We start from the raw sequence: 125,384 nt of genomic DNA, 5'->3' as shown, positions 1-125,384 counted from the left end.
TTATAAGAAGATGCTGCATAGACTCTGCTTTTTTTCTCTGGAGCGTAGGAGGCTGAGGGGTGTCCCTATAGAGGTCTATAAAATAATGAGGGGCATAGACAAGGTAGATAGTCAGTATCTTTTCCCAAAGGTAAGGGAGTCTAAAACTAGAGGGCATAGGTTTAAGGCGAGAGGGGAGAGATACAAAAAAGGGTCCAAAGAGGCAATTTTTTCACACAGATGGTGGTGTCTGGAACAAGCTGCCAGGGGTGGTAGTAGAGGCAGGTACAATTTTGTCTTTTAAAGAGCATTTAGATAGTTACACGGATACGATGGTTATAGAGGGATACAGGCTAAATGCAGGAAATTGGGATTAGCTTAGCGGTTTTCAAACAAAAAGGCAGCATGGACAAATTAGGCCAAAGGGCCTGTTTCCATGCTGTAAACCTCAATAAAGTTTATTTATTTATTAGTAACAAGTGGGCTTATATTCACATTGCAATGAAGTTACTGTGAAAACCCCCTAGTCACTACACTCACGCGCCTGTTCGGGTAAACTGAGGGAGAATTTAGCATGGCCAATGCACCCAACCAGCGCATCTTTCGGACTGTGGGAGGAAACCTATGCAGACGCTGGGACAACGTGCAGACTCAGCACAGACAGTGACCCAAGCTGGAAATCGAACCCGAGTCCCTGGTGCTGTGAGGCAGCAGTGCTAACCAAATGAGAAAGGAGGAATTAATGAATAAATATTTGGGTAAGCCATGTTGCAAAGTAACACAACTATGTTACTGGCACAGGATTTACACAGACTCGAAACCGCTAATTCTGTTTCTCTCTCCACAGATGCTGCCTGGCTTGCTGAGTTTATCCAACATTTTCTGTTGATGTGCTTTTCATGCGCTTGTCACACTAGAATTGTATTAGAATATACTGCCACACATCTTGATGAATAAAGCTAGCTCTGCTCTCTGCAGATGTCTAGATCCTTGCTGTGGCACTAGATTGATAGATAAGCCAAAACATATCCTAAGGAGCACGAATGCCTCTCAGAAACATCACTACATGATTGGCATTGGACAAGGAGTGGTGAGAACAACAGGAACAGAATTCACACTCTAATGCTGATACCAGATGAAAGCAGATGACTCAGACTATTCAACTCTGTCTCACTCGCACCCATTCCATTATTTTAAATATCAAATCCAAAATTTAATTCTCAAGTCACTGACTTTATTGCAATGCCTGATAATATTGAGGCACTGTCAATTTCCAGCTGAGGTTTTGGATATCAAATCATTAAAGGAAGTCAGATGTGCATTTATACAATGCCTTTCGTGACCTCCGGACATTGCAGAGTTAATTAGGTATAACAGTGACTAATGTAGGAAACACAGCAGCCAATTTATCCACAGCAAGCGGTGCACAATGTGGAGCATTTTCAATTACCATTCTGACTGAACTGTTGAACAAATGATCAAACAAAGCCTAGGTTCAACACAACCACTCTCCATCTGCAGCTTGTATAAATCCTGCTCCGAATTTAATCCATCAATTCATGGGGACTAGCTAGGGTAAATGCATGTGGTTGTGGTGATAGATTTGTTGTCAGTACAGAGGGTGGCACAGTGGCTAGCACTGCTGCCTCTCAGCACCAATGATCTGGGTTTGATTCCCGGCTTGGGTTATTGTCTGTGTGGAGTTCACACGTTCTCCCCGTGTCTGTGTGGGTTTCCTCCCACAGTCCAAAGATGTGTAGGTTAGCTGGATCGGCTGTGCTAAATTGCTCCTTAGCGTCAGAGGGATTAGCTAGGGTAAATATGTGGGGTTGTGGGGTTAGGGCCTGGGTGGGATAGTGATTAGTGCAGATTTGATGGACTGAATGGCTTCCTTCAGTAGTGTAGGGATTCTACGGCAATAAAATATCTTGTCCAATAAGGTTGTGTTTATCTGGTTAGTAAACGTACATGAAAAATGTCTCAAAACATCGTTATCGGGGTAAGATTCTCTAAAAAGACTCACTGGGGAATAAGTTTAACGTCAAATTATTTACGCCCTTGTATTAAGGGAATAATGGTTCAGATCTTCTTGTCCCCAGATAGTCAGAAGCCAGACCCCCAAGGAACATGCTAGGACCTCTTGAACATCCCAACCTGCATAAATTTCTCTAAGTGTAAACTTCCGATGTACAACAATCTTATATCCAGAGTGCTCCAAGAAAGTCTTTTTCTGAATGAAAAGGAATCGGAGACTTTGGATGGTTCCAGCTTAATTATTTGGATAATTACCCAAGAAATGTTAGAAAGATTAAATCAGTTTTAACTCCCAGGTAACAATGCAAATGACTCCATCAACCAATACTACCACCCCTTACCCCTGTCTGACCATCCACCCCCAAGAACCCTCTGACCTGACCCCAACCTCACAACCCAACCATCTTGGCACCCTGCTACCCTACAGCCATGCCATTCTACTCACTCACCTACACATTCACTCATACATCCACACAAACATAAGAAGTTCTAGGGTGGGTGTGTGTGGAACCTAGGCCTCTCCCATGCTGCACTGAAGCCTGCCCAATTTTCTATAATGGAGGTTCTTGGTACTGGTTAGCATCAAAAACCTGGCCTAAAAGAACACTGGCAGCCAAGCATTAATTTTTTCCTGTGATGCGTGTCCACTGGAACTTTCCAGATGCTAATGGAAATATTTGTTTAAATTAAGTGTGACCCAACTCCTGCACCATTCAAGCAGCTGTGAGGTATCACTTTAGGCCTCTTGTCTAGTTTAGGATCACCAGGGTGACATGGTGGCACAGTGGTTAGCATTGCTGCTTCACAGCGCTAGGGTCCCGGGTTCCATTCCCAGCTTGACCCAAGCAAATCACAAGCAAATCAGCCCTCCCCCGCCCCCACACTCACTACTGGTCCTCCCCTCTAGGCTCACTGCTTTCCATGGCCAATTGGAAAGACCCAGATGTTCAACTAGGGGTGATCTCGAATATCTTGAGTAGTGAATCCAACCATTTTGTTTAAAGCCCCCCAGAAATTAATCTTCAATTCTGGGTTTCCTCCAGGTGCTCTGGTTTCCTCCCGGAGTCCAAAAAACGTGCTGGTTAGACGCATTGGCCATTCTAAGTTCTCCCTTAGTGGGCCCAAATAGATGCTGGAGTGTGGCGACTAGTAAAGTAAAAGTAAGTTTATTAGTCACAAGTAAGGCTTACATTAACACTGCAATGAAGTTACTGTGAAATACTGGGATTTTCACTGTCACTTCATTGCAGTGTTAATGTAAGCCTACTCATCACACTAATAAACATGAAAAAAGACATCTTTGAGTGGTTGCATTGATCCAATATAGATTTGCAGAAGAACGTCTGTTGAAGAATGTCTAAAATAACATCTGGTTCATCACAAACCTGCTGCAGAACTGTAGTCAGGAATACAGCTGCATGGGTATATACTTGGACACCTCAGCGACCACAGAGAAGGGCTGGTGAGTTTTCCCCAAGAGGTACCAAAACACTAGAAATTACTGGGTGTGCCAACACCCACAAAAATCACTTTATTGATTTTGCATTAAATTATTTTTCTAAATCATACATTCTCTTCCCTCCCCACACCCTCCAAAATTGGTCTAGGAATTGATATAATTAAAACACCAAGTGCAAGTGGGTCTTTTTTTTTTAGGGCTGCCAACTCAGATTTGGGTTTTGTATTCCTGGAGGTTTCATTACACAAGCAAATCCGCCCTCCCCCTGCCCCCACACTCACTATTGGTCCTCCCCTCTAGGCTCACTGCTTTCCATGGCCAATTGGAAAGACCCAGATGTCCAACTAGGGGTGATCTCGACTATCTTGAGTAGTGAATCCAACCATTTTATTTAAAGCCCCTGACGTTTTTCCCCTTGGTCACCATCTGCAGCAGTGGCCCAGAAATTAATCTTCAATTCTTGGAAACCCCAGGTCTAATCTCGAGGGTTGGCAACCCCATAATTTCTGCAGCTTTAAATCCTCTGCCTCGTGCCACAAGATGGACCCCATTCTGAAAGCTTGTGCGAGATGGGGTGAGGGAAAGTCTCACTGCATAGACAACACGATACAGATGTTAAAAGGAACTTGTAGCTGTGCAATCCCCCCAGTAACAAAACAACAGAATCCATCTGACTCAGAGATCCCATAAATCAGACTAAAATGTGGAACGTGACCCAATGCGACACTTGAAGCCACCATCTTCTTTCCCCACCAACCCACAACCTTCCCACAAGCACCACAACGCATCACTGTTACCCGCGTGCTAAAGTATTTAAAATAGAATAAGTTAATGCTTGGAAAACCATTTCTCAGTTGAGCATACAAAAGAAAAATCAATAAAACATGGGTCTGTGAGGAGGTTAAGAAGTAGTGTATTCTCAGAACTGCAGTCTAATTTATTTAAGAGCCCATTTTGAACTTAAGAACTTTCAGCCCAGGATGTTCTATAATTGGATGGCACCTCCACAACATCAGCAAAGGGTCACGTGTTCTTTTATCCCTATTATAGGAGCTGTGGTCATTCTAGAGAAATATTTTAAAATAGGGTCCATCTTTTTCTCTGTTTTCGTACCGTCCCTTTTTAAGGAGCAAGAGGTTAGATTTCTAGGAGAGAGGCAGCTCAGGGCAGCCTCAATACGTTCCTTCATCCATGGTGGCAGGCGGAGGGTGGATTCCAGATTTCACAGTGTAAAGAGGGCATCTTCCATCTTTTCCTGCTTCTTCTTTTTGGTTGAGGTAACGGAGCCAGGGGTCTCTGTGGGAGGCGATGGGAGGGTCGGCAACCGTTCCGCTGCTTTGGCTCGTTCTTCCAGGAACTTATCGAATTCTAGGAGAAAAACGTGCTTTACCAGTTGTGCCAAGATCTATGTTCCTACAGCTTAGTACTTTAGATTAAGGAAGGCGGAGCAGTACTCCGAAAGCTCGTCATTCTAAATGAACCTGTTGGACTTTAACCTGGTGTTGTAAGACTTCTTACTGTTCTGAAGATAGAGGAGGAAATCTGCTCAAGCAGGAAATAAAAGGAGAAACGGCCAGCACTCCCATCAACAATCAGAAGCACGATTTACCTGCAGCATCTAAACTATTGAAACCAAACAGCATTCATGCACTGTTCTAATACAGTCAGTTTTTGAGTAATAAAGTTGTGCTGTTTAGAAGGAAGAAAGATTGAGATGATCTGTCAATGGCATGTCCAATATTCAGAAACGAAAACACTTTCATCTATGATTCAACATGTGAAAATATATTTCTATAAATTGATTTTTGTTTAGCAGTACACAAAGGAAAACAGAGCAAAGCAAAACAAGATTTACCTTCGCTTGTTACTCCTTCAGAATCCTCTCCAAATTCACCCTTCTAAAATTAAAGATAAGATCTATTAGTCATTCCTCTTGTGCTAAAGATATAATTCTGTGCTGTGTTTTTCTTCTATCCTGAGTGAGTGTCCACTAAACTTCAGTGAATTCTGAGTGCTCGTTCAGTGAGCGGGGTCAATGAGAAAGTACACTCCCTGCACAGTAGCTGCTGAAGTGGCCATCTACAGCAACGGGTCAGATACAAAACAACTCGGCTGTTAAAACTGCACCATCACCAATACAATGGAAAATGGGGGCAGACAATTAAACACTAACACCCCCAAAGAAACAAATACCTTTTCAGAGCCTGGCTCAAAGAACTGAATAAATCCATTCAGCTGTTTAATTCAGGTATTAAACAAACATTAAAAATCAAATCTACAATCATATTGGCCTCACAAACACCAATATACTTCAAAAGGTATGGAGGACAAAGCATCAAAATGATGTTGTTTCAAATCCTCTGCCTCAGAGCAGCTGCCCGATTGGAATCAGATAGAGAGATGGCTCTTTTCTTCCCCCAGATTCGACACACACCTATGGTGCATTACAGCAACATTGGCCTCAACTTGTCCCATTCTAACGCAGACGCTAAGGGCTTAAGATCCCCATTCTCCGAGTTTCCCACTTGGAGTTACCTTAATAAATAGACATTTTTTATGATAGCAATATCAAAGCATAATTATCAAATTTGGTTCATTATGACTTCTCCCTCTCAGAAATCTCAGTATGTAAAAATAAATGAAGTTACTTACCTGTGCGCTGATACCTTCTCAACTCTACAAGCTGCAACTATGCTACAGCACAGCAGACAATCTGACGAAAGGACTTTAAATACTAATATAGTCACTGGGAGATGTACATTTCTGATAATTATACCATAACTGCTGAACTGAGCATAACAAATTAGTACAATACTTGAGATGACTCAAACAACTGTACAGAGCTACAATACCAGATTTTACATAATCATAGTATCATTCTAGACAGAAGGTACTCTTTCAGTCCATTATCTCTGCACTTATTCTTTGAAACAGCTACTCTGTTTTCATTGGAGCAGGAAAGACTGAGGGGCAACCTGATTGAGGTGTTCAAGATTATGAGGAGCATGGACAGGATAGGGAGCAGCTGTTCCCCTTAGTTGAAGAGTCAGTTACAAAAGAACACTAGTTGAAAGTGAGGGGTGGGAGGTTTAGTGGGGATTTGAGGAAAAATGGTGGTGAGGGTCTAGAATGTGCTGCCTGGGCAGGTGGAGGAGGTGGGATGTCTCACGTCCTTTAAAAAGTGCCTGGATGAGTACTTGGCACGCCTTAACATTCAGGGCTATGGGCCAAGTGCTGGCAAGTGGGATGAGGTGGGCAGGTCAGGGCATTTCATGCGTCAGTGCAGACTCAATGGGCTGAAGGGCCTCTTCTGCACTATAGCATTCTGTGATTCAATTAGTCCCACTTCTCCAGCTCCTTTCTTTACAGCCTTATATATTTTTTTCTATTATAAAAACAGCATCTATAATGAAACCTCTAAATTAGAGGTACTTGAGGACTTGCATTAGCTATCTATTTTTTGCAGTGTCGCTGGATGTACTGTAAAAACATTCTCATCGATGTTGAAGAATCGGATTGGCACACCAGCATTCAGTTCCTTCCCCTTCTGTTCAACAGCCCCAACCACTCCAGCATTCAACCTCCCCCCGTCCCCTACCCTCTCCTCCCCTCCAACTCCAGCCTTTGGGTGGGTGGGCTCAGCTATTTTGTAGTCTTAATACCCATTTCATTTGAAACTGCTTTCACTTGGAGCAGAGTAACTTGAGTAATGAACTTCATTCCTCAGTTCCAGTTGCTGGCATCTGCACAGGTTCAGGATTTCAGGAGAATAGTTTGGAGGATCTGGTTGTCATGATCCACCCAGGAACTAACAGCATAGGTGGAATAAGACATGAGGTTCTACTGAGAGACACCGATTTAAAAACAAAATCTCACAGGTATAAGCTCTGAATTGCTATCTGAGCCATGGGCAAAACTGTCAAACAGATTAGGAGGTTAAGTGCTTGGGGAACAGAGTGATATGCATTTTCGTTCCCGGGCCAGTTGGAAAAGAGGGAGCTGTTCCATTGGCAAGAGTTTCACTTAAAAACAGGCTGGCTTTTGAGAAGGTGCCAGAGAAGAGGTTATTACGCTTAACTAGAGCTCCTACAGTTGGGAATCATATTAGCATGGACTGAGGATTGGTTAACAGATTGGAAATGGAAGGAACATAGAATATTTTAGCGTTGATAGGCTGTAACTAGTGAAGTACGTCAAGGATCAGTGCTTGGGCCTCAGCTATTTACAATCAATAATAACTTGGATGGGGGCAGGGCAGAGGTGTGGAACTGAGTGTATTGTAACCAAGCTAACAAAGCTGGTCAGGAAAATAAACTGTGAGAATGCCAGAGGCTACAAAGGAATATGGATATGTTGAGACACTGGGCAGGAATATAGCTGTTGGAACTTGATGAGGGAAAGTATGAAGTTATCTACTTTGGCAAGAAAAGCAGAACTTTAAATAATGAGAGATTGGGAAATGTTTACATTCAAAGGGACCCTGGGGTCTTTGTACACAAATCTCAAAGCAAATCAAACAATTAGGAAAGCCAATGATACCTTAGTTTTTATACATAGTGATTGGTGTTTAAGAATAAAGTTCCACAACTGATGAGACCACACCTGAAGTACTGTGTACAGTTTTGGTTTCAAGGTAATATATTCTGCCTTAGAGAGAATTCAAAGGAGGTTTGCTAGCCTTGGGATCAAAGGATTGTCCTACGATAATGGGATAGAACAGACTAGAACTATATTCCTTAGAATTTTGGAGAAAGAGGATCAAATTGAAACAAAATTCTTTAGGGGCCTGGTGGACTGGATGCTTGAGAACGTTTCAACTATCTAGAATTCGCAAATTAGACACTGTCTCAGAATAAGGGGTCGACCGAGACGAGAAGAAACTTCTTCAAAGAATTGGGTGTCTGGAATTCCTGACCCCAAAAAGTTGCAGGCACTCAGTCATCAAGTATAGTCAAGACAGAGGATAATGGATATTTAGTTATCAAGAGAATTAGTGGACAATGTGTGAAGATGAAGTTATAGAGTCATAGAGGTTTACAGCATGGAAACGGGCCCTTTGGCCCAACTTGTCCATGCCACCCTTTCTAAAAAAACCCCTAAGCTAATCCCAATTGCCCGCATTTGGCCCATATCCCTGTATACCCATGTAATCTGTCTAAATATTTTTTAAAAGGCAAAATTGTACCCACCTCGACCATTACCTCTGGCAGCTTGTTCCAGACACTCACTACCCCCTGAAATAATTGCCCCTCTGGACACTTTTGTATCTCTCCCCTTAAACCTATGCCCTCTAGTTTTAGACTCCCCTACCTTTGGGAAAAGATATTATTATCTAGCTGATTTGTGCCCCTCATTATTTTGTAGGCCTCTATAAGATCACCCTTTAGTCTTTTACGCTCCACAGAAAAAGAGTCCTAGTCTATCCAGCCTCTCCTTATAACTCAATCCATCAAGTCCCAGTAGCATCCCAGTAAACCTTTTCTGCACACTTTCTAGTTTAATAATATCCTTTCTATAAAAGGGTGACCAGAATTGCACAGTGTTCCAAGTCTGGCCTTACCAATGTCTTGTACAACTTCAACAAGACATTCCAACTCCCATATTCAATGTTCTGACTGATGAAACCAAGCATGCCGAATGCCTTCTTCACCACTGTGTCCACCTGTGGCTCCACTTTCAAGGAGCTATGAACATGTACCCCCAGATCTCTTTGTTCTGAAACTCTCCCAGTGCCCTACCATTAACTGAGTAAGTCCTGCCCTGGTTCGGTCTACCAAAATGCATCACCTCGCATTTGTCTATATTAAACTCCATCTGCCATTTGCCAGCCCACTGGCCCAATTGATCAAGATCGCGTTGCAATTGGAGATAACTTTCTTCACTGTCACTGTGCCAACAATCTTAGTGTCATTTGCAAACTTACTAACCATACCTCCTATATTCTCATCCAAAATCATTAATATCTGAAAGATTAACTAGGGATATGCAGTGTAATCTAGTTCTCCCAAGTAATTCCTGGGCATTCCCTAATTAACCCTCCCTTGGGTTTCAAAGCATAGGTTTTATACAGAAGCTATAAGACTCCACCTTCTATTGGAAGCCATTGGTCCATGAACCCCCAATTAATGTTGAATTGTTTAAGGCCAATAAACAGAAAAAAAACAAATTTTCTGCTTATAGTAGATAAACGTGCTTAATTTGGTCTTTGTCAGTTTTAACAGTAAAGCTTTGTTGTGTGATAAATGCTACCTCTGAATGAGCTCAAATGTGGCAGCTCAATGGTGTTTCTCAAAGTGATCTAAACAACTGTAAACCGTAACCCTAATGCAGAGCCTCCATTTAAACATTGTCTTGTCCCCAGTGAGATTTCATGGGCACTAGCTATCTTCAGATCTTGCCCAAGTAGCTAGTATTCAAGTGCAAGTTTAAGTAGTAATGGCTATTTTAGCAACAGGGAGAGTTGGAAGAATGATCCAGAGTCAAACACAGAACCTGTCCTCAACTAATACATGCATAAGAGCAGGGTTCACCACACTGTAATTGGGTTTGGAAATCTGGAACCACTGTGGCTGGGGCCAGGGGACTGAGATATTTGGGCCAGTTGTGCTACCACTGGGGCAATCAAGTAACTTAAGCATAGGCTAGGATCTGAACTGTGAACTTTTCCTGATGGCTTACTCCTGCTCCAATTGTTTATGGTTTTGTGTTTTTTTCTGGCCATAAGCATGGTTCAGTAGCTGCACCAGAGTCATGATCAGGTTCAGACCTTCCACTGTGCCTCGTTGAATGATCTGTGTGCCCCCTAGGTGAGCAGAAATTTGAGACACTGTCATCATGGAGATGAAGGGGTGGACAAAAGCAGAACAAGATTTGGTCTCTGACCAGGGTGAGAAATGCCTTTCTGCGATGAATCTTGGAATCCATAAAGCAGTTCTGCCAAAGCTCCAATAGTTCATTTCTGCACCTGTCAAATTCAAACTTCATTGGAGCTAAAACAAAGCAAATTAAAAATATACCCAAAATTCTCACCACATCTGTGGACAGCCACTCTTCAATGTCATCCATTAGATTTGTCTGAGTGACTGGAATCTGTTACACATAAATGGGAAGGGCAGGAGGAAGTTAAACAACAATCAAAACTAAATGATTTGAAAATAATAAAATTGGCCATTAACATTCACATGTAAGCAAGGTATGAAATTCTCTTTTTTAACTAGTGCTCCATATAGCAGGTTAATTATAACAACTTTCCATTAAAGAATTTGGAAGACGTCAATTTTTTAAAAATGAGATTCTAAAGAATTCTTTCTGGAGCAGCTGTATTTCCAGCAACTTTATACCTTGCTTTCCAAAAACAAACTAATAAAATTATAGTCAGCTTCACCACACAAACATACACATCACTGACTGGTTACAATTTTCCAAAATAAAAAGTAAATTTAAAATCAATTTTAAAAAAAAGCTGAGGAATAGGGTCAGCATGGTAAGAGAAGGTGATGATGGAACCATCTAAAATTTATTTCAAGACATCCATCCAAAAGGCTACAGGAAGGATTTAATTAATCTCACACTTATCCATATGGATTGCCTATTCATGCACCATCTTCTCTTTCCACTACTGGGTGTTCAACTCTGCGGAAGTAACACCTACCTCTTTTGTTGCAAATGGAGCAAAGCCAGAGCCTGCTGATTTGGTGTTCCCTCATCTCACCACCGATGATTGAAACTTACCTGAGGCAAGGATGGTCTGACTGCCCACTAAGCCTGGAGACAGCAGTCAGGGAGATCAGCTGCTGCAATTAGACTCCATGAGGAGATAGCAAGCCTGTACATCAGGACAATCTGGATCTGGACATTAGTGTGTTGTTCAGCCAAAGAACCAGCTGAACACTCCTCAACACAACCAGTCATAGACTCGCCCTCATATCCTCCTGGCCAATACCCAGCCATTTAAAAATGTGATTTTTTTTTGTACTGGTCAAGGTGAGAATACAAAGCTCTCAAGCTAAACACAGAGCTGATGGAAAATGTAATACTCTGATCCATCCACCTGTAAAGGAGGCTCACTAGATTTGATTCCAGAGATGAGGGGTTTGTCATATGAAGAGAGAGTGAACAGTTTAGGCTTTTGCTCTCTGGAATTAAGAAGAATGAGGGGAGATCAAATGGAGGTATCAAGATGCTAAAAAGGTACGGATAAAGTAGATGTGGAGTGGATGCTTCCTCTTGTGGAGCATTCTAGGACCAGAGGTCATAGTCTTAGGATAATGGTGGCAAATTTAAAAGTGTGTTCATAGAATCCCTACAGGCCATTTAACGCATTGAGTCTGCACTGACCACAATCCCACCCAGGCCCTTTTCCTGTAACCCCACATATTTATCTGCTAACCCCCCTGGCACTAGGGTCAACTTAGTATGGTCAATCAACCTAACCTGCACATCTTTGGACAGTGGGAGGAAACCCATGCAGACAAGGGGAGAATGTGCAAACTCCACACAGACAGTGACCCGAGGCCATGTCCCTGGTGCTGCAGGGCAGCATGCTAACCACTGTGCTACCCAATTGAGGAGAAACTGCTTCTTCCAAAGGGTTGTGAATCTGTGGAATTCGCTACTCCAAAGTGCAGCAGATGCTGGGACAGTGAGTAAATTTGACTTAAACAGATTTTTAAATTAGTAACGGGTTGAAGAGTTATTGGGAGAAGGTAGGAAAATGGGAATGAGGAGCATATCAACCATGATTGAATGGCGGAGCAGACTCGATGGGCTGAATGGCCTAATTCTGCTTACGAACTTTATGTGATTAATGTTCAGCAGCACAAAACTTTGAGCCACAACACAGAGTAGCTGAATGGCTATTAGGACTTGGATTGAACTGCCTCAACACGCATCATGAAGAGCTTGGAAGGGATTATCATCCTGGTGTCAGAGAGCTTTGAATAGAGGGCTGAGAGATTGAAAGTGGATACTGACCCATTTAAAACGGTCTTGTCCACCACTGATATTGTCTCAAAGGCTTCAGGTCGAGCACAGTGGTAGCATTTTGAGATACTCTGGACATTATAAACTTTTGAATAAAATTCTTAACATTATATTGCAGCAGCGCTGGATAGTCACAATGTTCAGGTCCACAGTGCAGGAATCCTGAAGAAGAGGTCAGATGCCAAAAGAGAAAAAGTCCACAGCCAATACATACACTGCTTTGCTTTAGCAGTGGCTCTGAACTCCTTTCATTGAAATCTGAAAGTAACTAATAGAATTGACACGCATCTCGCATTCTGAAAGCTGTCCATATGCATACACAGTGAGGAAGGTCACATTTCAGATAGGGCAAAGAAAAATCATTTTTCAGTAATTATTTGAAATAATCACAAGTTGAACAGAGCTTTAAAACAAAATGATTAATAAAGTAACAACTGGACAGAATCACCCGATCAACACAAATGATCCAGCTTTGGAACCAGCAGGTACAGAGGATGTCCTCCAATAGCCTCTACTTCATCAAATGCTCAAATGAAATGATTGGTTGTTGAAAAAAACTTACTTGTTCCCAGTAAAGAAAATTAGAAACAAGCTTGCTCCAAATACCAAAAAGCCAGACAGAATGGATTGAGAGTTACATAACCCTGGACACAGACAGTATTGAGGGATTTTCACCAGCCTGGATTTACAGTTAACAATACTTTAGAAATGTTCCCAATAGTGGGAGAGTCCAGAACCAGGGGTCATAGTTTGAGGGTAAGGACTGAATGTTTTAGAACTGAGGCAAGGAGAGAGGGTGGTGAATGTGCAGGATTCACTACCACGGAATGCATGTTCAGGTCAAGATGTTGCCTGATTTCAAGGAGAAATTAGATATAGCTCTTGGGGCTAAAGAGATCAAAGGATAAAGTGCAGTGGCGGGTGGCTGAATCAGAATTTGAATGATCAACCATGATTAAAATGAATGGTGGAGCAGGCTCGAGGGGCCGAATGGCTTACTCCTGCTTCTAGTTTCTGTTATGTTTCTATGCCAATACCTTCCATTCTTTGGATACAAGAAGAATTTTATAACAGGAGAGAGTTGGGCAAAACGATTTAACAATGCTTATTCTTAAAAAAGAATGAAGTGACATTTGCAAAGTTATTTTTAAAACAAAGTAAATCAGATTGCTTCAATTGGGTTGAAGGTGTAGTAATTGCAGGAAGGTGTAGTAATGGAGGAGGAGAAAAAGTTAGTCAAAGTTCGTACCCAGCTATGATAGCCATTGGCTTCTGGAATTCAACTTTGGAAAGAAGCCCCTTTCCTTGCTTCTCGTCAACCAGATTAAATTCAATGGCTCAGATCTCACAGATAAAGCAACCAAGATGGAGTACAAGTCCATGGGAGTGTGAAGGCTTGGTTTGGTGATAAGGTGCTGGTGGGTCTAATCGTGAATATTTCTGGTTTACTTTTCCCAGTTCCTTCACCACTTTACAGTCCTCTACAGAGTTATTTCTTTGAAGCTTGCTTTCCAGATTAAAGCAAAACACATTTCTCCTGGCAGGTAAAGCAATGAGGAATAAAGGGTCAGGAGGATATGCTGATAAGGTGAAATGGGATGAGAGGGCACATGGTTGGAATACAAGTACCAGCACAGACCAGGTGGACTGAATGGCCTGGCACAGAGCTGCAAGTACACAAAAGTTGCCAGTTGTAGTAATCCTGACTAATTTTTAAAGTCATGTCCTACATCGCAAGGCACATTTTTTTCCTGCACGTGAGCAGGGGAGGGAATCGAGCAGGAATATGGGCTTCGAGGTCAGAATTGGAAGGGCAGATGGGGAGAGCTGGATGGCAGGGGTTTCGTTGTCCCAAGTGTTCTGGGAAAGGGTTTTAAAGCTCCCCGATTGTGTTTTACATCAAATTGAAACAAAAGAAACCAACAGCCAGTGTCGTCTCAGGCACGTTTGTCACCTCATACTGTCTGTGGCATCACCAAACAGCCCACAGGTCAAGGCCCTGAAGGGTAGCAAATGAACGAGCCAGAGAACATGGTGAGCTCTCACCATTCCTTGGTTTAACATCCAGTTGTCTATTGTTCTGTTTGTGTGCTCATTCAGTGAATTTTCCGTCTGATTTCAGAGAAATTATCATTCAGTAAAAACAAGCTGATACAACTTTAAAATTCTATATTCAACTCACCTGTGTTGTAAGGATGGTGTTCATTGAACTTTCATAGAATCCCTACAGTGCAGAAAGAAGCCATTTGGCCCATCGAGATTATACTGACAACATTGCCACCCAGGCTCTATCCCCATAATCCCACGTATTTACTCTGCTATTCTTCCTGATACCAAGGGAGAATTTAGCATGCCCAATCCACCTAATCCACACATCTGTGCATGTGGGAGGAAACCCATGCAGACACAGGGAGAATGTGCAAACTCCACACAGACAGACAGAATTGAACCTGAATCCCTGGTGCTGTGAGGCAGCAATGCTAACCACTGTCCCACAGTGTGTGTCCGTCTATCCTTTCGAGGGATAGAGCGTGTGACTGGCAAGGCCAGCGTTTGTTGCTCACCCTGAACTGACCTCGGGTCATGCTCTTTATAAAATTAAAAGTGACTTCTGAGCTATGTAGGTCAGAAGGACACAAATCTGCTGCGTTATTTGATCTCAGCAATAGGGACACTACAATTCATTGCAGCCTCTGGCAAACTTCTCCTGCTTGCAAAACAACAACCCTAATCAAGAAGTTATTTGCATAGCTGCCAGGTTAAAGACAGCACCAAGCTTAGATGTGATTTTCTCAACAGCTGGGGGCCTTTTTGTTTACTGATACCAATATCCACAAAGACCACTTGGCCAATGTATTAGAAGTCAGAATTGCCATTGAAGTGTGCTCCTCAAGCAATTAATGTCTTCCGGAGAGAAGACTGGAACGTAATCTAAAAATGCTTAAAAAGTTATCAACTTGAATATCCTTTTGTTTACACTGCCTGCATCCTGCCTCGTACTAAGTCCTGTTCATCCATCACCCCAATACTCACTTACATACACTGGCTTCCAGTCCAGCAATGACTTGGTTTTAAAAATTAATTTTCATATTCAATCCAGTCTTGCCCTTCCACTTGGCTACAAGTGTCCCCAGCTCTGCAACCCCAATAGAACTGAGCATTCCTCCAACTCTGGTCTCATGTGCACCCCCAATTTGTTTCAGCTGTTTAGGCTCTCAGCCCTGGAAATCTCCTCCTTTTGACACTTGTTTAAACTTACCTTCACCTGTCCAAATTTCTGTAGGTCAGCATCAAATTTTGGGTAATAACATCCCTGTTAACTGTTTTGGGAGATTCACTATGTTGAAGGCACTATATAAACTTGAAACATTTTTGTTATTTTCTAATGAAGATCTCTCATAGAAGAATCCTATAGTGCAGGAGGTGGTCATAGAGCCATACATTTACCCTGCTAGTCCCTCTGACACCAAGGGGAAATTTAGCATGGCCAATTCACCTAACCCACACATCTTTGGACCGTGGGGAGAAATCCACACAGATACGGGGAGAACGTGCAAACTCCACACAGACACTGACTCAGGCTGGGAATCGAACCCAGGTCCCTGGCGCTGTGCAGTAGCAGTGCTAACTGCTGTGCTACCATGCCCCACCCCCAAGCTGTAAATGGCGATTTTAAGAGAAATTCTTTTATGATACTGATCTCCAGGATGTTAGTTTATAAAGATTATTTATTAGTGTCATAAATAGGCTTACATTAACACTGCAGTGAAGTTACTGAAAATCCCCTAGTCGCCAACTCCAGCACCTGTTTGGGTACACTGAGGGAGAATTTAGCACAGCCAACGCACCTAACCAGCACGTCGTTGGAGTGCAGAAGGAAACCCATGCACACATGGAGAGAATGTACAGTCTCCCACACAGATAGTGATCCAAGTCAGGAGTGGAACCTGGGTCCCTGGTGCTGTGAGGCTGCACGTGCCGTATTTATCAAATAGTGCTGTAATTTTTTGGTTACGAGTTCTAGTTGGTAGACTCTTTTTAAATAGAATCTGTAGACTGCTTGCTGCGCTGCTCTGTTCAGAGAATTGTTTGCTGAAAATAGTGGCGTCAATTGACACTGTTCCTTTACCACTGCTCAACATCTCATCTATTGCAATTGGAAAACACTGTCTAGGTGCTGAAGACAGACCCAAAATCTACCAATCTGTGGCACCATTGCATTGGTCAACCAGCCCCCCCTCCTCTCAGGAACATGTCAGAATATTTCAAAACTTCCAAATGTACAAATTTCATTTGTACTTTGGAAATAAAATGAGAATATATTTAAACAACTAACAGATCCCCTTTGTTGCGAATTAAATAAAATTTCTCAACAATTTTGATGTAACAAACTCACCTTACTTAGGCAAATGCAAAACTGGGTCAAATCCACAACTCGGAGAGTATATCAGTAGAAACTTGCATTCTAATATTTAATGAGCTGCATATAGGAAATAGATTTGAAATAACACTTACTGCTCCGGTGTTCTGCTGTCGAGTATCCAGTGCTCCTGCCAGCCCTTCAATTGCCTGTGGTTCTTCATATTTTACACTGGAACAGAACCAACATTCTCCAGTTAGCAATGTCCTTGTTGATTAGTCTTCATAACCAGTGGTGGGGTCAGTTAGCTGGCTCGTGATGTTTAAGTTCACTTAGTGTCACACGTAGGCTTACATTAATGCCACAATGAAGTTACTATGAAAATCCCCTAGTTGGCACACTCCGGCACCTGTTCGGGTACATTGAAGAAGAATTAAGCATGGCCAATACACTGAACCAGCTCATCTTTTGAACAGTGGGAGGAAACCAGAGCACCCAGAGGAAACCATACAGACATGGGAAGAATGTGCAGACTCCATGCAGTGACTCAAGTCAGGAATTGAACCCAAGTCCCTGGCGCTGTGAGCAGCAGTGTTAACCACTGTGCCACCAGAAAAAAAAGTGGATCCAAAGTTAGTATTTTAACCTTAAATAAAGGCAATTGTATGGGAATAAATGTAGAGCTAGCTGAAGTGAACTGAGAAATGTGACGAGTACTGTACACATCATTCCAGATGTGGTCTCACCAGTGTCCTGTAGAACTTCTCTACTTTTGTATACATCTCCCTTAGAATAAACAACATTCTATTAGCCTTCCTAATTATTGTGTTTATTTACATTTAATTGCAAATTGTTGATAGAACACAAGTAAATGCTGATCACTTGGGCACATCACAGGATAGCCAACATTTCACAAATAAAAATGGAATAAAAATACACTAGATGCTGAAAGTATAACATTTAAAACAGGTTCTTGTACAGCTGAGTACTGTATTCAGTTCAATTCTTGTCATGTCAACATGGATCTTAAACAGATTGCTGAAAAAGAGAAACGTGCCGTCAAAGTTTTCGCCTTGCACGCATCAAGACATGTAAGAGTATCAAATTTCAAAGGGAAAAGCAGTTTATATTGCATGAGAAAAGGGTACTACCTAAATTATAGAATCCCTACAGTGCAGAAAGGGGCCATTTGGCCCACTGAGCCTGCACCGACAACAATTCCACCCAGGTTCCATCCCCGTAACCGCACGTATTCACCCTTCTAATCTCCATGACACTAAGGGGCAATTTAGCATGGCTAATCAACCTAACCCGCACATCTCTGGATTATGGGAAGGAACCAGGAGCACCGGAGGAAACCCACACAGACACAGGGAGAATGTGCAAACTCCACTCTACACAGTCAGCCAAAGCCGGAATTGAATCTAGGTTCCTGGCGCGGTGAGGCAGCAGTGCTAACCACTGGTTACGCCCTGTTTGAGATCAGAACTCCTCACTCACCTGACAAAGGCGCAGCGCTCCAAAAGCTAGTGGTGTTTGTTACCAAATAAACCTGTTGGACTTTAACCTGGTGTTGTGAGACTTTGTGTTTACCCCAGTCCAATGCCGGCATCTCCACAACATTATTTATTGATTGCCAGACAATCAATAAATGAGCTGATGGGTCTGAGGCAAATGAGAGTCTCGCTCCACTGGTGACAGAATTGGCCATAAAAATCAACAGTAAAGAACAAATAGGATAACGGCAAATCAAATTTTTTAAGGATACTACATTCATTTTGAAAGTGATTGGATTTAAGTGAAATTGTGTTTTAATTTCCTCAAGCAAAATGCTGTTTTATATCTCACTTTAATCAAGAGATTCAGATGTCGTCTGTCCTAACATCTTACGGTCTTCGTAATTTAGAAGGTTAAGGGGCGATCTGTTCAAACTTTTCAGGATATTATGACGGGGAAACATATAGAGTAGACTGAGATACTATTTCTGCTGCACTGAAGTCTGGGACTAAGGCACAGCCTGAAACTTGGCCAGGCCTTTCAGGAACGATGTTAGGAAATGCTTCAAAGTGCAAAGTTTGGTAAAAAGTTTGGTACCTTCTTCAGGAAATGACCAGGAATTTAAACCAGAAATTGATGGAATTTTTGTTAACCAAAAGGGTATTAAGGCATGTGGGGCAAAAGTGGTGTACAGAATTTAAATCTCAGATCAGGTACGATTTCATTGATTTGTGGAACAGACCAAAGGGGATAAATGTTACTCCACTAAAGCACAGGTGCAGAACTTGATTTGCATACAGGCCATTCAGCCCATCAGCTACATAGAACCTGTACAATGTGCACCCATCAAGGGCAACAGGACAACAGAAGTGATGCTCTAACTATGCCAAGGACGACCATATGGTCAAGTATCACACTGCTATCAAACCAGTTCCTTTATTCCAATTTCCAATGCAAAAGGCAAAAGTAAGCTAACAATTAACTCTTGTTGACAGTAAAGTTTCATCAGCACTGTAAAAGTTTATTAGTCACAAGTAAGGTTTACATTAACACTGCAATGGAATTACAGTGAAATTCCCCTAAATCGCCACACTCCGATGCCTGTTCACCAAGGGAGAATTTAGCACGGCCAATGCACCTAACCAGCATGTCTTTCAGACTATGGGAGGAAACGTGCAACCACAGGGAGAAGTACAGACTCCACACAGACAGAGACCCAAGATGGAATTGAACCTGGGTCCCTGCCACTGAGGGGCAGCAATGCTGACCACTGTGCCATCCCTCCGCACTGTGCAGTCAAAACTCAAAAAAGGTGACACTGAGCATTTACAAACCCGAGTCAAACAAATTTGTAATAAATTGTCCAAATAAAGGTTCAGCATTTACACTTGCAAAACCTTTCAAACACTCAGGACATCCAACACAGTTTCATGGCCAATGACGTTTCAGCAGAGTCATCAGACATACACAGCAGCCAATTTACAAACCGCAAGGTCCCACACCCAGCACTGAAATAAATTGTCAAGTATTTAATTTGATGAAATGCAGAAAGGATCAATATCAGGAGAACCAGAAAAAAGGGTTTCAGTTTCAGATCGAATCTAAAAGACAACAATCGTTCTCCCTCAGGTCAGTCTAGATGAAATACTCAAGCCTTGAAGTGGGACTTAAATCTAAGATCTTCTAACTCAAGAAGTGATGGGGTAACAAATCCAGAATTCAGGTGTCTGATATCCAATACAACATTGAGATCATTTCAATTCCCATTTTAGGCTTCAGGCACAGCCTCTTTTAAAGTGATACTCATCATGCCACAAGAATCACATGACATAAAATGACACACTTGAACACATGGCAAGTTTTTCTTATATTGACCTTTCACCTTATCTTTCTCTTCCAATCATACTTCCTCTGAGCACACGTAATTAAGCTGAGACTGATCGGGAGGCAATGGACATTCCCAAGTAGCCAACTAGTCACTCTCCAGTGAGCCAATGTTATTGGCTACTAGGCAGCATTACAACTGTGTCCTTTCCAGCAGTCAATGAGACTCAAGCGGGATCCCTTGCTGACTCCTTAGTTGCTAATTTGGTGCGAGGAAACCACGGAACTAAACAAAACCACACTGCCAATCATGGAATCTTACAGCACAGAATTAGGCCTATCATGCCTGCTGACTCTCCAAAGCAATTATTCAATCAGTCTTGTTCTGCAATGCACATTCCACATAGGTCTGCAAAGTGTTTCCAATTCCCTAATCCAATTCCCTTTTAAAAAGTTATGGCCAAACCTACTTCCACGCAAAGTATTCCAGCTCATTCTCACTTCATTTTATAGAGATCAGATTGATTTATTTGAATACATGAATGGATCAAAGCTCTCCTGGTTTACAGCAAGACAACTGAATTCAAATTGAACTGGTCATGATACACCTCGACACCCAAGATGGAGCTCCCAGTTCAAAAAGCCTGCAATTAGGAAGGGAGACATAGGACAGGTCTACAGTCGGTCCATGATACAGAATCAAGAACAAGAGAGTTAGAGGCACTGTGCACACGTACGGCAGCTTTAGTAGCAGGCACAGAAAGTCATGCATTACTGCTTCTAGTCCATACATTCCATCTTTTGCTTATCCATTGAATAGGGCTGTTGAACAATTTGCTTCAATATTTAAAAATATTTATTCACGCACATCTCAAAATGAGTCCCAATAAGTGTGGTGGCTATTCACACAAAGAAACTCTTGGGCTGCTCACCAGAGTGAAATGAGTAGGTTCATAGAACAGAGGAGGCCATTTGGCCCATCTTATCTGTGCCAGTGCTCTGCAATAGTAACACTCCCCCACCATTTCCCAGTAACACTTCAAATAATTATCCAACACCGCTGTGAAAGCCATAACTGAAAATGGCAGTTAATTCCAGACCCTAACCAATTTCTTATTGCCATCACCTTTGGTTTGCTTGCCAGCCAATTTAAATCCTTGTGCTCTGGTTCTTGGCCCTTCTTGCCATGGAAACAGATTCTCTTTTTCAGCTCCTCACAATTTTGAGCACGTTTATCATATCTCTTAGCAACCTTCCAAGGAGGATGAATCCAACTTCTCCATCTATCAACATCAATGAAACCATTCCTATCCTGCACCCTCTCTAATCTCTTCACATCCTAAGGGGCAGCTGGAGAGCAAGGTGCACACCAGGGACTACTGCACCAGCTGCCTCGTCCTCCTTGATTGTCTGGTCATCCATTCCCTCTTTGCAAAGGCTTCCTTTAAAATAGCAGTCTGAAATTCAGGAGCTCAAGCTACTGGAGCTGGCAACACTTCGTATCCTTGTGACTGCCCTGGACATGAGAAACATTCCAGAGTTCCCCCTGGAACGGGCTGTTAATTCCACAGTATTGAGATACCCTACCATGGTGGTAGAGGCAAAAATCATAGATGTGTTTATCTAGTAACTAGATAGCCATGAGGGAGAAAGGAATAAAAGCATTTGCTGATGGGGTTAGATGAGTTGGCTTGTATGGAACTTAAATGGTTGACACTAGGCCAATTAGGCCCTGTTTTGTGCTGGGACTTTCATGTAATTTCACATAAAATAATGGGGCGGCATGGTGGCACAGCGGTTAGCACTGCTCTTCACAGCACCAGGGGCCTGGGTTCGATTCCAGTCTCAGGTCACTGTCTGTGTGGAGTCTGCATGTTCTCCCTGTGTCTGTGTGGGTTTCCTCCCACAATCCGAAAGACGTGCTGGTTAGGTGCATTGGCCATGCTAAATTCTCCCTCAGTGTCACCCGAACAGGTGCTGGAGTGTGGCGACTGGGGGATTTTCACAGTAATTTCATTGCAGTGTTAATGTAAGCCTACTGGTGACACTAATAAATAAATAAAAACATTAAAATATGATTGTATACATTGGAGTTAACAAAAATCTATATATGACAGTCAGATTTACAGCATGGAACAGGCCCTTCAGCCCAACTTGTCCATGCCGCCCTTTTTTTTAAACACCTAAGCTAGTCCCAATTGGCCGCATTTCTCTATACCCATCTTGCCCATGTAATACGTACACATGCAGAATCCGCCATCAACTTAAGGATACTAAAATACTGGAATTTTAATCGGTCATTTTACCCAACTGCAGTTAACAGGATCAATGCATTAGAGAAGTAACATTTTGGATGAAAACCTGTATCATTTGCTCCAAACTCACCTAAATAAGTAGTGCAGTACAACAATTCCAGGACCTCCATCAAAACCACTGCTGCCGTTTTATAAGCTCGAGCCAAGTTTCAAAATCACATGTTCTTAAAACGAAGGGCTCAATCAAACCCATCTATCTCATCTTAGCCCAGTCCAATTCAACGAGGCCGGGCTGGGCCTATTGCGGTCAAACTTTTCAAAGAAGTGGGGATCCGTGAACGGGCCACCGTGAACGATGGCGTCAATGATGAAGAAAAGTGCAATGATTAACGAACTGATGAGGAAAAATGGTATGAAGGGCTTCAGGTATTTCAAGTACATCTCCGTCAAAAGCTGACAACTGGTAACTACTTTGCAACTGAAGGAGCTTTCTCTCACGACAGGTTCAAAACAAAAATAGAACGCCTGAAAATAGACCCAAGCACACGTACCCGAGGATTAAATTCAGAGATCTTGCATTTTTTTGAAATGACACCTCCAAATAATTGCATGGTTACACATGCTGCTTCACATGCTTTTGCTGTTTAGCAAGGGGTTGAATTTTTATTGATTATTCCAGCTCATTGCACAGGATTCCCTTTCCAGATCTATTTCTTCAAATGAAGTTGGTGTTCCTACCCAAGATAATTTCCTCCCTCTTCTTTCACTCAAGAGTTACCCAGCATCATTCCCTATTTAGGAGGCCAGGCACAAAATCTGCTGTGTCACACTCAGGTATCCTGTACAAGAGGCCGAGGAAGGTAGAGAATGGCCAGGGAATGCTGCCGAAAGGTGGAGACCCCATTCCCTGCAAACACAACGTGGTACATCCCTCCAGCCACAGACTGATGGGGAAACTCCACCCAAGCTCCATCCAATATCCTGTTCCACTCCAAGTGCCTTCAGCATAGCCATCCTCCATTACCCTGACTCAATAACTGCTTGGGAGAGAAGGAATGTTCCACACTTCCATGAAGAAAAGATTCCTGACCTCACACCCAGTGGTCCAATTTTAATTTTAAGGTCATCTCCTTACCACTTAGAAGAAATATTTTTTCTTTCAATTCCTTTATCTTAAACACCTCAATTAGATCCCTTAAATCTTCCTCTATGCAAACTTTATTCATTAGTGCCACAAGTAGGCAATGAAGTTACTGTGAAAATCCCCTAACCCCACAGTCCAGCGCCTGTTCAGGTACACTGAGGGAGAATTTAGCATGGCCAATGCACCTGATCAGCACATCTTTTGGAGTGAGGGGGGGAAACTGGAGCATCCAGAGGAAATCCATGCAGACACGGAGAACGTGCAGACTCCCCACAAGACAGTGGCCCAAGCTGGGAATCGAACACAGGTCCTAGGCGCTGTGAGGCAGAAGGGCTAAGTACTGTGTCACCGTGCTGCCCCAAGGGGAAAAGCTTAGGCTATAGTATCTCTCATCAATTCAACCCTTCAACAGATTCTGGTAAACGTGTGCTGATCAAAAATGTTCAATAATGTTAAGCAGGATCTGATGGGGTAGATACAGATGAAATTTTCCTTTGGGGAAATCAGGAGCAAGGTAACACTATCTTAGCATTTGAGCTAGGCCATTTAGGAGGGAAATCAGTAAGCAATTTTCCCCACACAAGGGTTAGCAGAATCTAGAATTCTCTGCCCCAAAAGGCTGCGGAAGCTGTTCATCAGATGCCACGTCAGGATGTTAAGGAAGTCAGCCTGTCTTCAACACAGTATTCTGAGTTAAGTGCAGACTATTTTCTCCTCCTCACTGGTTCCAATATCTGAACTCAGGCTACTATTAACAAATACAATTCCTTTAGGTCAGTCAGCCTCATTGTTCAGTGTCAGAAATGTCTGTACTCTGCATTACCTCAAAGACTCCATTCTTGCACTCTGGACAACTTGCTGCATAGATGATATTTTGAATCACACTGAAAACGTCTGTTAATCATTCTCTGTCAATTTCTAGGGTTCATACACCTATGGTTACCATTCCAATCTTGTTTTCTGTCTGATCGACAACACAGCTGAAGGTGCCACCTGCCTCAGACAGAAACTCTTTATATCGTTGTCTGCATCTAGTATTCAGGTAGTCCCAAAGTTCAACAACCACGGAATCCTTCATTCTTTGTATCATTGCCAAGTTATCGGGTTGTGACCTGATGGCAGCTGGGAATGATTGCTCCCCCAGAAGATAATTGTTATGGAACAGCAGCCATTTAGTCTACAGGAGAATCAGTTCCATGAAAGTGAACTCCCGTCAGTATCAGAGGTCTGATCTTCATGAAATCCGTGCATGACCCATGTACTTGCGTTCAAAGTACAGATTTAGAGATCTCTTTGTCAATCTCTTAGATTTATCAAAAGTTGATAACACCTAAATGATCTTTCGGAAGCCTTTCTGGTAAATCCTATCCATAAACTGTAATAAAAAAGAGCCAATCCCTTCGCAGTATGCAAGTCGCCCTAATCCAGCTCTGAAAATATTTTATTTCTAGTCTTGCTTTCTTCCTCCTACTGACAAAGACCATACCTTGCTTTCTCTTGGATAACGAACTAACCAGAGTCCACATTTCCACCTCATTTTTCCTCTGCTCATTCTCCAAAAGTGGATATCCACCCTCAACCTGTACTTTCATCAGGAGAGAGAGAAAGAGAGACGTAAATTTCTTATTCAGTTTCCAACATCCACCTTGATTTTAGTCCTCTGATAATGTGCTAAGCATGCATCTGGTAGAGGAAGAAGCTGGAGCCAGTTTGCCTTCAGCTCGTTATACTGGATTTTCTGTGCATTTTTTTTCCCTTCCGCACAATTTCTCCCCACACAGGTGAGAACAGGCTCTTATGCATGTGCCCTCACCTTTCCCCAATTAATATTAGCTGCTCTTAATTACAGCTAGAGAATGAAACCCAATTGTCACAGGGTTTACAACATTAACAGATACAAGGGACCAACTGGCTCTTTCAAGATTGTGACTGAAGTGATTTTGTTGCCAAGGGTAGGGAACTAAATAGAGTAGGGAATGGATAAGCTACAACCTAACTGAATGATCTACTCCACATTTTCCTAATGCTGCATCAGATATGGGAAGAATTCACAAATAAGAGACACAGTTAATTTCCAACACGGACATTGATCATCTCAGCAACAGCGAAATTTCGAACAACAGCATGGTGGCACAGTGGTTAGCACTGCTGCCTCACAGCGCCAGGGACCCGGGTTCAATTCCCGACTTGGGTCATTGTCCGTGTGGAGTCTGCATGGGTTTCCTCTCAGTCCAAAGATGTGCGGGGTTAGGTGGATTGGTCATCCTAAATTGCCCCTTTGTGTCAGGGAGTTTGGCAAGGGTAAATGCATAGGGTTGTGGGGATAGAGCCTGGGTCACATTGTGGTTGGTGCAGACCTGACAGGCCAAATGGCCTCCTTCTGCAAGTAGAATTCTATGATTCTGTGATTCTATGTACCAGAAAGGTAACATATGACCTACTACAACAAATGGTCTTTAGAAAATAAGTTCTGTAACAGGAAGCAAGTGATCAACCATTAGGTACCATGGATCTCTGAGAATCTGCTTCAAATTTAGTTGAGACTTATCTGCTTTCTACACAAAATTCTAACATCAGGTCAGGAATTAAGGGTTGAAATCCTCTTTTTCCTCCTTTTATTAACTACGTACAGTAAACAGACATTTCTAAAAATGTTAGCCTGTCCTTTTGTGGTGCAATGCAATTTACAGAAAAATTCTCAAAATTTGTGCTGTATACAATCCTCTGGTTATGTGGACCTGTACTAACACAAGGTCTAGGTCATCTGGCCTCCTGAGCCTGCTCCGCTATTCAGTGAGATCATCGCAGATCCAGCTGTGGCTTTAGCTCCACTTTACTGCCTATCTCCCGAAACACTCGCAGGTCATAAATCTGTCTTCAGAAGGGAGGCATGGAGTCCCACAGTATTAGTAAATGGAAATAAATAAATATGAATGAAATATATAGATGATAGATTAGCTGAAATGAATTGGAGGCTGCATTATAGCTCAAGGAGCATAACTTTCACACAAACCATTCGTGTTTGATTAATGTTTAGAATGACATTTGAACATTCGGGTTGGATTACAGCCCATTCTAGTATTTCAGAGAAAGTATTAGCATTAAATTTTCTCCTACTCCTTATTTTACTCAGTCCCACAGTTAACCTTTAACCACCCATGTCCTTGCTGTGCAACTTCACCTGGCATAAGGCGCACCTGCCCAGTCACTATTACGTAAACTCAAGAATTAAGAATCTATGGATGACCATGAAAACATTGTCGATTTTGGAAAAACCCATCTGATTCACTAATGTCCTTTAGGGAAGGAAACGTGTCGTCCTTACCTGGTCTGGCCTATGTATGATTCCAGAGCTACAGCAATGTGGTTGGCTCTCAACTGCCTTTGTGCAACTAGGAATAAGCAATAAATGCTGGCAGCCAGCGACATCCATGTCCCACGAATGAATAAAAAGAAATTGAAGACAATGCAGTTCATGCTCAACATCCACAGGACAGCTCCTTCCCTAGCGACAATTAAGTATTCTTCTCCTGCAATATGGATTTCCCAATGGCTGAAGAGAGGCGGCTGCACAGTGGTATCATCACCGGATTAGTAATCCAGGGTAATGATCTGGTTCAAATCCTACCATGGCAGATAGTTAAATTTGAATTCAATAAAAATCTGGAATCAAAAGTCTAATGATGATCATGAAACCATGGTCCATTGAAGCAAAAGCCCATCTGATTCACTAATATCCTCTAGGGAAGGAAATCTGTTGTCCTTACCCAGTCTGGCCTATGTGTGACTCCAAAAGTCACAGCAATGTGGTTGACTCTTAAATGCCCTCAGGGATGGGCAATAAATGGTGGCCCAGGCAGCGATGCCCATGTCCATGAATGATTTCTTTTTAAATGCAGCACAGAGCTGCTCACTCCGTCTCCTGCAGGAAAGACCGTGCAGGACTTAACCAGCTGCTGCAAACTTACGACCTAATTGTAAAGCATCCTTCTTGCTTGGCTGATCACGAGTAACCTTTCTATAAACAGCAATGATTGTTCATTTGGAAACATGTAGGAGTGTCAGAATCCAGCAATTCCTACAGACTGGGAAACATGGTCTATTTGGGCCACCTACCCTCTCAAACACTATGTCAGAGGCAACTTATTCTTATAAGACTTTGGGTGCAATAAATTTTGCTCAACTTCCCTCATTCCTATTTTAAGAAATCCTACAGTATTCAGATCAATAGTAACAATTTCCTTCATTCTAATTGTGGCACAAATAAAGTAACATTCGATTTTAAAGTCTGACACTTAATGACAGGTCTACATGCAGGCTTGAAGTTCAGAGATATCTTTTCTTTGAGCTTGGGGATTAAATGCTAGTAACAGAATGCCATTGACGTTTACATTTTACTTCCAATTAAAATACTGGATCTTTGTTGTTGGTTTAACATTCTTCCTCACAAAACAGGGGGAAAATTATTCACTCCCACTTTCATCTGTGACACACATGCCTCATTAAAAAGTAAAGCTGTAAATTGATCTAGCTGCCATTTGACACTGGCACTGAAACCCAAACCTCTGCCTGTTGGCATGAACTGCAGACAATGATCTAATGTGCCACCCTCCTGTCATTGCTGGCTATTGGCTCTACTTGGAGTGCAACAATAATCCTGTAGTAACTGGTAAAGAATATGACTGGGTTGCACACAGAATGGTAGCAGAGATGGGTCAAGTTGCACAGCTGTAACCTATCCTACATTTTCCACAGTACAGCTTTCTCTGTTGATATGCTAGACTTGGCCTCTCACCCGCATGCACTCCAGAACCAGAGAGCAACAACGCTTTGTTAAGGAATGGTCAGTGACCTTGTGAAAGGGAGATATTGGGAGCAAGAACAAAAACAGAAAAATGATTGAAGGTGAAGCAGTCTTTGGCCGCATCTAGCAATACAGCAGAAGCATTGTAAATTACTCACCCTAGTATACTCTACTTTAGAGATTAGCTGCATCGGAACAAGGTACAATCAGGTCATGCAGAGGACAGCCGGACATTGGCAAGAAATCTGTAACTGCTGTAAAAGGTAAAGTTGCCACAGTCCCAGATGACCATGGGTTGTTCTCCCCTTTAAGGGGGAAAAGTGACTGGTAGTGATTTAACCCGAGGATCACCACAGCTCACAAGGAGCAAGATGGAGAAGCCGGGCCTTCACGACCTCAACCAATACGGAAATTGAATCCATGCTGTTGGCATCACTCGCTAGCTGTCCAGCCAACTGAAACAGAAAATGCTGGAGAAACTCAGCAGGTCTGACAGCATTTGAGGAGTGGATAGAGCCAATGTTGACTAAGGATGATTCTTCGTCAAAATCCTTTTCTCCCAGGGGTCTAGTCTCCCTCCACAGATACTGTCAGGCCTGCTGAGATTTTCCAGCATGTTGTGTTTTTGTTTCAGATTCCAGCATTCACAGTATTTGTCTTTGTCCAGCCAACTGACCTTCTTTTGAGGCTTTTGAAGAATTTTGTCTGATAATACTCAAATGAAGTGCCACAAAATGTTTTATTATGTTTATAAACATGAGTTGTTGATGCCACAATTTGAAATACAAGTCAGGAACACTTTCCATAGAATCTTACAGTGCAGGAGGCAGCCATTTGACCCATCAAGTCTGTACCAACTCTCTGAAAGAGCATCTTTCCCAGGTCCACCCCACTGCCCTACCCCTGCAACCCCATGTATTCACCATGACCAATGCACCTAACCTGCACATCCTTGAACTCTGGAGGAAACCTGAGCACCCGGAGGAAACCCACACAGACACAACAGGGACATGTAAACTCCACGCAGATGGACAGTCACTCAATGCCAGAGTCAAACCAGGGTTCCTGGTGCAGAAGCAGCAGTGCTAATGACTGTGCCGTTTTCCCTCTCAAAGGGCAGAGCAACCCATGGTCATTCGGGACTATGGCAACATTATCTTTTACAACAGTTACAGATTTCTTAGCACAATGTCCTACAGTCCTCTGCATGACCAGATTATATCTTGCCCTTTGCAGCTAACCTCTAGACTATACTAGGGTGAGTAATTTACAATTCTTCTACTGCATTGCTGGATGTGGCCAAAGACTGCTTCACCTTCAATCATTTTCTCTGTCCCATTCTTGCTCCCAATATCTCCCTTCCACAAGGTCACTGACCATTCCTTAATTAAGAATTGTACTTTAACAATTAAGATTTGAGATTCCATCTCAATGCCTTCCTTGCAATAATGAAAAATGATTTTGTGCCAGATATCAACCATCTCCAACAAGAAAATTTAATCACCACCCATGATATTTAAATGGCAATACCATCGCCGAATACCCCACCTTAAACATCCTGAGATTTACCAGTGAACAGAAACTGAACTCACCACAACTGGACCAGTAACATTAGTCTCCAAAGCCTGTCCACCATCTACACGGCATGAGTCAGAAGCGTGATGGAATATGCTCCGCTTGCCTGAATGAGTACAGATCCAACAACACTCAAGGAGTCTATCTAGGACAAAGCTTCTCGCTTGGATGGCACCCTGTCCACATGTTAAACATTCACAGCTCTCACAAATCAACAATAGCAGCAGTGTGTACCATCTACTGCAGCAACTCCTAGATTCCATAAACAGCACCTTTCAAACCCATGACCTCAACCACCTGGAAGGACAAGAACAGCAGATACATGGGAACACCACCAACTTCAAAAGCTCCCGTTGAATCCCGAAGTGGAACTATACTGCCGATCCTTCACTGTCATCTGGTCAAAATCCTGGAACTTTCTAACAGCACTGTGCATTTTACGTATGCCACATGGACTGCATGGTGGCATAGTGATTAGCACTGCTGCCTCTCAGCACCAGGGACCCAGGTTCGATTCCCAGCTTGAGTCACTCTCTGTGCGGAGTCTGTGTGGGTTTCCTCCGGGTGCTCCAGTTTCCTCCCACAGTCTGAAAGATGTGCTGGTTAGATGCACTGACCATGCTAAATTCTCCGTCAATGTACCCAAACAGGCGCTGGGCTGTGGTGATTAGGGAATTTTCACAGCAACTTCATTGCAGTGTTAATGAAGTCTACTATTAAACAATAAATGGACTGCAGCTGTTCACCACCACCTTCTCAAGGGCAATTAGGGATGGGCAACAAATGCCAACCTAACCAGCAATGGCCACATTCAACAAATGAATAAAAAAATTATGGTTAATACTTGCAGGTGGACAGCACACAGACTGTGCTATCACTTGAGTACATATGGTAAGGGTTGGAGTTAGGAGGCTTATATTTGTCATGTTTAAATCTGAACAAATGCAACATTGTAAAATACTGGTTCTGGTTTCATCAACTGGTTATCAGGAGTTTACCACTGAGCACTCAGCTTCATCCAGTCTTTCCTCAGCACTCAGTCCTCATCCAATAGGGATTATTGACGTGTATAACAATTTATGCATCATATTTTCTACTTTGTTTCACATAAATTCATGTAACAGGTGGGAAATTACAGAACACCAGACGGACCACTACTCACTTCTTGCGCTGGTCGGCCAAGGAGTTGCTTCTGGTCTGGGCAAACATGTCGAATTCTTCTTCCTCAGTTTTTGGATGGTTGTTGTTCTCCAAGGACTTCAGCGTCCTGCTCACACTTTCTCCTGCCACACCTAAATGTATACAAACCCCCGATGTAAATGTTTCCCCGATAACATCGTTTGGATTGACAGATTACTCTACAATGCAGGAGAAACATTTTGGAGGCATTAACATTAAAAGGGAAATTTACACTGTCTCAGAGAAAGATTTTTTTTCCAAACAAAAATGGTTTATCGCATACAGTCTACAGGACAGAAAAACAGTCATTTGGTCTGATTTAAGATTATGAAGGAAACTGATAAGATAGAAACAGGGAGGTTGTTTCCATTGGCAGGTGAAACTAGAACTAGGGGGCATAGCCTCAAAATAAGGGGGAGCAGATCTGAGACTGAGAGGAGGAAGCTCTTCACCCAAAGGGTTGTGAACCTGTGGAATTCCCAGTTAAGCAGTTGAGGCTACCTCATTGAATGTTTTTAAGGCAAGGATACATAAATTTTTGAACCGTAAAAGAATTAAGGGTTATGGTGAGTGGACGGGTAAGTGGAGCTGAGTCCATTAAAAGATCAGCCATGATCTTATTGAATGGTAAAGCAGGCTCAAGCAGCCAGATGGCCTACTCCTGCTCTTAGTTCTCATGTTCTTAGTAACTGATCTATGCCAGCATTTGTGCTCCATACAAATCTCCTCCCACCAGTCATCATCCCACCTATCAATTACAGGCCAGTTTAGCCTTTGTGGTGGGAAAGCTTTGAAACACTATAATCTGGGACAAAATTAGTAGTCACTCGGACAGGTATCCAAGGGAAAGCCAGTATGGGTATGTTGATGTAGTGGTTGTGGACTTTCAAACAGCATTTGAAAGAAGGTCACACGACAGACTTGCCAGCAAAGTTGGTGCCCATGGAACAAAACGAATATTGGCAGCATGGATACAAAGATGGTTGAGTGACAGGAGAGAGCAGCAGTGAGCATCTATTTTTCAAACTGGAGGGACGTATAGTGGGGTTATAGAATCATAGAATCCTACAATGCAGGAGGCGGCCATTCGGCCCATTGAGTCTGCATCAACCACAGTCTCACCCAGACCTTATCCCCATAACCCCATGCATTTACTGGCTAGTCCCTCTGACATTAAGGGCAATTTTATAGCCAATTCACCTCAGGCGCACATCTGGAGCGTAGGAAGAAACCGGAGCGCCTGGAGGAAACCCACGCAGACATGGGGAGAATGTGCAAACTCCATTTGGTCAGTGACCCAAGGTGGTGACTTGAGTTCCCCAAGACTCTGTACTAGGACTACCCACTTGATTTTTAAATCACAATGACCTGGACTTCATTGTGCGTAATCTCAACATTTGCAGATGACACAAACTGGGAAAAACTGTGAACTCTGAGGAGGACCGCCATAGACTTCCAAGAGGATGCAAGACAGACTGGTAGAACGGACAGACACATGGCAGATAAAATCCATGGAGAGAAGTATATTTTACTAAGAACAATGAGGAGACATAATACAAAATAAAAAATACAATTCTAAAGTGGGTGCAGAAACAGAGACACGGGGGGTACACATATACAAATCTTTGAAGGGGGCAGGGCAAGTTGAAAAAGTGGTAAAAAGGAATTTAGCACTGTAGGCTTTAATAATAAAGAGCTAAAACAAGGAAGGTATAGTGAATCTTTATAAAATTCTGTTTCAGGATGGGATATTAGGGCAAAGTTTGGACACCACACCTTTGGAAAGAGGTGAAAACTTCAGAAGCGATGAGAGTAAAGGTTTACAATAAGGATTCCAAGGATGAGGTACTTTAGTTACACTGGTAGACTGGAGTAGTTTTCTTTTAATAAGAGAAGGTGAGAAGTCGGACAGGAGATTTGATGGAGGTGTTCTAAGTCATGAGGGTTGCGGATAGAGAGTTGAAGAAGAGAAATTTTCATTGGTGGAACGGTTGAGAATCAGAAGACATAGATTTAAGATGGCAACTGAGGGGAGATCTAATAGAGGTATATAAGATTATGAAGGCTATAGATAGAGTAAACAGTGGTAAGCTTTTTCCTATATTGGAAATGCACATTACGAGGGGCCGGCAAGGGGGGGGGGGGGGGTTTCCACACAGAGGGTAGTGGGGGCATGGAATACTCTGCCAAGCAAGGTGGTGAAGGCAGGCACACTGGAGTTGTTTAAGAGTTACTTAGACAGGTACATGAGCGGGATGGAGATGGAGGGATATAGGAGACTGTTTTAAATAAGGTTCAGGAGCCTTGGGACGTCCCTAGAAATGTACAAGGATGTGGGCGATACTGATGTTTTTCCTCTTTTAATCCACAAGTGCTTCAGTCCGCCTTGTTGTCCAACAAGGGGCATACACACGATGGGTCGTACGAGGGCTGCTCTTGGTTGTTTTCGAGAATAGCCTAGTACTTCACGTCGTTAGTGTATGCTTAAACTGGACCAGATGCTGGGCAACACGACAGCTCAGTGGTTATCACTGTTGGCTGTGCAGATACATGGATTTAGGCCAGTGTCTGCAGGAGTTTGCGCATTCTCCCCGTGCTTGCGTGGGTTTTCTCCAGGTGCTCTGGTTTCCTCCCACACCCCAAAGATGTGCTATTAGGCTGATTGGTGTAACAAATTGTCCTTAAATTAGTCTTCCCTCATTGTGGAATGCCATAAGCATAGACAAGTGTCATGGGTGGAGGGGGGACTCAATGTTAAAATGGTGGAGGGGGGACTCCATGTTAAAATGGTGGCATGGGCTCGTTGGGCCGAAGGGCCAGTTTCCCAGGCTGTTTTGTTCTTTGTTCAATGCCTGAGAACATGGAGGAAAACACAATTCAGGCTTTTGAAAGGGACTTGAAAACACCCAAAGGAATATTTTGCAGGGCTACAGGGAATGGGCAGGGGTGTGAGATTAGCTGAAAAGCCCTTGCAGACAGGCTATAAGATAATAAATTAGAGCACAGGTAGACCATATGGCCCTCAAACCCTGCTCTGCTATTCAGTATGATCTTACATCTCAACACAACTTTCTTGCCAGTTCTCCATATCCCTCACTTCCCTAAGGCACCAAAACTCTGTCCAGCTCAGCCTTAAATGTATTCAACGATGGAGCATCCACGACCCTCTGCGGTAGAGAATTTCAAAGATTCACAACCCTCAATCCTAAACGATCAGCCCTTTATTCAGAGACCATGTTCTTGATTCCCCAGCCAGAGGAAACAACCTCAGTGTCTATTCTTTGCCAATTCCGAAGATTAGACTCAATATTAACTGTTTCTCTCGCCACAGATGCTGCCAGACCCGCTGACTTTTTCCAGCATTTCTGGTTTTCATCCCAGTGTCAATCCTGGCAGGCCCCTTCAGAATCTGAACAGCCTCCTCCAAGCAGGATATGAGCAGTCAGCTAATGAGTTTCAAAACCAGCTTCCAGGTAGTTCCTACCTTAGCAAGTGATCATTATAGGGTTGTAACCATTCTACGATTTTAAAAAGCAACTTTCTACTCCTTTCTCCCTCGCATGTTTGTTTAGCTTCCTCTTAAATAGTATTAATATTATGCGCCTCAGCAATTCATCTGAAGGTGTACAGGTTAGATTGGCCATGCTAAATTGCCCCTTTAGGGGGATTAGCAGGATAAATACAAGGGTTTATGGGGATCTGGCCTGGGTGGGATTGTTGTCTGCGCTGGCTTTCTTATGCACTATAGAGATTCTATGATGATTCTACTGTTAGAAGTATGGAGTTGAACATTCTTCACTCTTTGGGTGAAGATATTGCTATTTTATTCCATACTAGATTTAATAGCGAGGATCTAATACTTATGGCCCCCAACTTTGGTCTCTCTACATACATGGAAATACGTTATTTGCATTAGTCATAGTAAGAAGTCTCACAACACCAGGTTGAAGTCCAACAGGTTTATTTGGAATCATGAGCTTTCTTCTTCATCAGGTGAGTGGAATGGTAGGTTTCACATTAGTCATAACAGAATTGCAACGTTAATGAATATTGCAATTCCATCAACAAAACATGAAACAGTTGTATTTCCCACCAACTTTTCTTGAAGCCACTAACTTGTGTCCACAGCCCTCTTTGAACGGCAGCAAGTGGATCAGTGCAGTGATTAAATGCACAGCGCTATGAGACACAATCATAAAGATTCAGAAGGTCAAGCTTCAAATTCAAGTTTTGTCCTCAAATCAGCAAAAACTGTAATGCTGGCTGCTATGACTGCATCTCTGGGCTGGGAAAGGAGAAATCTGTCTGGTCTGCAGCTTGTACTTTACCCCTTTTCTTACCTTCAGCTTCCTGTGCATCACATAGCACAAACCTTTCAGTCCCTCAGTCTCAAGCAAATGAATTTATACCACCTAATTTTTTTAAAAAAATATAATTTATACTATTAATTCAGCTCCCTGCGCACTTCACGCTCAACAAAATAAATACATATTACCTAATTCTTTTTAAAAAATATATACATGGCAAGAAATCTCTGAAGCTACTAGAAATCCACTGGTGTACAGTGAAGCAAATAGAGCTGCTTGCTTTCAAATTGAAGCCATCCATTTAAATGAATTTAATTGTGTTTCTGTAGTTAGAGGGAGCAGTTAGGATGTGGAACTCATTCTCACAGGAGTTTAACTACACAGAACAAATAAATTCCCCCAAAGGTGGAAGAGTCAATTCCTAGGGGCCATAGACTTTGGGTGCAAGGGTCAAGGTTTAAAGAAGAGGGTGGTGGGTGCCTGGAACTTGCTGCTGGGGAGGTAGTGGAAGCAGATATGATAGTGACTTTTAAGGGGCATCTTGACAAATACATGACTAGGATGAGAATAGAGGGTTATGGTCCCTGGAAGGGTAGAGAGTTTTAGTTGTCAGGCAGCTTGGTCGGTGCAGGCTTGGAGGGCCAAAAGGACACATTCTTTGAGAGAGAAGCAGTTTAAACACGAGGAATGAAAGGAATAAAACGGTTGCGCTGATAGGGGTAAGATGAAGGAAGATAGATTCCTGTGGATATGGGCCAACTTTTGTGTGGTAGATTTATCTCTATCGATGCAATCTTCAACCAACATTTAATTTATTGTGCGCATTACAATTGGTTTGATCACTGACATTTTAACAAGTCGAAACTGCCAAATTCAGGTGGAGTAGATTCAGTATTCTGCACCGGGGAAGGCGATAGACTACACAGGTAGGCCTCACTTTGAATGAACTGACTGATCCTACAAAAAAACAGCAATAAGATGGGACTGGACTTGGCTATGATATTTCCCAGAAATACTGTCCAGGCTCAGAAATGGAGAACAATCTATTTACTGTATCAGAGAGGTACGACAGCCTGTGTCACTTTACGCAATGGAGGGGAAACGCAGTCTTTTTTAGAAGATAGGAAATAGGAGGAGTCGGCCATCTAGCCCCTTCAGCCTGCCCAGCCATTCAATAAGATCATGACTGATCTGATAGTGGTTCAGTTCCACTTACCCGCCTGCTCTTTACTTAGAGGGTAGTAAGGGCGTGGAATGCCCTGCCTGCAGTAGTTGTGGACTCGCCAACTTTTAAGGGCGTTCAAATGGTCAGTGGATAGGCATATGGATAACATTGGAATAGTTTAGGTTAAAGGGTCATTAGATTCGTTCCACTGGTCAGCGCAACATCGAGGGCTGAAGGGCCTGTACTGCACTGTAACATTCTATGATCTATGCTCCCCATAACCCTTAAATGGCCAGAAATTTACCTACCTGTGACTTAAACACTTAACAAGGTAGCCTCCAATCCTTCAAATGGGCAGAGAATTCCAAAGATTCACCATCCTCTGGGAGAAGTTCCTCCTCAACTCTGTTCTAAATTGACTCCCCCTTATTTTGAGGCTGTACCCTCTAGTTCTTGTTTCCTTTCTAAGTGGAAAGAATCTCTCTGCTTCCACCCTGTCTAGCCCCTTCATTATCTTATGTCTCTATAAAATCTATGCTCAGTCTTCTAAACTCCAACGAATGCAGGCCCAATCTACTCAATCTCTCCTCATAAGCTAACCCCCTCATCTCCAGTATCAACCTGCTGAACCTTCTCTGTACTCCCTCCAAAGCCAATATATCCTTGTGCAATTTTGGTTCCCTTATTTGCGAATAGTACTCTAGTTGCGGCCTCACCGATACCTTGTACAATCGCAGCAAGACCTCCCTGCTTTTATACTCCATCCCCCTCATGATAAAGGCCAACATTCAATTTGCCTTCTTGATCACCTGCAGACTGAGTTTTTGTGATTTATGCACAAGGACCCCCAGGTCCCTCTGCACAGTAGCATGTTGTAATTTTTCACCATTTAAATAATAGTCCATTTTACTATTATTCCTTCTAAAGTGGATAACCTCACACTTGCCAATGTTATATTCCATCTGCCAGATGCTCGCCCACTCACTTAGCCTATCCAAATCTCCGCGTCCTCCACGCAATTTCCCACTTATCTTTGTGCCATCCGCAAACTTTGTTACCCTACACTCGGTCCCCTCCTCCAAATCATATTTTACTCTCTTTCTCCACAAAGACAACTTACGGTAGTTGGGATCCAATACTTACTGAGCCCTGCCAATTGTGCTGAGAGATTTGAGGAAGTCACTGGGGTGACAATAGCAGGAGAGCTTGGTGTAAGATTTATTAAATTTTCTGCATTCTCTGAACCACTGGGAACCTTGAGAGAGAAAGAGAAAGAGATTGAAAATTAATTTATTACAAACTCCTAACAGTTTATGTTTATTAGTGTAACAAGTAGGCTTACATTAACACTGCAATGAAGATACTGTGAAATTCTCCTAGTTGTCACACTCTGGCACACCAAGGGAGAATTTAGCATGACCAATGCATCTTTCGGACTGTGTGTGTGTGTGTGTGTGTGTGTGTGTGTGTGTGTGTGTGTGTGTGGGGGGGGGGGGGGGGGGGGGGGGGAAAGAGAGAGAGAGAGAGAGAGAGAGAGAGAGAGAGAGAGAGAAAAGAAGAAGAAGAGAGAGAGAGAAGAGAACCGGAGCACCCAGATGAAACCCATGCAGACACAGGGAGAACTTGCAGATTCCGCACAGTGATCCAAGCCAGGAATCAAACCTGGGTCCCTGGCGCTGTAAGGCGGCAGTGCTAACCACTGGTGCCATTATGCCGCCACGGCACTTGTGCACACAATGTCATCTACCTTCAGTCTCATATCTGACGTGTCTGCAGTGACTCAAACTAGATTAGTTAGCTTTACTCCAAGAGTTGAGTTGTACTCACTCGATTAGCAGTGTTCTGTCCAGTCCTGAACCTCTCAAACCTGAATAAAAACATGAAAGACAGAATCAATGAAATAGGCACAAGATGCAAACCACCAGAATAAGTACTTCAAGTAAAAAATTTGCAGGGCTAAGAGAAAAGAGCAGTTAGGATCAACTGGATAGCTTGTCCAAAGGACCAGTACAGCCATGTTGAGTCAGACGGTCTATTATATCATTTTATGATTCTGAGAAGATATCAAATTTCTAGTCCTCAAAACTTTCAATCAAATTGGAGGCAAATTCCACAAGCACTATCAAAAAGTTAAAATTATTTATTAGTTACAAGGAAGCTTACATTAACACTGCAATTAAGTTAGTGAAAATCCCCTACTCGCCACACTCTGGCGCCTGTTCCAGTACACTGAGGGAGAATTGAGCACGGCCAATGCACCTAACCAGCACGTCTTTCTGACAGTGGGAGGAAACCCATGCAGACACAGGGAGAACATGTAGACTCCACACAGACAGTGACCCGAGGCCGGAATCGAACCCAGGTCCCTGGCGCTGTGAGGCAGCCGTGCTAACCACTGTGCTACTAATTCTCAAATAAAATCTTTCAATAGTCTTTATCATATTGATATATGTCTTTGCAAAAACGTACACACTGGGCATACTGGAGATTAAAAATCTCAGTACTTCGGCAATGTGCTTAAACGTGGGTTATGACACGTGTAAAAATTATGGTGTCCAATTCAGTTGGGGCTGAGTTTGCAATTTGCTACTTTGTCGAGATGCAGATCATTTGGTGCGACATATATACCCAGATGGGTGAGTGTGATTCCACCTCAGCTCACACAAATCAGCTAACAGGTGCCAGCAGTGCCTCAATGGGTAGCATTCTTACCACTGAGTCTGATGTCACGTATTCAAGCCCCACTCAAGCTTGAATCGCACTGTTGGAGGTGTCAATTTTTTTTTAAAAAGATGCAACAGATTGAGGGCTGGTCTGTCCCCACATACCCTAACTGTTCACTCTGACTACAGAAACCAGACACTCAGTCGAATATTCAAAGTAGGACAGATCATATCTAACAGCACCAAAACAGATTAACTAGTTATTATCACGTTACTACTTGACGAACACTGCTGCACAAATAATTGGCCTCCACTTTTCCTACGTGACACGTCACTGGCTTTTTTTTTGTTCCTTCGTGGGACATGGGGCATTACTGACTGGCCGGCCAGCATTTATCGTTTAAAGTTTTTATTGTCACTTGTAGGCTTACATTAACACTGCAATAAAATTACTGTGAAAATCCCCTAGTTGCCACACTCCGGCACCTGCTTGGGCACACCGAGGGAGAATTTAGCACGGCCAATTCACCTAACCAGCATGTCTTTCGGACTGTGGGAAGAAACCAGAGTATCCGGCGGGAACCCACACAGACACTGGGAGAATGTGCAGACTCCACATGATGTGGAGATGCTGGCATTGGACTGGGGTAAACACAGTAAGAAGTCACACAACACCAGGTTAAAGTCCAACAGGTTTACTTGTAGCAGACACCACTAGTTTTCAGAACTGGCTATTCCTTCGTCAGGTGGGCGAACCCCCAACCTGATGAAGGAACAGCCAGTTCCGAAAGCTAGTGGCGTCTGCTACAAATAAACCTGTTGGACTTTAACCTGGTGTTGTGAGACTTCTTACTGTGCAGACTCCACATGGACAGTGACCTAAGCTGGGTATCAAACCTGGTCTCTGGCACTGAGGCAGCAGCGCTAACCACTGTGCCACCCTGGAATATTACCTATTCCTAACTGCCCTTGTTCAGAGGGCAGTTGTGAGTCAGCCACATTACTGTGGCTCTGGAGTCACATGCAAGCCAGACCAGATAAGGACGGCAGATTTCCTTTCCTTCCCTAAAGGACGTTAGCAAACCAGATGGGTTTCCCTGACAATCAATAATGGTTTCATGATCATCAGTAGGTTCTTGATTCCAGATATACTTTTTGTTGAATTCAAATTCCACCATCTGCCGCGGCGAGATTCGAACCCGGGTCCTCAGAACATTAGCTGAGTTTCTGGATTAATTGTCAGTGCTCTGTGGTACCCCCACAGTTGTGGAAGGTATTACACATACGCAAATTCTTTTTAATGAAAAGGATATTTCAACAGACCTGAAAAAGTGCACTTGATTACCTGTCATATCGCAGAAATATGTTATTGAGGTTGTCATTGACATGCAAGAGGTCCTCTGTCACCTGCTCATTGGTGACTCTTGAGATAAGCTCCAGAATCCTTTGTTGCATTGCTCGGCACGTTCTGTTCAGCTCCTATTGTGGAAAATGTGTAATTAATTATATCTAAGTGCTGAAGTACGCAACAGCAGTTATGTTTACTGTAGACACAACAGATAAAAGGTGAATTATCTCAAAACAGAAGTTTCAATATTAAACCAATGTTCTTTTTTGCAGTGAAATAAAAATGAAGTACAGCGGATGCTGGAAATCTGAACAAAAACAGAAAATGCTGGAAAAACTCAACAGGTCAGGCAGCATGTGAAGAGAGAAACAAAGTCCCTATGCCTCTTTATCAGAATTTTGTTTCTCTCTCTGCAGACGCTGCCAGACCTTTTGAGTTTTCCAGCACTTTGTTTTTATTTCATTTTTTTTTGCAGGTTTTGTTTCCTCCCTCCTCACCCTGCTGCAAGTGCGGAGTCCTTGTTTTTTTTTTAAAGAATGCCAGTCATCTTCACTCAAGTGGCTATTCTTCCTGCACGGGCCTACACAATATCAGCAACATAGGCACAATGGGCAAAATTTTCCCAACCCGCCTGCCACAAGATTGGAGCGTGCAAACGTTCATTGGCCTCAGGCAGGATTTTCCAGCCTTGGGGTGAACACGACCAGAAAATCCCACCCAATAACTATACACAATAAAGTTGACATTTTCGAACCTAATTCTGACCTTGTTTAATCCCACCCCAGCACTTTAACTGTCTTCACTGGAGACCAATACTAAGGCCAGTTTTCCCCTTAAACTCAGGGTACTCAGATTAATGGTAAACCTTGTTACTGGCATCAATAAAGTTGTGATGTGGAGATGCCAGCGTTGGACTGGGATAAACACTTCAACCTGATGTTGTGAGACTATTTAAAGTCCAACAGGTTTATTTGGTAGCCCAACCTTTGAGTGTCACGCCTTCAGCTAAGTCAGAAGGAGCAACGCTCCGAAAGCTTGTGCTACCAAATAAATCTGTTGGACTTTAACCTGGTGTTCTGAAACTACTTACCAATCAATAAAGTTGACGTGAAACAGGAATCCAGGAGCTCAGTATTCTCTACTGCTCAGCTATCGTGTCAGTAAACTTGCTGTGTCATTATGGGACGCTCCAGATATTTCGACATGAATTGTGTTCACTTGCCAGGAGGGCAACTAGCTTTGCACATTTACTGTGAACAGTTTCAAATTCTGTTTACCACAAAGTCAGAACTTTGGGGATCAGGAGTACAAACATACTGGTTTAAGAACATGATGCTTTAACTGGTACATGGTGAAGATTAATCACCTGGTTGTTAAGCCTTGGGTATGGATTGCTAATCACTATGATTCTATGATCTTTTGGAGTGCAATCCTATAAAGAAATATAAAGCAAAGCCAGACAAATGAAGTTAAAGGACAGATCCAATGTAATATAATTGAATGGTGAAACAGAGTCAAATGGTTTAATGGTTTCCTTCTTGTGTGCCTATATTTCGGAACATTGCTTCACCTGTAGTAGTTCAAGGTCGGAGGATTCCTCTTGCCCCGGAACCATTTCAGTCAGCATTTCAGACATCACCTTCACGTTGCCATTAACCACGTCCAGTTCACTCCGCAGTTTTGCGACCTGCAAGACACACTGAAAATTTAGTCCAGAAGTCAAGGATAATCAAGTGGATTTTGATTGGTGCAGCAACCAGTGTCACCAGCAGGTGGCGACTGAATGACAATGTTTATATAAATTATAAATGACTAATATTTAAAGTGAACACTTTAGGCATTACTCTACAGTTGTTATGATTCATTCTATTCAATGGTAGCTAGCGTTCCCCAATAGCTATGCCTAACCAGTAGAAAGTGGAATTTCATAGCCACATCGTAATGATGTGGAGATGCTGGCGTTGGACTGGGGTGGACACAGTAAGAAGTCTCATAACACCAGGCTAAAGTCCAACAGGTTTATTTAGTATCATGAGCATTTGGAGCATTGCTTCTTCATCAGGTAAGTCCAGAGGACTCAAATTATGAAGCAGCAACGCTCTGAAAGCTCATGATATCAAATAAGCTTTTCCAACTTTAACCTGTTGTGAGACTTCTTACTGCACAAAAATAACGGCACACTATGGAATGTTGGCAACACTTATTTAACCCAATCATTCTGTTTCAGTTTGCAGAATGAGGAGGGTGTCCCCGTCATCAAAACCCCTTTCAATTATACAATCCTATACCACAGAAAAAGGCCATTTGGCCCGTCACATCTTGGCTGGCTCTCTGAAGGGACCATTTTGTGCCCACTCCCCCACTCTTTCCCCACAGCCTTGCAGATTTCCCCCAGTCAAGTACTTAACTACTTCCCTTTTTGGGTATTACTATTGAATCTGCTCCCACTTCCTTTTAGGCAGTACATTCCAGATCAAGATTCAGCGTAAAAGGTTGTATTCTCGTATCACTTCTGACACAGTTTCTCCTTATTTATTCACTCAAAACACTTCACAATTTTGAATCAAATCTTCTCTTCTCCAGGGAGAACAATCCATTCATTCTAGTTTTGCCACAGCACGCAGTCATCAGATTTTCAATTCTGGTAAACTTCAGGGGAAATTTTCCCTTCATCAGGGTGTGGGGGGAGGGAGAGAGAGAATGATTTTTCTACTGAACGGACTTCACCTCCTGTGACTGTGGTTTTCCCTTAAGGGAAGGAAGTGCAGATGAGAGATGCTCATTGCGGAAGAATCTCGGGTCAGCTGCTTCATTTTCAGTAGGTTAACAGTAAATCATGACTGCAGTTCTGAGGCTGCATTTGGGGGGGGGCGGGGAAAGAAGGAAAACAGATTGTTACCTGTTCGAGGGAGGGAGTGATTGCACCTTCTGTGGACACTGCGGGAATGGGCTGCTCTGAGACTGGGAACATTGCTGGCTGCGCCGGGACGGAATTTTGGGTGACAGCTGGGTCAACTTCTGGAATAGTCTGAAAGATAAAACGAGAGTAAAATGAACTGTTATACACAAAAGGACAATGGCAAGTTCCCAATGTTAGCGATGTTGCCTCACAGCACCAAGGACCCAGGTCTGATTCCTAGCTTGTCTGCGTGGAGTCTGCATGTTTTCTGTCTCCCCTCTGGGTGCTCCAGGTTCCTCCCATAGTCCGAAAGACGTACTGGTTAGGTGCCATGCTAAATTCTCCCTCAGTGTACCCATGCAGGTGCCAGAGTGTGGCAACTAGGGGATTTTCACAGTAACTTCATTGCAATGTTGATGTAAGCCAACTTGTGACACTAAAGAAATCAATTAAGTTCCAGAGTTGACAGCAGGACAAGAACAGACATCAGGTTTTCTCATTCACATCAGGGGGGTTTGGAGGCAAAAGAGGAAAATGTGAGATGGCAGAAGTCACTTTTCACATCAACGTAAAAGCGGGAAGTGATTGTCTACCTCCTCCCCCAACCGGTGGTGGGTCACGTTTCCCACCATTCAGTATCAGAAACCTCACTGTAATAAATTAGCATCTCATTGTCAGGCTCATACCTTCACATCAAAAAATGCATCCATGGCAGCGTGACATCAGAACGACTCAAATCACGTGTCTCAGAAGGCGTGCATCTGGTGAGTAGTACTCCCAGGGGAGCTTGGAGGCAAGCGCAGCGCTTGGGGGCAGTGGAGGGGGAAAGAGAATCACCCCACGGTGGTGTCAGTTTGATTGGCACACTTGGTGCGATTGCTATGTGCTGAGGCAGCCTTTGTAAAATGGTGCCTGGATTGTTGGGTCGTTGAGTTGCTCACAGAATGGGTGGATCGTGGGGGCCACCAGCCAGCGATTCATCACGGAGCCTCTGTCCACTTTCTTTGTCTTTAACATCCTGCACCGCACGATGGAAAAAACCACGATTGCCATTGGCAGTGCCACTTTTCCCACTTGAAATTAGCCTGTGTCAATACCAGAGAACATTTCACCCATCCATTTTGAATGGATGTCTAATGTTCAAACACTGCTCTCAAATGCTGCTGGTTACTTGTGGGAAAGTTTAACTCTGCTCACTCTGCATAGAGTGATAATAGCATAATACCATACAGCAGGATATCATTAAAAAATCTAAGAGGTTCGTTAATGACTCAGCAAGTTAATCATCATCAGCCAGAAAGATCCTCAACTTGGATCTGTGCTGAGACAGCTGATCTGAACCAGGTGGTGTTGGGAACCCAAACAGCCTCAGCATCTGGAGTTGCTGGAGATAGTTCAGCAGGGTCTGGAGCTGGCTCAAATATTGTCCAACCTGACATCCACATGAAATTTTCCTGTTGTAGTCACTGGACAGCAATCAGGAGCAAGAATTACACAGAAACATCGATAAAAGGAGCAGGAGCAAGGCCATTCAGCCCTTGAGCCTGTTTCATCATTTATAATGGTCATGACCGATCATCCAAATCAGGGGGAGCTCCCCCGCCACCATTATTCTTTGATTCCTTTAGCCCAGGAGCTATACCTAACTCTTTCCTAGAAAAACTGCTTTCTGTGGCAAAGAACTCCACAAGCTCACCATTCTCTGGATGAAAGAAAATTCTGGAAGATTTGCATCTCTCTGTAGATCAAAGGCGGAGGTCAATTACAACTCCAAACTGAATTAGCACAAACCAGCTTTCAAATTGGTGTAGTTTGGTCAGCTTTATTACTGACCATCTTACATGGGTGGCACAGTGGTTAGCACTGCTGCCTCACAGTGCCAGAGACCAAGGTTTAATTCCCAGCTTGGGTCACTGTCTGTGTGGAGTTTCTCCCCATGGGTTTCCTCTGGTGTCCTCCCACAGTCCAAAGATGTGTGGATTAAGTTAATTGGGCGCACTAAATTGATCCGAGTGTCAGGGGATTAGCAGTATAACTATGTGGCGTTGCTGGAGTTGGGCCGAGGTGGGATTGTTGTCAGTGCAGACTCAATGGGCTGAATGGCTCCTTTTGCCCTGTAGGGATTCAATGATTTATGGTGCATGGCTCTGGTCTCTCCAACAAGTGGAAATATCTTCACTAAATCCATTCTATCAAATCCTTCAGTAATTTTAAAAGGTCTCTGATCATGCCACGCTTCTGCCCTCTCTTGTTCAGTCACCCCAGTATCAAACTGGGGCATTAGCTCGTGCTGATGCATTGAGAAGGAACAGTTGTAAATTCTACCCAGCTCAACTCCATTGCAATCTTTGTTCCCTCCAACCCAAAGTCTCACCCAAGTTTTTCATGAAATAGCCTTCCTCAGCAACTGCACTGAGTAACATTGCAGCCTTAGATTTCAAACTCCATCTAATCTCATCATCTCCTTCAATTCCACAGAATCATAGAATCCTACAGTACAGAATGAGGCTATTCTACCCATCGAGTCTGTACTGACCACAATCCACCCAGGCCCTCTCCCTTTCACCCTAGACATTTACCCTACCTAGTCCTCCTGACATTAAGGGGCAATTTAGCACAGCCAATTTACCTGATTTTTGGGCTGTGGGAGAAAACTGGAACACCCGAAGGAAACCCACACAGACATGGGGAGAACGTGCAAACTCCAAACAGACAGTGATGCAAGGCTGAGAATCGAACCAGGGTCCTTGGGGCTGTGAGGCAGCAGTGCTGACCACCGTCACCGTGCTGCCCATTTCATTGCTTTCCCTCCATATAAACTCTCTTACTCTTATTCATGGCTGCACCTTAATGTCACCACCTCATATATCCTCTCCATCACCTGAAGCATACATGTGGCCTCCCCAGACCCAATTCCTTCTGCGTGTATCCCTGCCATGAAAAACTTCACTTTCAAGCCTTTGGCTCCCCGCGTGTTACAATACTGCAGCTGGTCAGCTCAACCAGTCTCTCCAAACACACACTGGAAGCAGTGAGCCACAATACATCTCCTAACCAGTGTCATTTTGGACGTTCCTTCTTGTCCGTGGTCCCCACCTTTGATCACAGTCCCACAACATGTGGACCGCAGACATGCACTATATTTTCCTAAACTCTCCCTTTTGCCCATCTCCAAAAAAACTTACTTTGTCCATGAGACCCACCTTCTGCTCTCTTGACCCCCATTTTAAGGAAACTATCACTCAATTTCCCCACATTTGCTATCACCACCTCGGTACTGCCCTTCTGTTTTTCAAAACCATTCCCATCACATCTCTCCTCAAAACACACACACACCCATGATCCCACCTGTTCTCAGCAAATTCCATCTCCAACATTAACAGAATCCCTACAGTACAGAAGGTGGCCATTCAGCCCATCAAGTCTGTACCAACCAACCACATTCCACCTTATTCTCGTAATGTTACTCATTTACTCTGCTCATCCATCTGACACTAGGCTCAATTTAGCGTGGCCAATCAACCTAACCTGCACATCTTTGGACTGGAGGAGAAACCAGAGCACCTGCAGGAAACCCACTCAGACATGAGGAGAATGTGCAAATTCCACATAGACAGTAACCTGAGGCCGGAATTGAACTTGGATCCCTGGCGCAGTGTGGCCCCACTTTCCTTTCCTCTACCAACGTCTTGAATGTGTAGCCATCTCCCAAATCTGTAACCAAACTATTTTCTAACCTCATGTTTGAATATCATCAATTTGATTTGTGCTGCTTCTTCAGGTCTGAAGGAGCTCCAGACAGACAGTTAGCAATGACAGTATCTGACGTTTAAATCACTGTACAATTTATATTGGCTGCATTAGAATTCTGTTGCCAAATATTTAAAGCACCAAGGTCCTTTAAGTCACTGTCAAACCAGCTAGATTGAAACCGTTGACTCAGCTGAACTAAAATCAGAGTCAGAGGCAATGTAATAACTAGGCCCCAGTGTATACTTACTCGCTGAGGTGTGTGAATGGGAGACAGTGCATCAAGATCGGTCATAGGGAATTCGAGCCCCTTCCTCCTCAGTTCTTCATACACAGTCACTACCCCGGTGAGGTCTGGAGTACTCCGGAAAGCATCAGCCCAAGCCTGCATCCAACATTAAAAAACATAGCATAAACATTTTGCGTGTTATATTTTATGCGTGCCTGTGCCCAAGTTCCTCCCTATTTCTCATAATGGCATGGCGTCAGAGAATCATATAGCGGAGAAAGTGGTTTTTTTTTGATGCATCACCTATGTGCTGATTCTGTGAAGGAAGGATCCACTTAGTTGCACTGCCCTGCTCTATTCTCTTTTAATATCTGCTACTGAATCCGCTTGAATCACCCTTTCAGACAATGATCTCCAGATCTTATAGCACTGCATAAAACTAATACTCTCCCCCCTGGATCCTCTACCAATTACTTTTAACCTGTTCTCTCTCATTATATTTCCTCCAGCCAACGGAAAGAGTTTTTCCTCGATCTACACTGCAAAACCCCTTTTTGTCAGCACACTCGGCTCAGAATCAGAAGGTTAAAGATTAAAGCATCAAAGCGCAGGCTGACACTTCAATGCGGTATAGAGGGAGTGTTGCACTGTTGGCAGATACTGTCTTTTTGACAAAATGTTACTGAGGTCCCTTCACCTTCTCAGGTGAACATAAAATATATCTTTGCACTATTCTGAAGGGTAAGGAAGTTCTCCCCCCCATATTCTGGTCAATATGTATCCCCCAACCACAAGATCACTAAAATAAAAGATTATTTGGACTATATGACATTACTATTTATAGGAGCTTGCTGCAAACTATTTGACTGCCAGGCTTCTACATTACAACAATGACTATACTCCAAAGTACTTTTTTCCTTTGTTTTTTCAAGGGGTGTGGGTGCCACTGGCAAGGCCAGAATTTGTTGCCCATCCCCAACTGCTCTTGAACTAAGTGACTTGTTAGGCCACTTCAGAAGGCATGTTACTGTGGCCTGGTGTCAGATGTAGGCCACACTAAGCTAGGATGGCAGATTTCCTTCCCGAAGGACATTAATGAACCAGGTTTTCTCTTACAAGGATGGATCTCATCAGCCCCATTGCTAAATCTAGTTTCACTGGCAATAAAATAGCGCTCATTTATTTTGTTTATTAATTAGTGTCACAAGTTGGCTTACATTAACGCAGCAATGAAGATACTGTGAAACTCCCCTAGTCGCCACACTCCAGCACCTGTTCGGGTACACTGAGGAAGAATTTAGCACGGCCAACACGTATCCTCCAATATGTAGCTTTCGGGTTGTGGGAGGAAACCCATGCAGACATAGGGAGAATGTACAAACTCCACAGAGACAGTAATGAAAGGCTGGAATCGAGCCTGGGCCCCTGACACTGAGTCAATAGTGCTAACCACTGTGTCACCCCAATGTAGATGTTTTGAAGTGAAGAAAGGTATAGCAAAAGTGCTATCTATTTCTTTCCTTCTTTCAAATGCTGACACATTGCCTGTATTTTCCATTTGCAGTACAAATGGAAGATAGGATAATGATGGGCAAGAGATATTTTACCTTTTAACTTGCAGCAAGTGAATCATTTTTGGCATGCAGTCACTGTTGATGTATAAACAATGAGTCCCACAACATGCGGGCCGCAGACATACACAATATTTTCCTAATCTCTCCCTTTTGCCCATCTCCAAACTCATTTTGTCCATGAGACCCATCTTCTGTTCTCTTGACCCCCATTTCAAGGAGACTATCACTCAATTTCCCCACATTAGTTATCACTACCTCGGTACTGCCCTTCTCCTTTTCAGAACCATTCCCATCACATCTCTCCTCAAAACACACTCACCCATGATCCCACTTGTTCTCAGCAAATTCCATCTCCAACATTCATAAAATCCCTACAGTACAGAGGCTAATGTGTACATAAAAGGGAGTCCTACGGAACCTTTACATCCACTGCAATAAGCAGATGGGTTAACGTCCCCCCAGCAGGACAGCATCTCTAACAATGAAAACCCAGCCCCTTCCACCGTCTCTGCTTCCAGAGTAGAGTTCTGACCTGCTATCGTGAAGCCAAATGAAGAATTGGTACGTACAGGATACAAAGCCAAGACAGGTCAGTGGAACTTGGATACATTCAGCTTAGAGGTTAAACTATCTCTGTGATCTCCTTCAACCCTAAAATGCGAAGAACCCTGCGTTCATAGGATTCTGGCTTCTTGCACATCGCCAATCCAGGTCTTACCTTTGGCCACCACCACCCTAAGCTCTGGCAGTCCCTCTCTAAATCTCACACCTCAATACCTCTTTCTCCTCCTCTAAAATGCTCCTTAAAGCCTACCAGTCAGTTCTTTGACTAAGCTTTGGGTTACCTGTCCCCAGCTTGTGGCTCTACCAAATATTGCTTGATGATGCTGCGCTGAAGTGCCAATGAACATAAGGAAATAGGTCCTTTGGCCCTTCAAACCTGTTCCACCTTAAGATGGTTGTGGCCTCATCTACCCTGTTGAGCCCCTTCAAAACCTTATACATTGCAATATCACCTTTCATTTTTATAGCGATATAGGCCGAACCCTGCTCAACTTTCCTCGTAAGGCAACCCTTTGATCCCAGGAGTGCGAGCCTTTACTGCAAGGGGGATGGAATATACAAGTAGGAAAGTCTTGCTACACTGTACAGGTCATTGGCAAATTCATACCTACAGCTCTTTTCACATTTTAAGAGGGATGCATGTGCATTTGAGGCAGTTCACTGGTTGATTCCTGGGATTAAAAATAATCAAACCTGAGTTAGACAGATTTTAAATCCGCAAGGAAGTCAAGGATTATGAGGGGATGGGGAAAGTGGAGTTGAGGCCAATATCAGACCAGCTAACCATGATCTTGTCGAAAGGCAGAGCAGGTTCAAGTGACCAAATCGCTTACTCCAGCTTTTATCTTTTATGTTTTAATAACTTCCGCTGATTGTTCAGATACCACAACACTTGTGAGCAGTCAATGCCACTTACCTGAATTAAGCTCAGGACTTTATCCTGCACTACAGCAGGTGGATTGTTCTTGGGCAGAATGGTTTTTACCAATACATCCTCCACAAAATCCCGACTGGCCACCATGACGTGGAATCGATGGCCACAGTTCTTCACACAAGTCTCTAGAACCTTTATTAGAGAAAAAGTTGACAAATTCAAAATGAGAATACACACAAAATTTAATATCATCCTCTATTCTAAATTTAACTTCATTATTGTGGCTTACAATTGAGATTGGGCTGCACAAACACGAGGAAAATAGGAAGGAAAAAGTTTCATTTATAGGGTGCTCTTCAGGACGCCCCACAAAAGAAAAGTTTTATAATCAATAAATTGTGGCCTGGTGCCTGGAGACACACTGCCCTTTATACACAGTTATGCTGCTCACACTCAGACATTCATCAGCTTCCTTTTCAATGCCTACAGCACAAAGCAGTAACTTGTTCCTTTGCTCAATGATTCTGTGAAAAGTAGTATTTCCTGATATTTAACCTAATTCTATGAGACATAAAGCATGATCCTTCCTCCCTCCTATTCGCCGAACTCAAACAGCCTGCCTGCTTAGGCTGAAACTGGTACTCCCAACATTTTAACACCCACAATCAAATCTACCCAAAACTACATTTTCTGAAGTAAAACTAGGCCAGCTGTCAGTCAACCATGGTAATCCAGGGCCTTTTAAACTAGATAAGGACTCCCCCCTCCCCTTGCAATCTTTTCTTGGAGACAAGTTTCATCCATCATGTAAGAGACAAAACTAGGCACAATATTCTAAATAAGTCATAATTAAGGCTGTTGCCCAGAGACAGTAGTCCCAATATTAATGGGGATTCAAAGAGTGCAGACAGAAACCAGCAAGTTTGGGAACATGAAGGCTCTGATCATAATGTCAGGGCTATGTTTGGATAATCTTGGGCTGACTGTCAGGTTGGTAGATAAGAGACATATTTAGCAGAAGGAATTCACACCTAGGGACACAAGGGGATGATTCTGGAGACCCAGAAGTTCTGGGCTGCAATCAGGCCTGGGGATGCAAGGCTGAGTGATTGGAACTATGTTGGGAATGGGGATGCATTCTTGCTTTTCCTTGGTCCACAATGGATGCTTAAAAGTACAGATTATTTTTGCAAATAATATACTTAATTCACATAAAATCTGAAAGAGACATTACAAAACATTTCAAATTGTTAAAGCAGTAAAGTACAATTATATTCACATTTTCTCCAGAGATCTCAATGTACTCAGAGGTGTTTCAGTTCAGAAATGTGAACATTACAAACATTTCAATATTTTTATTATAGGGAGCAAAATTCTTTACAAACTACATACATCAGTCACGTTGCACTCTGCAGTGCTTCAATAATGTTACACACGTTTAGGATTAAGCACACTGTCCGAGGGGTTTTACCCAGTTATTAACTCCTTGGTGTACATTGGCTGAAAGGCCTTATACAGTGGCCTTTCCCCATTGTATCTTGGCAGTAGCTGCCCCAAGTTTCAGCATGTTCCTCAACACGTAGTCCTGCACCATTATGCTCTCACCAAACTCTCCCTTCTTATTTTGTCCTCAAACATTTCTTCCTTCTACCCATTGTCTTTTGCCATGTAGGCTCCACTCTGGAATTCCCTTCCTAAATCATTCCAGCTGGCCACTTCATTCAGCCGCTTTTAATATCCTCCCTCAAAATCTACTTGTTCGACCACGCTTTCTAATATTTTCTTTTTCAGCTTAGCATCCAGTCTTCCCATGTACCATTGCAGGCTGTGCAAATTCAAAACAAAAGCTTCTCATCACTGAAATAGGTGCAAGGTGGACCTAAGCCTAACAAGGCCTGCCTCAAATTATCAACTGCTAAGATACTCCTTTTATCACCATATATTTTATTCTCGGAATAAAAACTTCATCTGCCATGATTCATGCTAAGATATGTTAAAAATGACAGCAGCAGTCACGGTGCCACAGTGGTTAGCACTGTTACCTTACAGCAACAGGGACCCGGGCTCAATTATGGCCTTGGGTCGCTGTCTGTGTGGAGTCTGCATGTTCCCCCCATGCCTCCAGGTGCTCCAGTTTTCTCCTCCACTCCAAAGACGTGCAGGTTAGGTTGATTTGGCCATACTAAATTGCCCTGTAATGTCCCATGATTTGATTTGATTTATTCTTGTCACATGTATTGGATTTACAGTGAAGAGTATTGTTGCTTGCGCACTATACAAAGCATATTGTATATTAGAGAAGGAAAGGAGAGGGTGCAGAATGTAGTGTTAGAGTCATAGCTAAGGCATAGAGAAAGATCAATTTGATATATAAGGTAGGTGCATTCAAAAGTCTGATGGCAGCTGGGAAGGTGTATATGTTTGGGAGATTAGCAGGGTAAATTAGGTTACAGGGACGGGGCCTGGGTAAAATGCTCTGTTGGACAGTCAGTGCAATCTCGACAGGCTGCCTTCTATACTCCAGGAACACTGATTTCATGCTGTTTGTGACTCTTTAGTGTTGCAAGTATTGTAACAGGAAACTTATTTTGCAAATATGTTGTGTGCTCAGTCACTATCATTAGTTGCTTCACATGTGTTGACTCACCTTCCAAATTACAAACTTCCTTCACCAAACATTTGAACTTGTGACTGATATCAGGTTGCCGCTGTTCACAGGTATTAGACTTTTGGGGAATAAACCAACTGAAGTACAGTTCTATACAAGCACTGGAATACACTGTGTGCCACATGGCGTAATGATCCCAATATTATAAAACAATATCATGCGCGTAAGCAATTCTACTTCCAGTATCACAAAGATGTGATATGACACAAGTCAACAGCACTTGCAAAAGTAGATTCCACTGAAACATTTTAGCCACACAAAAGACTTTACTTCACAGATAAATCGCAGGACTAACCGTCAGGCATAACATCACTTCCCGAAAGTTCTTGTTGCCTGAAAGTCTCTTCCTCAGGGCCCGGATCGCATCCTTTGGTCTGAGAAACAAAGAAGAAATCCATTTAGAAAAATGGAGTCAAAAGGCTCAATAGTTTACAAGGCAAAATTGGCGGCAGATTTTTAATTGCGGGTTAAATATTCTGGGAAAAAAATCCTTCTTCATCCAAGGAATTAACTGAACTCTTAGAGCTCCAGAATGTCAAAGTTTAAAGTTAGTTTATTAGTCACAAGTAGACTTACATTAACACTGCAATGAAGTTAGTGAAAATCCCCTAGTCACCACACTCCAGTGCCTGTTGGGGTACACAGAGGGAGAATTTAGCACAGCCAATGCATCTAACCAGCACGTCTTTCAGATTGTGGGAGGAAACTGGAGCACCTGCAAGGAACCCACACAGACAAAGGGAGAACGTGCAGACTCCGCACAGACAGTGGCCCAAGCCAGAAATTAAACCCAGGCCCCTGGCACTGTGAGGCAGCAGTGCTAAGCACTGTGCTGTCCCACGCTAATTGTTTCCCCCAGTGTTATGCAGGCAAATGAACACCAAATTTCAAACAATGCAAGAAACACTAACAAGAGAAAAAGTTAAATGACCTCCTTATTTCCCTCACTTCTGCCCCAAAGAAACAAAATATCAAAATCAAGATTGACTATCCCAGCCTAGAATTTCAGGTTCCATGTAAGTTAGTTTTACACAATATGTTCCATATAATCCAAGCTAAGGCTTATTATTAACCAAGCTAGGTTAGTTCCAGTAGGGTCACAGCACAACACTGAGTGAAACAACCTGTACCACAATATTAATTCTATTTCTTTCTCCACAAAAACCACCAAACTTTTTTTTAAATTTCATTTCTCCGGCATCTGCAGTATTTTATTTTATCTCTTGGTTGCCAGATGGATGGCAGACGTAGACATACATAAAGACTTAACTATATTTATAGTAATCCAATTAATACTATCACAAGGTTCACTGTTGGGGATTAAAAAAAGACAGCAATACTTATTATCATAAAAGATTCAACCGTAAACTTAGGAAGCATCACCTCCCAGCATTAGTTAGTATTTCTTTAACAGTTGTGTAACATGGTAATGTTCAAAATCTAACCTACAAATATTCACCATAACGTGAATAGTGTCAATGTTATTATTATGTTAGTGTGAATGGGTGGTGATTTTAAGGTTAGTTTTCTCCTCGTTCATCTCTCCATCAAGGTATTTCTCAAGCATAGCCTTTCCAACACTCCCGGCATGAGGAAGGCAGAACTGGTTAGTGACATAGCCACTTCGCTAAATCAACGACTTGCATTTATACAGAACCTTTAATGTAGAAAAATGTTTCAAGTTACTTCACAGTAATCAAAGAAAACGTGGCACTGAACCATGCAAGGAAACATCAAGACAAATGAGAAGCTTGGTCAAAAGAAAATATGGAGACAGATGGACTAAAAGCTTGGTCAAAGAATTAAAGTTTTAAAGGAGCATCTCAAGAGGAAAGAGGAGCAAGGAGAAAATTCTAGGTAGGGTCACCAATGGTATGAAAGAATGAGGAAGCGGAGGTCAGAATTGGAGCATTGTAGGGTTGAAGTGGTTGCAAAGCTGGGGAAGAGGAAGGTCATGAAGGGAGTTGAAAGTAAGGATGAGAGTTTTAAAGTGATACTGCCAGAATGGGAGCTAATGTAGTTAGCAAGCACGAGGATAATGGGTGGGCAGGACATGGTGTGAATTAAAGTCCATCCAGTATTAGATGAAGAGATATCTCCAAACTAAATTATGGAAGCTATTGTCTGTAGGCTCCACCATAAACTCATGTTTAGCCACAACCCAATGCTGAATAAGGCTATTCATGACTTTGTTGCCCTATTTGAACCTCAGCTGAGATTCTGATCACAAATTCAGTCCATAACTAAGATCTCACATGACCTGTCTCTGCTGAAAGCCAGCATAAATGAGTTCAAATGCACAAAGATCGTGGGGTGGAAGACTGGCAAGACTAGAGATAGCACAGATATAGATTGAAGGCACTGAAAGCTTCAAAAGCAAGATGCCAAATCAGAAGCAGTAGAGGGGTTGTGGAAGATAGAGGTACCTGTTGGTCAATGTATATGCAAAATCTAACACTATTTCCAGATGATGTTGCCAAGATATTGTAACCTCTCTCTGCTTAGAGCAAGTGCTTGAATTAACAATTGTTGTTTTGAAAGGGCATTACTTCTGCATTCAGATCCTCAGGAATCCCTCTCCAACTGAGGAGACTTCCATTGCATGCACTCCCATTCCCAAGGGCAGAGGCACGGTGGCATAGTGGTTAGCACTTTTGCCTCAGAGCACCAGGGACCTGGACTCAATTTGGGTCACTGTTCGTGTGGAGTTTGCACATTCTCACCATGTCTGCATGGGTTTCTCTGGGTGCTCTCGTTTCTTCCCACACACCAAAGGTTAGGTGCATTGGCCATACTAAATTTTCCTTAAGTGCACCCAAACAGATACTGGAGTGTGGTGACTAGGAGATTTTCACAGTAACTTCATTGCAGTGTTAACGTAAGCCTACTTATGACACTAATAAATAAAGTTTAAGTGGAACAGAAGCACACCAAATCTGGAAAGCATCCAGCCATTCTTGGGCCCTGTGCAGTTGGGCAGCAATATTTGAGCTCCCACTCCACAACACCAATGGAAGATTTCACACCAGTAAAAACATTAACAATTTAGAGAGCTTTAAACTTTTAAATGCTTAAATTTTTTTTAATGAGACACGCATGCGTTTACTTTACTCCAACTCGAAGGCCTCTCAATCAGGCTCAAAAAGTTAATCGGATTCAGCTCATCATCAATAATCAAGTTATATTATGAACTGAAAGACTGCTGCATTGTTGAAGATGCCGTCTTTTTAAGCAGGCAATAATTTGAGGTCTTTGACTGCCTGCTCCGGTTGATGCTAACCCATTGTTGGAAGTTATAGACGCTGAGGGGATGAACTGAAAATGATGAAAGGGCCACATTCCTTTTTGCCCTTGAATTCACATGCAGGGCTTTAAAAGAAGGGCTGTGATTCATAGAATCCATAGTGCAGTAAGGAGGCCATTGGGCCCATCTAGACTACATTGAGGCTTATCCCCGTGTCTGCATGGGTTTCCTCTGGGTGCTCTGGTTTCCTCTCAGTCCAAAGATGTGCAGGTTAGGTAGATTGGCCATGCTAATTTGGCCCTAGTGTCAGGGAGACTAGCTAGGATAAATGCATGGGGTTATGGGTACAGGGTCTGGGTGGGATTGTGGTTGGTGCAGACTCGATGGGCCAAGTGGCCTCCTTCTGCATTGCCGATTCTATGATTCTATCATTCTATTTATCCTGCTAGTCTCCTTGACATAAGGGACAAATTAGCCTGGTCAATCAACTTAACCTGCACATCTTCGGACTGTGGGAGGAAACCGAAACACCCAGGAGAAAACCCACACAGACACAGGCAGAACATGCAAACTCCACATAGACAGTGACCCAAATGAACCCGGATCCCTGGCGACGCGAGGCAGCAGTGCTAACCACTGTACCAGCATGGAACAATGCAGGCAATTCAAAGCATTTTGTAATTTTTTAAAAAATACTCGGAGCTTGGTGCAAACATTTAGTGATTTAATCTTCAAGGCTGCCTGTAGTTTAAGTTTTGGAAATAAAGGACTTTCAATATTTATACAAGCTGTTAAGTGCACATCACGTTAAAAATTGTTTTCACGGTCAATCTCAAATACTCTGCAATCGAGATTAAAGACTCACGGCTTAAACTGGAAATGTAATGTTTTCCTAATTGAGTCACCAACACTTAAAAACACACAAGTTTTATTCTTTAGGGAGGTGTCATTGAGTGAGGAAATTGATGCATCTCATGTTTTCCAATTAATTGACTTGATATTTACTTTGTTCACTTAGTCTTAAATCAGAGAATATTAATGATGCAAGTCAAAAGAGCAGTAATATTACAGATTCTACAGGCTGGTTTTCTTTCTTTCATTCTTGAGACAAGGATATCACTGATAAGCCCTGTATTTATTGTTCATCACTAATTTCCCTTCAGACAGAGTAGCTTGATAGGCCATTTCAGAAGGTGGTTAAAAGATTATTAGTCACAAGTAAGGCTTACATTAACACTGCAATGAAGTTACTATGAAAATCCCTCAGTCGCCACTCTCCAGCGCCAGTTCAGGTACACTGAGCGAAAATTTAGATGGTCAATCACCTAACCAGCACATCTTCGGATTATGGGAGGAAACCTACGCAGACACGAGAGAACATGCTGACTCCACACAGACAGTGACCCAAGGCCAGAATTGAACCCGAGTCCCTGGCACTGTGAAGCAGCAATGCTAATCATTCTGCCACCCACTTAGAACATTAGTGAACCAATTCTTCAAAACACCAATAATTTCACCATTGTCAATGCTAGCTTTTTGTTCCAGATTTATCTACTTAATTAACTGAACTTAATCTCTCTAGCTGCCCTGGTTGTATTTAAACTCATGTCACTGGATGATACCTTGGATTGCCAGTACACTAAAGTAACTACCGTGCTCCAGTTAATATCACATTCCACAACAGTCACACCCAGATCCCCGGAAGGCAAATTACCAAGGGCTATTGTATGACAAGAACGCACAACTAGCTACACTCATGTGAAGACTATGTTACTTAACAGCAAAGGGAACAGGATGGCTTAGTTCTGCCACAAGACTGAAACAATATGAAACCACCTAATGAAAGCTGTAAATATCCACCATTGCCACATCTAAAACCAAAACTCATTTGTTCCTACTTTTGCCTGAGGCCTTGCTGAGTATCAAACGTCTGCTGTAATATGGACAAGTGCTGTAGTCAGCAAACTTCAACTTCAGTTCTTAAACTTTACTTATTAGCGTCACAAGTAAGCTTACATTAACACTGCAAAGTGATTGCGAAAATCCCCACCAATGCTTTGAAAGACCAGATAAAAATATCGTCTTGCGTTCCTCAAAAGAAAATAAAAAGAATTCCACAGACAGATGTAAATTTTGACATCTAATTAAATGTTGCACATCTAACAGAGTAAAGGGTAGAATTTCATGGTGCAGAAGAGGCAATTTGGCCCATCCAGTCTGCACCAACACACGAGAAACACCTAATCCCATTTACCACCACTTGGCGTAGCCTTGAATGTTATGACAGGTCAAGTGCTCATCCAGGAACTTTTTTAAAGGATGTGAGACAACCTGCCTCTACTACCCTCCCAGGCAGCACATTCCAGACTGTCACCACCCTCCGGGTAAAAAAGCCTCTCATGCCTCCTTAAACCTTCTGCCCCTCACCCCAAACCAATGTCCCCTCGTGACTAACCCTTCAACTAAGGGGAACAGCTGCTCCTTATCCACTCTGTCCATGTTCCTCACAATCTTTTACACCTCAACCAGGTTGCTCCTCAAGTCTGCTCTGTTCCAACAAAAACAAATCAAGCCTATCCAAAGGAGCTTTACATCTAGGCATAGCATCACGATTACTTAAAATGTTATCTGTGATGCATCAATATTTCCAAATCCTTTGCTTTTTAGATAAATATATTTCCCCAACCCTGGTTCAGGTAATGTTCCTTAGAATTAAGGTGAGATACTAGAAGCACACAGTTCAGATTGCATATATGTTAAAAATCAGACTTCCAGTGAGTTTTTAATGATAGGCTGGATGCAGTTTGCATTAATATAACACCTTTAATATTGCTGAAATATGAAATAATAATAGTGCCATTAACATGGAAAAATAAGTTACAAGTTAATTCACAGAAAGACAGAACAGACATTCAGCTCCTGTAGCTGAATTGAGAGATACTCAGAGTTGACTTCGGAAAGGGTTTCTATAAAAAAAACAAAATAAGGGGCTTAGGGCAGGGAGGATTATACAGTTACATGTATAGTAAGAGAAACAGGCTATTCCACCCACAGTCCTAGGCTAATGTTTATTCTTCACATCATACCATGTCAGTATATCTTTCCATGCCCATCTCCATCAGACGTTTATCGAGTTTCCCTTTCAATGTATCTATACTATTTACCTCAAATGGTGACGAGTTCAAATTCCAAATGCTCTCGAGTAAAAGGAATCGACTTAGTTCCTTATTGCATTCATCAGTGACCATCATTTATGACTTTAATTTTGGTCTCCCTCATTATATATGGCTCTATCTTTTCGATGCTAACGCAATAATCCTCAGGACTTTACGAGGTCACCCCTCAGCCTCCCCTTTTCTAGGGGAGGGGTCTGGCAACTGTTCAGTCTTTCCTGATAAGTTCTCAGCTCTTAAATCTGGTCTTTGCTCTTTTGCATCTCCTCTGGTCCCTCTACATCCTTTTCCTGACATGGAAAGTGGAACTGTGCACCAACTGTGATCTAACCAAGGTTCAATAGGTACAAGGGCTAGCAAAGTTTGCAGAAGCAGGGTGACAACTTAAAACATAGAGCATGATTTCCAATTCAATGCTTTCAGGCACGTGAAACCAGAGAAGCAAGGAGAGATAGAGAGAAGAGCAAGCAACAAAATAATTGGTTAATACAGGTCAACATTGTGATGAGATAGGGAATAGAACTTCACATATCAAATATATTGGAGAGGTATTGTACAAATGCCAAGGAATGGGAAACAAATGTTCAATGCATTTCACAAACAATAAGAGTTTCAGGGCGTTTCCAGTCTGAATACATCAAAAATAACCCTTGCGCTCAATTCTGGTCACCCTGAATCTTAGTTAGAAATAAATGACTCCCACTGCCAATCCCACTACAAGCCACTATAATAAATTACTAAAATATAAACAGCAAGCAGTGAACATTTAAAATCACATATTACTGCAGCTGAAAAATTGAAAGCTTGAGTCATTGCATTTTTGTTAAATGTATTCAATGGTTCATTATTGAAAGGGAGTACTGTGTGCAGTTTTGGTCGCTGCACTTATGCAAGGATATTTTGGCCTTGGAGGGAGTGCAGAGGAGGTTTACTAGGCTGATACCAGAGTTGAGGGGGTTGAACTATGAGGAGAGGCTGAATAAGCTAGGCTCGTACTCGTTAGAGTTTAGAAGAATGAGGGGAGATCTCATTGAGACAGTATAAGATGATGAATGGGATGGATAGGATAGAGGTGGAGAGGCTCTTCCTGCTCAGAAAGGACAGTAGGACTAGAGGGCACAGCCTCAAGATGGGGCGGGCGGGGGGTCAGTTTAGAACGGAGTTGAGGAGGAACTTCTTCACTCAAAGCGTGGTGAATCTCTGGCATTCTCTGCCCGTTGAAGTGGTGGAGGCTGCCTCGCTAAATATATTTAAGACGCGGGTTGATAGGTTTTTGATAGGCAAGGGGATTATGGGTTATGGGGAGAAGGTGGGAAAGTGGAACTGAGCCACGACAGGTCAGCCATGATCATATTGAATGGCGGGGCAGGCTCGAAGGGCTAGATGGCCTACTCCTGCTCCTATTTCTTATGTTCTTATGGGATCAAATTAAGAGCTAGCGCAGGGCTCAAAGTTGTTGGTTATCGAAATGCAGAGGGGCTAAATGGCCTTGCCGAAGTTAGTTAAAGTTTATTTATTAGTGTTGCAAGTACCTTACATTAACACTGCAATGAAATTACTGTAAAAATCCTCTAGTCGCCACATTCTAGCACCTGTTCAGGTACACTGAAGGAGAATAATTTAGCATGGACAATGCACCGAACAAGTGTGCCTTTCAGACTGTGGGAAGCAACCACAGCACCCGGAGGAAACTCACGTAGACACAGGGAGAACGTGCAGACTCCACACAGGTAGTGACCCAAGCCGGGAATCAAACTCAGGTCTCTGGTACTGTGAGGCAGCACTGCTAACCACTGTGCCACCCAGTTACTTCACATCGGTCCTCTTTTTGAAAGGGTGACAGCAAATGATATACGCCGACTGGTCAGTTTTCACTCGTCAGCCTTTGCTGGCATGAATCAGGGTGGCATTTCAAGTTACCATGCTGCCCTGAACTCATCCTATAAAACACCTCAGCAAAGTTAGTTCTGCACATGTGCTTTTCAATCAGTAGCTTCCATATTCCAAATGCAGCAAGATTCAGACACACAGCAGTTAAAGTTACAAGTGAGCACTTTGTGAAGAGTTCTCAGTCTAGCTCTGTGTTACTCTTCCTGGCTGAATGCATTGGTTCTGATCACTGAGCTGTCACTGTATGGTCTAATGTCTGGTCCTATCTCTGCTTTCAGTGCTTCATGGAGTCATGGTTCAGGAATGTCTTAGAACAAATTTCTAATCTCAGCAGGGCGTCAGTTCTGCTTCAGATATTTGCTCAAACAAGCAGTGTATTCATCATTTCATTGTCGCCTCAGGAGAGACAACGCCTGGGACTCTACTCTCAAGATGTGGAGATGCTGGCATTGGACTGGGGTAAACACAGTAAGAAGCCTTACAACACCAGGTTAAAGTCCAACAGGTTTATTTGGTAACAAATGCCACTAGTTTTCGGAGCACTGCTCCTTCGTCAGGTGAGTGGGAGTTCTTTTCACAAACATTTCTGCTTGTGCTACTAAATAAACCTGCTGGACTTTAACCTGGTGTTGTAAGACTACTTACTGTCTCTAATCTCAAAGCAGGACGAGGAGAGAAATTGAGCTTGTCATGATCATTTGTTTCTACTCAATTATTTAAGTGCATTCAGGGACCAGCCAGTTATTGAATTCATTCTTGAAGAAACTTGCTGGTGTATAAATAACAAACAAGACATGGAGCAAATTGCATCATTGTTTTAGGAAATATTTAAAACCTGTCACCTGTTTTTAGTCACCCCAATACAATCAGGATTAGCAATTAAGACATTGAAGCCTGACCTGCATAAAGCCAGTCAAGTTTAATTTTACTTATCAATTTTTACTACCAAAATTGGTATGAATCTCATACCATACCTCATCATCCCAGCAAACTGCATGCACCAGAATTTATACGCAAGGATATTATACTGTTGTGTACATGTTAATTATACCGTTAAGAATAAGGGTAAACAAACGGAGGATATTAAATGATGAATCTTGAGCATATATAAACCGAGACCCCCAGGAATGACATTTTGATTTAATTAGTTAAGTTTCCTTTTGACGTTATATTGCAGTTACATTTGTCATTTTTGTTTAACTCGATTGTTGTTTCTCTGAAAATATAAAAAAGGGATTTCCCCTTTAAGGGATGGTCCATTGGTTAATTAGGTTATTTGTTTTAGTTTGCTCAAAAGAAAGTAAAAAGGGATTTCTGAGACCAGTAGCCACAACAGGGGCCAATATATCACCAGCCCCTGTAATGTCATTTTATCATAGATACATAGAATCCTACAGTGCTGGAGGCCGCCATTCAGCCCACTGACCCTGCACTGACCACAATCCCACCCAGGCCCTATCCCCACAACCCCATTTACCCTAGCTAGTCCCCCTGGCACTAAGAGGCAATTTAGCTTGGCCAATCCACCTAACCCACACATCTTTGGACATTTAATACTTTTCTGTACCATGCCCTTTACAGGGCTATTAATTAGTTAACTTATTTATTAGTTCTTTGTTTAGTCAGTGTACTCAAAGATGTTTCCTGGGACAATGAATTGATTGGGAGTCATGAGGTAGAGATATGTAATGCTGCATTCTGTGGCTAAACCTTTCAAAAAAAAAATCATTAGTGTCTTGCTTAATAAATTATCATCTGGCTTAGATCCATTGGACAACTGTGCGTTAGGTAACATGCACGAACAAATTTGAGATACATTTTCTAGTTACTTTTGATGTCATCATCAGCCATGGCTCAGTGGCGGCAGTGACCTCAAAACTCTGCAGTTCAAACTCCATTTCAAAGATTTCAGTTCATAATTATACAAGATGGGTAGCACAGTGGTTGGTACTGCTGTCACAGTGTCAGGGACCTGGGTTCAATTCTGGCCTCAAGTGTCTGTGTAGTTTTCAAATTCATTACATGACCCCTTCACCCTATATAGATATTTATATATTTTTTAAAGATTTATACAGATTTGTAAGGATGACACAAGTTACAAAATCTCAAAGTACACAGTCCAATAAAACAATAGGTGACCTATGGCAGGACACACCACATTCTGAAATCAAATGACCGATGCCACCCAAAACAATTTCAAAAGGATGTCTTAACAACTCCCCAGATACCTGTCACACTTTGAGCCAACTGGTCTCACTGGACTCCAACACAAAGATTTTGATCTCTATTCTCAAAAATCCTGGGTTTGGAATCTATGCTTTCTCTCCGACGATCCATCCTCCAGGGTTTCGCCCTCTTCTTCCAATATTCCAGTCTCTGGATTGCCATGTGCACTCAAACTTTGCCTTCCACACACAACTTGGGAATTCAGTCATAACCAATAGAACAACACTGCTTCAAAGGCTCTCAGTGAGGAGTTACAGACCTTCAACTATTTCCTTGGATCTCTGGCTGCTAACAGATCTATTTTGAATCTGCTTCCTGCAGTTTTCTCACCTTAAACTTGGAGCCTTTCTTTGCTCCTCACTCTTCACTGAATAGGATCTGTTCCAGATTCTTCTTTCTATTCCTTGATTTAGCTGGTATCTTGGGACTTTTTCCTATCCTGTCCTCATTTTTGGAAACTTCCTGTTTAGTTTGGGATTTGCTCTGAGTCCCTTTTCACACCCTGCCTGTTCTGGCAGATTCTTCCAACTGAACTAAAACTGCTTTTGTTTCGTCAGCATCTCTGTGGGTTTCTCTCTCTGGACCCCTGATTTAAGTAATAGAATGTTTTTTTTTTGAAAAACTGTTGGAAACTGCTTTAAGGGTTGTAAAACACAAATTAAAAATTCAGACCTGCTGTCTCCTCTCGAAAATAAAACTAGACTCAGGACTTATCTTCTTAACCCACAAATAAAGAATATAAAGTAAACTTAATACTAGATCTTGTTCCAAGCATCCACAAATACAACTTATTTAAACTATCATCTCTAATCCATAACAAGAATAAAGAAGCTCCTTTTACCCTCACAGGTCAATTTAAGTAATACCATGGCACTATTTTGAAGACAGCAAGGACATTGAGGCATTGAACCATTATTTCTCTTCGGTGTTCACGCAGGACGATATGAATGTAGCTGAGGAGGTCACTGGGGTGAAGGGGTGTAAAACAGAAAGTATTGCAGTTGATACAGAGGATGTGTTGGATATTCTAGAAGGGTTGAAAATAGATAAGTCCCCTGGTCCAGACGGGATTTACCCTAGGATTCTATGGGAGGCAAGAGAGGTGATTGCAGAGCCACTGGCTCTGATCTTCAGGTCGTCGTTGGTCTCTGGTATAGTACCGGAAGATTGGAGGACAGCGAATGTTGTCCCATTGTTTAAGAAGGGGAACAGAGACTTCCCTGGGAATTATAGACCAGTGAGTCTTACTTCTGTAGTGGGCAAGGTTTTAGAAAGAATTATTAGGGATAGGATTTATAGTTATTTGGAGAGTAATGAATTGATTAGAGATAGTCAGCATGGTTTTGTAGCGGAAAGGTCGTGCCTTACTAACCTTATTGAGTTCTTTGGGAAGGTGACCAAAGAGGTGGATAGGGGTAAGGCAGTAGACGTGGTATATATGGATTTTAGTAAGGCGTTTGATAAGGTTCACCATGGTATGCTTCTGCAGAAAATGCAGATGTATGGGATTGGTGGTAATTTAGGTACTTGGATCAGGAATTGGTTAGCGGATAGGAGACAGAGGGTGGTGGTTGATGGTAATTATTCATCATGGAGTTCGGTTACGAGTGGTGTGCCTCAGGGATCTGTTTTGGGGCCACTGCTGTTTGTAATCTTTATTAATGATCTGGATGAGGGTATAGTTGGGTGGATTAGTAAGTTTGCTGATGACACCAAAGTCGGAGGTGTGGTAGATTGTGAGGAAGGGTGTCGAAGTTTGCAGGGTGACTTGGACAGGTTGCAGAGCTGGGCCGCGAGGTGGCGGATGGAGTTTAATGCGGAGAAGTGTGAGGTAATCCATTTCGGCAGGAATAACAGATGTGTTGAGTATAGGGCTAATGGGAGGACTTTGAATAGAGTGGAGGAGCAGAGGGATCTAGGTGTATGTGTGCATAGATCCCTGAAAGTTGGGAATCAAGTAGATAAGGTTGTTAAGAAGGCGTACGGTGTCTTGGCGTTTATTGGTAGGGGGATTGAATTTAGGAGTCGCAGCGTCATGTTGCAACTGTACACAACTCTGGTGCGGCCGCACTTGGAGTACTGTGTGCAGTTCTGGTCCCCACATTACAGGAAGGATGTGGAGGCTTTGGAGAGGGTGCAGAGGAGGTTTACCAGGATGTTGCCTGGTATGCAGGGGAGGTCCTATGAGGAGAGACTGAGGGATTTGGGGTTGTTTTCACTGGAAAGAAGGCGGCTAAGAGGGGATCTTATAGAAACATATAAGATGATTAGAGGTTTAGATAGGGTGGATGGTGATAGCCTGTTTCCTCGGATAGAGAAAGCTAGCACGAGGGGGCATGGCTTTAAATTAAGGGGGGGGTAGTTATAGGACGGATGTCAGGGGCAGGTTCTTTACCCAGAGGGTGGTGAGGGACTGGAATGCCCTGCCTGCTGCAGTTGTAAATGCGCCTAGTTTGGGGGCATTTAAGAGATTGGTGGATAGGTTTATGGACGAAAAGGGATTGGTTTAGATTAGTGGGTCAATGTTTTTTTAAAAATAAGACTGGTCGGCGCAACATTGTGGGCCGAAGGGCCTGTTCCGCGCTGTAATATTCTATGTTCTACGTTCTATGACTCTCACAACACCTGGTTAAAGTCCAACAGGTTTATTTGGTAGCACAAGCCACTAGCTTTTGTAGGTCTGCTCCTTCATCAGTTAAGTGGGAATTCTGTTCATAAACAAGGCATATAAAGACAAACTCAATTTACAAAATAATGATGGAATGAGAGTCTTTACAGGTAATCAAGTCTTAAAAAGGTACAGACAACCTGAATGGAGAGGGGGTTAGGCATAGGTTAAAGAGATGTGTACTGTCTCCAGCCAGGACAGTTAGTGAGATTTTGCAAGCCCATGCAAGTCATTGGGGTTACAGATAGTGTGACATGAACCCAAGATTCCGGTTCAGGCTGTCCTCACGTGCGCGGAACTTGGCTATCAGTCTCTGCTTAGCAACTCTGCGTTGTCATGTGTCGTGAAGGCTGCCTTGGAGAACGCTTACCCGAAGATCAGAGGCCGGCTGAAGTGTTTCTCAACAGGAATGATAAAACAGAGTTGTGAGCAGAGACTGACAGCCAAGTTCCACACGAGGATGGCCTCAACTGGGATCTTGGGTTCATGTCACACCATCTGTAACCCCTACGACTTGCCAAATCTCATTAAGTGTCCTGGCTGGAGACAATACATATCTCTAACCTGTGCTTAATCCTCTCTCCACTCACATTGTCTGTACCTTTAAGAACATAAGAAATAGGAGCAGGAGTAGGCCAACTAGCCCTTCGAGCCTGCAGACATGAATACAAGACTTGTATTCCAACCATTACTTTGTAAATTGAGTTTGTGCCCTGTTTGTGAACAGAGCTCCCACTCGCCTGATGAAGGGGCAGCACTCCAAAAGCTAGTGGCTTGTATTACCAAATAAACCAGTTGGACTTTAACCTGGTGTTGAGACTTCTTACTTTGTTTAGCCCAGTGGAATGCTGGCATCTCCACATCATGACTATTTTGAAGGGCAGGGGAGGTCGCTCCAATGCACTTGCCAATAGTTATCCCTCAATCAACATTATTGAAAAAAAATCAACCTTGTGGTCATTATCACACAAGGCGTTGGTGAGGCACTGCTCTCTACTAATAGGTGGCTGTACTTGCTTCTTTACAACAGTGACTACATTTTAAAAGTACTTCACTGGGAGTAAAGCACTTTCAGAAAGCCCAAAGTCATGAAAATGTGCTATATAAAAGAACTAAAGGACAAAATGCAGGAACAGGCCTTACAGCCCACCAAACTTGTGCCAACACATGACCATTTCTAAACTAAAGACCTTTTGCCTCTACATGGTCCATAATCTCTATTCTCTGCCTATTCATTAATCTGCCAAAATGTCTCTTAAACATTGCAATAGATCTGTTTTTAACCGCCTCTGGCACTTCTACCCTCGATGTAAAAGACCTGCCTCTCATCTCCTTTAAACTTTCCACCCTCTAGTAATTGACATTTCTACCCTGGGAATTCTGGTTTTCTTTTACTGTGTTTCGAAATTCCTCAGGGATGTGTGTAGTGCTCCTTAAGCCTCCTGTTGGCTAGCCTCTGTGTTCTCAAATAATGGATATTCCTGGCTCACAATTTTGTCATCCATTAACCTGGATTATACTTCAAACTGGAGCAGAGGTTCTGCACCTTTTAAATCACAATCTGTCTCTTTGTTAAAATCACCCTGCTGGGGTAATCTTCTGTTGGAATGCCATGGCTCATTGTGGTCTCATGAAAACTAAGATACACCAGCCACACAATTTCTGAAATTGAGAACACCATTCTAAAAGTGCTGATTTTTTCCCCCCTCAATTGCTATTTAACCAGACAAATGCTTACATGTCAAACTGTCAGCATTTTCTTGGTAATATTTTTTGATGATCATTATCATGAGATTGAACCTTGCTGTGTTGTCTTGAACCTTCCCCAGAATACCGCAGAACAAATTTTCTGGGCTGCTTCAATAGATCCTGGAGACTCTAATTCTTGGGAGACTCCAGGGCAATTCTAGAAGACTATCAGCCCCTTTGTTTACATGCAAAGTGACTCCTGCACAACAATGACAGTGAAGATTTGTATTTTGTTACTGAATGGATTTTTTTTCTGTTCCTATTCACCACTTACTAAAACTTTGAATATTGATTAAGAGTGAAATAAAATGGATGAATGATCTGCTGAACATTCAAATTATTTTCTTTCACATGAAACAGCTATAATGTAAAGCAGCAAGACTCCTGTAGAATAAACCAACTTGTTTGTTCCCCTAAAATGGTTGCAAAACACAATGGTCCAAAGGGAAATGCAATAAAAACAAACAAGGAAAAAACAACATTGCCAAGCCTGACTTATAGTTAAAGTAATTGTCAGCTTCCTCAAATGGTTCAGTAGGTAGATTGGGTCCAAGGGAATTAAGGTGGCCTAAAGTGACAGGCTTGTGTTTAAAAAAAGGTTCACCACCAGATCAAAGCAACAATGCAATATCTGCAGCGAGCAGGTCTTAAATGCTGTTTGCCTTAGCATATTAATAGAACTTGGACGATTGATGGATGCGGTTCTTCCTACTTGGCTCTAGAAAATCCTGTAAACTGATGTCCTCATAAGAATCAAGCTAAATCTACTGCCGACTTACATTGGTAAAATGCAAATTTTTAGCTAAACTCCAGCACTGTCTCCAGTACACACTCTGGGTCTATCCACATCCTTACCCGTGTTCAAATTTTCTGGACCTGTTAAGTGTGGCACATTCTGTTATAATGGAAATTTTTCAGTGACAGAGTTTGGAAACTTACCATGTGGATGGATTTCCAAGTTTGCCAAACACCTAGCTGAGGAAAAAAAAATCATTGCTCAACTGAAAACAGACAAAGCACTAATGAGGCACAGAGGCCAGGTAAAGTTCCAATTTAATGCTGGTTCCGGGCTGAGTTAATCAACTTCAATTGATGTACCACAGTAACTACTGAACAAATAAAACAAATTAGAAGACAGACCAAGATGGATTGAAAGTTGGTTTGTCAATGGATGCATAATTTGCCTCAATTAACATACACAATACTAAGACACAGATGCAGAGCCCAGCATTTATAGAGCAGGCAAACTCGAGGTAAAATCTGAAAGTGGTGTCACAGTCAACACAGAAGCACGAGTGGTTTAAGTCCAGTGTTTAATTTAAATGTCATTAATTTCATTTATTACTTGTTTTAACTATTTACTCAGAGTAACTAATTAATTGAAAACCAGGCTAAATCCATCTTAATCTAGACTGCAAGTAACTCTTAGTTCTAGAAATAAATTACAAGCTACTCAATAAATGATTAGTCAGGACTGCAGTATGTAAGAGCTTGTGGGCTTGAATGACCACACCAGGGAGACACTCAAGGGTCACTGAACTGAAGCACGAGCTAGAGAGACTCTTGACAAGTGACCAAGGGGGAGAAATTTCTGGACATTTACTCCAGAACGTGGCCACACCTCAGAAGAAAGCACAACTGCATAAAGGTGCACGTCAAATTGCCAGTCAGCAAGATAAGGGGAAAACTTGGGGAAGCAAAGGAGGAGGTCTTGCAGACTTGTCCTATGCAATAGATACAATGTATTTAGTAGCGAGGATGATAACAAGGATGGCAGAAGAAACAATGGCCAAAGTGCAACAGATGATAGCCCAGTGGGTGGAGGTGCAGGAAGTGGGTTATGAGAAAAGTAGATTTTTAAAAAATTATTCCTTCATGGAATGTGGGTGGCACTGGCTAGGTCAGCATTTATTGCCCACCTCTAATACCCTTCAGGAGATGGTGGTCAGCCATCTTCTTAAATCGCTACAGTCCATGTGGCATAGGTACACTCACAATGTATCTGTTAAGGGGGGAGTTCCAGGAATTTGACCCAGCAACAGTGAGAGACCAGCAATATATTTCCAAGTGAGGACGGTGAGTGATTTAGAGGGGATCTTGCAGGTTGTAGTCTTTCCATGTATCTGCTGCCCTTGTCCCTCTAGATGGCAGCGGTTTGGAAGGTACGTTGGAGAGAATGAATCATGAGAAATTCAACAATTAGAAGGATAGATAGCATCTTCTGCAGTTGTGACCGAAGGATGCAGTGGTTACTTGGTGCCAGGGTAAAAGGGTATCTTCGAAATACTGGAGAGGAACTTGGTAAAAACTGTTATAGTGGTCCAAATCAGGAACAACGGCATAGGGAAGAACACGGAAGAATTCCTGCTGAGGAAATATCAGAAGCTAGAGCTAAATTTTTAAAAAAGGATCTCAGATTTAGTTAAATCAGGATTTAAACCACGTTCTAATTGTAACTGGAATAGGGACAAAAACAGATCAGAAAGCATTGCAGAAGGTAAGCTCCACCTCAAATGGAATGAGCCTAGAGTTCCAGCAGAAAAAAAGACCCAAGTACCAGAATTTGGAATGAACATTAAACCAGTAAGATAGACAGGTGGGGGGAGCAAGGTTTGGGTGAAGAATCTGAGGCAAAATAGCATAAGCTTGAAAATACAACACACAGGACATGAAAGTGAAGGTCAGGCCAAGAAAAGGAATATGGACAATACAAACGGAAGTAGAATAGAGTTAAAAAAAAGGAACAATCGATTAAATTGCAGATACAGCAATGCACACAGGATCTGAAACAAAATGGAAGACTGGAGGCAATGATTGGTAGTAAGGATCCATGCTAGGGATAATGGGCATTGGCTACATAAAAAGCTAAGATCAGGAGTTATATCCTGCAGGACACAATGTATCCAGAAAAGATAGGAAAGAAACTAGTGATAGTTATTTTGAAGTAAAATATTTTATAGGTAAAAATGGGCCTGTGTGACCACTGGGTGTGTCCAATCACTTTACAGCCAATTATTTTTTGAAGTGTGATCATTACTGTAATAGAGGAAATGCAGCAGTCAATTTTCACACAGCAAGATTGCACAAACAGCTATGCGATCTATGATTAAAGTTTATTTATTAGTATCACAAATAGGTTTACATTAACACTGCAATGAAGTCACTGTGAAAATCCCCTAGTCACCACACTTCGGCGCCTATTTGGTACACGGAAGAAGAATTTAGCGTGGCCAATGCATCTAACTAGCACGTCTTTCAGACTGTGGAAGGAAACCGATGCATGTGGACATGGGGAGAATGTGCAGCCTCCACACAGACAGTGACCCAAGTAGGAATAAAACCCAGGTCCCTGGCGCTGACAGGCAGAAGTGCTAACCGCTGTGTTACTGTGCATAGTAATGTTATCACTGGACTAGTGATCCAGGTGAATGCTCTTGAGAGCCAGTTTGAACCCCTCAGTAGATGGTGAAATCTAAATCTAATAAATATCTGTAATTTAAAGTCAAATCTACTGATGACCATGAAACCATTGTTGATTGTGTTAAAAGCCTAGCTGGTTCACTAATGTCCTTTATAGAAGAAAATCCACCATCCTTACCTGGTCCGGCCTATATGTGATTACAGTCTCTTAAAATGTCCCATGAAATGGCCCAGCAAGCACAATTAGGGAATGAGCAATAAATGCTGGCTCAGGCAGTGACACAAACATCCAATAAATAAATAATATGTGGCGAATAATGTAGATGTGTTTCAGAGGAAGAGCTCATGAAGGAATAAGGAATGGAAGAACTGGAAACAGAAAATGCAAGAGTGCATGGTAGAGACATGAATATTAATTAACGATAACATAATGGCAGTGGAAAAAAGGGCCACAACTAACATTAAGATAGAAATGGAATTCATCCAAAGGGGAGATAAATGATAAGGAATCAATCATTCTATGGGGATGTACTACAGACTGCCGAATAGTGGAAAGGATGTTAAGGGAGAAATCTGTCAGCAAATCTATAAAATGAATAAATGACAATAATAATTGTGGGTGATTCCAACTATGCTTAAGTAAACTGGCAAAAAGGGACTGAAAAGGGAAATAGTAATGGCATTGTTACAGCACGTACAGGACTTTACTCAATACGTGTGCAGCCTAGGAGAGGAATCAGTGTTGAATCTAGAAACAGGAAATGAACCAGAGCATTTCTGAGAAGAGAAGAGAAGTAAGCATTTGGAGCATAATGAGGAAGACAGAATCATATAAGAAAGATAAAGATCAAAGTAACTGATTTTAAAAAGTCTATTTTAATGGGGAAGATGGAACCAGAGAAAACAAACTGAAATAGATATATAGCAACAGTTCAGTTCAGTTCAATGGATGATAGTGGTACTTTCAGACACCCAGGGTCATGCTCAAGTTCGAATCCTACCACAGCAGATAGTGAAATTTGATTCCAATAAAAATCTGGAATTAAAAGTCTAATGATGACCATTGTTGGTTGTTGCAAAAGAACTTATCTGGTTCACTAATGCCCTTTAGGGAAGGAAATCTGCCAACCTTACCTGGTCTGGCCTACATGTGACTCCAGATCCACAGCAATGTGGTTGACTTTTAAATGCCCTTTGAAGCAAACCAATCAGGGATGGGCAATAAATGCTGGCAACACCCACATCCAATTAAGTTTTAAAAATACAGTAAAGGAGAAATAAGGCAATAATTAAATATTATTGATGAATGGAGATGTAAAAAGAAAGAAACAAACAAACATCAAATACATATATAACAAAAGAGAATTAGGGGTTAGGAAAGAAATCAGTTTTTCTTCCAAATTATGCTTTCAAATTAACTGTAAAAAAAAGTAAAATATTTCAGTCAAGTGCAACAAAAGGGAAAGCAGGATAGGAATAAGACTGCTTTGCTATACACAATAAAATCACAGGTAATGACAGCAAAAATCACAGGAATATTAATTAATTTGACTCAGTACTTACATAGGAGTACAACCAAGTGGACATTAGAAAATGCCAATGAAAACATCAAGATAGAAATGGAGAAGATAACTGATAAAAGTTACACTCAAAAAAGATAAAACCCCCTGTCCGGACATGGATTGCATCTGCACATATTGAAAGCAGCTAAATTCATGGAACTGCAGATCAGTTAACTTAATGCAATGACAGAAAAGATTCTAAAAAGTTTAATAAAAAACAGCAAAACATAAAAATCAAAAACATAATAGTAGTGAGAACAGATTTCAAAATGTAAGGTCAAGCTTAACCAATCTTATTGAATTTTTGAAATAACACAAAGTTCAACCAGCATGCAGAACAGGTGTGTAAATGTTAAATATAGTGAATTTTGGTAGGAGGAACAAAATCACTTACTTCCGAGAATGACAAAGGAAAGGGAACTGATTCACAAATCAGTTAAAAGTAGCAATGCAAAAGCCATAAAAATGCAATAAAGCAGTGGGGTTCATTGCTTTGAAGAACAGAAATCAAAAGGAGATGACAAGTTCAACATATGTAGAACCTTGGTTTAAACACACTTTAAAGTGTGAATATTCTAGTCTGGGTGAAAAAAACCTTGGAAAAGCAGCCAGCATAATCAAAGACCCCACAAACACCAGGCATACTCTCTTCCACCTTGTTGCATCAGGAAAAGGATGCAAAAGTCTGAGGACATATACCAACCGACTCAAGAATAGCTTCTTTCCTGTGCATCAGACTTTTGAACGGACCTACCATATATTAAGTTGATCTTTCTCTTCACCAATCTGTAGCTGCGCACTATATTCTGCGCCTTATCCTTTCCTTCTCCCCTACTGTACTCCATGAACGATGTGTTTTGTCTATATAGCGCCCAAGAAACAATACTTTTCACTGCATCTCAATACATGTGACAATAATAAATCAAAAAATAACAGCGCAATTGTCAGAAAGTAGAATTCATAACCGTCAAGAAGCACTGAACAGCATGGGACTATTTTCTCTCAAAGATGATGGAGTGGTGACTTTTTAAAATTTCTTTCATGGAATGTGGACACAGCTGGCTAGGCCAGTATTTGTTGTCCATCCCCAGCTGCCCTGAAGAAGGTGCTGGTGCGATGCCTTCTTGAACTGCTGTAATCATTTGGCTTCGGTGCACCTACACTGCTGTTAGGAAGGGTATTCCAGGATTTTGATCTAGTGACAGTGAAGGAACAGTCATATAGTTCCAAATCAGGATGGTGCTTGATGTGTGTGGGGGGGGGGGGGGGGGGGGGGGGGGACTTGAAGGTGGTGGTGTTACCGGATAACACTTACAATTATGGAAGAATCTGATAGATTGGGTGGCAAATTGTTGTTCCACTTGAGAAGCACAAAGCTAGAGCCCATAAATAAAATAGCCCCTAATGAATCCGATGAGGAACTCAGGAGAAATTTCTTCACCCAGGGCATGCAACCCACTACTGCATGGCAGTTGAGGTGAATAGATCTGATGCACTCAAAGGCAAGTAAACTTATGAGGGAGAAAGGAATCAAAATAGTTCCAGCACAGGAGACCATTCAGCCCACGATGTCCATGTTGGTTCTCTGCAGGAGCAATTCAGTTAGCTATATTCCTTTGCCTTTTCCCTTATAGCCTTGCAGATCTTTTCCCTTCAGACAACTATTGAATCCCTTTGAAAGCCACGATTGAATCATCTTCCACTACACTCTCAGGCAATGCATTCCAGATCCTAACCACTTGCTGCATAAAAATAGTTTCATGGTTCTTCTGTCATTAACACGGAATCTGAGCATTGGCTTTCAATCCTTTTATCAATAGCTACCCCTTTGCCCCACCTACTCTGCCCAGACACTATGATTTTGAATAGCTATTTCAAATGCCCTTTCAACTTTCTCCTCTCTAAGAGGAGAACAGTCCCAACTTTACCAATCTATCCACTGCCTCTATTTGACACAGACAAACATGTCTGTGGCTGCTGGGGGTCGATCATCGCAGTTCCAAAACATCACTGCAGGAGTTCCTCAGGCCCCACCATCTTCAGCTACTTCAATGACCTTCCATCTATCACAAGATCAGGAGTGGGGATGTTAACTGATGATTGCACAATGTTCAGCACCATTCGCAATGACGACTCAGATACTGAAGCAGTCCACATCCAAATACACCAAGACCTGCAGACAATATCCAGGCTTGGGCTGACAAGTAGCATTCATACCACACAAGTGGCAGGAATGACTATCCACAACAAGAGAAAAAGCTAACCGTCACCCCTTGACATTCAAATAAGTCAGTTATAAGAGCAGGTCAGTGGCTGGGAACCCAATGGCAAGTAATTCATCTCCTCAGTCCACAAAGCTGGTCCACCATCTACAAGGCACAAGTCAGTAGTGCGAAGGCATACACTCCCCTTGCCTGATAGGATGCAGCTCGAATAACACTCGAAGCTTGACACCATCCAGAACAAAGATGCCCAACTAATTGGCAGCCCAGCAACAAACATTCACTCTCTCCACCATAGACACACAATGGCAGCAGTGTGTACCACCTACAAGATGCACTGCAAGAACACACCAATGCTCCTTAAACAGCATCTCCTAAACCCACAAGCTCTATCATCTAGAATGGCAAGGGCAGCAGGTGCACGAGAGCACCATTACCTGGAGGTTCCCCTCCAAGTCACTCACCACCCTGACTGGAAGCATTTTACTGTTGCTGGGTCAAAATCCTTCCCTCACTAACAGCAATGTGGATGTACCTATATGGACGGCAATGGTTCAAGAAGGCAAGAGTGGCATGGACGGCGTGGTGGCACAGTGGTTAGTCCTGCTGCCTCTCAGCACCAATGACCCGAGCTTGATTCCAGTCACTGTCTATAAGGAGTTTGCACATTCTCTCCATGTCTTCCATGGGTTTCCTCTGGATGCTCCAGTTCCCTCCCACAGTCCAAAGATGTGCAGGTTAGGCTGATTGGCCAGGTAAATTAGCTGTGGTGTCAGGGGGACTAGTAGGGCAAATATGAGAGCTTACGGGAATAGGGCCTGGGTGGGATTGTGGTCAGTGTAGACACAATGGGCCGAATAGCCTCCTTCTGCACTGTCGGGATTCTACAATCGTCATCTTCTTAAGGGCAATTAAATAAGTGCTGGCAATAAGTGCCAGCCTAGCCAGCAATGCCCACATTATAAGAATTATAAAACCAAGGATCCAATATATTGATCACAAATTTGTCCTGCCACCTTCAACATTTTGTGCACATGCATCCCGACACCTGTCTGTTTCTGCACTGCCTTCCTACTAAATTGTCACTTCTCTGCATTAAATTTCATCTGCCTCATTTCTGCCCATTCCACCAGCTTGTTTATGTCCTCTTCAAGTCTACCGTTACCCTCCTAGCAGATCACAATACTTCCAAGTTATGCGTCACTTGGAAATTTTGAAATTGTTCCCTGTACATCCAAAGTTAGGCCATTACGATAAATTGAGAAAAAAAAAGTCTTCCCACAAAGTTTATTTTATTATTGTCACAAGTAGGCTTACATCAACACTACAACAAAGTTACTGTGAAAATCCCCGAGTTACCACACTCAGATACACTGAAGGAGAATTTAGCACGGTCAATGCACATCTTTCAGACTAAATCCTGGGATTCTCTCAACTTACCAGTGGTCGTTGTGTTTAAAAGGGCAATATTATTGCTGCAAGAGATTCTGGCATCATGTTCTACATCCTAATCACTATGCAAGGAATATTTTACCAATCTCCTTCATAAAGAAGAACAGCACAATCTTATAAGCACCACTAGGCTGTAACTTTAAGGATGCCTGCTGTATCATAACTAAGTCATTATATTACTCACCCTTCCTCTGTCTCATTGATGATATCACATATCTCCATGTTGAGGCCCCAATCCTCTGCTTGCAATGAGCCATCTGTTGCATGTTCTATTGAAAAAGAATAACACATTAGGAAGTATCTTAAAGTGATTAAAACATTACTGAGGCAAAACAATGGCACGATGGTTAGCACTGCTGCCTCACGGTGCCAGGGACCCAGGTTCAATTCCCAGCTTGGATCACTGTCTGTGTGGAGTTTGCACATTCTCCCGATATCTGCGTGGGTTTCCTTCGATTTCCTCCCACTGTTATGCAGGGTATGGGGACTGGCCATGCTAAATTGCCCTTTAGTGTCAGGGGACTCACCAGAGTAAATGCATAGGGTTATGGGGATAGGTTCTGGGTAGGATTGTGGTCGGTGTAGATGCGACAGGCTGAATGGCCTCCTTCTGCAGTGTATGATTCAATGAAAAGTTATCTCTGATACTTCCCAAATTACAGGCTTATTTGTTTTACAATATCTTATCAAATGTGTTCTCTATATTATAGAATAGTTGTAACGTGTTGTTTGCCTCTTCCAATAGCATGGTTTCCCCCTTACCAATCACCTCATGAACATATTAGTTCCTACTCTAACACAATACTCCAACAGTAGCAACTACCCCCTAACATCTCATTAAAAAGAGGCCATATTCCTGGGGGATCTTCAATAGGCAGACTATTACAGGGCATGATGGCTGAACTTCATTCAGCCCTCACCCAAGCTCGACATACATAAGGATCATTCTACATACAGATAGATATCAGGAACCCAAGCTGATTTCCCTTTCCCTCACCCATAGCTTTATGGCCATTTAAAACACCCCTATTGTGCCTGAGATTATTTAACTTCATTTTCCCAAAAATTATATACAAGTCTAGTAGGAACACACTAGATTCAGGCTGCAGCTTGTGTAAAAGTAAACTTTGTATTTACATATCACTTTCCACACACTCAAAACATTTGCCAGGATGCCAGGCAGAGTATTGCTTTGAAACAGTGTAATGGCGACTTAAATTTCTGCCCAAGAGAACAGACAGGGCCTCAATTTTAATATTCCATCCAAGAGACAGCAGCTCTAATGGTGCAGCACTCCCTCAGTACTGCACTGCTACAGACAGTGATAGAGAACGAGAGAGAAATGGAGATAAAGAACGAGAAGAGCAATAGAGAGAAATAGAGAGCACACACCAAATGTGCATGCAATGATTACCTGCACTGCACAAATAACATCTGTTCCGCACAGAAAATGGTTTCATAATTGCTCAATGAATGTTGCAAGAGCCAGAGAGAAGGCAATTGACAATTAACATTATGTGACACTGTGCAGTGTGGAATATTTATTGGGAATTAAATATAGAGACTGCACTTCCAAGTGAGTATCAGCCAATAAAGGGAGACATACCAGTATCATTGCAGCATTGTACTTGGACTTGGATCACCACATTACAGAACAATGGTATACGTACACTGGGATAGATACAAAAGGAGACACTTCTAGATTTAAAAACGAAATATAAACAACCGGGCTGATTTTGACAGACTAATGCAGTAATCAAACAAGGCACCATTAGTGAACCAAAAACACTTTCCCCAATTAAATAGAAATTTTTATCAGCAATAAGAGACCAAACAATTACCAACAGGAGCTGCCTGTTCTGGTTCAGTTAGAAGAAAATTGTTGCAAACATTTACAATGTAGGATTGTCAACAAAAGTCTGAGGTCACGTACCAACCAAATCAAGAACAGCTTCTTCCCTGCTGCTGTCAGACTTTTGAATGGGCTTGCTTTGCATTAAGCTGATCTTTCTCTACACCCTAGTTATGATTGTAACAGGACATTCTGCACTCTTGCCTTTCCTGTTCTATAAACAGTATGTTTTGTTTGTATAGCACGCAAGAAATAATACTTTTCACTGTATGTTAATACATGTGACAATAATAAATCAAATCAAATCAGTATGACTCAGGTAATCTCCCAGGTACAGGTGGCATGTGATGCTCCAGTCTAAGAGCCAGAGTTCTTCCAGCAGAGAACCACAAGATTCTAAGGTTAACAAGCAGGTTCAGTCATCAGTTAGGAAGGCAAATGCAATGTTAGCATTCATATTGAGAGGGCTAGAATACAAGAGGGCGGATGTACTTCTGAGATTGTATAAGGCTCTGGTCAGACTCCATTTGGAGTATTGTAAGCACTTCTGGGCCTCGCATGTAAGGGCAAAGGTGCTGGCCTTGGAAAGGGTTCCAAAGGAGGCTCGCAAGAATGATCCCAGGAATGAAGGACTGGCCGTATGAGGAATGGTTGAGGACTCTGGATCTGTACTCATTGAAGTTTAGAAGGATGACAGGGGATCTTATTGAAACTTACAGATATTGCAGCATCTGGATAGAGTAGACGTGGAGAGGATGTTTCCATAAACATAAATTGAGGGCACGACCTCAGGCTAAATGGACGATCCTTCAGAAAAGATAAGGAGGAATTTCTTCAACCAGACAATGGTGAACTCTGCCACAGAAGGCTGTGGAGGCTGGGTCATTGAGTGTTTTTAAGATAGAGATAGATAGGTTCTTGATTAATCAGGGGATCTGAGGCTGTGGGAAAAGGCAGGAGAATGGGGATGAGAAAATTATCAGCCATGGTTGAATGGCGGAGCAGACTTGATTCTGATCCTGTGTCTTATGGTCTTGGGTTACTGTCTGTGTAGAGTTTGCACATTCTCCCAGTATCTGCATGGGTTTCCTCCAGATGCTCCGGTTTTCTCCCACACCCCAAAGATGTGTGGATTAGGTTGACTGGCTAACCTAGTGATCCTAATTTTGGGGATATTAGCAGAATAAATGTGCGGGGTTACAGGGATAGCGTGGGATTTTTGTCAATACAAGCTCAATGGGCCAAATGGCCTCCTTCTGTAGTGCAGGTATTTTGTGAAGTTACTGAACATGGCTGGAATTCTTCAGCTGTTCACATCTCACTCAACCAAATCTCTGTTCACTGCAGAGGGACTGGAGAATCCTGCTGCATGAACGGCCGGAAAATTCTACCTCTCATTTCTGTTCAAACGTATTTGCACAACTGCCAAATTGCTGCATCTCCCACAAACCAGCACAAATCAGATAGTGCAAAGGAGGCGTTCGTGAAAAAAATTCCTTGATGTATTTAAGTGGTAATTAATACAGCTAAAAATGGGTTTATAAAAACACTTTAATGAGTGTCTACTCCACTGCCTACAAGGAACACAGTTTGAAATAATTGCAAATGACTTTGAAAAACCGTATGGGCCATGTAATTGGTTTTTACAGTGGTCGTTTTCTTGGTAAATTAGAAGCTTAATATTTAAATATGCCTACTAGTGACTTTGAGCTAAAAAAAAAAGCTCAGTTTGAAGAGTTTCTTTGAAGGATGGAAAATAGGCAAAATTAGCAGAAACTTGCCATCCTTGTGACTTCAATCTGGAGCTGTGGGCTCGTTCTGCAGTAATAAAAATAACTTTTCAAAAAAACTAGCATAAATATCATGGAGAATCTGATTTGCAGACTTTGGATTGCCAGTACACTAACATAACTACTGGGTCCCTGGCGCTGTGAGGCAGCGGTGCTAACCACTGTGCCCGCCCTTGAGGAGGAGGAGAGGAACAGAGAAAAATAATTCACGGGGAAAAGTGACAGAGGACAACTAATTTATTCTCCAGCTGCTAACTTACAAAGCAGACTTCATGCCAGTGAAACTGAAAAATAAGACAATTAGGCTCTGAGAATTCTAGATTTTCCCAGTTCTCAGCTTCTGAGTAGCAAGCTTCAACAAGGGTCACGGATTTGGAATTTGGAGATTGAGAATTGAATATCAACCATTTACCTCCTTCTTTGTTGGGGAAATTAAGTCAACTGCATGTCCTCTTAGATCACTCACCAGTGTTCAGATCAGAAACCTTGCTGGTCTGCATGATTCAGTATTACATTTGCCAAAACTATCAAGCATCTCGGTTTCTCTTTTTAAAAAAAATCTTAGATTCTAGAACCTAAGAAATCATTGAGAAATATGGCAAAAACCCATATGTATTTGATACCTTTAACATACTGAAACATTCCAAAGTTTTTAAAAAGTAGTGACTGCAAAACACACATGGCACAATGGTTAGCACTGCTGCCTCACAGTGCCAGGCACCCAGATTCAATTCCTGCCTCGGTCCTGTCTACGTGGAGTTTGCATGTTTCCCCCCCCCCACCGTGTCTGCTTGGGTTTCCTCCAGGTGCTTCAGTTTCCTCTCACAGTCCAAAGGTGTACAGGTCAGGTTGATTAGCCATGCTAAACTGACATGTGTCAGGGGATTAATTGGGTAAATATGTGAGGTTACAGGAATAAGGCTTGGGTGGGATGGTGGCCGGTGCAGGCTTGATGGGCCAAATGGCCTCCCCGTTTGCACTGTAGGGATTGAATGAAAACTTATGAACATTTAACATGAAGCTATAGCGAGATATTGGAACAGGTGACTAACAGCTTGGTCAAAAAAAGAGGGAGATCTTAATGGGGATAAGGTAGACAAATCAGAACTCAGGCAGCAGAGTTTCAGATAATTTGCAACGCTGAGCGGGAAAGCATTTGAGGCAAGAAAGACAAAGATGAGATTTTCAGCAGCTGATCAGGTGAGACAGGAAGTGGAGATCGGTAATGTTCCAGGAGGTGAAAATAGGCAGTTTTGACTGGAGAAGTGAGAGGTTAGAACTTGCCTCAGTACAGGAACTGTATACAACCAGCCTCAACAGCTCCTGGATGAAGCTTTTTACTTTTAATGTGATTCAGAGTCAAATTTTGTTTCTTAACCCTCTCACAAATCACCTTGGCATAGTTCACTACACCACTCTGAAATATTCTTTTAGAGAATGCTGCTGAAATATTAACAGAACAAAATTTTCATCATGAGATACCAAGCACACAAATTTTCCCAAGACACTGATAGCCTTGGGCATGGAATAATACAGGACAGAAGTGCATCACATCTCAATGATGTGTTTACGTCCTTGATTCCCCACAGGTTACATTTCCATGCATTATTAAAGGGCAGATAAGTCACTGTGGAATAACTGAGCAACTAACTTAAGGCAGTTAGCTACCAGAAGTCTAAAGCAGATCAAATACCCTCACCTTTGGCCAGGAGAAGGGCTATGGAAAAACAACATGGTCAGTACATAGCATTCAGTGCTGCATGGGTATGAGGGAGTCTTGGGGAAGGATACAGTCAGGCTTGGTTATGAGATTCCTTCAGCTGATGCTAATGACAGGCATAGCCTTGATTCAGGCTTTACATGCAAGATTTTGCTGGGCAGGTTTATCAGATACTTAAAAACCTATCAAACTAAGCTACTCAGCAATCCATACCGGTAGATTCTACTTGCACAATACGGAATGCAAGTTAGCTCTCAATAGGACATTTCATATTTAAATCTCAGAGCGTGGACACCAATTAGCATTCTGTTATCATTGGCAATGGTTCTAATGAGTTTGAGCTCTAACCAGAACATACCAGAAAGACTGTGCCAAATAGCTGTAGTTCACCAAGTGTTGAATTAAAAGACTACTCAACATCACACGGCAGTTAATAATGCCCAATTGTATTGAAACGTAAAAACAATGTCGCTGGCAGAATGTGCAAACTTACTGTCAGAGATTTTATTGTTATTGTTTGGAATGAGATTTGTGCTTGTTGAGAATTCACAAAGCAGACTAATTTTTTTTTCCCCCAAATTAACAGGATTCTAATCAATTGAGCACTTTAGGGCATTGCCTTGTAACTTCACCTGAAGCAGAGAGCAACATAAAAACAGTCAAACCTTTAGTGACATTATATCCAATTATACTTCTCATGTTCCACTCCAAGCTACAGTCTTGTAGCTGGGAATTACTGGCTCTGGTATTGGGTGACTGACTCACTGCTAAAATACCTGCAAGGACCAAGTGGGCAGAATCCACCAACTAGTTACCAGAGAACAGGTACCAATTCCAAATTACCTTGCCAGAGATGGATGACTGAGTCACAGCAATCACTCAATGCGGCAAAGACATGATTATTGTAACACAAATGGAGGCCCCTTCTACCATGCAAAGCAAGCAACAAGTGACTTGGCTTCAGTAAAACACTCATAACAAAGTTTGATAAGGCACATAAGTAGACACCATGACAAAAGCTTCATCAAGAGGTTGGTTTTAAGAAATGCTTAAAAGGAAGAAAGAGGTAGAAAAATTTAGGAAGGGTAGCCCAGAGTTTAAGAGCCTTAGCAGCTAAATGTATAATGCCAATGGCAAACTGAAGAAAATCAGAAAGACACCAGAATTGTAAGGAGGAAAGAGTGGAAAAAGTACAAAATGTGAAGCAATTTCTCCATCTAGTTTTCTAACTTTAACCGGATCATTTGAAATCATCAGGAGCAAACACTAACTTACAGACAAGGGTTTCCTCCACTTCCAAGAAATTACATTCTTTGAATTTGATCAGATCTCGGCTATATGACAGCACCCTCAAACATTACAATACAAACAAGTCAGATGCACAGCAAGATTATGTCATCACTGGTGACAGTGCCAGTGGGCATACTTTTCCAAGGAGTTGTGAAGAGTCACTGCAACATACAGCATTGAGTTACACAGTTTCTAGTTAAAAGGATTCTGAACAATACAAGCTAGTTAATAGTATCCAATTGTACTCCATTATAAAACAATGCTGATGGCAGAACATGTGATCAGAAACTGCCAGAAGTTTTTGTTCTATTGTTATTTGGAATAAGAAAACATGCACTTATTGAGATTTGCAGCAACAAGTATTTAGATCTCAAGGAGACCCATTGAAGTGGCTTTTCAATCTCAAGGCTCCAACAGCTTTTCATGCCAGAAGTCTGAAGGAATTGGCTCAAAATCCTGTGGTTAACTGGACCCAAGCCAAACTCTAAAGGATTGAAATAAAAACTATTCCAAAAACAAAAAGGATGAAAGATGAACTGGAAAATATAGATGCATTCAACAGTAGCTGCATAGTTGGGAAGGTTTTTGAGCATTATGAAGTAGAACATAAAATGGAATATCTTGAGGGGCAAGAGAGAATCAGAGACAACATGGTTTAAAAGTGCTTGACTAATTTGATAGATTTCTTTGAAGGGGCAAGAGCTAATAGATAGGACAGAAACAAGAGGATACCCATCAGGATTTCAGGAGGAAACATGATACTCTCCTGTATAATAGACAGCCACAGTAGGTCTAAGCCCAGGGCAGAGCTGGAAATGTATTGGCAAATAGTTGGTAAGTAGAGAACAAGTAGCATGCAAATAGCTGATTGAAATACGTTCATTGAAACATCAGCAGAACGAGAGCAAGGGAAAGTAAATTCCACATTATCTGGAATACACTTCTTGAAAAGGACAGTGGAAGTAAATTGTGACTGTTAAAAGGGATATATACTTAAAAAAGGGTTGCAGGGTTAAGAGAAACAGGAAAGTGGAATTAATTGGATAGCTCCAACAAAGCTCTAGGACAGATACAATGCATTGAATGACTTCCTTCCTTGTGTATGATTCTATGAATGTTGGAACTGCTGCTGTTTATGATTCCTTCTGCTAAATCAATTATGTTTGGTTTGCAGACAGTACTAAATTGCAACCACTGGAGAACCATGAATATCAAAGCGCACAAATTCAGAAAGGCTCAATGGCTAGAGAAATGGCTGTGTCATTTAGTACAAAGAATGTATCAGTTGTGACAGAGAGAAGATTATGGGCTGAGAATTATGTGCTAAACGGGAATGTACTAGAGCCAATAAAGGCCGGGGTTGGTGGGTGGGTGGGTGGGGGGGGGGGGGGGGGGGGGGGGGTGGAATCTTTGGATTTTAATTGAAAGATCTCTATTATTAACACCATGATTTTCCCAGAATCTGCTTTTGGTTGTTTATCATCAGAGTATTTAACTTAGACTTCTTCCATTTCAGCAACCTGCAGAATAGGAGTCCACATGCTTACTGACACTAATACATATTGAGTACAAGAGTTAGGAAATCATGTTGCAGCAATGTAAAGTATAGGTTAGGCACATTTAGAATATTTGTGTGCAGTTCTGATCGCCACACTACCAGAAGGATGTGGAAGTTTTGGACAGAGTGCAAAGGTAGTTCACTAGGATGTTGCCTGGTCTCAAGTGTTGGTTATGAGGAGAGGTTGAATAAACTGGCTTTGTTTTCACTGGAAAGATGGAGGCCAAGGGGTGACCTGATCAAGGTCTACAAAATTATGAGGGGCATAGACAGGGTGGATAGCCAGAGACTTTTTCCAAGGGTGGAAGTGTCAATTAGAAGGGGTCACAGGTTCAAGGTGAGGGGGGGAAAGTTTAAGGGAGATGTGCAGGAGAGGTTTTTCACACAGAGTGGTGGGTGCCTGGACCATGCTGCCAGAGGAGGTTGTAAAAGCAGGCACTGTAGGTAGCAACATTTAAGAGGCATCTGGATAGGAGGGAGGGAATAGAGGGATACGGACCGAGTAAGAACAGAAGGATTTTTTTTATTTAATTGGGTCATCATGATAAACACGTGTTTGGAGGGCTGAAGAGCCTGTTCCTGTGCTGTACTGTTCTTTGATACCATCAGAACACTTCCCTTGCAATATTACTTTAATGAATTGCATATTTCACTTTCAATTCCACTCATCAATACTGTAAATTACAGTCTTTGTATTGAGGTCACTGAGGCGATGCAGAATATTACATAGAAGGTACAGCACAGAAACAGGCCATTTGATCTCATTCATCCCTTCAGATTATGATTCACATTAGCCACAAAATCTCTCATCATACTAACAAAACCTTCTACTCCTTCTGTCGTATATTAATCTAGTTTACCCTAAATGCATCAATGCTATTCACCTCAACGACTGCTTGTGATATCAAGTTCCACATTCTCATCATTCATTGGGCAAAGATTTCTCCCAAATTCTCTTTTGGATATATTACTGACTCATATTGACAGCCCCCTAAGTTTCGGCCTCTGTCAAGCTGAAACATTTTTCTCCATCTACCCCATAATGCCTTTTCATAATCTTAAAGATCTCCATCAGATATTACTTTAAAACAGCAATACTAGGCAATTAACCATTTATTTACCCAATTCACCCAGAGTGGAGTATCATAGATTTGTCGGTTCCAGGTTACATTATCTTGACAACTAAAAAAGTTACCTAATGCTTATCCAGTTTCCTATTTTGACATCTGAAAATACCTATTACTGTAACGCAATTTCTTTCCAATCCTCAAACACATGCGAAAGTTCCAGGGGCAACTGTTAACAGCTCATCACCATTTCTTTGAGCCATGGCTCCAGGACAGCACTCTTGACTTGGGAGTCAGAACATCATAGGTTCAAGTCCCACTCCAGAGACCTGGGCGCATAATCTCGACCAACAGTGCAATTCTGATCAAGTGCTGCAGAAGGTGCCAGCTTTCAGATGACAGGTTTTTAAAAATGAAAGGCTCCATCTTCCCTCTCAGATGGATATAAGTGATTCCAAGGCTTCATTTTGAATAGCAAGAGTATTCTCCCAATGTCCTGGCCAATATTTGTCCTTCAGCTAAGCAGATTGCCAGTTGTCACATTGCTATTTAGAGGATCTGAGATTCACAAACCTGGCTGCTGTGTTTCCGACTTTAATGCTGCAAAAATACATAATTGGCAGCAAAGCATTTGGAGATGTCAGAAGTCGTGAAAGTTGCTAGAGTTAACATTTAGATCAGCTATGGTCTAAATAATTTGTGGAACAGGCTTGAAGGGCAAAATGGAGAGCTCTCTTTGGCAAATTGTGCGGAGGGTGTGGAGAGTCTGCAGAAGGATCTAGATAGGCTGGGCGAATGGGCCAGGAAATGGCAAATGGAATTTAATGTTGGCAAGTGTGAGGTGGTCCACTTTGGTAGGAAGAATGGTAGGAAGGACTATTACTTACGTGGCGAAAAACTGCAGCAGGCGACGGTGCAGAGGGACCTCGGGGTCCTTGTGCATGAGTCGCAAAAACCCAGCTTGCAGGTGCAGCAGGTGGTCAGGAAGGCGAATGGGATGCTGGCCTTCATAGCGAGGGGGATTGAATATAAAAGTAGGGAGGTCTTGCTGCAGCTGTATAGGGCATTGGTGAGGCCGCAGCTGGAGTACTGTGTGCAGTTTTGGGCGCCGCACCTGCGCAAGGATATTTTGGCCCTGGAGGGAGTGCAGAGGAGGTTTACTAGGCTGATACCGGAGTTGAGGGGATTGAGCTATGAGGAGAGGCTGAATAAACTAGGCTTGTACTCGTTAGAGTTTAGAAGAATGAGGGGAGATCTCATTGAGACGTATAAGATGATGAATGGGATGGATAGGATAGAGCTGGAGAGACTCTTCCCGCTCAAAAAAGACAGTAGGACTAGGGGGCACAGCCTCAAGATAAAGGGGAGGCGGTTTAGAACGGAGTTGAGGAGGAACTTCTTCACTCAAAGGGTGGTGAATCTCTGGAATTCTCTGCCCGTTGAAGTGGTGGAGGCTGCCTCGCTAAATATTTTTAAGAAGCGGGTTGATGGGTTCTTGATAAGAGAGGGGATTAAGGGTTATGGGGAGAGGGCGGGAAAGTGGAACTGAGCCACGACAGATCAGCCATGATCTTACTGAATGGCGGGGCAGGCTCGAAGGGCTAGATGGCCTACTCCTGCTCCTATTTCTTATGTTCTTATGTTCTTTCTCCCGCTTATGGGATTTGACTGCTCACTGGAGCATAGTTCAAAACGCAACAGACTCACTCATTGGAGTAAAGTTCAAAACAGAATAGACCGTCTCCGGAATCTCACCCAAGTGGCCACTGTTCAGACGAATCCTTGACAAATGAATGTTGGTAGGCTGACTGCATGGTGGAGTCTGGTTTCAAGGGGATAGATATATTTCTGATTAAAAAAGGGTTAAAGGGATATGGGGAATAGGTGGAGAGGTGGATATGAGACCCGCCAAGGGCTGAATTGCCTACTTCTAATTCCTATGTTCCTATAGAAAGCATCACAGATCCAGCATGAAGACGACCGCTGTGCAGTGAACGGAACGGAACACTAGGCAAGTTTCCCTTCCCTAATCTGGAGGGCTGTGACCAAACCTCATGCCCAATATCACCAATCAAGATTGGTTCACAGCATAAACCCAGAAATGAACCTAATCCATACTGGTGAGATTGAGCCCCATTCCAAAATTACTAGATCAACTGAGCACCTTCTTTCAGTTTTAATTGGTTGAAAACAAAATTCTCACTTCAATTAAAGTTCAAAATATTGTAGATGCTGTGACTCAGAAATTTTAAAAAGCCTGTCTAGTGCTGAAAACATGGTGTTGAGATGCCAGCGTTGGACTGGGGTAAACACAGTAAGAAGTCTCACAATACCAGGTTAAAGTCCAACAGGTTTATTTGGTAGCAAACACCACTAGCTTTCAGAGCACTGCTCCTTCATCAGGTAAACCTGACAAAGGACATTTATAATTGACAACGGACAACCTCTATATTGAAATAACCTGTGTTTCCATCCGATAGATGAGCAGTAAATATATCCTTTGTTCATCATTTCCGTTCAATCATACCCAAATTAAAACATGCCAGTTATTCATATCTAGAGCTCGCACTGCTGAGTATGACAGGGATAAATTAACAATAATGTAATGCCTTCATCCCTGTTTAGTTTTTAAAATTATCTCAAAAAGCAATGGGTGGATTTAACAAATCCTGGTACACAGTTTAAAGTTTAAACCGATGTCATTAGTAGGCTTATATTAACACTGCAATGAAGTTACTGTGAAAATCCCCGAGTCGCCACACTCCGGCGCCTGTTGGGGTACATAAAGGGAGAATTCAGCATGACCGATGCACTGAACCAGCACGTCTTTCAGACTATGGGAGGAAACCAGAGCACCTGGGGGGAACTCACCCAGACACGTGCACAGACAGTGAACCAAGCTGGGAATTGAACACGGGTCCGTAGTGCTGCATGACAGCAATGCTTAACCACTGTGGCGCTATCGAGCCTGCTCCAACAACAATTTCACCCAGGGTCCAACCCCACAGTTCACATATTTACCCTGCTAAGGGGCAATTTAGCATGGCCAATCCACCTAACCCACACATCTTTTGGACTGTGCAAGGAAACCCATGCAGACACAGAAAGAACATGCAAACTCTACACAGACAGTGATCTAACCAGGAATCGAACCCAGGTCCTTAGCACTGTGAGACAGCAGTGTTAACCACGGGCCACTGATACAGGGTGTGGCTCAGGGAACAACCTATCAATTTTTGGCAAAGATATAGATCTAGATCCAAAACTATTTTAAACATCTATCAACATTGGGAGAAGAGAATCTTTTCAAATAGGTGGTGTAAACAGACTTGGTTTGCTTTGCTGAATTAAAAAACTGCCCGCTGTATGAAAGACTATTAGCTGTGCCACAAGGGTTCATTGATTACCACAGTGGTGTCAATTGACTCTGCATTTAAGAAGCAATTACACAGTGTAGCTGTTTACACTGCACAGATTTATATTAAACACTCAGAATCATTTGTAAATGCATCTTCAATGTCACAAAACTGCAAACAAGCCACAGTCCCAGGATCGATCACCACAGACTGTGCCAAGTTAACTGAGTCAAGCTTGGCTGAGGCAGTAGTATGGACAAAGTTGCCTTGGGCTAGTGAGCAAAACAAACTAGCAAGATTTCAACCCTGTTTTCTGTTGGGAGTGTACACTTGTGATGTCTTTGTCATCAGACCTAATGACAGTAACCTGTCAAACAAATAGTTTCTGCACTTCAAGCTCATGTCCCGAAACATTTGGGAAATGTACCAAGACGCTAAACATTTATCTTTCTTACTCATATATATCCTCCTTGTCTAAGACAGCCACACAGAATCGGCTTAACTTGGAGAAGCCGCTTTTTCAAAGGAACCCTAGAACTGGAGATAACGATGAATGCAAGTTGGCCACCCATAACATTAACTCTTACTTCTCTATCCACAGATGTGATCAGACCTGCTGAGCATTTTCCAGCAGTATCTCATTTTATTTCAGATTGCCAGCATCCACGGCATTTTGTTTGCATAAATATCCTGACTGATTTGAAATTTTTTTTTATTTGGAAAGACCACTTCACCAAATAAAAATCAAAAAAGGCCATTTTGACCATAAAAATCCCATGTTCTGAATTCTGCCCAAGTTCCAATTCCTAGTTTGTGCTAGCGAGCAATTTCAGCTGTTTCAGGACAGAGGTGGAACAATCTGTCACAGTAACTCTTGAGGGGAAGAACCTGCCATGCCTCCCTTTCCAGATTGTTCTGCAGTGATCTCAGCTGAAGGTGAGCATCACCTGAAACATAAGATGGAGGGGGCCATTTGGCCCTTCAAGCCTGCTCCGCCATTCATCACAATCATGGCTGATCATCCAACTCAAGAGCCTAATCTTGCTTCCCCCCCCCTCAACTTGTCTGAACTTCAGCAAAAACAATCCTAACCTAGTCAATCTCTCCTCGTACATTAGTCCTGCCATCCCCGGAATCAGCCTGGTAAACCTTCGCTGCATTCCCTCAAGAACTAGCACATCCTTCCTCAAAAGGAGACCAAAACTGCGCACAATACTCCAGATGTGGCTTCACCAAGGCCCTGTATAATGGCAACACCACATCCCTGTTCTAGTACTCAAAATATCTGGCAATGAAGGCCAACATGTCATTTGCCTTCTTCACCATCTGCTGCACGTGCATGCTTACCTTCAGTGACTGGTGCACAAGGACACCAAGATCCTGCTACACACTCCCCTCTCCCAATTTACTGCCATTCAGGTAGTACTCAGCCCCATATAACTGAACAACCCATGGCCTCTCAGTCACAACAAAACAAATTCAATAATGCAGCCCACACCAGTAAAGCAGAAATGCAGAGTTAAGTTCATTTTAGGGATTCACTGAAAGTGATCCTTCAGTATTTATGGAAGAACAATACACAGATCCAAATTCAAACCATTTGTTTAACAGACTGAAATTGGCTCAGTGCTGCAGAAACATCTGAAACCACATCTGACTTGAAGGTCTACAACTATAATCATTCAAAAAAAAATTCATCCAGCAATATGCGGTGTCTTGCAGCAAAGAAAAGACTCAGAACTTCTTTAGGAATGTGAAATAAACAAACAAACAAACTTGTATTTATAAATCATGAACTCAGGCTGTCCCAAAGCAATTCAAAAGCCAAATATTTGGCATCTGGTGCCTAAACTAGATGGCAGATAGCAGAACCAGACTGTGTACACGCACCCTACATCACATCTACAACTCTGAAACAAGGCCATTGGGCACAACTATGATATGCTGGTGTTTGTTTATACTCCAAGCTAACCTCCTCCTGCCTTACTTGATCCTAGCCTGACAGCAAAACTTAATATTTCTTATAGATATCCTTCCGCCACTAAAGCAAAAACAGAGAATGTGACAAATGCCAAAAATTGGAAATAAAAACAGAATAACAGAAATACAGCACAGTTCTGGAACACCTGCTAATCGAGAGACAGCTAATTGTTCGTCAGAATTGGGAAAAGGATTAGAATGTAATAGGATTTGGGAAGGGGCAGGGACAGTAACAGTCACTGGACCGCCATTTAATTTCTCCTGCCTTCCAACTTGTTACAGACCTTTCCTTGGGTTCCTCCCCCTCTTCCCCTGCCTCTGGGCGTACTTGAAGTCCGTCACATCACAAACCTCTCCCAGCACTTATCGCCCTGAATGCTATTTCTCCATCCACAGATGCTGACAGCCCCCGGGCAATCCGAGCATTTTCTGTTTTCATTTCTTTCACTCCTTTCTCATGTATTCTTCTCCTAAAACACATCTGTGCTATTCGCCTCCATATTATTCATTCTTCATGGGATGAGGGTGTCGCTGACAAGGCCAGCATTTGTTACCCTCCCTAATTGCCCTTGCTCACCATTTCAGAGACAGCCACATTCCCAAGGCTCTGAAGTCACATGCAAGGATGACAGGTTTCTTTCCCTAAGAGACATTGGTGAACCAGATGTGTTTTTACAACAATCAATTATAGTTTCATGGTCACCATTACTGAGGTTAGATTTATGTTACAGCTTTATTTTATCAGCTGCCGTGATGGGTTTCAAACCCGCATCCCCAGAGCATTAGCCTGGGATTACTAGTCCAGTGATAGTACCACTTTGCCACCAATAACATCCCCACATCCTAAACACAAGTTAAAAAACAAAGTGCAGAAAACACTCTAGCAGGTCTGGCAGAGTTAATGTTGAGTCCAATGTGACAGAGCTCCAAAGGAGAGTTGTATCGGATTCAAAACATTCCTCTCTCCACAGACGCTGTCAGACCTGCTGAGCTTTTCCAGTACTTGCAGTTTTCATTTCAGATAGCCAACACCTGCAGTTTTGTTTTTATGTTAACTCTACATCCCAAACACTTCATACCAATAAAAATAATGTTGAAAAGGAAGGAGCTACCAATTAAACATTTTCAAATTGACCTGAAATATACTACCCCTGGGCAAATATGCAGTACTGACACTGAAAGCTTAACTACTGATGGTGACCAAGACAACTATCACCAATTGTCGTTAAAAACCCATCTGGTTCACTAATATATTTTAAGGGAAGGAAATCTGCCATCCTTATCTGTTTAGGCCTACGTGTAACTCCAAAGTCCACAGTGATTTTGGGAGGACAAACAAGGCAAGGAAATATACAATAAATGCTCAGAATCTAAGTAGTAAAGAGGATCAGAGGGACCTTGGGGAGCATGTCCATTGGTTGTTGAAGATAGCAGGACAGGTAGATATGGTGGTTACATAAGAACATAAGAACATAAGAAATAGGAGCAGGAGTAGGCCATCTGGCCCTTCGAGCCTGCCCCGCCATTCAATAAGATCATGGCTGATCTGTCGTGGCTCAGTTCCACTTTCCCGCCCTCTCCCCATAACCCTTAATCCCCTCTCTTATCAAAAACCCATCAACCCGCTTCTTAAAAATATTTAGCGAGGCAGCCTCCACCACTTCAACGGGCAGAGAATTCCAGAGATTCACCACCCTTTGAGTGAAGAAGTTCCTCCTCAACTCCGTTCTGAACTGCCCCCCCCTTTATCTTGAGGCTGTGCCCCCTAGTCCTACTGTCTTTTTTGAGCGGGAAGAGTCTTTCCACCTCTATCCTATCCATCCCATTCATCATCTTATACGTCTCAATGAGATCTCCCCTCATTCTTCTAAACTCTAACGAGTACAAGCCTAGTTTATTCAGCCTCTCCTCATAGCTCAACCCCCTCAACTCCGGTATCAGCCTAGTAAACCTCCTCTGCACTCCCTCCAAGGCCAAAATATCCTTGCGCAGGTGCGGCGCCCAAAACTGCACACAGTACTCCAGCTGCGGCCTCACCAATGCCCTATACAGCTGCAGCAAGACCTCCCTACTTTTATAGGAAGGCATATGGGATGCTTGCCTTTATTAATCAAGGCACTGAATGAATATAAGAGCATAGACATCACGATGGAGCTTTATAAAACACTGGTTAGGCCACAGTGGAGTACGGTGTGCAGTTCTGGTTGCCACTCTATAGGAAGGAAGTGATTGCACTAGAGAAAGTACAGAGAAGATTCAGCAGGATGTTGCCTGTGTTGCAGCATTTCAGCTACGAAGAGAGGGGCTGGATTGGCAGGGCTCGTTTTCCTCAGAAAGATTTTTCACCCAGAAAGTGGTGGGAATCTGGAACTCACTGCCTGAAAGGGTGGTAGAGGCAGGAACCCTCACAACATTTAAGTATTTAGATGAGCACTTGAAATGCCACAGCATACAAGGGTACATACCAAGTGCTGGAAAATGGGATTAGAATAGATAGGTGCTTGATGGCTGGCATGGACACAATGGGCTGAAGGGCCTCTTTCTAAGCTGTAAAGCTCAATGACTCTATGATGTGGTTGATCATTCATCAAAACCACACAATGCCTACAATGCAGAAGGAGCCATCCAGTTCATCGCGTCTGCACCAATTCTCTGAATGAATATCCCACCCAGGCCTTTCCCCCATCCTATCCCCATAACCCCGCATATAAACCTGTTGGGCTTTAACCTGACGTTGCGAGACTTCTTACATAAACCTAAATTAAACCTGTTTCAATAAACCTATTGGGCTGTAACCTGATGTGGTGAGGCTACTCACCCTGAGGTGGCAGCTGTCAATCAGCCAGCCGGGCACCACCCAGTTGCACCGCTATTGGCCGCGGGCCCAGCAACAAGCAGCCGCCGATTGGCTGTCGCAACTGTCAATCAACCGGGGGTGAGGGACCGGTCGCTCAGCAGCAGCAGCGGCGGCGGCGGCGCACGGCGGAAAATCCCCCCCCTCACCCTTCTCCCTGGGCAGCGTTTGGAAAGAGAGACCCAGACTCCCGGCCACACGCCGACACCCAGCCCCGTTTAACCGGAATGCATTTGGTCGGCGCTGTTTCCTTACCAACCCGCTGACCGACTGGCGTGCTGAAGGGATTGCCATACAGAAACTCCATCTCCAGCCGAGATGCTCCGAGCAGCTGACCCGCCTCACGTGATGTTTACCACCCACCGCAAGGCAGCCTGGGTACAACCCCCGCTCACGTGATGTTTACCACCCACCGCAAAGCATGTCGGTTACAACCTGCGTCACGTGACATTTATCGCCCGCCACAAGGCAGCCTGGGTCCAATCCCTTCGTCACGTGATGTTTACCACCCACCGTAAGGCAGCCTGGGTACAAACTCCCTCAGAAAATTAAAATTATTTCAAATTAATTCTCCACCCACCCGCATTTCACACCCTGCAGACACCCAGAACTTAAAAAAAATCAACGATCAAAAAGAGTCTGGTGATACAGTCCTCATTCTAAACCCACCCTTTTCCCTGAAACACACTCAGGACTGCCGACAAGAGCCCGACGGGACAAGAGATCACATACCTACTGCTGAGTGAGTGCCGCAGCGCCCTGTGTTGCCCTGGCTGAGGCAGTGCGTTTGCTACCAAATAAACCTGTTGGACTTTAACCTGGTGTTGTGAGGCTTCTTACATAAACGTAAATAAACCTGTTGGACTTTAACCTGGTGTTGTGAGACTTCTTACATAAACCTAAATAAACCTGTTGGACTTTAACCTGGTGTTGTGAGGCTTCTTACATAAACCTAAATAAACCTGTTGGACTTTAACCTGGTGTTGTGAGACTTCTTTCTGTGTTTACCTCAGTCCAACGCTGCGTCTCCACATCATGAGGCATCGCAGCCAATTTTACCCAACATGGTGGCACAGTGATTAACGCTGCTGTATCAGGGACTCTGGTTCTCGTCCATCTTTTCAAATCTTTCCTGGTCCCACAACTCTCCAAGATTTCTACGCTCATCTAATTCCGGCCTCTTGGAGATACCCAATTTTAATTGTCATTAAGCTGCCTGGGGCCCTGAACTCTGAAACTCCCTCCCTCAACTAGCAGCTCCTCCATCTCACTTTCCTTCTTTAAGACGCCTTACATCCAATCCTTGCCTAAACCTTTGGTCATCTGCCCCTAATAGAATTGTAACAGTGCAGAAGGTGGCCATTTTGGCCCATCATGGAGGGGTGGCATAGTGGGTAGCACTGCTGCCTCACAGCACCAGGTGACCCGGGTTCAATTCCTGGCCTAGGTCATTGTCTGTGTGGAGCCTGCTCGTTCTCCCTGTGTCTGTGCGGGTTTCCTTTAGGTGTCTGGTTTCCTCCCACAGTCCAAAGATGTGTGGGTTAGATGGATTGACCACACAAAATTGGCCCTTAGTGTCAGGGGGACTATCATGGGGATAAATACATGAGGTTATGGGGATATGGCCTGAATGGGGATTGTTGTTGGTGCAGGCCCAATGGGCCGAATGGCCTCCTCTTGCAATGTAGGGATTCCATTCTATTCTATGAAGGTACCCAAAGGCCTAATGGGGAAGCTCAATAGTTTAGAGCTAAAGGTATGGGAAGCCTTAGTTAGCAGACTCATATCTGGGAGATAATTAGAAGGAACACTTTTACAAATTAATGAATAGCTGGTTCACAGCCCAGACTCAGATTAAACATGGCCCTGGACACAGGAACAGTTGTCTACTCAACTTGGTGATGAGCTGATGACAAACTGAATTTTAACCTTTTATGGTGGTGTTTACCGTATCCAGGTAACGGGGAAGTAACTTTAGCCAAGAGGAGTTAGTAACGGACAAATTAGAAATCATTATGATGAGAAGTGCTAAGCTATTGGCTGGCATAACTGACAAAGACTTATATTGATATATGGCCATTAAATGAAATTACTTTTAAACTAATGAAAGGCAAAGAATCAAATTAAGAAAATTTTTAATTGCCCCACAAATTTAATTCCTCAGCCATTTCTTTATTCCCTGTTCTGAATTCTCCCACTTCTGACTGGAAAGGGCCTACATTTGTTTTTGTCAATCTTTTTCCTTTACATATCTATGCAATATATTGTACAACGACTTAATCTGTGTTAAGCCACAGTAAGTAAGTAAACTTGCCATGGTCCCAAATGACCATTGGCTGGTGGCGATTTAACCTGAGGATCACCACACTTCGGGCGAGGGGCAAGGTTGAGAAGGTGGGAATTTGATGAATAACCACAGCTGATACGGGAATTGAACCCGCATTGTTGGCATCACTGCATCACAAACCAGCTGTCCAGTTAACTGAGCTAACCTGACCCCAAAAGTTTCGTTATTAGTCACAAGTAAGCTTACATTAACGCTGCAATGAAGTTACTGTGAAATTCCCCTAGTCGCCACACTCTGGCGCCTGTTCGAGTCAATGCACCCTAATCAGCATGTCTTTCAGACTGTGCGAGGAAACCAGAGCACCCAGAGGAAACCCATGCAGACACTGGGAGAACATGCAGATTCCATACAGATAGTGTGCAAGTAGGCCTATTCAAAAGTCTGATTGCAGCAGGAAAGACACTTTTCTTAAGTCAGTTGGTACGTGACCTTAGACTTTTGGATCTTTTTCTCGATGAAAGAAGATGGAAGAGAGAATGTCCCGGGATGCGTGGGATCCTTAATTACGCTGGCTGCTTTTCCAAGGCAGCAGGAAGCGTAGACAGAGTCAATGGATGGGAGGCTGGTTTGCGTGATGGACTGAGCTATATTCACAACCTTTTGTAGTTCCTTGTGGTCTTGGGCAGGGCAGGAGCCCATACCAAGCTGAGATACAACCAGAAAGAATGCTTCCTATGGTGCATTTGTAAAAGTTGGTGACAGTCATAGCTGACATGCCAAATTTCCTTAATCTCCTGAGAAAGTAGAGGCGTTGGTGAGCTTTCTTAACTTAAGTGTTGTCATGATCACTGTTTTTTTAACTGAAGTTTAACCTTTATATTGTGACATTGGTTTCCTGAGTATAATTGCCACCTCATTGAGAAATCCTGCTAGCACCTACCTTCTCCCCATAACTCTACACATTCTTCCTTTTCAGTTTATGGCCTTGTGTTACGCAATCAGAATTTGCTTCATGAGATTCCTGTGAAGCCCCTGGGAAGTTTTATTATATTAAAAATGCAACAAGAATCCAGGTTGGGGAGATCAGGTGGGGCTGTAGGTAGCGTTCCTATCTCCGGGCCAGAAGCTGTGGGCTCACAACCCATTTCGGACCTTGCTGACAATGGAAGGTGTGAAGGGGCGGCAATGGTGGCTCTAAAGTAAAATTTAAGTTCATTTATTATTCACAAATAGGCTTACATTGACACTGCAATGAAGTTATTCTGAAAATCCCCACGTTACCATTGTCCAGCTACAGTGAGGGAGAATTTAGCATGGCCATTGCACCTAACCAGCACATCTTTCAGACTGTGGGAGGAAACTGGAGCACCCGGAGGAAACCCACGCAGACACGGGGAGAATGTGCAAAGTCCATGTAGACAGTCTCCCAAGTGGAAATCGACCTCCTCTTCCTGGCACTGTGAGGCAGCAGTGCTAACCACTGCACCATCAGGCCGCCCCCTAATATAGGGATTCCTCCCACACTCCAAAGATGTGCGGGTTAGGTTGATTGGCCATACTAAACTGACCCTTAGTCTCAGGTAGATTAGCAGCGTAAATATGTAGGGTTAAGGGAATCGGGCCTGGGTGGGATTGTGATTGGTGCAGACTCGATGGGCTGAATGGCTTCCTCCAGCAGTGTAGTTTTCTATGGTTCATAATGCAGTCAAACAGGTTGATTGTGATCAGGTAATCTCCCAATAGCCCTGATGATAAGAATATGAGAGGTTCCTGGTCAGTCAGGGTGTAGAAGGCAACGTCAAACCACTGCAGTATGTTGCAGCAGATAATCATGGACCAATCCAATGGAAGTCTATAGTCATTGGGACAACACGGTAGCACAGTGGTTAGCACTGCTGCTTCACAGCTCCAGGGACCTTTCCCGGCTTGGGTCACTGTCTGTATGGAGTTTGCACATTCTCCTCGTGTCTGCGTGGGTTTCCTCCGGGTGTTCCGGTTTCCTCCCAAAGTCCAAAGATGTGCAGGTTAGCTTGATTGGCCATGCTAAAATTGCCCCTTAGTGTCCTGAGATGTGTAGGTTAGAGGGATTAGTGGGTAAAATATGTGAGGACATGGGGGGTAGGGCCTGGATGGGATTGTGGTCGGTGCAGACTCAATGGGCCGAAGGGCCTCTTTCTGCACTGCAGGGATTCTATGATTAACACTCTCTTAAAGCTGGCTGCCTGAAGGAGGGAGGGTAAATCCCTACAGAGCCGAATGAGGCCATTCAGCCCATCAAGTCTACACCGACCACAATCCCACCCAGGCCCTATTCCTTTAACCTCACACATTTACCTTAGCTAGTCCCCCTGACACTAAGGGTCAATTTAGCATATCCAATCCACCTAACCCGCACATCTTTGGACTGTGGGAGGAAACCGGAGCACCCGGAGGAAACCCACGGGATGAGTCTAATGTTTCCAATACAGGCAGAACTCAAGACAGGCATTAATAGGAGGTGAGACAGGCTTTAATAAGAGGATGCGAAAGAACTCAGCAGGCCGGACAGCATCTGTAGGGAGAGAGAAACAGGATTAGCATTTCAAGTTTTCATACCTGGGAGAGTGGGAAAACCTGTTCGATATTACACTGAGGCTGGAAGAGATTGCAGCAAAGGTGTAGCAAATTTAAAATCAAAAGAAACATGACCAGGTGAGGGGGAGGAAAAGGAGTGTTCGTACATTGAGATAAAAATTAAGGGATATGAAAAAGAAGTGTTAAGATGGAGAGGAAAGATCACCATCTAAAGTTGTTGAACTTGCTGTTGAGTCTTGAGGGCTGAAACGTGTCTAATCGGAAGATGAGGTGATGCTCCTCCAGTTTGTGTTAGGCTTCACTGGTGCATTGCAGCAGGCCAAGGACAGACACATAGGCTTGAGAGCAAGATGCTGAGTTAAAATGGCAGTGACAGGAAGGTTGGGGTCATGGCTTACAGGCTGAGGGAAGGTGTGTCACAAAGAGATCAGCCAGTCTGCGTTTAGCGCCCCCCCAGTGCATCAAGAGCAGCGAATACAACAGATCAAATTGGAGGAGGCACAAGTGAAATGCTGCTTAACTTGAGTGTTTGGGGTCTTGGACAATGAGGAGGGAGGAGGTAAAGGGGCAGGAGTGGCACCTTCTGCAATTATAAAGGAAGCTGCCATGGGAAAGGGATGGGGAGTTGGGGGTGATGCAGGAGTGGACTAGGGTGTCCCGGAAGGAGTAGTCTCCGTGGAATGCTGACAGGGGGATGAGAAGAAGATGCGTTTCCTGGTGGCATCGGATAGAGTTGACAGAAATGGCGGAGGATGAACCTAGAATCCCTTCGGCCCATCGAGCCTGTACCAACAACAATCCCACCCAGGCCCTATCCCCGTAATCCCACATATTTACCCTGCCAGTCCCCCTGGCCAATCAACCTAACCCACACATTTTTGGATTGTGGGAGAAAACCAGAGCACCCGGCAGAAACCCACACAGACAACAGGGAGAACCCCCACACAGGCGGTCACCCAAGCCAGGAATCGAACCCATGTCCCTGGGGCTGTGAGGCAGCAGTGCTAACCACTGTGCCACCTTTTGAATATGGAGGCTGGTGAGGTGGAAAGTGAGGACAAGGGGGCCCCTGTCATGGAGGTTCGGGGAGGGAGGGCAAGGGGTGAGGGCAGAGGTACAGGAAATGGGTTGAACCGGTTGAATGTCCTCTCAGCCACAGGGTAGGGGAGACCTTGGTGGACGTATCAGAAGGATCATTTTCGAAGGTAACATCATCAGAACAGACAGCAATGGAGAAACTGGAAGAATGGGATGGAATCCTCAGGGGAGCAGGATGTGAGGAGGTGTAGTCGAGGTAGCTGTGGGGATCGGTGCATTTGTAATGTGTATTGGTGGTCAGTCTATCACTGGAAGCAGAGGCAGCGATGTCAAGGAAGGGAAGTCTGGTACTAAATAAACCTGTTGGACTTTAACCTAGAGTTGTGAGACTTCTTACTGTGTTTACCCCAGTCCAACGCTGGCACCTCCACATCAGGAAGTGGAGTGTCAGAGGTGGACCACGTGAAGATGAAAGAAGAAAATTGGAAGCAAAATCAATAATTTTTTTCCAGGTCCAGACAATAGAACATAGAACATAGACAACAGCATGATGCAGCACCAATGCGATCATATTTGCTTATTTCAGTAGAATGTTTGCACTTTACAATTTTCACATTGCTTCTGGTGCAGATTTGGATGGGTATAGGGAGAACTCTAGTGGCAGGAATAAGAATTGCATATAAATTACATTTACAGAAATGGGAGCAATTAAAATGACCATTTAATCTGTCACAGTAAATTAAGTTAGGTAATTATCAGCAACAGTATCCTTCTAACAATGTGATTGTTAATTGTTAACTATGACAAATCTACGTCTCTGGCTCAGAATGTGAACAAGTCTAAGTATGGAGTCTCAGGTAGAATCATAGAATCCATGCAGTGCAAAAGGAAGCCATTCAGCCCATCAAACCTGCACCGACACCAATCCCACCCAGACCCTAACCCCAAGTACTTACCCTGCTAATCCCCTGACTCAAAGGGGCAATTTAGCATTGCCAATTCACCAAACCTGCACATCAGCAACAACCTGTGCTGGTCCCCCCAAGGTCGACACTATAGTTAAAGCATATCAACATCTCTACTTTCTCAGAAAACTAAGGAAATTTGGCACGTCAGCCACAACTTTCACCAACTTTCACAGATGCACCATAGAAAGCATTCTTTCTGGTTGTATCACAGCTTGGTATGGGCTCCTGCTCTGCCCAAGATCGCAAGAAACTACAAAGGGTCATGAACGAAGTCCAATCCATCAAGAAAACCAGCCTCCCATCCACTGACTCTGTCTACACTTCCCGCTGCCTCGGAAAAGCAGCCAGCATAATTAAGGATCCCACGCACCCCGGACATTCTCTCTTCCACCTTCTTCCATCAGGAAAACGATACAAAAGTCTGAGGTCACGTACCTACCGACTCTGCTACCATCGGACTTTTGAATGGACCTACCTCACATTAAATTGATCTTTCTCTACACCCTAGCTATGACTGTAACACTACATTCTGCACTCTCTCCTTTCCTTCTCTATGAACGGTACGCTTTGTATCTGTGCAAGAAATAACACTTTTTACTGTATACTAATACATGTAAGAAAATTAAATCAAATCAAATACCTTTGGGCATTTTGGTAGTTAATTACTGTAAGAAATGTGAAAAGGAATGCAAATTTTTCTTGTTTCTCCATTTGGTCCCTTTTCTCTCTTTCTTCATCCTATCCTTATTCCTCTTTCTGTATCTGATTTGATACTGAATTCTCTCTAATTCACTGTCCTGTTTAATTCTGAATCCTTCCTAGAGAACGAGGCCTGCATCGAGTCTGTGCCAACTTCTTTCTTTAAAAATTCAAGTCTACTTAATAGCCTCTCAATTAGGGTTTCATTAACACTGCAATGAAGTCACTGTGAAAATCCCCTTGTCGCCACACTCCGATGCCTGTTCAGGTACACTGAGGGAGAATTTAGCATGGCCAATGCACCTAACCAGCACATCTTTCAGACTGTGGGAGGAAACTGGAGCACCCGGAGGAAACCCACACTGACATGGGGAGAATGTGCAAACTCCACACAGACAAAATATCAGCCAAATTATAGAATCCCTACAGCGCAGGAAGAGGCCATTCGGCCCTGGCAACAATCCCAACCAGGGGTTACAGAGATAGGGCCTAGGTGGAATTGTTGATGCCAAAAGACCTCCCCCTGCACTGTAGGGATTCTATAATTTGGCTGATATTTTGATGCAGTACCCAGGGAATGCAATATTGTCAGAGGTACCATCTTTTGGATGATATTAAGGTCCTATGTATCTTTTTAAATATCTCAATTATCTATTGCCTTATTGCACTCCACCCCCTTCCTCTGCCAAACCATACCTGGGGTGACACAGTGGTTAGCACTGCTGCCTCACAACGCCGGGGACCCAGGTTCAAATCCTGGCCTGGGTCACTGTCTGGGTGGAGTCTGCACGTACTCCCTGTGTCTGTGTGGGTTTCCTCTGGGTGCTCCGGTTTTCTCCCACAGTCTGAAATATGTGCTGGTTAGGTGCTTTGGCCTTGCTAAATTCTTGCTTAGTGTAGTCGAACAGGCGCCAGAGTGTGGTACTTTCATTGCAGTGTTGATGTAAGCATACCTGTGACACTAATAAACTTAAAACGTAAAAACGGTCTGAAAGACATGTGGGTTAGATGAATTGGCCATGCTAAATTCTCCCTCAGTGTTCCCGAACAGGTGCTGGAGTGTGGTGACTAGAGGATTTTCACAGTAACCTCATTGCAGTGCTAATGTAGGCTATTTGTGACACTCATAAATAAACTTTATTAATATTTTGAGTACCGTTAACCTCAGGTAGAAAAATGAAACATGAGAAAAAAGCAGGAGCATGATTCAAAAAGGAAAAGGATAAATCTGAAATGCAGGACAGAAGTTGGAGCACGATGCTAATCTCATATCTAGGCATTAGCTAGGCATAGTATCTAACTATAGGTACAAGTAATTGGCTTGGTTTCGCTATTGTGATTTTCAGAATAGCATATGCCATTGTTTTTACATCTCTCTGTCTCTCACTTCATAACCTCTCCAAACCTTCCTCATAAGACAACCCACCCATTCCTGGTACTCATAGAATTCCTAAAGTGCAGAAGGAGACCATTCGGCCCATCGAGCCTTCACTGACAACAATAGTAATTTAGTAAACCTTCTAATGAATTGCTTCTAATGCATTTACATTTGTCCTTACACATGGACCGTGTGTGTTATAGTAAACATCTTAAAAGTGTGAAATCTTGTCGTGTTATCATTTCGGCCATTGATTGGAAGCTCAAATCTCTTTTTAACATTATTGGTCTCCACACAATCGAAACATACTTCAGTTAAAAACAAAACACTTACAGTTCAGTGAGTTCTCTGTGAAGTCTTGATACATGATTGAGTTTGAACAAGCCAGAGTAGTAGCAAGGGACACAGGGGGGCGGCACAGTGGTTAGCACTGCTGCCTCAAAGTGCCAGGGACCCAGGTTTGATTCTGGCCTAGGGTCACTGTCTGTTGTCGTTATGCTACCGTGGATGCAAAGTAACACTATTCCCCAGATTCTCTCCATTTCTCTCAGTTCTTTTGGATATTATAACATCATATCAAACGTATCTGTGCAGCTGCTTTGGCATCTGGAGCAACTATTCAAAAATTCACCTTCGAACACTCAGTGGCACAGCGGTTAACATTGGGATCTGGGTTCGATTCCCGGCTTGGTCACTGTCTCTGAGGAGTCTGCACGTTCTCCCTGTGTCTGCATTGCTTTCCTCCGGGTGTTTCAGTTTCCTCCCACAGTTCAAAAGACGTGCTGGTTAGTTTAAAGTTTATTTATTAATGTCACAAGTAGGCTTACACAAACACTGCAATAATGTTACTGTGAAAATCCCCTATTTGCCACAATCCGGCGCCTACTCGGGTACACTGAGGGAGAATTTAGCATGGCCAATGCACTTGACCAGCACATCTTTCGGACTGTGGGAAGAAACCGGAGCACCCAGAGGAAACCCACGCCGACACGGGGAGAATGTGCAGACTCCGCACAGATAGTGACCTAAGCCAGGAATCAAACCTGGGTCCCTGGCACTGTGAGGCAGCAGCACTAACCACTGTGTGCATTGGCCATGCTAAATTCTTCCTCAGTGTACCTGAACAGGTGCCGGAGTGTGGCAACTAAGGGATTTTCACAGAAACGTCATTGTAGTGTTAATTTAAGCCTACTTGTGACACGAATAATAAAACTTTTTTTAAAATGCTGAACTCAGCCTCCTTCAGCAAGTCACCCAACACAGAGTTCTCCATTTACCTCTGTCAGTGCTGCTGAATGAATATCAGATGAGGGCCAAAATCAGCTCAATTGGTGCTACTGTCTTGTCACACCATCCAACTTTCTGTCTGTCTGATATCCATTCAGCTCTGTGTGAGGTCCTTCACCATGGGTAGAATGCCTCTCCTGTGCTGTTACTGCCAATGCAGACAGGGCAACATCTTTCTTTTGATTTGATTTATTATTGTCACATATATTAGTATGCAGTGGGCCAAAAACGGGCAACTAGCTTAATGGTAAAAACTGAGTGGCATGGACAAGTTGGGCCGAAGGGCCTGCTTCTAGGCTGTAAACCTCAGACTACGTAACAGTGAAAAGTATTGTCTCTTGATTTTGATTTATTATTGTGACATGTATTAGTTACAGTGAAAAGTATTTTTCTTGCACGCTGTGCAGACAGGGCATACTGTTCATAGAGGAGGAAAGGAGATTGTGCAGACTTTAGTGTTACAGTCATAGATAGGGTGTTGAGAGTTTGAAAGATTTAGAATAAAGTTTTAGGAGCATAGAACGAGAGTAAAAGATAAAAGGTATACTGGGCACAGCTTGCAAGAAGTCGCCACACCATCTTGATTCTTACGCACTATACAGACAAAACATACCATTCATAGGGAGGGAAAGGAGAGAGTGAAGAATGTAGTGTTACAGTCACATAGCTAGGGTGTAGAGAAAGATCAACATAAGACAAGATATTAAATTAAGTCCGACAGAAGCAGGGAAGAAGCTGTCCTTGAGTCGGTGGTACATGACCTCAGACTTTTATATATTTTTCCTGATGGCAGAAGGTGAAAGAGAGAATGTCCAGGGTACATGGGAAAGTGTAGACAGAGTCAATGGATGGGAGGCTGGTTTGAGACAACCCATTGAAATAATAAGACTTTGAAACTAACTCAAGTATAAAAACTCACAATCTTTTATATCATCGTACACACAGCTACAGTTTACAGCACAGAACTCAAATCAGCCCAGGAAGCACTTTTTATGAAAGCTTAAAATAAAAACAGCAAATATTCTAAACCTTTGTACCTTTCATTAAAAACAGAAAATATATAATGTATAAACATCTTATGGGCAATACCAACCTGTATGAGAGGGCTTCACTTGGAAACTGTCACTGATATCATTATCATAGGAGTGGCACGGTAGCACAGTGGTTAGCACTGCTGCCTCACAGCGCCTGGGACCTGTGTTTGATTCCTGGCTTGGGTCACTGTCTGTGTGGAGTCTGCACTTTCTCCCCACATCTGCGTGGGTTTCCTCCAGGTGCTCTGGTTTCCTCCCACAGTCAGAAAGATGTGGTGGTTAGGCAGATTGGCCGTGCTAAATTCACCCTCAGTGTACTTGAACAGGCATCGGAGAGTGGCGATTAGGGGATTTTCACAGTAACTTCATTACAGTGTTAATGTAAGTCTACTTGTGACACTCATAAATAAACTTAAAACTTCACTGTGACGGAAAGAAAAGGATGAGCCACAAAAGAGTTTCATTCTGCAGCTGCAACAATCTTCAGTAAGACTCAGTGAACCATGGTTAGAGTGTGGCTTGCTTCCCTCGCAGAGGGTCAATGTGTATTGTAAAGGACGAGTGTTCTTCCGAATTCATCAATACATTTCTGGCACTCAATGGCAGCCCGTATTCCTAGCAGGGAGTTCAAGCAGATACAGCAGAGAGTGAGGGGCAGGTACAGCAGTGTTCAGGCAGATATGGCAGAGAGCAAGGGGCAGATACAGCAGAGTTCAGGCTGATACAGCAATGAGCGAGGGGCAGATACAGCAGAGAGTGAGGAGCAGATACAGCAGAGTGTTAGGGCAGATACGGCAGAGGGCGAGGGGCAGATACAGCAGAGAGTGAGGAACAGATACAGCAGAGAGTGAGGAGCAGATACAGCAGAGTGTTGGGTCAGATACAGCAGAGGGCGAGGGGCAGATACAGCAGTGTGTTCAGGCAGATATGGCAGAGAGTGAGGAGCAGATATAGCACAGTAAAGCTACACTGCTCCAAAAACATGTTCTGACCCAATCTATCACTTGTATCTGACATCCACTCGTCCTACACCTCCCATCGTCATGACCTCAGTTAGCCAGAAGAGAGAGAAAAGTGTTTTATCCCCTTGTTCTGGGATCTATCTGAATTCTGATCCCAGAGGTGAAAGAACATATGCAATTAGACTTTAGTCAGTGGAGTCCGACTGGGTGAAAAATCTTATCCAAGTTGGTTACATGCAATTATTCTTTGTTCTTAAATCTGTATTTTTCATCATGGACAATCACCCCCCGACCTACTTGAACTCTATTTAATTTTTATCTTTTAAATCATTGTGCATACAACACACTTGTTAGTGTTCAAATTGCTGGTCCATACTCTGTACACTCAGTATCTGGGATCTGCTTTGAGGTACGAGGTACACTACTTAGATTTACAACCTCTGATCCAGCAGCCAGAGCTCTCAGTTATTGTCCCTGGGCGGGGAGGCAGGGAACTGATCAGGGTTGAGTACTATTACACAAAGCCTTTTCATCCATCCGATAAAGACAACCCATTGAGGGCTGTCACAAAACACACAATGGATGAAGATCAGTTCAAGTCAAACTGATCAGTGGAAGAAAGTCGAATGGCCTCTTCCAGTTCCTTCACGCGGGGGAAGGCGATGGCTTAGTGGCATTTTTGTTCGTTCCTGGTACATGGGCATCACTGGCTGGGCCAGCATTTATTGCCCATCCCTAGTTACCCTTGGAGGGCAGTTGCGAGTCAACCACATTGCTGTGGCTGTGAAGCCACATGTAGGCCAGACTGGGTAGGGACAGCAGATTTCCTTCCCTGAAGGATATTAGTGAACCAGATAGGGTTTTTCTGACAATCGACAATGGTTTTGTGGTCATCAGTAGATTCTTAATTCCAGATTTTTTTTATTGAATTCAAATTCCACCAGCTGCCATGGTGAGATTCGAACCTGAGTTTCTGAATAGTCCAGCAATAATACCACTAGACCATTGCCTCCCTGCTGGACTATTAATCCAGAAACTCAGCCAATGTCCTGGGACCCGGGTTCGAATCCCGCCATCGTGACAGATGGTGAAATTCAATTAAAAAAATCTGGAATTAAGAATCTAATGAGCACCAGGAAACCATTGTTGATTGTCGGAAAGACCCATCTGGTTCATTAATATCCTTTAGGGAAGGAAATCTGCTGTTCTTACAACAATGTGCTATGGCTCTGGAGTCACATGTAGCCCAGACCAGCCCTCCAAGGGCAACTAGAGATGGGCAATAAATGCTGGCTAGCCAGCAATGCCCATGTCCCACAAATGAATAGAATAGAAAGAGGACTGACTAAAACACTCCATCCATTCTTGAGTCGGTGACAACCCAAAGTTTAGCAATGTGAAATGAAGTTGCATCCAATCTGAATTCACGCAATTAAAAAGTAGCATGAGTTTGAAGGAATATCAGGTCATCTTACTGAAACATATAAGATTCTGAGGGGACTTTACAGAATAGAGACTGGGAGGATGTTTCTCCCCAGGGAGAACTGAGGAGCAGAGTTTAAAAAGGAGTCTCCCATTTAAGGCAGAGGTGTGGAGGGAATCTTTCTCCCAGATGGATCTTGAAATTTGTCCCCCTCTCGTATCTGACTCATCAAATATATTCAAGGCCGAATTAGACTGATAAGGGAGTCGAGGATGATAGGGAACTGGCAGCAAAGTGTTGACACCACAATCAGACTAGCCATGGTTTTATTTAAGGTGGACCAGGCTGAAGGGGCCGAATGGTCTACTCCTGCTCCTAATTTGTACGATCTGACCAGTAAGGATTCCAGTTACTACAGAAAGATGTGTTGCAATGCGATCAGGCCTAATCACAACAATCAGTTTGGGTACCTATCAATGAGTATCCCGTTCCCATTCGTGGGATTTGGCCTTTCTTCTGCAAGCAGGAGAGGTTTACGATTCCACTGGAACACAACTGACATACACATGGAGCCCAGGCTCTCTGCAACAAGATGTCCAGTTGGTCATCGGTGAGACACATTTTTCAGAACTCATCTATGGGATGTGGACATCGTTGGCAAGACAGGATTTATTGCCCATGGTAAATTGCTCTTGAGGTGATGGTGGTGAGCTGCCCTCTTGAACCGCTGCAGTCTGTGGTGTCAGTACTTCCACATTGATATCAGGGAGGGAGTTCTGGGACTTTTATCCAGCGGCAGTGACGGAATGGCGATGGGACACTGCAGTCAGGGGTGGAGGTTCACTAACTCATTGCTCAAATTAAACTGGGTGAAAATATGAATATCATAGAATCCCAACAGTGCAGAAGCAGGCCATTCAGCCCATTGAGTCTGCACCGACCACAATCCCACCCAGGCCCTATTCCTGTAACCCCACATATTTACCCTGCTAAACCCCCTGACACTAGGGTCAATTTAGCATAAACCTAACCCGCACGTCTTTGGATTGCGGGATGAAACTGGAACACGCAGAGGAAACCCACGCAGACACAAGGGAGAATGTGTAGATTCCACACAGACAGTGACCTGAGGCCAGAATTGAACCTGGGTCCCTAGCGCTGTGAGTCAGCAATGCCAACCACTGTACCACCCTAAATATCTGCGCACACACATTTAAAATTATGTGTTTGAATGGTATCTAACCTTTTAAAATGTGTTCTGGGAAGGCAATTTGTATATGAAACAATTCACAATGCAAATATTTCCATTCACAGAGCACTGTGGGCAGCACAGTGAACACAGTGGTTAGCACTGCTTCTTCACAGTGCCAGGGACCCGGGTTCGATTCCCGGCTTGGGTCACTGTATATGTGGAGTTTGCACATTCTCCCCATGTCTGCGTGGGTTTTCCCTGGGTGCTCTGGTTTCTTCCCAGTCTGAAAGACATGCTGGTTAGGGGCATTGGCCTGAACAGACAGCAGACTGTGGCAACTAGGGGAATTTCACAGTAACTTCATTGCAGTGTTAATGTAAGCCTTACTTGTGAGTAATAAATAAACTGTACTTTTTTGATGGAACTATGTACATTCTCCATCTCCGCAGATCTATGCTTTATGAGAAGCAATGTTTAAATACCACTTCTTAAAATAACGAGGGTTATTGAGGATATGGCACAAGAAGACTGATTTAGTTAGCAATATGCTGAATAAACTTTCACTCTGGTGATAGCAATCTGTACAACAAATCTTAACTTGTGTACTTACAGCTGGCTGCACTGAGGTACAGAAACAAGTTACGGTTTCTGAATGATACGACAGTTGCAGACTTACTGGGAAAACTACAGTGCAACGCTGAACTCACACTAACTGCCTACCTGTAAACAAACGGAAGAAAAGCAAAGTGTCAAAGGCACTGCATAAAAGCAAACTGTCATTGAACATTTCAAACACAAAAACAGCAGAAGTGCTGGAAAGTCTCAGCAGGTCTGACAGCACCTTCGGAGAGAGAATACAGCCAACGTTTTGAGTCAGGATTGACCCTTCGTCAGAGCTGGTGAGGAGGAGCGGTTTGGGCCAGGGATCTGGAAGTTGTTGCTATGGCACAGGGAATCAGAGGAATCGTCAATGTGGGTGGGAAGAGACTGGACAAGAGGAGGGAGAATGGAGTCAAAATAAGAAGAAATTCCTATTCCTATAGCTGGGGTTGCACGGTGGCACAGCAGTTAGTGCTGCTGCCTCACAACACCAGGGACCCGGGTTCGATTCCCAGCTCGGGTCACTGGCGTTTGCAGGTTCTCCCCGTGTTTGTGTGGGTTTCCTCCAGGTACTCTGGTTTCCTTCCACAGTCCAAAGATGTGTGGGTTAGGTAGATTGGCTATGCTAAATTAGTGTCGGGGGATTAGCAAGCTAAATATATGGGGTTACAGGATGGGGCTTGGGTGGGATTGTCGTCAGTGCAGGCTTGATGGGCCAAATGGCCTCCTGCACTGGAGGGATTCGATGAAATTAGTTCAGTCGGCCCAGGTTTGATTCTTGATTCCCAGCTTGGGTCACTGGAAAATCTCTGGAGCATCAGGCTTACATTAACACTGCAATGGAGTTACTGTGAAAATCCCCTAGTTGCCACACTTTAACACCTGTTTGGCGTACACCAAACCAGCACGTCTTTTGGACCGTGGGAGAAAACTGGAGCACCCAGAGGAAACGCACGCAGACATAGGGAGAACGTACACAGACAGTGACCCCAGCCGGGAATCAAACATGGACCTACCGGCCAGTCCTGTTTATGGATTTTGGGAAAGAGGTAAAAGTGGGCTGCCTGGGGTTGGGAGACTATGAGGTTGGAAGCTGTGGAGGGAAGATCTCTGAGGCAACGAGGTCAGCGACAGTGCTGGAAACAGTGGCTTGCTGTTCAATGGTGGGGTCACAGTCCGGGGGAGGTAGGAGGAAGTGTCCGAGGGTTGGTGCTCAGCCTCTGCGAGGTAGAGATCAGTGTGCCAGATGATAACAGCACCGCCCTTGTTGGCGGGTTTGATGACAATGTCAGGGTTGAACCTGTGAGAGTGAAGTGCGGAAGGAGACATGTTAGAGTGGGTGAGGGGAACAGAGAAATTGAGGTAACCACGATCATACCGTCAGCTTTTAATCAAGAGCAGGTTCTGACGGGGGGGTCACCCAGAGTCGAAACATTGGCTCCATTCTGTCTCCGCAGATGCTGTCAGATGTCAGATTTTCCAACATTTTCTGTTTTTGTTTCAGATTTCACCACCCGCAGTATTTCACTTTTACTGAACATTTCGAACCTTGTTCAGAACGTGTCAGACAATTTGACAACCTTCCAAGCACCATAATTTTATTTTGCAATTTTGATTGATGGTACAGGGAAAGAATTGTGGGCTTAACGCATTAGCTCTCCATTGGCTGAATTTTCTCAACAGTGGGTTTTTTTTAAGTTTAAAGTTTATTTATTAGTGTCACAAGTAGGCTTACATTAACACTGCAATGCAGTTACTGTGAAAATCCCCAAGTTGCCACATTCCGGCACCTGTTTGGGTACATTGAGGGAGAATTTAACACAGCCAATGCACTTAATAAGCACGTCTTTTGGAAGGAAACCAGAGCACCCAGAGGAAACCCACGCAGACACTGGGAGAATGTGCAGACTCTGCACAAACTGTGACCGCGCCCCCCCCCCTCAAGCCGGGAATCGAACTCTGGTCCCTGGCGCTGAGAGGCAGCAGTGCTAACCACTGTGTGTTTGATGGCAAATAGCATTCATTTTTGAATAGTTGCTCAGGGTGCCAGAGCAGCTGCACAGAGACTCCTAATATGATGTTATCGTACCCGAAAGAACTGAGAGAAAATGGAGAGAAGCTGGGGAATAGTGTTACTTTGCATCCTACAGATCACAGTAGCATAACGACAACTACTTGCATTTATATAGCACCTTTATTGTAATAAAATGTCTCAAGACATCCAATAAACATTCAAGCATAATGTCTGCAATTACCATCAATAACGAAACCAGTCCTGCACACAAAACCAGTTAAATCGGGTTATTTACAATTGGACAGGTAATTCCTGCTTCTAAAAATGCTATCTGGTTAATGCAGTAAAATGTCCACACGCAGAAACTAAACTATGATAATAATGAGATAATAAAATACTTCCAATGGCAGAAGGGTCGGTAAGCAGAAAACACAAGAGTTGAAATAGCTGCCAAAAGAAATAAGAAAGGAATTTCTTTTTACGCAGCGAGCTGTGATCTGGAATGTGCTGCCTAAAAGGATGGCCGAAACAGATTCAATAAACGAAAGGGGAATCCTTTCCGGGCCTTTGGGGAAAAGGTAGTGTTATAGGAGGGTCAGCATCTTCAGGGTAGGCCGAATGGCCTCCTTTGCTGCTACACCACTTTCTGAAACCTTTCCTTTCCTGATCACTATCTAACGATCCAGCTACCAGGTGGACATCACTCTGAAAAAGTGTCACAAGGACTTGAAACGTTAACTCTATTTCTCTCTCTACAGATGCTGCCAGACCTGCTGCGTCTTTATAGCAGTTTCTGTTCTTATTGCACATTGGAAAGAACTGGAATGGCTCAGCTGCAACACCTTGATGGGAGATAATATCCAACACACTGTCCAGACTCACATCCAGAACAGTTACTCCAGTACATGTCACGTTGTTGAGGAAAGGATACAGTTAAAGTCTGAATGGAAAGAGATAAGAATTTGCTTGCCCAAAGCAAACATTAAAACAAATGCAAAATACTGGGCATAGCATGCAAGAGAGTTGCCTACAGAGTCAAGTAGGAACATTAGTCAAAAAAACCATCACATCTCGCAGCAACCTGCTCACAAAGTGAGAGAATTTACACTCTTAAATATCTACAGGGGAATGAATCCGTGGGCGAACGAAATGGAGTTAAACAGTGGGCGGCACGGCAGCACAGTGGTTTGCACTGCTATCTCAAAGTGCCAGGGACCCAGGTTCGATTCTGGCCTCGGGTGACTGTGCGGAGCTTACACGTTCTCCCCGTGTCTGCGTGGGCTTCCTCTGGTTTCCCCTCTCAGTCCGAAAGATGTGCAGGTTCAGTTGATTGGCCATGCTGAATTGAACCTAGTGTCAGGCGGATTAGCAGGGTAAATATGTGGGGTTACAGGAAGAGGGCCTGGGTGGGATTGTTGTCGGTGCGGACACAATGGGCTGAATGCCCTCCTTCTGTACTGTGGGATTCTATGAAGGCCAGTCGCAATGAAGAAAAGGAACTATGGTGAAGCAATATATTTGGTGCCCCAATATAATGAAATCAAACAGTGACAGCACCACAGATACAGAACAGGTTGCTCAGCCACCTTTGAAAGCTAAAGGCAGGTTTGGCACATGCGGATCTGATCTTTCACCACAACCCTCCATTCTACTTTCAGACGGCGACTGACGGGTTACAGATTTCCAATATTTTGTTTTATTCCAGATTTGTGGTTCTTAAAAAAATTGTATTATACATTTTTTTTTAAACATTACAGGCTTACAAAAAGACACATACCCGTGATAACAGTTCGGTTTCAGCACAAGATGGTCCGGTGCTGTGTGTTCATATTTGGTGTCAAAGTGGTCCCTGGTAGGTGCAGATGGATCCAGCATTCCAGTAAATGCACATTTCTTCCCAGCAAGTCTCCAGTCCCAGGCATACCTTGTCTCGACCATTTCAAATCAGGATTTCAACAATAATTACAATACTATGGAAAAGGGTACAACACAACTGTGTTCTTCTGCAGTGAAGTCTTTATGTACAATATATTATTCAGTTTTCTGCTAGGCATCTAGTCCCAAATTTCTCCAAAGGTCAAAGTCCTGGCATGATGTAGGCGATGTTATCCAGAGTATGGGCCTGGGTGGGGGGTGGGAGATTCAGAAAATACCATTAGCAAGCTGCAGTGATAATTGAAGACAGATGGTGAACTGATCTTAGCTCCGCTGATGATGAAGCTTAATTTAATTTCTCTTTGAGCAGGAGAGGGGTAATATAAAGACACAGGGAACAAAAAGGTTGTTGAGTGTCATTGAAGTCTCAGCCAATGAGTTTGACATTAACCACGACTTACAGTAATTGGTCTATTACTCAGTAAGCAAGTTTCAACAAACTATAGCAAATGGAAATCAGGATCAGTGGCCTCTTTCTGCACTGTAGGGATTCTGTGGTTTGATCTCTCTGTAAAAGCAGTACCATTTCTCTCAACAAAACACTGAGTGGAATTACAGATTCTGTGCCTAAAACCCAACACAGTGAGGTCTCTAGGCATGATCCAATAACAGCATCCCTACAGTACAGAAGGAGGCCATTCAGCCCATCGAGACCATACTGACAACAACCCCATCCATGCGCTATCCCTGTAACCTCACCTATTCACCGGGCAACACGGTGGTTAGCACTGCTGTCTCACAGCGCCAGGGACCCAGGTTCAATTCCTGGCTTGGGTCACCGGGTGGAGTTTGCACATTTTCCCCGTGTCTCCAGGTTTCCTCCGGGTGCTCCAGTTTCCTCCCACACTCCAAAGATGTGCAGGTTAGGTTGATTGGCCATGCTAAGTTGTCCCTTAATGTCGGGGGATTAGCTGGGTAAATGTGTGATGTTACGGAATAGGGCCTAGGTGGAATGTGGTCAGTGCAGACTCAATGGGCCAAATGGCCTCCTTCTGCACTGTAGGGATTCTATGCTAATCCACCTGACACTAAGGGGCAATTTAGCATGGCCAATAAACTAATCTATACACCTTCGGAGCGTGGGAGGAAATTGGAACACCCAGAGGAAACCCATGCAGACACGGGGAGAACGGGCAAATTCCACAGAAAGTGACCCAAGCTGGGAAATGAACTCAGGTCCCTGGCGCTGTGAGGCAGTAGTGCTAACCACTGTGCCACCATGCTGACAGGCAAATTAACTGATCAACTCCACCCTGGCAAGGAATAGTGCTGCAGCCTAGAAAAATAGACTCCCAATCTTTTTCATTCTCCAGCAGTTCCTGCACGTGTCTGAACAGGGTCCAGTTCGGCTGAGTTGCTTCCCTCAGTCAAAGGCAGTCAGCCAACACTCAGTGCCCAGCTTACAAATCAATAATATCGGAGATAGGGGGAGGCAGGTGCTGCCCGTCAAATTGTTGCAGCATACAAAATGGAAAACCACAGTTCCCACTGAGATCTTAAATTCAGTGAAGGGAACAGACTAAAGCAGAAAAAATGAATATCAGGTCTAACTTCAGAAATCAGCCAGGTGGCAGCATCCAAAACCACAACAGTACATGTCAACAATGGTGTCTTTATCAATTATATCTACACTGAAGTGGCAGGACATCAGACCCACTCTCAGACATCCATCAGTATTTAGAATGAAGAGAAAGGGGAAAGATGCATAATTAACAAAGACATAGAAGTCCCTACAGTGCAGAAGGAGGCCATTCAGCCCATTGAGTCTGCATTGACAATAATCCCACTCAGGCCCTATCCTCATAACTCCACATATTTATCCCACTAATCCCTCTAATTTACGCATCTTGAGATACAAAGGGACAATTTAGCATGGCCAATACACCTAACCTGCACATCGTTGGAGAGTGGGAGAAAAACAGAGTACCTGGAGGAAACCCCATGCAGACATAGGGAGAAGGTGCAAACTCCACACAGACAGTGACCCAAGCCGGGAATCGAACTCAGGTCCTGGAACTGTGAGGCAGCAGTGCTAACCACTGTGCTGCCCTTACTGTGCTGACATTATAACAGGATGCTTGGAAAATCACAATATAATGTGCAGCTTCTAGAAAGGAAATCATATTTGACAAATCTATAAGGTTTTTTGAAAGTATAACCTGTAAAAAAAAATTACTCTTTTCCATTCTTTCCACTACAGTGAATAATTTCACACTTCCCCATGTGACACTCCCACTGCCATGTTGTTACTCGCTTACTTAACCTGCTTATATCCTACTGCAGTCTTTGTGCTTCTCCTTACAGCTCACTTTCCCACTTAGTTTTATATTGTCAGTAAGCCTGGATACAATACACACAGTCTACGTCACTAACATTGACTGTAAACAGCTGAGTACCAAGCACTGATCCTGGTGGGACTTGACCAGATACATTCTAATAACCCAAAAATTACCTTTTTGTTCCCATTCTGTGACTTCTATTTGTTAACTGCTCCTCAATCTATACTAACACTTCATCTCCAATCTCAAGAGCCCTCATGTTGTGTAACAGCCCTTCGTGACACCTTATCAAAAGCCTTCTGAAAATTCAAGTATACTATATCTGCTGATTTCCCCCTGACCTCCTAGTTATACTGTCTTGAAAATTAGACTGGAACCTGCTTCAACCATTCTTTTGTTCAGATTATAATGATGTGCTGTGAAAAAAAAGGTTTTCTCACTCTTTTGCTTACCTTCAATTTGTGCCCTATGGTTTTGATTTATTCTTGTCACATGTATTAGTATATAGTGAAAAGCATTGTCTCTTGTGCGCTATACAGACAAAGCATATTGTTCACAGAGCAGAATGTAGTGTTACAGTCATAGCTAGGGTGTAGAGAAAGATCAACTTAATGCAAGGTAGGTCCATTCAAAAGTCTGATGGTAGCAGGGAAAAAGCTGTTCTTCAGTCAGTTGGTATGTGGCCTCAGATTTTTGTATCTTTTTCCCGATGGAAGAAGGTGGAAGAGAGAAAGTTTGGGGTGTGTAGGGTCCTTAATTATGCTGGTTGCTTTGTCAAGGCAGTGGGAAGCGTAGGCAGAGTCAATGGATGGGAAGCTGGTTTGCATGATGGATTGGGCTACATTCAGAACCTTTTGTAGTTCCTTGTGGTCTTGGGCAGAGCAGGAGCCATACCAAACTGTGGTACAACCAGAAAGAATGCTTTCTATGGTGCATCTGTAAAAGTTGGTGAGAGTCGTAACTGACATGGCAAATTTCCTTAGTCTTCCGAGAAAGTTGGTGGGCTTTCTTAGCTATAATGTCAGCATGGGAGATGGGGGGGAAACCAGTTATTAATTCACTAATGGTGACTAATCTATCTGCCATTGTGAACAGTCTTAGGGTTAAAGAAAGAGGGAGAGACTTATCTGACCTGAGTTCTAGACTCTCCAGCCAGGAAGGAAATAGTCTTATAAAATGGCACAGAACAACTGCAAAGCGTGAACTTGGAACAATCCAGTCTACTAAACCTCGGCTGCATCTGGCTACATCCTAATTCACTTACTAGAAGGAGGCTTAATCAATTGCAGAGGTATCTACTTGTTTTGCGGACTCATAACTATTTAAACATCGTCAAGTCTGTTTGGAGGGAGGAACTTTTCAGTTTTGATGGTAAATTAGGGTAACGCAAGAGGAGAAAAAGGGATTTACCAGAACTTCTTTCGGACAGCCATTGAGACAATCAACCTGCGCGGTGAGGCAAGTTAGAGGGCCCAGTGCACATATTATAGAGTCCAGCAACACAGAGAGACTCCCAGACACTGCCACCATACCCTGGAAAGAAGAAAGAAACATTTTAACTCCATCCATTCTGTAAATTCAAACTAAAAGTACACTGCAGCTTGATACTGTTGTTGATACTTTAACTTCAAAAGCATTATTGATGGTTCAGCAATGTTTATTCATTGAGCTATTGGGTGGGTCCCAGGTTTGAGCTGCACTCGGTGCAGTGGCTTTGGGGTTGATCTCAATGGGGACAGCACTGGTAGAAACAACACTGGCTTCAGAATCCTCGAACTGGACAAAATGATACAGGAGGAGACAGCCTAATGGTATTATCGCAGAGCTATTAATCCAGGACCAGGGTTCGAATCCCACAACGGCAGATGGTGAAATTCGAATTCAATTAAAAATATCTGGAATTAAGAATCTACTGATGACCACGAACCCATTGTTGGAAAAAAACACATCTGGTTCACTAATGTCCTTTAGGGAAATCTGCCATCCTTATCCAGTCTGGCCTACATGTGACTCCAGAGCCACAGCAATGTGGGTTGACTCTTAATTGTCCTCCAAGGGCAACTAGGGATGGACAATAAATGCTGGCCAGCCAGCGACACCCATGTACCAGGAATGAATAAAAAAGGGACATTAGCTGTAAAGCCAGTACCTAATTGCTCTGCAGTCTCCAATGCTGGGGAAGCGTGGACAGAGTTCAGGTGAGCACAGGACCAGATGTAACTCTGATCAAACAACCCAACATCATCAAAGTACACACATCACAGCAAGGACCACAACTGTTGGCACATTTTTCATGATGTAAAAATTTGTAAGAAAGGGGTTTTTCTTATAGAGATCTGCCAGATACAGAGTAAAGCTCCCTCTACTCTGCTCCAACAACAAGCCTCTGCCCACAGAAGCACCCCAAATTCTCCTGCATGACAATCCTTCCGTTCTCACATTATTCAGCCCAGGGCTTCTCCCGGTGATATCACCAGTTCGAGCATCACCTCCCCTCAATCTCACAAGTAGGCTTACATTAACTCTGCAATGAATTTACTGTGAAAATCCCTCAGTCGCCACATTCTGGCGCCTGTTCGGATACACTGAGGAAGAATTTAGCATGGCCAATGCACCTAACCAGCACGTCTTTCGGACTGTGGGAGGAAACCAGAGCACCCAGAGGAAACTGACACAGACACCGGGAGAACGTGCAGACAGTGGCCCAAACTGGGAATCAAACCCGGGCCCGTGGCGCTGAGATGCAGCAGTGCCAACCACTGTGCTGCCCCTATTATCTACCAGTTAATTACTCTCCCATAAAATAAGCCAAGTACAGGAGATGCTGGAATCCAAAATAAAAACAGAGCATGCTGGAAAAAAGCAGGTCTCTCAGCATTTGTAGGGAGGGAAAACAGAGTTAATATTTCAAGATCATTTGACTCCAAAGTCCAAAGATGTACAGGTTAGGTGGATTGGCCATGGTAAATTGTCCCTTCATGTCCAAAGATGTGTAGGTTAGGGGGATTAGCTGGATACAAGTGTGAGGTTAGAGGGATAGGACAGGGGTTAAGCCTGGGGAGATGCTCTGTCATAGCATCAGTGCAGACTTGAAGGGAGAATAGCCTCCTTCTGCACTACAGGGATTCTATTCTATAGCTCTTCATTATAAATATAGAGAGGGAAATGTGTTGGCCTCTTTTAAGGTCAAAACAAATAAACAAACTCAAGTTAAATCAGGACAAAGTAAAAGGGGCAGTTCCCAAAAAAAAAGGAGGAACAGCCTGAACAAAATCAAAAGTACAAAGGAAACTTAAAAACCTCAAATTAAAATGTGATTATTAGGGTCAATAGTGCACCTCCAGCCTCTGCGGTGCCCATCGGGCACGGAAAGCGTCAACTGTGCCCGTGGACACTGCATACACCCTCTCCGGGGACGTGGCTGTGAACATAGCCGTGGTAGAGGGGCAGGCAGTCAGGGTGGACGGCCCCCTCGATCGCCTGCTGCCTGGACCTGTAAACAGCGCGTTTCGCCAGGCCCAGGAGCAGGTTCACGAGGAGGTTGCCATCCCGAACCGCCCCTCTCCGCAGCTCGGAGAGACGCAACAAGATTATTCTCCCTCCTTTCACCTCTGCCCACCAACATCTCACCTCAGTTTCTTGCAATCGGTGACCAATGAGACTCAACGATTCGCCCAGAAGCTGCAGGTGGGCTGCGACATCGATTGGGTCGATTTCTGGCATTTTAATGGGGGAGGAATGACTGCTTCCGCCTAATCCCACCAAATGGGATGATTTCTTGTGAGATGTTGCCATGCCAGACAGCGACGAAGAGTTCTGCCTGCCTGAAATACAGAGAGGATGAAAGGGGGAGGAAATTGCATGCTTGGCTCTTACTGTCAGTGACAGACAAGCAATGGCTTTCTGACCCCTTACATTTCATCACGTATACTTTCTCCACCCCAAAACCTGATTAAAACATCCCAGAACATGTTGGGGAGTAAAAAGTAAATTCCTCTGACCCTTCCTATCCTCTTCTCAGTCTTGGTTTCCTAAAAGCTGCGTGAATCTACCGTCACAAACACGTAGTTGTGATATTATAGGTCTTGTCAAGATAAAAGTGCTGTTTTTTCTTTCAATAGGCACAGAGACTTAAAGATAAAAGCAAACTACTGCAGATGCTGGAACCTGAAACCAAAAGAGAAAATGCGGGAAAATGTCAGCAGGTTTGGCAGCACCTGTAAGGAGAGAAAAGAGCTGACGTTTCGAGTCCAGATCACTGCTTTGACAAAGGGTCACCTAGACTCAAAACGTCAGCTCTTTTCTCTCCTTACAGATGCTGCCAGATCTGCTGAGATTTTCCAGCGTTTTCTCTTTTGGGGTTTAAAGATGTCTACCAACAGAGTGGGTGGGCTGGCATGCATATATACTGAACACCTTTCATGTGATTGCCATAATACAAATTTTACTGGATTTGTGTCTCTATGAAGTTGGATCATGGCTGATCTGCACTTCAACTCAACGGGTCTACCACTGTTCTAGAGACTTGCCAAACAAAAACCTATCAATTCCAGTGCTGAAATTTTCAAAAGATCCCCAGCCTTTTGGGAGGGCATGTTCCAGATTTTCACCAACCCTAAGCATGAAGAAGTGTTTCCTGATTTCCTCTAAATATAAGATCATGGCATCGTGACCTGGACTCCACCACCAGAAGAAACATTTTCTCTTTGTCTGCCATACCTTAAATGAATTTATTTATTATTATTGTTACAAATAGGCTTACATTAACATAGGAATAGGGCCTGGGTGGGATTGTGGTCAGTGTAGTCTTGATGGGCCGAATGGCCTCCTTCTGCACTGTAGGGATTCTATGATTCAATTCTACGAACACTGCAAATGAAAATCTCCTAGGCGTCACACTCTAGCAGCGCCTGTTCAGGTACACTGTGGGAGAATTTAGCACAGCCAATGCACCCTAACCAGCACGCCTTTTGGACAGTGGGAGGAACCTGAAGCACTAGGAAGAAACTCACGCAGACACAGGGGAGAACATGCAGACTCTGCCCAGACAGTGACTCAAGGCACGATTTGAACCTTGGTGCCCTGAGGCAGCAGTGCTAACCACTGCACTGCCTAAGACCTTGATCACTTTAAACACCTCAATCAAATCAAACCCTGCGACCTAAATTCCAGGGAATACAACATGTTTATGCAACCTGCCCTCATAATTATAAGATTTAAGCCCTTCTGATAAACTGGAATTCCAGCCACACGCTTCAAGGTAAAGGCTAACTTTCTAATAGCATTTTGATAGCTTTTTGTACTTGTGTGCTAGCTTTTTGTGATCTATGTACCTCAAACCCTTTTCTCCTCCGCAGCTCCTGGTCTCTCACCTATAAGAAAGTATCCCAATATATATTCCTGAGATCCAAATAATGATCTCACACCTTCCCTATTTGTCAAGGTTTTGTTTGTGATTGTACCATTCCCAAGCAAACAACAAAGTGTCTCCTAATGTAGTGTCAACTACAAACATGAATTTCAACTCTCCAATCACTGATATATATATATACGCACACAGTGAAAAACTGATCAGATCAGACTGCTTTCACATACAATTGGGTGACAGTGGAAAACATGAAACAAAGCAGAGGAATTTGAAAATAAATGAAGTTCAACCTATAACATATGGAAAAGATATTTCGTAACCTCAGGGCATACAGGCAGCACGGTGGCACAATGGTTAACACTGCTGCCTCACAACATCAAGGATCTAGATTCAATTCTGGCCATGACTCACTGTCTGTGAGGAGTTTGCACTTTCTCCCCGTATCTGCATGGGTTTCCTCCGGGAGCTCCAGTTTCCTCCCAAGTCCAAAGACTGTGCGGGTTAGATGGATTGGCCATGCTAAATTGACCCTAGTATCAGGGGGATTAACAGGATATGCAGGGATATGGGAATAGGGCCTGGTTGCAATTATGGTCGGTACAGACTCATTGGGCCGAACGGCCCCCCCTCTGTACAGTAGGCATTCTATGCCCCAAAACCAATGAAGCACTTTTGTTGTAATGTAGAAAATATGGCAGCCAATTTACATACAGCTAACTTGCACAATGTGATAATGACTGGATGATCTGTTCTAGTGATAGTGATTGAAGGATTAATATCAGCCAGGACTCTGCTGGCTTTCTTGTGGAATAGTGCCAACAATCTTTCACATTCACCTGAGAAGTCAGGTGAAGCTGGAGTCTAATAAGTTACCTGAAAAATAGCACCACAAACAGGCAGTACCCCTTCAATGCTGCACTGGGAGCATCAGCCTGAGCTCTACGCTCAAGTGGGGAAATGGGGCTCAAGTCCACAACTTTCCAAGTAAAGGTTGATTCCTAATGGGGATGGCACAGTGGCAAGCTCTGCTGCCTCACAGTGCCAAGGACCTGGGTTCAATTGTGGCCTCAGGTCACTGTCTGTGTGGAGCCTGCACATTCTCCCTGTGTCTGTGTGGGTTTCCTCCAGGTGTTCCAGTTTCCTCCAACAGTCCGAAAGATGTGTGGGTTAGATGCATTGACCCGAACAGGCGCTGGAGTGTGGCGACAATGGGAATTTCACAGTAACTTCATTGCAGTGTTAATGTAAGGCTAATAAATAAACTTTAAATTATCTATCCCACTAAATTGAGAACTGGCTTGAAACATGCAAGTACCAAGCGTTTGTAGATGAATCTGGATGTGCTGTGAAGACCAGGGGTGTTCCACAGGGACTGCTATTTGCAATGCTGCTACTTAATGTGTAATATTAATGATGTAGCTGCTGAACAATCTGAGGGTTTGTAAATGACTCTAAGGCACATGCAAGGACAGCCAATGTTTGATTGCATCAGATAGATTTTGACATGCTGAGGAATTGGGTTCATGACTGGAAAAAGTTGTTGTTTGAGCTTAGAAAAGTGCACAATCACACAAGAGGGCAGGGTGAATGCTGACCGTGTGTACACCTTTCAGTGAAAAGTACAAAACACAAATAAGAAGAGACCTGGGTGTTGTAATGCAAGGTTTTAAGATCGATTCTGACAATCACTGGAGTGAGTACAGTTTATTACATCTATTGGTGATGGGGAGATGGTGGCATTGTGGTAATGACACTGTATTAGTAAACCAGAAGGTAGGCTAATGCCCTGGAGACATGGGATCAAATCCCATCATGGTAGCTATGGAATTTAAATTTAATTCATCAATAAATCATAGAATCCCTACAGTGCAGAAGAGGCCATTCAGCCCATCGAGTTTCTACTGACCACAATCCCATCCAGGCCCTATACCTACAACCCCATATATTTACCCCGCTAATCCCCTAACATTTGGGTCAATTTGTCACGCCCAATCAACCTAATCAGCACATCTTTGGATTGCAGGGGGAAGCCAGAGCGCCCGGAGGAAACCCATGCAGACACAGGGAGAATGTACAAATTCTACACAGGCAGTGACCCGAGGCCTGAATTGAATCCGGGTCCCTGACGCTGTGAGGCAGCAGTGCTAACCACTGGATGATAAAACTAGTCTCACTGATCGTGACCATGGGAAACTAGTATCTCTCATTGTAAAAACCCACCTGGTTCACCAATACTCTTTAAGGAAGGAAATCTGCCATCTTTACCCAGTCTAGCCTACCTGTGAGTCCAGACTTATAACAATGTGGCTGACTCTTAACTGTCCTTTGAGATGGTCAAGCAAGCCACTCAGTTCAAGGACAATTAGGGAAGGGCAACAAATGCTGGTCTTCCCAATGATGGCCACATCCCATGAGGAAAAAAAATGAAAATTATAGCACAAATGACCACAAAACAAAACATAAAATTTGCTCCTTTCACACAACCTTAGTCAGATCTCAGTTGGAAAATCACGTTGAATTTTGCTCCATTCACATCGTAGGTGCAACTGAGATCTTGGAAAGAGTGGCAGAGAAGAGCTGCTAAGATTCATGCCCAGTCTAAAGGATCGCAGAGCTAGGACTTCATCTTAGATAAGTGCGGGCTTAAGAGTGATTTGATGGCGTTTTATGAGATGAAGGGTGTAGTACATGTTCATGTTGACAGATTGTTTGAACTAAATAGGTGAGGGAAAGATAAGGGCCATCACCTAGAGTCCTCCAAGCTCAGACCTAGGACAGAAGCTAAAATACTATTTTCCTGGAGAATAGTGGGTCAGAGGAACAGGCTGCCAGTCGATGCGGTGGACCATGATTCATTGAAACCCTTCAAGCAGAGTTGTAGAATCAGAATCCTACAGTGCAGAAGGAGGCCATTCAGCCCATCAAGTCTGCACCAACCACAATCCCACCCAGGCCCTATCCTCATAACTCCATGCATTTACTCTAGTTGGTTCCCCCTGACCATAAGGGGCAATTTAGCATGGCCAATCCTTCTAGCCCGCACATCTTTGGAGTGTGGGAGGAAACCCAAACACCCGGAGGAAACCCACATAGACACAGGGAGAATGTGCAAACTCCACACAATCAGCGACCCAACTCAGGAATCGAACCCAAGTCTCTGGCACTGTGAGGCAGCAGTGCTAGCCACTTGGCCACCCCTTCGGCTCGTTTCTGGCTGAGATGAAATCACTTTGTATAAAGAGGTAGGTACTGCACAAAATCAACAGGTCTTGGACTAGTTCTTATCGTTTAAGGAGATGAGAGGAGAAGCCAGAGGAAAATTTCCTAGTCCACCCCCCATTTAATTGGTCAGGGTTTAGTCTATTTTATCTGGGAGGTCACATGGCTTGTAGCTGGTATGGGGAGTGCATATATTGTGATGCACTGCAATTGTATGGGACAAACTACACAAATTATTAGGCCTGTTCCTGTTCTTTATATATTCTCTGATAAGGAATACCTTTCTGTTTAGTAGATGTCTCTTCCAATAGATCAGTCAGTTTCCGTTTCACTGTCATGGCTTCAGCTTTGTTCTGCTTGTGCTGTAAGTATTGGCACTTCTGCTTCCAGACCTACAATTACAAGGAAAACCTTTGCACATTCCATAACAATCCACACTGCATCTAATTCAAGATTAAGTCTTGTAAGTAAGAACAGATTTTAATAAGCTGCTGGATAGCTCACTGAAAGCACAGTGGAAGTCGACACATCTGCCCAAACTCTATCCCATCAGAGGTCTGACATCGTCACCAGAAAAGTCATTGCTCAAGAAACAGGATTACCAACATAGAAAACTAAACCCCCCCCCCCCCCCCAACACACACACACACACACACACAACTTTCCCTTCCAGCCATATCAGCTCCTGACACAAAGCAACAAAAGAGAGAAAAAGAAACCCAGAGTCAATAAGAGTAATGGGAAATAACCACTCTGGAAAACTCACCTCTGAAAGAAAGAACTCTTAAATGCATTAGACAGCTCAAGTGGACATAGTTTGCTGTTCCCACATTTCCAGAGTCAGGTTGGCAATGTTCACAGAGACTAATGCGAACTAAAAATGCTTTGGCATGACACTCAATGTCAATTGGTTTTTATTTT

General features: G+C 43.2%; 2 protein-coding genes across 8 annotated transcripts in view; both read right to left on the bottom strand.

Moving 5' to 3' along the window:
- Window positions 1-4,369: 4,369 nt before the first annotated feature.
- Window positions 4,370-94,605, bottom strand: LOC145361753 (TOM1-like protein 2). Of its 3 annotated transcripts, XM_080217687.1 has the most exons (16): window positions 94,462-94,605; window positions 76,924-77,008; window positions 53,429-53,507; window positions 50,508-50,657; window positions 47,475-47,609; window positions 43,475-43,603; window positions 42,146-42,262; window positions 40,573-40,706; window positions 38,392-38,431; window positions 37,708-37,819; window positions 31,076-31,205; window positions 16,970-17,045; window positions 14,501-14,566; window positions 10,502-10,561; window positions 5,328-5,370; window positions 4,370-4,840 (listed from the first exon to the last, which is right to left on the bottom strand). In XM_080217687.1, exons 1-16 carry the CDS (start codon window positions 94,511-94,513, stop codon window positions 4,695-4,697), a joined length of 1,554 nt encoding a protein of 517 aa, XP_080073813.1. In that variant the 5' UTR covers window positions 94,514-94,605; the 3' UTR covers window positions 4,370-4,694. The 3 variants fall into 3 exon arrangements, with proteins under 3 accessions (XP_080073813.1, XP_080073814.1, XP_080073816.1); XM_080217688.1 differs by lacking the exon at window positions 14,501-14,566 and having other exon boundaries at window positions 94,462-94,597; XM_080217690.1 differs by lacking the exons at window positions 10,502-10,561; window positions 14,501-14,566 and having other exon boundaries at window positions 94,462-94,600.
- Window positions 94,606-111,601: 16,996 nt separating this feature from the next.
- Window positions 111,602-125,384, bottom strand: part of hmgxb4a (HMG box domain containing 4a) — a 55,091-nt gene continuing 41,308 nt past the window's right edge. For all 5 annotated transcript variants that reach the window (XM_080217548.1, XM_080217551.1, XM_080217550.1 and 2 more), the window contains 4 exons: window positions 124,744-124,855; window positions 119,507-119,700; window positions 117,287-117,409; window positions 111,602-113,784 (listed from right to left, as the gene is read on the bottom strand). In XM_080217548.1, the coding sequence (XP_080073674.1) occupies window positions 113,740-113,784; window positions 117,287-117,409; window positions 119,507-119,700; window positions 124,744-124,855 (474 nt within the window). In that variant the 3' untranslated portion in view covers window positions 111,602-113,739. The remainder of the gene's footprint in view (window positions 113,785-117,286; window positions 117,410-119,506; window positions 119,701-124,743; window positions 124,856-125,384) is intronic.

Source organism: Carcharhinus amblyrhynchos, chromosome 35, assembly GCF_965287045.1.
Source record: "Carcharhinus amblyrhynchos chromosome 35, sCarAmb.v2.hapA, whole genome shotgun sequence".
Classification (NCBI taxonomy): domain Eukaryota; kingdom Metazoa; phylum Chordata; class Chondrichthyes; order Carcharhiniformes; family Carcharhinidae; genus Carcharhinus; species Carcharhinus amblyrhynchos.
This window is presented reverse-complemented; position numbering and strand designations above follow the sequence as displayed.

Coding starts and splice junctions, on each gene's coding strand:
- LOC145361753 (XM_080217687.1), bottom strand. CDS start 94,513: ATGGAGTTTCTGTATGGCAATCCCTTCAGCACGCCAGTCGGTCAGCGG. Junction 77,009..94,461: donor GCCAGTCGGTCAGCGGGTTG/GTAAGGAAACAG, acceptor CTTTTTCAATAG/AACATGCAACAGATGGCTCA. Junction 5,371..10,501: donor AGTGGCTGTCCACAGATGTG/GTGAGAATTTTG, acceptor CTTTAATTTTAG/AAGGGTGAATTTGGAGAGGA.